The 139,388-nt window shown below is 39.1% G+C and overlaps 14 protein-coding genes across 37 annotated transcripts in view; 7 read left to right on the top strand and 7 right to left on the bottom strand.

The window, feature by feature from the left end:
• Positions 1 to 5,134, bottom strand: part of stk25b (serine/threonine kinase 25b) — a 5,532-nt gene extending 398 nt beyond the window's left edge. The window contains exons 1-12 of one of the 2 annotated variants that reach the window (XR_013786454.1): positions 4,718 to 5,134; positions 4,113 to 4,343; positions 3,631 to 3,687; positions 3,432 to 3,540; positions 3,166 to 3,323; positions 2,708 to 2,893; positions 2,425 to 2,570; positions 2,146 to 2,248; positions 1,611 to 1,682; positions 1,483 to 1,516; positions 364 to 500; positions 1 to 150 (exon numbers count right to left, since the gene is read on the bottom strand). The exon at positions 1 to 150 is cut by the window's left edge and continues 109 nt beyond it. Coding sequence is in view for 1 of the 2 variants with exons in the window: in XM_079453336.1 (XP_079309462.1) it covers positions 111 to 150; positions 364 to 500; positions 1,611 to 1,682; positions 2,146 to 2,248; positions 2,425 to 2,570; positions 2,708 to 2,893; positions 3,166 to 3,323; positions 3,432 to 3,540; positions 3,631 to 3,687; positions 4,113 to 4,343; positions 4,718 to 4,747 (1,269 nt within the window). In the remaining variant the exon portion in view is untranslated. The remainder of the gene's footprint in view (positions 151 to 363; positions 501 to 1,482; positions 1,517 to 1,610; positions 1,683 to 2,145; positions 2,249 to 2,424; positions 2,571 to 2,707; positions 2,894 to 3,165; positions 3,324 to 3,431; positions 3,541 to 3,630; positions 3,688 to 4,112; positions 4,344 to 4,717) is intronic. The other variant, XM_079453336.1, reaches the window with a different exon arrangement.
• Positions 5,135 to 5,438: 304 nt separating this feature from the next.
• On the top strand, positions 5,439 to 9,149 carry bokb (BCL2 family apoptosis regulator BOK b). 2 transcript variants are annotated; one of them, XM_079453331.1, is made up of 4 exons: positions 5,439 to 6,329; positions 6,486 to 6,614; positions 7,955 to 8,118; positions 8,272 to 9,149. In XM_079453331.1, exons 1-4 carry the CDS (start codon positions 6,098 to 6,100, stop codon positions 8,389 to 8,391), a joined length of 645 nt encoding a protein of 214 aa, XP_079309457.1. In that variant the 5' UTR covers positions 5,439 to 6,097; the 3' UTR covers positions 8,392 to 9,149. The 2 variants fall into 2 exon arrangements, with proteins under 2 accessions (XP_079309457.1, XP_079309458.1); XM_079453332.1 differs by having other exon boundaries at positions 5,859 to 6,329; positions 6,486 to 6,642; positions 8,272 to 8,913.
• Positions 8,967 to 10,739, bottom strand: thap4 (THAP domain containing 4). Its single transcript, XM_079453335.1, has 5 exons — positions 10,460 to 10,739; positions 10,082 to 10,235; positions 9,674 to 9,783; positions 9,498 to 9,601; positions 8,967 to 9,338 (listed from the first exon to the last, which is right to left on the bottom strand). The coding sequence occupies exons 1-5, from the start codon at positions 10,482 to 10,484 to the stop codon at positions 9,222 to 9,224; spliced, it is 510 nt and encodes a 169-aa protein (XP_079309461.1). The 5' UTR covers positions 10,485 to 10,739; the 3' UTR covers positions 8,967 to 9,221.
• LOC306892313 (F-box only protein 15) lies at positions 10,145 to 14,423 on the top strand. Of its 3 annotated transcripts, XM_079453328.1 has the most exons (11): positions 10,590 to 10,703; positions 10,781 to 11,057; positions 11,176 to 11,271; positions 11,552 to 11,656; positions 11,835 to 12,068; positions 12,144 to 12,341; positions 12,404 to 12,527; positions 12,793 to 12,875; positions 12,979 to 13,112; positions 13,257 to 13,378; positions 13,661 to 14,423. In XM_079453328.1, exons 2-11 carry the CDS (start codon positions 10,933 to 10,935, stop codon positions 13,928 to 13,930), a joined length of 1,491 nt encoding a protein of 496 aa, XP_079309454.1. In that variant the 5' UTR covers positions 10,590 to 10,703; positions 10,781 to 10,932; the 3' UTR covers positions 13,931 to 14,423. The 3 variants fall into 3 exon arrangements, with proteins under 3 accessions (XP_079309455.1, XP_079309453.1, XP_079309454.1); XM_079453329.1 differs by lacking the exons at positions 10,590 to 10,703; positions 10,781 to 11,057 and adding an exon at positions 10,145 to 10,369 and having other exon boundaries at positions 13,661 to 14,353; XM_079453327.1 differs by having other exon boundaries at positions 10,206 to 11,057.
• Positions 14,409 to 17,522, bottom strand: agxtb (alanine--glyoxylate and serine--pyruvate aminotransferase b). Its single transcript, XM_079453330.1, has 11 exons — positions 17,174 to 17,522; positions 16,859 to 17,051; positions 16,697 to 16,761; positions 16,322 to 16,422; positions 16,077 to 16,147; positions 15,901 to 15,985; positions 15,725 to 15,823; positions 15,568 to 15,637; positions 15,272 to 15,367; positions 15,062 to 15,190; positions 14,409 to 14,984 (listed from the first exon to the last, which is right to left on the bottom strand). Exons 1-11 carry the CDS (start codon positions 17,426 to 17,428, stop codon positions 14,877 to 14,879), a joined length of 1,272 nt encoding a protein of 423 aa, XP_079309456.1. The 5' UTR covers positions 17,429 to 17,522; the 3' UTR covers positions 14,409 to 14,876.
• A 10,563-nt stretch (positions 17,523 to 28,085) lies between these two features.
• kif1ab (kinesin family member 1Ab) lies at positions 28,086 to 52,530 on the top strand. Its single transcript, XM_079452760.1, has 47 exons — positions 28,086 to 28,482; positions 31,331 to 31,509; positions 32,483 to 32,556; positions 32,694 to 32,873; positions 32,960 to 33,025; positions 33,112 to 33,290; positions 33,403 to 33,514; positions 33,702 to 33,779; positions 33,859 to 33,924; positions 34,000 to 34,017; positions 34,105 to 34,183; positions 34,293 to 34,371; positions 34,901 to 35,043; positions 36,625 to 36,758; positions 36,843 to 36,922; positions 37,031 to 37,106; positions 37,196 to 37,275; positions 37,544 to 37,734; positions 37,853 to 38,033; positions 38,304 to 38,376; positions 38,452 to 38,545; positions 38,720 to 38,868; positions 38,962 to 39,140; positions 39,492 to 39,629; positions 42,368 to 42,486; positions 44,113 to 44,198; positions 44,309 to 44,444; positions 44,651 to 44,825; positions 44,924 to 45,014; positions 45,103 to 45,221; positions 45,302 to 45,357; positions 45,437 to 45,545; positions 45,672 to 45,738; positions 45,830 to 45,914; positions 46,048 to 46,153; positions 46,555 to 46,578; positions 46,667 to 46,781; positions 46,910 to 47,043; positions 47,209 to 47,270; positions 47,352 to 47,497; positions 47,610 to 47,801; positions 48,105 to 48,176; positions 48,488 to 48,603; positions 48,897 to 49,010; positions 49,321 to 49,513; positions 49,634 to 49,752; positions 50,074 to 52,530. Exons 2-47 carry the CDS (start codon positions 31,404 to 31,406, stop codon positions 50,111 to 50,113), a joined length of 5,031 nt encoding a protein of 1,676 aa, XP_079308886.1. The 5' UTR covers positions 28,086 to 28,482; positions 31,331 to 31,403; the 3' UTR covers positions 50,114 to 52,530.
• A 619-nt stretch (positions 52,531 to 53,149) lies between these two features.
• espnlb (espin like b) lies at positions 53,150 to 63,297 on the top strand (the record flags this gene model as incomplete). The annotated part of the gene is made up of 10 exons (XM_079451949.1): positions 53,150 to 53,443; positions 53,666 to 53,856; positions 55,766 to 55,952; positions 56,122 to 56,304; positions 56,391 to 56,522; positions 60,071 to 60,193; positions 60,273 to 60,405; positions 60,535 to 60,656; positions 61,258 to 61,431; positions 61,525 to 63,297. The coding sequence occupies 10 exons, from the start codon at positions 53,150 to 53,152 to the stop codon at positions 63,001 to 63,003; spliced, it is 3,018 nt and encodes a 1,005-aa protein (XP_079308075.1). The 3' UTR covers positions 63,004 to 63,297.
• A 1,158-nt stretch (positions 63,298 to 64,455) lies between these two features.
• On the top strand, positions 64,456 to 70,789 carry rab6bb (RAB6B, member RAS oncogene family b). Its single transcript, XM_079453819.1, has 8 exons — positions 64,456 to 64,630; positions 66,666 to 66,724; positions 66,807 to 66,860; positions 66,948 to 67,053; positions 67,186 to 67,297; positions 67,556 to 67,649; positions 67,866 to 67,932; positions 68,625 to 70,789. Exons 1-8 carry the CDS (start codon positions 64,561 to 64,563, stop codon positions 68,687 to 68,689), a joined length of 627 nt encoding a protein of 208 aa, XP_079309945.1. The 5' UTR covers positions 64,456 to 64,560; the 3' UTR covers positions 68,690 to 70,789.
• Positions 70,790 to 71,679: 890 nt separating this feature from the next.
• Positions 71,680 to 76,012, top strand: aire (autoimmune regulator; the record flags this gene model as incomplete). Its single annotated transcript, XM_079451948.1, has 13 exons — positions 71,680 to 71,826; positions 72,175 to 72,349; positions 72,424 to 72,573; positions 72,817 to 72,882; positions 72,989 to 73,102; positions 73,181 to 73,341; positions 73,638 to 73,759; positions 74,011 to 74,077; positions 74,217 to 74,348; positions 74,542 to 74,663; positions 74,799 to 74,871; positions 74,947 to 75,030; positions 75,129 to 76,012. 13 exons carry the CDS (start codon positions 71,680 to 71,682, stop codon positions 75,204 to 75,206), a joined length of 1,491 nt encoding a protein of 496 aa, XP_079308074.1. The 3' UTR covers positions 75,207 to 76,012.
• Positions 76,013 to 81,344: 5,332 nt separating this feature from the next.
• Positions 81,345 to 88,396, top strand: amotl2b (angiomotin like 2b). The gene is made up of 10 exons (XM_079453701.1): positions 81,345 to 81,523; positions 82,409 to 83,155; positions 83,458 to 83,632; positions 84,536 to 84,737; positions 85,527 to 85,822; positions 85,906 to 86,090; positions 86,184 to 86,285; positions 86,399 to 86,544; positions 86,875 to 87,000; positions 87,272 to 88,396. The coding sequence occupies exons 1-10, from the start codon at positions 81,486 to 81,488 to the stop codon at positions 87,355 to 87,357; spliced, it is 2,103 nt and encodes a 700-aa protein (XP_079309827.1). The 5' UTR covers positions 81,345 to 81,485; the 3' UTR covers positions 87,358 to 88,396.
• Positions 88,397 to 93,858: 5,462 nt separating this feature from the next.
• myo7bb (myosin VIIBb) lies at positions 93,859 to 111,450 on the bottom strand. Its single transcript, XM_079453812.1, has 48 exons — positions 111,347 to 111,450; positions 111,193 to 111,239; positions 110,966 to 111,067; positions 110,547 to 110,699; positions 110,228 to 110,412; positions 108,485 to 108,606; positions 108,268 to 108,410; positions 108,015 to 108,128; positions 107,650 to 107,803; positions 107,460 to 107,536; positions 107,200 to 107,319; positions 106,761 to 106,891; positions 106,470 to 106,680; positions 106,260 to 106,395; positions 105,965 to 106,113; positions 105,739 to 105,879; positions 105,507 to 105,665; positions 105,326 to 105,418; positions 105,125 to 105,219; positions 104,438 to 104,522; positions 103,919 to 104,137; positions 103,615 to 103,815; positions 102,716 to 102,946; positions 102,482 to 102,634; positions 102,331 to 102,405; positions 102,103 to 102,251; positions 101,852 to 101,978; positions 100,797 to 100,916; positions 100,542 to 100,715; positions 100,207 to 100,434; positions 99,972 to 100,139; positions 99,326 to 99,443; positions 99,113 to 99,239; positions 98,583 to 98,746; positions 98,243 to 98,424; positions 97,845 to 97,969; positions 97,619 to 97,761; positions 97,240 to 97,393; positions 96,974 to 97,129; positions 96,702 to 96,807; positions 96,156 to 96,269; positions 95,979 to 96,066; positions 95,777 to 95,883; positions 95,439 to 95,624; positions 95,184 to 95,300; positions 95,025 to 95,108; positions 94,440 to 94,559; positions 93,859 to 94,144 (listed from the first exon to the last, which is right to left on the bottom strand). Exons 2-48 carry the CDS (start codon positions 111,208 to 111,210, stop codon positions 94,052 to 94,054), a joined length of 6,417 nt encoding a protein of 2,138 aa, XP_079309938.1. The 5' UTR covers positions 111,211 to 111,239; positions 111,347 to 111,450; the 3' UTR covers positions 93,859 to 94,051.
• A 624-nt stretch (positions 111,451 to 112,074) lies between these two features.
• sap130b (Sin3A-associated protein b) lies at positions 112,075 to 122,361 on the bottom strand. Of its 2 annotated transcripts, none has more exons than XM_079453361.1 (21): positions 122,280 to 122,361; positions 121,397 to 121,573; positions 121,034 to 121,302; positions 120,648 to 120,809; positions 120,289 to 120,412; positions 120,091 to 120,212; positions 119,861 to 119,985; positions 119,617 to 119,761; positions 119,435 to 119,525; positions 119,021 to 119,125; positions 118,291 to 118,432; positions 117,322 to 117,440; positions 116,743 to 117,009; positions 116,262 to 116,436; positions 116,052 to 116,156; positions 115,579 to 115,940; positions 115,185 to 115,406; positions 114,903 to 115,028; positions 113,913 to 114,016; positions 113,713 to 113,826; positions 112,075 to 113,611 (listed from the first exon to the last, which is right to left on the bottom strand). In XM_079453361.1, the coding sequence occupies exons 2-21, from the start codon at positions 121,500 to 121,502 to the stop codon at positions 113,453 to 113,455; spliced, it is 3,144 nt and encodes a 1,047-aa protein (XP_079309487.1). In that variant the 5' UTR covers positions 121,503 to 121,573; positions 122,280 to 122,361; the 3' UTR covers positions 112,075 to 113,452. The 2 variants fall into 2 exon arrangements, with proteins under 2 accessions (XP_079309487.1, XP_079309486.1); XM_079453360.1 differs by having other exon boundaries at positions 121,397 to 121,525.
• A 620-nt stretch (positions 122,362 to 122,981) lies between these two features.
• On the bottom strand, positions 122,982 to 131,342 carry mllt1b (MLLT1 super elongation complex subunit b). Of its 5 annotated transcripts, none has more exons than XM_079453382.1 (12): positions 131,239 to 131,342; positions 129,835 to 130,015; positions 128,998 to 129,080; positions 128,251 to 128,394; positions 128,006 to 128,140; positions 127,207 to 127,803; positions 126,987 to 127,071; positions 126,795 to 126,906; positions 124,920 to 125,019; positions 124,661 to 124,735; positions 124,491 to 124,562; positions 122,982 to 124,377 (listed from the first exon to the last, which is right to left on the bottom strand). In XM_079453382.1, exons 1-12 carry the CDS (start codon positions 131,248 to 131,250, stop codon positions 124,249 to 124,251), a joined length of 1,725 nt encoding a protein of 574 aa, XP_079309508.1. In that variant the 5' UTR covers positions 131,251 to 131,342; the 3' UTR covers positions 122,982 to 124,248. The 5 variants fall into 5 exon arrangements, with proteins under 5 accessions (XP_079309508.1, XP_079309510.1, XP_079309509.1 ...); XM_079453384.1 differs by having other exon boundaries at positions 124,670 to 124,735; XM_079453383.1 differs by having other exon boundaries at positions 128,015 to 128,140.
• A 203-nt stretch (positions 131,343 to 131,545) lies between these two features.
• znf414 (zinc finger protein 414) lies at positions 131,546 to 134,928 on the bottom strand. Of its 15 annotated transcripts, none has more exons than XR_013786358.1 (8): positions 134,524 to 134,814; positions 134,374 to 134,422; positions 134,175 to 134,285; positions 133,903 to 134,008; positions 133,217 to 133,725; positions 132,875 to 132,945; positions 132,103 to 132,255; positions 131,546 to 131,912 (listed from the first exon to the last, which is right to left on the bottom strand). XR_013786358.1 is itself a non-coding variant. In XM_079451706.1 (7 exons), the coding sequence occupies exons 2-7, from the start codon at positions 134,378 to 134,380 to the stop codon at positions 131,845 to 131,847; spliced, it is 954 nt and encodes a 317-aa protein (XP_079307832.1). In that variant the 5' UTR covers positions 134,381 to 134,422; positions 134,801 to 134,928; the 3' UTR covers positions 131,579 to 131,844. The 15 variants fall into 15 exon arrangements, 6 of the variants coding, with proteins under 6 accessions (XP_079307832.1, XP_079307834.1, XP_079307836.1 ...); XR_013786354.1 differs by having other exon boundaries at positions 131,569 to 131,912; positions 134,801 to 134,925; XR_013786356.1 differs by having other exon boundaries at positions 131,569 to 131,912; positions 134,782 to 134,871.
• Between the last annotated feature and the right edge of the window lie 4,460 nt (positions 134,929 to 139,388).

The raw sequence follows: 139,388 nt of genomic DNA, 5'->3' as shown, positions 1-139,388 counted from the left end.
TATTGAATCATAACTAATTAAAAGATCTCTGGGTGGTGGCATTTGTGTTGTGGTCCTGATGGGGCTCCGGTGGTTTAGGGAGGGGCATCAGCAACAGCAGCGGCGGGGCTTCACCGTGACGATGTTGTGGTGTTGCCATTTAGAGAGAACCTGACACATGAAAAGACTCAGTCAAGTGTATTACAAAATTGCACCATTCATATTCATACAAACTACTGTTTAGTTCATGTTTATTAAAATCATGAGCCACACTTATACAAAAAGTGCTATGATACTGCTGGTTTGGAATATAATATTGTTATCATTTAGTGCCACCGTTTACCATCTGGTATCATCACAGTACTTCATAAAACGTCTGCTCACCTGCACACTCTCTCCATCATGTGTGTGACCAGAAGGTCAGAGATACCAGGGCACGACTCCTCTGCCAGGTTAAAAGCATTCTCCAGCTCTTCTATGGCACCCATTCCACCTCCACAAGCCCTCCTCTTCTCCTTCAACTTAAGACAAAACAGACTCAGACTTAACTCCATAACATACACAGTTTATCGCAGCTCATAACTCTTTACTGCTGACTTATCTGCTCCAGCTATAATTAGAATCATAAAGCTGACAACAGGAGTGCTGTGTTACTTTGTCAACGTCGGTGTATTCAAACACTTAAATGTGTTTGAATACACATTTAAGGTGAGAGTTACGTTCACACTGTCAGTTTTCAGGATTGACAATTGCAATTACTTACAGGAGTCTGGAAACTTTTCACACAGTGACTTACAGTCGAAGCTGTAATAATGTCTGTATGAACAAGCAACCGAACCTGATACTCTATTTGCATGTGATGCCTCTAACTATAGTGACTAATGTAAATATCAAAGATGAAGCCTGCTTTGTCAACATAAAAACATTATTTTTGCAATAATTTTGTCCCAAATGTACTAACTGCAGGATGTCCCAAATGTGCAAGCTGCAGGATGTTCATGGGTCAATGATCAATAAATTTATATAAATAATAACAATAATAACATTAATAATAATAACAAAATATCTAAGATTTTTGTGGCTTAAATATGAATCTGAGACATTATGCTTAAGTGAATGGAATGATCAGCTGTGTGCGATTTTCAGTAAAAAAAATACATTTCATTTTGTTAATTTAAGAAGACAAAATTATAGATATAATTTGATATAGAGATGACTCACCAAAACTCAAGAAATGCAAATACTTTGTTTCTAAACACTTTAAATACTTAAGATTTTGATAAAATGTTAAGCATGTCAAGGAAATGAATTAATATTAAGAAAAACATGGTGAAATTTTAATATTTTGATTAAAATCACTTCATTTTAATCAGCATTTATGTGTACGCCACATTCTTAATGTTTCAATAACTGAAATAGATATTATTTATTTGTATTTTTAAATTGGCATGTCGAAAATCTTTGTACGTCATTGACCCTAAAACAAGAATCCTGAATACTTACGGATGAGTTTGGTTATGAAATGCAGTTGTCACTCCTGTAAATAACCAAACTGCATGTGTGAACACAATCGTATTAAATCAATCGGACTCAAATACAGTTGCTGTGTATGGCCAGGGATTGACTGTTACCTCTCTGAAGATGGGAGAGACCAACGCTGACAGACATTGTGACTTCGGCTGCCTCTGTACAGTCTCAGCTGCCTGGAACACAAAATTACACTTAAAAGATCTCCAAAACGACAAGAAACAAACCACACCTACAATATTTTAAAACCCAAAAGTGAATTTTGATGAAAAGGAATTAAGCAAACATAGAAATTCTGTCATTATTTACTTTAATTTGCTTTACTTTTTACGCTAAATGCTTATACTTATAGGTCTGCTAGAACATTACAGCAAGTAGAAAGGAAAGCAGTTACCTGTTAACTTCTAGTCTGTGTTTGGTTATCAGTCTGGCTAGTGGCTAGTAATATAACAATTGATTATTTTTATTTATTTTGATTAATATTAATGTTTAATTGGATATTCATTGTATTAAGTGAAATTAAAACTACTCAACAGTTATTGATTCTTTGCTGAGGTCTACCAGACGTTTGGGCCACATAACGTTTGCATGTTGTTACGGCTGAAACCGTCTATAAGGACCATTCCATTAGTCCCTGACCTCGGTGTTTGTGTAGCCCTTCTGGAGCTTGTTCATGGAGCTGGGCCGGACTGTAGGAAACGTCCACACAGGACACTGGTCTCTGTCATCACCATCTCCATCCCTATTGGGTTAAATGGGAGAAACATGCTGTATTCTGAAGCTATAAATCACCAGTCAGTCAATTAAAAGCCCAGTGCTCAAAGTGATGAGAAGACAGAAATGAATAATATATCGCGATGGCAGTTAGAGTTCAAGAGCAATGGATTATATGTACATGATGATGGATGGATGACATACATGTCAGAATCATCCGAGCTGGACTCGTCACCATGGCATTCAGATTTCCACCGGCGGTATCGGTCAATAAGCTCTGTCAAATAGGACGTCTTCTTGGTGTAGCGCGTGATGAATTTGTGCTTCAGTAACTCCTTGGCAGTGGGCCGCTGCACGTAACCACAAGAGTGAGGTCACGGTCAATATGATCAATGCTTTTACTTACCTGACAAAAGACGTCTAAATGTATTTGTGCAGGAGTAATCATCGATACACTTTTGAGGGGAAAATTTTAAATTCAACTCACAAAGCGAGGGTCTTTATTGAGGCAGGCCTCGACAAACTCTTTGAAGGGTTTGCTATAGGAGCCCTCCAGTGTGGGGGGAGGATTCTTGGGTATAAGAAACAACACTCGCATCGGGTGCAGGTCAGAGTTCGGGGGCTCCCCTTTTGCCAGTTCGATTGCTGTAATTCCCAAGGACCAAATGTCTGCCTGCAGCAAAAATGCAAAACAGAAAATGCTTAGATATTTACTGGAAAGCAGAGAAAATATAAAATCTTTTAAGCAGTGCATCACTTTAAAAGCAAAGCGCTCCATTTTACCACACCAGCCTTCCTGCCAGAGTGCTGAACGTGTGTTTTCACAGCTAGGCGGGCACATTTGCCCATTAAAATTCTGACAGTGCATAGATCTCCTAAATGACCAGATCGTTCCCTTGCATTTTAAGGAAAATCTGTTCCTTTATTTCGGCAGAATTTCCACACCTTAAAGTCATAGGCAGACTGTTTGATGACCTCGGGAGCCATCCAGAATGGAGTTCCCACAAACGTGTTTCTCTTGATCTGGGTGTCTGTGAGCTGCCCTGCCACGCCGAAATCTGCCAGCTTCACATCCCCCTGCTCGGACAGCAGCACGTTGGCAGCTACCGAAAGACACAAGCATGAATCATGATCGCAGTGCTCGTACGATTAAAAGTGATTAAACGTGAACGCTTTCCAAGCTGAGTGGGCAGGCGTGTGTGTTATCACACCTTTGATATCGCGGTGAATCTTCCTCTCTGAATGCAAGTATTCCAGTCCCTTCAGAATCTCTCTCAGTATAGTGGCAATGTACGTCTCCTCGAGGGGCCCTGGTTTCAGCTGAAAAGTGTGAAAGAAGAACGTAATCGTTCACTATAAATACATATGAAATGATTCCCACAAATAAATAGCCAATGTTGTTTCACTCACTAAATCTAAAGCAGAGCCACCTCCTAAATACTCCATGATAATCCACAGTTTAGTTCCCTAAAAGAAAAAGACCAAAAAAGCTTAGTTCCCTACAGACAATGACAAGAATAACATTCACACTATTTCTAAGCATCACATGACATTTTGCATTTAGTCATATTTCCTGTAAAAAAACGTTATAATACTTGAATTGTTGAGTGGGTGTAACTATTTATTTCTGAGTGAAAGAAAGCATTATAGATTTAGTATATATATTAGTATGTTGTCAAAAACGCAGCATCCATAATAGTTAAGAAGATGTAGAAAATGTATGACAAGTTTCCAGAATTATGTCAAGATTATAACACATAAGCTAGTAAGAAAAAATGTGTTCCGCTTTACACAAAAGTGCACTCACTTTTTTAAAACACATACAGTGTGAAAATGCTGCATGGGTGTGAATATGAGTATACTATGTCCGTACACACACCACAAGAGTTCACCTTTAGATATGAGCCATAATACTTGGTGACATACGGACTGTCACACTGGCTGAGAACTGTGATTTCTTGCTGAATATCTTCGATCTCATCTTCTGCCTCCTCCAGGTCAATGATCTTGATGGCGACCACCTCTTTGGTGCGATTGTTGATGCCCTTGTAGACCTCACCGAAAGAACCCTTCCCAATGCGTTCTTGCTTCGTGAAATACTCCTCTGGATCCAGGCGTGAATTCTGATGGGAGTGAAAGACAGTACAGTTATAATGTACAAGACAATACTAATAAAGTGTCGCTATAAACATCAATCTACTTTGAGACAAAAAACAAATTGAGTGGAAGCCCTTATATGTACCTTAGGATAACATTTTAACTTGTATACAACGTAAAGAAAACAACAGACGTGACATGAAATACAGTAAGAAAGCAAGTTGCAAGATAAAGAAATCTTGGATTTCCATTAAAACATATAGACAACTAAGGTGCCCGGCTTTGAGATGCTCGTTTACTACAAATAAAGGCTGACACTTAACAGTAGTGTCCTTTAATACTAATGAAAGGAATACGCGTGGATCCAGAATGAATAAACTCGGCTGGGTTGCGGCTTTACCTGATTCTGCATGTCGCGGAGGTGCGCCATCCTGACTGACAGCTGCTCGGTGTGGTTGAGAGCAGACGTAACCCTTTCTGCAAAAGGTGGGGTCCTGGAGAACTCTTCAACGTTTTGCTCCTCCGATGCCCTGCTTAGCCAGCTAGCTTTTACATACAAAAACACCTTTGCATGCCCTGCTAGTCTGCCGTTTTCTCGGCCTCCAATCCCCCGATGGCGGACCCCGCAGCCTGGCGAGAATGCTATCTAACGTTAGGTGTCGTGTGCCTCCATGTATAAAACCACCGGTGTATGAGCAAACCCGTTTCCGCGTGTTAATATGTTGTACTGATCAACACACGTTCAGGCAGCTCTTCATTTATTGCTTGCGGGAGACCAAAATAATAGGTGCAATCGCGCATGCGCAGCTTGTGAGTCAAGCAACGGGGAACTCTGGAAGTTGTAGTTCCACTAGGCATCGGTCCCTTGCAGTTTCGGTAATGTAAACATTTTAGCAACGCTTAAATGTTCACGTTTACCCCCGTGCTCTGTTTGGACGGCACTGCACATGTAAAACTTGAAAAATTATTTCCATTCAGGCGTTTACGGGTAGACAGATGATATATGAATGAACAGTGTCCCAGATTCAGTGCGATTAAGGTGCGAATCAAACACTTGTGTTGGTTTCTAGTGAGAGAGAGGATTACCTCGCTAAACATAGACAGCTAATAACCAGTAAACCATTAGAGCAAGACATGAACGATTTCTCACCATTTATCCTTTTAAGAAGTATTATACCAAAATAATTTGTATGGAGAGGCTTACCTTTCAAAAATTTCACTAACACAGACTATATGATAAAAATAACATAACATTTATAGTTTTGCTTTAAAAAAATGTTTTATTAAATACTCTCATTGACTAAATACAACAAAATCATTATCAGCTCAGTCAGTAAAACAATGTTTATATTTGGACTAAAGACGCGTTCGCTGGGAGTGGTTCCTTAAGCTTTCCAGGTAGAGAGAAGAAATCCCTCCCAAGAGTCCAGGTGAACAAAACGAACGGACAGTCCATTTCCACCGTCCGCGGTCCACTGAAGAAATGAAGGCAATGTGGCATTGCATTGTACATTTAAACGGACAGCGGAAGTTCGGAACCTGGAGATCGATCAGTGTGAATCAATTGGTTCGCGGGAGACGTTGTGGGATGATCAACGGGCGATGGTTTCGCTGATTGGCTCTTTACCTCCGAATGAACCTGTGTAACATAAACGCAATAATCCCGAGCAATCTAGACACTGGCCGAACAAAACGCGCGTAGTATTGTTAGTAGATAATATGAAGTGTCAATGTTGCCTGCTTGACTTAAAGTGAGGTGCTGAGTTTGATCGTTCCGACCATGCGGGATGCGAGCGTGTGTCGGCGTTCCATGTTCGCCGCCGCGGAGATGATGGACGTCTTTGAGCGCACTGCCACGGAAAGAGAGCTCGCCCTGCAGTCAACGGAGCTTTGTAGAGACTTCATTCACTCAAGAATAATAAGAGAAGGACTCAGTTGGTCAAAAGTTGAGCCCGATCTTCCCGAACCACACGGAGCTCTTGTAGATGTATCTATGGTGCTTCTTAAATTGGGTAAGATCCAGGTGTGAGTGTGTTTGGTATCTTAAATACAAGCCACTTTGTTCTCAGTGTGTCTGGGTAAAATGTGGGTTTTTTTCTTTGGTTTGGTTAGTGTCATCGTGTGGTGTTTATTTCAGCACCTTTATGGATTTATTTGATGTTACACAGGTGATGAGCTGGAGTGCATGCGGCCTTATGTGTACCGTAATATTGCTAAACAGCTGAACATTAGTGTGGCGATGGAGGCTGTGGTGTCAGACGCGTTTCTCTCCGTGGCAACAGAAATCATATCCATGGGTAAGTCAGCTGGACAGATGTGGAACAGGTGAGGGTGTGAGACTGTGCCCTCATTTATCAAAACTTTGTATAACAGGTTATGGGGTGTATGATCATTACAAAATTCCTTACCCTGATTAAGGATGTTTTGGGACAAAAACACTGCAGCACATCATGGCCAAAAATACAGCAGGGCATCCTAACTACTATAAAAGGAATGAATGTTGAGACTCTGGGATTTTTTTATGTAATGACGAAGTGGGTAGTCTATGCACAATTGAAATAGCTGGCATGGAGGTAATAACAAACTTTAATGGAAGCGTTTGTGATATTCATCGATACGTATTTGATTGAATTTCAGTGGTGCATTTGAAAAAGCAACTCTGATGGTCAGCTTCTGTCATGGGCTAATGACAAAAGTTATTTACAGTGATCTTTTCCTACGGAAAAAAGGATGAATATCCTAAAAAGGAGATACCCACATTCTCCACTTTGTACATATTTGGTCACATTTTATCTTGGTCTTCAACTCTTGATGTACATGGTGGTTGTAATGGAGAGCCCATAACCATGGCAACATCATTCCACTGCCTGATGAACCTTTCCATCGTCTGTACTAAACAGACATGGATAGACCTGTGAAGAATTTCTTTAAATGACAATTTAAGATAAGGGAATGTAAACTTTTGGTATGGTCTCTGTCGCTTGGCTTATTGTTGTTGAAGATTGAAATGATTTAGATGAGATTTGATGGCGTTACCTTTCCCCTTACATGATTTCCACGGAAGAGCTGCTGCTTTTCTTATAAGGATTAAGGATTAGGATGTTACGATTTAAAGGAAACTCACCTTAATACTCAGATGGATTGGAAGATGCGTGCTCTTTTTACTTCTAATTATTTGTGTAATTTATTCTCTGAATGTTTTTCATAGTGAACGGCTTTCTGTTTTCAGAAGTGTATACAGTAACTGAAGGTTATCATTTCAATCATCCTTCATTCAAAAACTCTTGATAGTTTTACCACAAATTTCAAGCAAAACAAACTAATTCAATTTCAAAATAATGTTTAGACCATATAGACCGAAATCATAAATTAAATATTTTAGACCAGAGAATAGCTTTTAATAGGTTTGAATTAGTTTGAATGGTTTACTTTTTTTATTAAGTCGTATGTTATGATCAGATTTAATAGGCTAATGATTTCAATTCTTTTGCAACACATACTTCCATCTTAAAATCTTCTAATGCGTATTTAACCCTTAAATGCTTCTATAATTATGATAAAACATAAGAATTTTGTTTGCTCAATATGAATAGCTTTAAAACTTCAGATTTGCTCCCATAATTGCTTTTACTTTAAGGGATCACATGGGGCAAAGTGGTGGCCATCTACGCTGTAGCTGCTGGACTAGCTGTGGACTGTGTGCGGCAGGGCCATCCAGTCATGGTGCACACCATAGTGGACAGTCTGGGAGAATTTGTGCAAAGAAGTCTGGTTCCATGGCTCAGAAAGAGAGGAGGATGGGTGAGTTATCATTCTCTGCAGTCTTCTTCATGAACCAAGAGTGATTCTGACCTCTAGAGGCCAAATTCGGAAATGATTTGTTACTTTTTTTTAACATTCAAGATGGTCTAGCATATCAAGTGAAGGGTTTTTCTTTCTATCTCTTTCTACCAGGGTGACATTTCAAAATGTGTGGTGAACATGGACTCCAGTGCTCACACTCATTGGTTATTGGCGGCTGTTTTGACATGGAGGCAATTCTTAAAGACCATGTACATCTACCTGACGAAGTAGCTTTGTGCATGACTTTGTGATCCACATGACTGAAAGCTGAATTCCACCTTCCCAGAACTATTTGACTGATCTGTTAAGATCTTTGTGGAGCAAACGATCCCTTTGCAGAAGTCATACCCAGATTTAATTGCACCGTAATCTATTATTACCTTTATCCTTCAAGAAGAGACTACGGCTTGACTGAAACGAATACAATGACCTGACATACTGTGTGGGGTGAATAACAATGTCTTCCTCAGTTTAAAAAGACCCAAGATAGGGTCTGGAGGTAATGGAGCTCATTTTGTGCTGCTGATGCATTGGATGTGTTCTACTGAATGATGTTTTATACCGAATAACCTTGTCAACAAGTGAAACGTTTTAATGTTTGACTCTGTTTGACAAGCAAGTGTCAGACTTTTTTATTTTTACAAAATAGTTTGGAGTATCACTTTGCACTTTTAGGTATTATACCGCTTGTGTGTATAACACAGAGTTGTCACCCACTATGTACTTCTCAAAATAAAGATTTTAAATATATTCATATAGAGCAAATCTAAATCACTAAGAGAAAAAAAGGAAAACGCAAGGATAGATATTTGTCAGTGCCATTTATTTTCTATTAACACACTCCCTGTATTCCCTGTCAATCACCATGTACATACGTCATCAGTTTGATCTATATTATAAAGAAAAGAAACCCCTTTATAAACTCAATCAGGTATTACTAGTCACATGTTACCTATAGCCGCACCTGCAAGTTTATACATTTATCAACCAAAAATAATGTGTGTAATATGAGATTTACATAATGCTTTAAGGAACATATCTTTAACAAACACTTCAGTTGGTCATTCAGTCCTGCGGTAGGTGATGTGCAAATGCTGCGTCAGATGCTGTCCTTCCAGTGCCATGGAGACGGTCTGTTCCAGCCTTCCATCGGGCCTCAGCTGGATGTGTCTGGAGATCTGATCAAAAGTATAAATTATTAGCGAAATGTAACTTTTTAGTCTTGTTAAATAGTTCAAGCCATTGTTTTTTTTTGTATGACAGGTGCTATTATTAGCATGTAATGTTTAACTTGTACGTAAATTTGAATCGAGGTTAAGTTAGGTGTTTTTTGTGACCTGCTGAACATGAGGCTCTTTGGCAAAAGATGTCCTAGCCAAGGCAGTACTGTGCAGAGTCAGCTGCTGTCCAGTGAGTTCCCCCTCCTCAATCTCCACAAGACCTGGAGGGGTAAACGGCTGGTAGTAATGTATATTTTTTAACCTATTAGAGAAGTATTTCTTTACTTAGATACCTGAGTTTTGTGCAATGATGAAGGCCACTTTGTTGGTGCCTGGCTGAAGCCTAATGAAGCCACACTCTCTGTGAAGAGGCTTTTTGCTCTCAGCATGGAATGCGTTAAACCTGAAATGAAATAAAACAACCATATCCATACATTTTCTGCATGTGGGTCTGAATCAGGCTGTAAAATTAAAGGACTAGTTCAACCAAAACAAGACCCAAGACTTTCCATAGTAGGAATAAAGATTACTATGGTCAAGTCAAAGCGGACCATTTTTGGGTGAACTGTTCTTTTAATCAGACACCATTCTGCATTACACAAAATAACTTTTTAAATAGGCTTTGTCCGGATGTTCAACATTAAATATAAACGTATTTACATGCAATATTAAATATAAATGTATCACTTTGTGTTACTTACATAAAATTAATTATGGGCTGTCCCACATGTGAGAAATGTAGAGACTCCGTGTATCGAAAAGGTGAGATGGACGGGAAAGAGCCTTCGCCTGGCTCATCAGACTGCCAGGTACCCAGAAGCCAGTCCAGCGGTAACACTGCGGGATTCAGATTCGCTGCGGACACACCAACGGCGGGTTAAATGAGCCCAAAGTGCGCCTACATCAACAAGAAATATGTAATACGTTCGCAGCCACTTTGGTGCTGCCGCAGTCACTGGTCGCTTTAAAATGTTTTTTGCATTTTCAAGGTAATGATGACCTACTAAAATCAAACACGACAGACAAAATACACGTTAAAGCACAGCGTTATACAAAATAAGTAAATAATAATATCCTACCAGACTGATGGAATGGGCATGCCATTGCACTTGGTTTTTAGATCGGCTTAACAGGTGTACATTAAATTGAAGATATCGCTGCATGCAGCTGAACAAAAGTACAAATCTACTTCCTGATCAGGCGCTAAGCATTCTGGGACGTGTAGTTAAGAGCCTTAACAATTAGCGATTACTCCCAGGTTTGGAATAAACTATGTGAAACAAATCTCGAAACAGAAAGTTAAAATTGTCTTATATAAATGAGGTAATGCTTTTTATTAGTAAGATTTAAAATGCACACATTCTTCCCGAATAAATAATTTGACTTTTATTGCATTTTAGACCCGGCAGGTGCAGGTGTTGATTGTTCTTGCGACAGACACGATATTGTTGATAAACATAGCGGCATCCAATTGTTAAATCATAGTGCAGTCTACGGGGGTCTTTCGGAGTTATACGTGTGTTCAGTGAGTAATCTTCACATTGAAACCACAATGGCTTCTTGCCTCGGTGAGTTTTTCCAGAGTTTAAAGCAAGGCGTCGTAAGAGTTGATCAAACTTCGTGCAAAGACATTGGGGTTAAAGTAAAGCAAACGGCGAAGTCTGGGAGTGCAAGAAGGTAGTAGAAGTATTCTCAAAACCCGGCTTTGATTTAACCATGTAACGTTATTCACCCAAATTAATTAACACTATTGGACGTTTGTAAATAACTTGTGATAATTTCCCGTTTGGCAAAGGCGGACAGACACCTCTGTGGTGCAACTTCCAGCACCATGCAAAACTCAAGATGCCTCTGGACAGTCCCAGCGCAGTCATAGAAATTACTTGGACAGGCAAGTTGCTTTACATTTTAAGATGTGTTGTGTTGCAGTCTTAATATTTAAATGTGTACGTATGACGAAAGACTACAGCAGCATAAACATAATTATTTAGTAAGTGTTCAATTCAAACGTATTTCTATAGCACTTTTTACAATTGTTCCATTGCGGAAGCAGCTTAACAGAATATACATTTTATATCAAGCAGAGACTCAAAAAAGAGGACAACAAGGAAATGGACTAAATGAACACAATTGAGCAACGTTACATGGTTTTATTTGTCTGTCCAACTTAGATTTCCCGCTGAGGTCCTCCTGAAGATTTTTGCCTTTCTAGATGCTTCTTCTCTCTTTAACATCAGCTTTGTCAACAGAAGGTTTCATGATCTGGCTAACAACAAGTGAGTATTTTCCAAAATAACAATATAGCCCCCAACCCTTTAACGCATGGTTTATTATAGCCAAGATTTTTCCTATGCATTTTTATTGCTTTTAGGAAATCGTGTTTTACACATATTTTTACACATATCGATGATTTAAATAGCTGTCCACCGTATTGACCTCACTGTGTATCACCAGTGCTCTGTGGTATGTGTTGTACGCTTGTGAGATTGAGAAGAAAAGGTGGAGGCCCCGAGTGTGTGTGGCGTCAGAAGCCGTGAGCCCTACAGGTGTGCAGGAGAAACCTGTGGGCTACTGGAAGAAACTGCTCTTCAAGGAAATGGCCGGCTACCAGAACAATATGTGGAAAAGCGAGCTGAGACACATGAACCCGCACACAGGGATGCCTGCTCTAACGGAGCAAGTTCTCAGGTTAGACATTCCCACTTGCTTGAACATTGAACGTGATGGTTATATCTAGAAAAAGTAACAAGTGGTGTTTAACAGGAGGCTACACATACAGTGGGATATTACACTAACAGAAAAGAATGGCCGTGAAAGTGTCTACGAGCAGACACGCACGTTTTTCGAAGACTCGTCGGTTACGGTTTGCTGGAACCATGGGAACTGGCCGTACATCTACTATGTCCATAGCCTACAGCTTCATGGGATAATGCGTCCAGCAGTTTCGGCTCCTGGAGACAGGTAAGCTGAGAAATCTTAAGCATCAAGCATATTCTCACCTGACCGACTGCTCTTGCTTGAAGGCCAAGGTGGCGATCTTTGATTCAGAAAACGCTGTTGAACACAGAACAGTGGTCGTTCCTCGGAGCTGACAGACATGTAAAGTTGCTGCAGTTTGATGAAGGAATCGTTGTTGGGTTCTGGAGGGTAAGCTGAAATAATATTTCTGTTTAGTGTCATTGTTTGGCAAATAAAATGAATGATTTTGAATATTGGTATTAGTTTGGATGGACTAGTATACAAGTAATATAATCTGTCTTATCTTTCTTGCTCTGCATTTTAAACTTCAACAATAATTTAACAACTTCCTTTTCTTTTTTAGAGTCATAACATCTTCTCTGTTTGAACTGAGAACAAATTTTGTGTTTTTTTATTAATTTATGCATTTTCTATTCATTTTATCCATTTGTAGGGCAATTGGAAAATAGCTTTCATCATGGCCACCCTGCACTTCCACAAACTGATTGAAAGAAGTCTCCTTGGCTCATGTTTTTGGTACGTAGCTCTTCATGGGCATTACTGTCGTGCATTTTGTTGCTCAAACGTTGCACTCCACACAAACCCTAAACAAATACCGTGTCTTTGGTTACGTTAATAGTCCTTATGTACCGACACAAAACAGCGCTTTTGACCCAGAGTGCGATCAACATGGATACACTCTGCATATTGTACTTCACAATCCTGTTCAGCGAATCATGCGTCGCCGCTTTTCCCCACTATTCATGAGCAGAGGTAAAGTGCAATGGCCATTATTAATTCATTTTTTTCAATTATGTTTACATGCCAAAATATGTACTCTTATCAATTGCTTATATTTCAATATTGAAAATCATTCAGTTTGGATTTTAATGTTTGGTGTTTCTTGTTTGGTGCCAGCGACGTCCTTGGGGGATTATTGGCAGTTAAGTGCCATTGATTTTACTGATGTGTCAGAGCACATACCTGTGGGGAAGATCAGTCTTCCATGGCAAACAGAGGGACTGCATGAAGCTGCCGAGGTACCGTCATTCCCTTATGTTTATACACTAGGGCACCCATGTTACATAGATGCCATTTGTTCATTTAGCAGGAGCACGTAGGCTTTCACCTACTGTAAATTAGACGAAGCAAAAATCCATTGTTTTTGGTTATCAGTGTCCTTTTAAAAATGTGCTACTTGCATTCAGCAATGATTTATTCATCCCATGAGCTGTAATTTAGATGTGGGGGTTTATTGTCTATTTTGGTTTGACAAATGAGGATAAGGAAAGTAAATGTATATATTCTACGCCTTCTCCTAGCGTTGCTGTATGATGACACTGACCGTTTTGGATGAGGGTCAGCGTCCCTTCTGGTGTGTGAGTTCTCCTGTCAAGATCCAGTCCAAAAAATACAGATTGGTTGACTTGGACTACGAAGGTGAACAATTGCTGCTATTTTATGAGGATGCAGAGGGCAGGGTTAAAATGACATTTGTGTGGATGGAGGAATTCCAGCAGTACTTTCTGGTTCAGTTTAATGTTATATTCCCTGCAGCTAAAGTGAATAAGCACGTAGGTGGAGAATGCTGAAACTGCCAAGATGTCTGCCTGATTTTGTTTTAGAAATTATTTTGTCGCAGTGCTTTGAGTTGAAAAAGATGAGAACGTTGAGAAATTTTCTCCAACCTGGGTTATTTTCTTATGAAAACTGGCCTTTTATGTTATAGTAAGTTTGAGAAATGTTTTGGTTGATTTGGGAGTTGGAGTTTAGTGTTTTGTTCAAAGTCCTAAAAAAGCCAATCAAAAATTTTATTTTAGCATTTGTAGCTAGTCAAATAATAGTTAGTCGTTTTCATGAAGCAGAATAAACAGAGATGAAACTTGATGTGAAGTGTACTGAGTAACTGCTAACCAAAATGTTGTATTTATATGAATGATTTATTAATCAGTAATGTTTATAAAGTTCATTGAAGTACTTGTGAAACTTGTTGACACATACAAAGGACATTAAGGAATATGTTTTGTGTCTGTTCTATGTTGAGTAGTTTTGACACAGAGACATGATTTTTGGTACAATTTTTTTATTTGATATAATTTATTTTGCAATCCATTATACCAACCAACCTTTAAGTGAAAACATCATATATATAACAGCTCTTCATTTACATATATGGTATCGTAAATGTGAAATGTGTAACTTGTACGCTACTAGTGGCATCAGACAGAATTGACAGAAATTGACCATTTTTAAACACTTTGTTTCCCATTGGTCAGTCCCTCCCCAAACTCATGCCATTGGCAAGGTTAAATGCTCAAACAAACAGAGCAATGATAGCACCACAGAGTCAAAGCTTTACACTTCAGAACCCTCCTACCAATGACTCTGCGTATTAGGAGGGGATAGGAGAAAATATTTAACAAAGTAAAACGCACACACATCATGTTTAAGTCAGTGGTAAAACATCAGAATCATGGTTGGTGGATTTTACAGGAGGAGTTGCCAGGTGAGGCGTGTAGAATTGATAGTAGTTCCTCTTTAAGCTTTGGTCTTTTTACAGTTCTTTAAGGCATCATCCAGAGCTGCAAGAGCCATTGCAGCATTGGCCTTGTTACAGTTGTATCCCATAAGTCCGATCCGCATCACCTAGAAACCAGTTCAGTGGGTGATCATTCAGGCACACACTTGAATTCATGTAATGCTGTATATAAAATGTGTCTCACCATGCCAACCGAGGGCCCTAGACCTCCTGTAAACTCTATCTGGTGATGTTTCATGATGTAAGCCAGCATTTCCTTCCAGTTATAACCCTCAGGAATCGCAATAGTGGTAACAGATGGTAATCTTAAATCCTGTAAAAAACAGCATTAACCACTTTCCAAATTTTGAGAATCATAACCTGAAGAAGCACATGAAGTCAGAAATAACTTTACCTTGTCTTTGATAAACAGCTTCAAGCCCAGGTCTTCTAAACCCTTCCAAAGATACTGCGCGACTTCTTTGTGATGTTTCCATGAGTTCTCAAGGCCCTTAAACAAAAGTTTAGGCATGAATAACTATTCCATCAGATAACCAGTACATTGAAAATAAAATGTTCAAGGTTGCATTCATAAGCCTAAACTACACCTGGTTAAAAACCTACAAATTAGTAACAGTATGTTGAATTCTGTTAAGCAGTTCTAGAGTGAATTATTTTCACAGTGTAGACGGTTAAAGTCTGCTATTTTACCGTTTCAGCAAGGATGGCCAAACTTTCCCTCAGGGCAAAGAATCCAGACACAGGTCCTGTGTGATGGTATCTGAAACATTGATTAGTTAGTTAGACAATTCTTAACTCAATATCCCTCAAAGCCTCACAAGAGAAACATTTTGTTTGTAAAACTTACATTCTGTCTGGCTTGCCATCATTACCCCAGTAATTAGACAAGTGGGTCATATCCAGCAGGTAGGACACTGGCTTTGTTTTCCTGCTGAACATTTTATGACTACATTTGAAAGAAAAAATATAGTTAATGGATTTAAATAACATCATGTACACAAACACACATGCTCAAATTCTCACCATGCTCTTTCACTGAATGAAATAGGTGCTGTACCAGGAGGAGCATTCAAGGCTTTTTGGGAACCGGTATACAAGATATCAATATCTACAAAAAAAAGATTTATTATATAGTATAGAACAGTAACAAGCCACAAGAATATTTGGGCTTGGCAGGTATTTTTATCTACATCGCTCACTTTGTTGGTCCATAAAAAGTGGGGCAGCTCCCAGTGATGCCACTGAATCCACTAAGAGCAAACAGTTGTGTCTGTATACAGAAAAACACACAGGCAACAGATACAATCATACTGCACACCCTGACTAGAGCAATGGCCGCTTTTCTTTTGATTACTTTAAAAGCAAATCCGCTCATAAGATAAATTATTTGAGTATTCTCACACAAAGCTAAATCTAAGTAATGGTGGAAATGTAGTATTCTTACTTGTGACACAAATCACCGACACCGTCAACTGGGTGCACCAGACCAGCTGAAGACTCTCCATGTGTGAGGAAGAAGAGAACTGGCTTATGTTTAGCCAGAGCCTGTAGAATGACAGATAATGAATATTGAACATGGATAACATGTTATCTGTTAACATATGTACCAGAGTGGGAATTATGTAATGATCAAACAAATCAACAACAAGTTTATAAATTACAGCTTTGCATACTTGCGTTTTCCAGCTAAGAGACAGACATAAATTCAAACATATGTGTCCAACTGTTTGTCTGGTGTGGCAATAAATGACAGTGAGCATATTGATTTTTGCAATGTTAGTTTGCCTTAACGTCACTTATAAACGTCACATTTAAGCACCTGTTCAATTTCTGCATTTGTAAAATGTCCTCCAGGTGCTTTTTTCAAGGTGTGAACCTTTGCACCTGTTTAAAGGAAATAAGTTATAAGAATACATTTCTACAGAACAGTACACTGTCAAGTCTTAAATGCATGGCTTATTATAAATGTAGACATTCTGACCCATTCGTTCAGCAATTTCTGCCACTCGTTCTCCCCAGATTCCATTGACGGCAACGAGCACATTCTCTCCGGGCTCCACAACGTTGAACACTGCGCACTCCATAGCGGTGTGACCAGAGCCACTCATAGCCAGCGTCATATTATTACTTGTCTGAAAGGCGTACTGGATTCCCTGCTTAATGTCATCCATAATCTAAAATAAAATGCCTGCATTTTTATTACAATCAAGTTTGAAAAAAGAATGAGCAGCTCTTGCAGTAAACCAACGCATCTGTTTCAGAGTTATAAAATGCGCACCTGCGCAAAAACATTTACCCCAAACATTTCTTTGTGCATATGACCTATGATAGGTCTCCCCCCTGCCGCTAAGACACGAGGCGGCACATTAGAGGGACCTGGCCCAAAAAGGTATCGAAAAGGTGCCTCGAGCGGCCTGAGCATGCTGGCGGGTGGAGGGTTGGTGACGGAAGACATCCCGCGCTGGACGCAGTGTTTGCTGGACAGCCCGCATTCCAAAGGAACCTGCTGTGCCAAGAGCGCGCACCTGGATAAAACAGACCTGGGCATCATCTTTCTTCTTGCTGCAGTTCGTTAGCTGGACTGAAAAAATGCCACTTAAGATAACGCTTGTCGAACATTTTAAACAAACGGATCTTTGACCCCTGGAACACAGTAACATACGTCATATTTTTAGGCAACAATTGCCCCCGCCCTTCATCTTCCAAACATGGTATAACGGTCCGGAGGACTGTTATGAGCGATAGATCAAAATAAATATGTCCAATATTGTGTTATGTAAAAGTGTTTTCGTGCTTACGTCCATTGAATCTTCTATAACTTAAACCTGTTTCCTCAAACAGAAATGAACTTGCACATGCAACATGTGTTTATTTTTCACACACTGTAGTTGAGGTTCCCGGAGAGAATATCAGTGGCTTGCATATATAAAAAAAACCACAATATCGTTAATCCATGTTTGTAAGTGTGGGGATAGGTGATTCTTGTACTTTTGAAGTTTGATACTGCTAGTGAGAATAAAGCTTAGACAAATTAGTGTATTATAAATCTGTATGACTTGCATTTAAACAAACGTGTTTTAAACACAGTATGTCAACAAATAGAGAACGTCAGGCGACAAAAAGCATCATATCATTTGCCTAGTATCTCACAACTAATACTAGCACTGTGTCTTATCACAGAGACAAAAAATAGTTTGTTTTGATGCATCAGTGCACTTGTAAGTTGTCTATTGATTCATTCATTCCCAACTTGTTTACTAGCTCGGAGGAGGAGTGTCCCCATCTCAGTAGACTTGATTGGTCAGTGTGAACACACACTCACTGTTCAACATGTTCAATTGATATGTCTCCATGCTCAGTATAGCATGTGGCATTGCATCAACAGTCCCACATAAAATATGTCTCAAATTATGATGTTAAAGGGACAGTTCACCTAAAAATTCTGTCATAATTTACTCGCCCTTAGATTGTTCCAAACCTGCATAAACGTCTTTGTTCTGCTGAACACAACGCTAAATAAATACCATGGGAGTCAATGGGGGATGAGAACTGAGGGTAAATGATGACAGACAACTATGCCTTTAATACCTATACCTGTACTGTAAGGCTTTTTAAAAGAGTTTTATATTTTTTAAGATCAAACGAAATTTTTGATTCCACGTGGTTGGGAGATATGATGAGTTAAGAGGTGTCATTTAAAATATGCCCACCTATGGTTTAAAAATGGTCTTTCTTGTCTAATATTTAAGCAGTCATCTTGGTAATAAGCTTTGTGGGGAGTAGGGCTTAAAAATTCAACTCGCATGTTGCTTTGTAGGTCAGTGTGTTAGCAAAAATTGACTTTTCATTATCTTCATTTATAATCTTTTACACATTTTTATGAACTTTGTATCGTCATAATAAGTCATTGATATGCCTAGATCATGCTGTTCCCGAAATGAAACAAACAAACGGACAGAACATGATTCAACAAGATGCTGATGTCAGAGCCGGGACTTTGCCCAGAGCACCAGCCCCCAACACTCATCCAGCAGTAAATAATTAGTCTACACAGTAAATAACTGTAAGCGCTGTGTTTACCCTTGAGTGCCCTTTGCACTGTGGAGGGGCTCAACGCCCACTTTACAGACAGCAGAAACCATGTACCTGATGGGACAAAATATGAGGCAAACACTATTTGATATGATATGATGAAACTCAACTCTCGCCATGCTTTTTTGAAAGACACCCTGATGTAACATTTATTGACTAATGGAGAGGTAGATGCAGATGAGAGTGACCTTGACCACAATTTATTTCTAAAAGTTTATCAGGTGCTGTAACAGCCCGGTTGAAGCATAAAGGATTGAACTCATGCACTGATGTTGTACTGTCTTCCTTTGTTTTTTATTGCCCTTAACTGCACAACACCGTAAGAGCTAGAATAACATATAAACATACATTGTATTAAACAGCAACAATATTTGATAATTAATACTAACATTAAACAAAAGGAACAAAAAGTTACTGGTAATCAGAAACAAACATAAAAACCTCATAGTGACACGATGAATTGTGTGTATACATTTTAAACTACCTTGTTCTCCTTTCCAACCAGGTGTTAAACAAAAGGTAAAAATCAAACAAAATACTGCAAATTAAATAACAAACAGCGACTTAATGTGCTTTAAAGTGTCCTTAATCCTCAAATGAACTCCGTGAACCGTCTACATGCGCTCTCTCGTGTCCCTTTTTTGATTTCCGTGCGAGCGTAGATACCGTGCACTTCCCAAGCCGCCTTTCAAAATTAAAGTCTCCATCGGATAGATAATAGATAAAGAGTGTAAAGGAACAATCCAAATTATAATAAAAACAGTAATATTAATATGAATTAAATTATAACAGAAAATTACATAAATCCTGGTTATTTACACTCCCACCAATCATATGTTACTATAGATTTTAAACCTTAGTCACAAATGATTCCCAAGGTAAACTGTCAATGTTTAAGGCCAGATGTAAAACTAAAACGAATACAAATTCTACTACGAACTGCTTAAATCAAAGGATACATCAAGAAAGTCAGGCTGCCTCCAGTAGCAGGACTAGTTTCTGCACTGTGCGCTCAACTACTGAGGGGGTGTTCAGACGTTTACCATCCTTCCCCAGTTTTTTGTCTCCAAAGCGTATCTTCACTCTTCTCACCAAGCCATCTTTGTCAACCACAGTCTCAATAACTTCTGCCAAGCGCCACTCATTCCTGGGCAGATCGGTTGCCTTCTCCAAGACTATATCTCCCACCTGCATGTTCCTTCTTGGTTTAAGCCAGCGTTGTCTTGTTGCAATATTAGACACATACTCCTTGCGCCACCGTCCCCAAAACTGCTCAGCTAAATATTGGACATGGCGCCATCTCTTGCGAGCATACATGTCTTCTCTTACAAATTTGCCAGGGGGTGGTAGAGCTTGGGTTGATTTCAGGGTGAGTAGATGATTGGGAGTTAGGGGCTCAGGACTGCAGGGATCACTTAAATTATCTACAGTGAGCGGACGGCTGTTTACAATGGCCATGGCCTCATAGAAGAAGGTTCGCAGAGAAGAATCATCGAGTCCAGGTGACATGGACAGAGTGGAACAAAGGACACTTCTCACTGTTCTAATCTGTCTCTCCCAAACTCCACCGGTGTGACTTGAATGTGGTGCGTTGAAGACAAAATCACATTGTTTTGCTGCTAAGAACGCTACCAGACGGTTTATGTCAATCTCGTCCATGGCCTTGGTGAGCTCATTCTTGGCTCCAATGAAATTACTTCCTTGGTCACACTTTATTTGACGGACTGCTCCTCTAATAGCGATGAAACAACGCAGCCCATTAATAAAGGCATCTGTGGACATGTCATGCAGCAACTCAATATGGATTGCTCTGCAACAGAAACAGGTAAAGAGAAGTCCATAGCGCTTGTATGATTTACGTCCTTGTCTGGTGATGAATGGACCAAAAACATCCATCCCACAGTACGTGAATGGAGGGGATGGGTCTATACGCTCGGAGGGCAAGTTTGCCATTTTTTGCTCTTCCGTGGGTCTGCGAAATTTGCGACATCTCACACACTGTCGTATAAAGGAGGCTACAGTCCTGTTTACTCCTGTAATCCAAAATCCTCTTGATCTGATCTCATTTATAGTCAAGCCCTTTCCTTGATGTGCCGTTTTGTCATGACAATCAGCGATAAGAAGTTCTGTGAGATGGTGTTCCTTTGGAATTATTGCTGGATATTTAACAGAGTTAGGAACAGAAGCGTTGCAGAGCCTTCCTCCCACCTTAAGCACTCCGTCATGGTCGACAAAGGCATCTAGATTGTATAGCCTGTTGCTGCGTGGGAGCTGTTTGCCCTTACGAAGTAAAGCGATCTCTTCTGTATAGGTCTGACTCTGTAAGTCCTTGACGATGATGCATTTAGCATCCTCACGTTCTGCCACTGTACTGTGGTCGCTTGACTTGTCTTTTCTGACACGCCGAAGTAAACGTGCAACTGCTTGGATGACTTTGGACCACGAGGACAGCCTTATTAGACTATTGGATATGCAAGAATACTGAACGGTTTGCGTGTTTAGAGACTGAGCCTTCCTGACCTCTGGGTCACCAAGTGGAAGTTGTGTGTTAGCGTCTACAGGGGGAGGTATTTGCCTTTCCCACAAGATCTTTGGTCCTCTGAACCAGCGGGAAGTGATAAGGTCGTTAACATTCAGACCTCGTGATGCATAGTCGGCTGGATTCTCATCCGAGGGAATGTATCGCCACTGTCGAGGAGCTGTAGTGCGATGAATTCGCTGTACTCGATTTGCGACAAACGTGTGGAAGCGACGTGCTTCGTTGTTTATGTAGCCTAACACTACTTGAGAGTCAGTCCAGAAATAAACATCTGCATCTGCCAGGTTCATCTCTTCCTTTAGCATATCATTCACAGCCACTGACACGACCGCAGCAGTTAACTCTAAACGAGGGATTGTTGTGACCTTAAGGGGGGCTACTCTTGATTTCGCTATAAGCAAAGAACAATGAATGTCATTTTTCTCATTCTCGAGCCTAAGGTATGAGCACTGGCCATATCCTCTCATGCTGGCATCTGAAAAGTGATGGATCTCTCTTTTCGTGATTCTCCCAAACCCAGCAGGCACGATACAACGAGGGACCTCAATCTTCTCCAGATTAACAAGATCATTCTTCCAGTGCTCCCATCCTGGTTGCAAACCTTCGGGTAAGGGATCGTCCCAGCCCATGCCATTTCGGCACATTTCTTGAAGAATAGTCTTTCCCTTGAGCAAGAATGGAGCAAGAAATCCTAAAGGGTCGAACAATGATGCCACAGTAGACAGTATACCTCTACGGGTTGCTGGCTGGTCCTTAACAATGGCACGAAATTTGAAATAATCATGTTCCAAATGCCAGTAGATGCCCAAGGCTCTTTCTAAAGGCTCGTCAGTGAGTGAGAGATCGACAACGGTGACATTTACAGCACGCTCAGAGGGTGGAATTGTCTCCATAACTGCCTTGTCATTGGATACGAATTTATGCAGCCTTAAACCTCCTAGCCCACAAAGCTGGCGAGCTTCTTGAGCTAACTTGATAGCCTTCTCTGCAGTTTCAATGCTGGAGACTCCATCATCCATGTAGAAATCTTGCAGGATGAATTGAGAAGCCAGGGGATATAGATGCTCACCTTTTCTTGCAAGATGCTTCAGTCCATAGTTAGCACATCCGGGCGACGATGATGCACCAAACAGATGAACTCTCATGCGGAATGTTTGGGGCTGTGAGTTAAAGTCTCCGTTTCTCCACCACAGAAATCGCAAGTAATCACGATCTGCTTTGTCAACGTGGAACTGGTGGAACATCCGCTCAATATCACACATGAATGCCACAGGGTACTGTCTGAACCGCAAGAGAATGCCAATCAGGCCGTTCAATAGGTCAGGGCCTGTAAGAAGATGATCGTTCAAGCTGGTTCCCTTGTATTTGGCAGAGCAGTCGAAAACCACTCGTAATTTTCCTGGCTTCTTCGGGTGATACACTCCGTGATGGGGGATATACCATTTTTCTCCCTCTCGTCCTTCATCAATGAGTCCTTCTGCATCACCATTCTCTATTACCTCTTCCATGAATTTAACATAATGCTCCCTGTACTCCTGGTCCTTCATTAATCTTCGTTTTAGATGCTGAAGTCTCATGACAGCAAGAGGCTCATTATCTGGAAGATGTGGTCTTTTCTTGAATGGGAGAGGCATTTCCAGGTGACTTTCATGATTCATTCTGATGTTTTCTTCGAGTTTATTCAAGAACATAATGTCCTCTTGAGACACCACCTTTGTGTTTTCTTCTGTGTCTTTGAAATCTGACTCCAGCACTCTGATCACATCAATTGGCATTACAGCAGGAATCTCCTTGATAGATACTCTGTGACATAGGGTAACACCGCTTTGAGACTCATGAGGATTCAAGGAAGGGCCCACAATACTCCAACCGAGGTCTGTACGAACTGCATAGGGCTCATTGTCTTTTCCAAGAATCACTTCTCTGGGGGCTAAAGCTCTGGAACAATTATAGCCTATTAACAGACCAACCTCACAATTTTGAAGTGGGGGAATTCTGTCTATCAGAGAAGCAAGATGGTTCCAACACCTGGCGGTCTCTCTGGTAGGAATGTGGGATCGATCTACAGGAATACAGTCCTTAGTGTAAGCAGTAGGAAGGTCTAGAAACTCTGTAGAGTTAAAGCCTCTAACTCTAAGACCGGAAACTCTTTCACTTGATATCAATGAATCCTTTCCAACCATAGTAGTGAGTTTAAGTGTCACTGGACATGAATCAACCTTTAGAATTTGACTTACGGCATGTTCAATAAAAACTGTGTCGCTTTGTGTGTCTAACAGAGCATAAACAAGTTTCTCAGAAAATGGGTTGTTTTGTGAAGACAGCCACACTGGCACAATCATTGAGGTGTTAGGAGGTGTACATCCAGATTCTACACTCAGCGACATTGTGGCAACTCCTTCGTGTGTGTTGTCTGAGCCTTGAACGGAGAAGGACTTTACCTTTCTAATGAAGCTGTCATCGTGCAAGCAAGTAGGATGTCTTCCCTTGCACGTGTTACAGCTATGCCTGGAGCGGCATTCTCTGGCACTGTGACTGAGCTTCATACATCCGTAGCACAGCTTCATATCCTTTACAAACTGTCTTCGCTCTTCAAGAGATCTTGCAGAGAATTTTGAACAATCATGAATTTGATGCTCACTGCTTTGACAGAACAGACATGGTTTAACGATTTTACCCATGGGCTTTGGATTCTCATGTTGTGTGACTATCTTTGTATGGAAGACATTAGCCCTGTTCTTACTAACGTTAATGTTATGTTTCTCCTTATAAGTTTCAAAAGCATGAAGAGCATTAAAGGAAGTGACTGGGTTGCAGGCTACTTCAGCCTCAATGGACATGAAATGGGCAAAATGATGAAAGGTTGGAAATTCTTGGGTCTCACTCAGCATTTGCGTGGCTTGACGATTCCAGCGGGCAGCCGCCCAATCAGGAACTTTGCTCACAAGTTTCCTATTCTCCTCGCAGTCATTGAGTATTTCCAACCCCTTCACATGCGGCATAGCATCTCTACATGAATTCAGGAAGTCTGAGAAATTTCTGAGTCCTTCAGAGTCCTTGGGCTGGATTCTGGGCCAGCTTGCCAGTTTCTCTCTAAATGCTCGTTGTATGATGAATGGTTGCCCGTAACGATCGTGAAGTCTTTTCCACGCATCCTTGTAAGCTTCCTCATCGTCTCTGTAAAACATGCCTTCTAGAGTTTTCAGAGCAGACCCAGCAACATACTTCTTCAAGTAGTATAACTTATCTGCTGAGGAGATATGTTTCTTGTCAATGAGTGATCGGAATGAAGCCTTCCACTCTATAAAGTGAATGGGGTCGCCCTTGAACACTGTAGGCTCTGGCACGGGCAGTCTGTTTAACGTTATACTGTCTTGGACAGCCTGCGCAAGATATGACACATCAGCATTTGGAGTTGGCGACGATAACCTATCATGGAGTGTTGGCTTTACTGAGACCGATACAGGTTTGTGTAGCTCATCGTTCTGGTTAGCAGAGTACCCGGCTTCTTCCTGATCATACACTTCTAGTCTTGCTCTCGCTGCTCTTACCTCCCTTGTTGCTTGTAATTTTTCAAACTCACTCCTTTCAGCATCAAGTTCTTTCCTTTGTTTCTCTTCTAGAAGTCGTATTTTTTCCCTTTGTTCCTTTTCTTCCATTACTGTTGCATATTCTGCTTCTTTTGCTGCAAGCTCTGCTGCTGCTTCTATTCGTTTTGCCATCAGGACGGAGTTCCGTGAAGGTTGACTTATGGGTGTGCTTGACTCGGAGCTGATACGTGAGACTGTAGAACCGTAGATAGAACGAGCATACTCTCTATCAAGCAATTCACGAAGATGCCCTCTCACTCTCTCGCTGTCAAAGTCTCCATCCACACCTGCTATCCTCTCATAAGCAATCTTTACAATATCCTTTGTCACGGCATCGCAAGCATCAATTCTTCTTCTTGTATCAGCGGGCGGAGTAGCATGACTTCGAGCTCTTATGTACGCATTCATCACATCATCCCTTTCCTTTTCCAATGTGTCTATTAGTGATGCTAGCTGACTTTCAGGAATGTCTGTTTTCAGCTGCTCTCTCGCCTTTCGGGCCTCAGCTTTCCATTTTTCATATGTTTGCCAAAGCTTTCTTTCTGCCTTTTCTGACTCCTCTCTATGATATGCAAGCATCCTTTCTGTTGGGATTCGTTCACGAACAGAGCGACGTACTTCATCTCTCTTTACAACTTCAGATTGATCTTCCATCACTTCATTTGTATTTTTGTTTTGTACAAACTTTAATACTTCAATATCTTTCACAGGAGTGCACAAATTTAATTCTTGTTCAGTCATCGTTTATATTAGCAAATGAACAATGGGATCAAGCTCTTACTGTAACAGCCCGGTTGAAGCATAAAGGATTGAACTCATGCACTGATGTTGTACTGTCTTCCTTTGTTTTTTATTGCCCTTAACTGCACAACACCGTAAGAGCTAGAATAACATATAAACATACATTGTATTAAACAGCAACAATATTTGATAATTAATACTAACATTAAACAAAAGGAACAAAAAGTTACTGGTAATCAGAAACAAACATAAAAACCTCATAGTGACACGATGAATTGTGTGTATACATTTTAAACTACCTTGTTCTCCTTTCCAACCAGGTGTTAAACAAAAGGTAAAAATCAAACAAAATACTGCAAATTAAATAACAAACAGCGACTTAATGTGCTTTAAAGTGTCCTTAATCCTCAAATGAACTCCGTGAACCGTCTACATGCGCTCTCTCGTGTCCCTTTTTTGATTTCCGTGCGAGCGTAGATACCGTGCACTTCCCAAGCCGCCTTTCAAAATTAAAGTCTCCATCGGATAGATAATAGATAAAGAGTGTAAAGGAACAATCCAAATTATAATAAAAACAGTAATATTAATATGAATTAAATTATAACAGAAAATTACATAAATCCTGGTTATTTACAGGTGCTATGTAATCGTCGTCCAGTTGGACATTGAAGAATTCTGGTGGTCAGAATAATGTTTGTCCAGTAGATGGGGTAATTCTACCAAGACCATTTTAGTTACTGTGAAAATTCTATATATTCAATTTCTCTTACTGCATGCTTAACAAAATGTTTTATTTCAAATGTATATTATTCTATATGTAAGTGAATATATTACAGAGCCCCCACATCTCCAATTTTCCAGATTTACTATAGACCTTTGTACAGCTGTGTAGGAAAACACAAAAACCTTAGATGTGACAATATAGCTTCTGAAAACAATTAAGAAACCATTTCAAAATTATTTTTGTTATATTATATCTGAATTTACTATATAGGCTTGGTATGTGTTTAGGCAAAATGCTCATTTTTGTTTCATTCTAGTACTAACAATATTTTTTATAATATTTGTTTTTAAATAAAGATATTGTTGTTATTTAAACTTTTTTCACACACTGTAGCTGAGGTTCCCGGAGAGAATATCAGTGGCTTGCATATTTCAAACATAATATCATTAATCCATGTTTGTAAGTGTGGGGATAGGTGATTATTGTACTTTTGAAGTTTGATACTGCTAGTGATTGAATAAAGCTTAGCTGCTAGGAATAAAGTATATATTCAATAGAAAGACAAATTAGTGTATTATAAATCTGTATGACTTGCATTTGATCAAACTTGTTTTAAACACAGTGTGTCAACAAATAGAGAAAGTCTGTGGATAAATCAGCTACAGAATAGTTTGCTACATATGAAAGTGAATATATTACAGAGCCCCCAATCCACATTTCCAATTTCCCTAATTTAATCTATAGTCCACAGCTGTCTATGAACACTCAAAAACTTGAATGCGACAATACAGCCGTTGAAAAAAATAAAGAAACTATGTTTATGTACCTATTTGTGTTTCATTCTGCGAAGTACTCACAATATTTTTTATAATATTTGTTTTTAATTACAAATATTGTTTTTATTCGCATGAAACGAAAGCTGGAGAAGCAGGATAACATAAAAGATGCTTGTTTATTTTTTCAGACCAATACAATATGGAAAATAACTTTGTGTCTCACCATGCTAAAAAAATAACTTTTTTTGTGATAATCTCTGGTCATGCTGTCAGTCTTTCACAATACTCCTGAGGTTAGGTTTTGTTAAAATTCAACAGACACTGGACTGGAATGGCCACAATACATCTAGAAATGCTGATTAAATGAAAATTTGGAACATATTTTAATTGTTTCCATGGCTGTATAACTCTGATAAAGTATTTTATAATTATTTATTGTTGTTCATCTCTTTGCATAAGCCCAGCTGGAAGCCTTGGCCCTTCATAATGAGTCCAGTGAAGCGCGTCTCATGCATGCTGATAAACAAACCCTACTGGCTGAGCCAAGAACGGAAATCCACGTATTTATGTGTGGTTTACATTTGAAGACATGCAAGCTAATCCATGACTGTGTTTTTTACTAGCCTCATACCATTATTCCTTGTCTGCCCTTTCCTCCCTCCCCTTTGCTCTCTCTCTCTGTCTCTCTCTCTCTCTCTCTCTACCCCTCCCACTCCCTCTGCTGCATCAATGCTGCCTGCTCCCACACTGATGATGTCATCAGCATCTCACTGCTGATCAGCATCCTTGGCTCCACCATAACAGCCATTTTGTGTTAGGCTAAAGAAACACTCTCTCTTGCTCTCTCTACACATCCCCACCTCATTTAACCCTCCCCTCGTATAGACTCGACGTAGCTTGCTCTCCCCCCTCTTGACGCACCACTGCGTACCAGGCCCTGCAAAACCAGACTCTCTCAGTCTGACGGTCTTGCCAGGGGGGGCTCCACCTGCATTTATGTGGCTGAACTAGGGAGAGGCTGGGAGCCTATAGGAAAAAATTAAAGACTTGGAGAGGAAGAAGACGGTGGATCAGAGAATCAGGCTTCATGGAATAACCTACTGCTGTCCACAATCTTAAAAGGACATTGCTATAAGGAATCAGGTTGGTGAGAATTTCATTTAGTCTGGTATGATTTATAGTTTTATAATAGTGTTTTCGTGTCTGAGAAGGAGGAGGGTGGTGCACTGTTCGACTGTTGTCTTGTCCCGCAAGCCACACCAAGGATGAAATAGAATAAGACCTGAAATACAAAACAGTAGGCAAAAAGATGCCTTTTAAAAAAGAATTGTCAAAAGAGACAATGGTTGTTTTTACAATATGGTGCTGTACTGTTATAATGTAATGATTTTAATATATTATAAAGGACAGATTTCCATTATTTTTGGACATCAGAGGACATTTAGCCAAACGTTTACTTTCTATTCATCTCAGTTACAGTATTTATAGTCACAGTGCTGAAGGATGCATCCGCCTGTTTGTGTTGGCAGGGTGAGGCCATGTCATGTAATCTAGGCCCTATTCTTCATTTACTTTCAATGGCACCCAGATTGAATGAACTGTTATGAAGGGAATTGAATAAATGAATAAATACACCATAATATATTATATTTTATGTTTTTTATAAGATGCGAGGAAATTACAGTATACGCACTTGTGTTTGACAGTGTGGACCAGACCCATTTAATATCACGGTGCCGATATGAAATGCATGTTTGCCTGTGCTCTTGAGGAAATACTCCATAGTAACAGACGCGTCACACTTTAACACGCTATCTAAACGACGCGAACATGAAAACGCTGCCACAGTCAACGAAGCTGTCTGCAATTGATGCGAGAAGTGTCGATTATAATGCGGTGTACGTTCGTGAAGCGTTTCGTTTGCCGCGTCGTTCGGTTGATGTTGATGAGAGATTGGGTCGCTGCTGCATCTACGCAGTAGTAGCCCAGCCAAAGAGTTGAAAACATATTAATGTAACGTTGTTGTACGATGGGACCTTGTCGTCCGTGGTTTGCCTAAAGATAGCTAAAATGGCTTCATTGCATTTGTTTTGCTAGGTGGGTTGAAGCTGACGCAAATGCCCGTCCATCACAGCTGATTCTGTGGATGCTGACAGTAAGGCAGCCATTTTCAGTGTAAACTAGCCTACGGACTGTGGTAAACAACATTCGTTCTGAAAACATCCGTATTGTAAATTATTATTATTTATTTCATGGCGCTTATGCAAGTCATTTTCTTGACACGGATTATACAAGTAAATAGTGGCGCAGCTGATGAATTCACGTTGACCGAATTTTTTATTTTTATTTATTTAAAGCGAGGCAATTTATTTTACTATGGGCAATATATTATTTTTATTTTCCAATACTGGAATAGGACACTAATAAACTGGAATGTGTTTTTCATTAATTTACAATGAACAGTTTGTAGATTAAATTTAACGTCAGTATAAATCGTGTTTTGCATTGATGGATGTTATCAACGTAAGAAATTAGAAACTAGCACAGAACTGATATTACTGTTCTGATTGAAGCATTCTTTGTGTTTTGTAACTTTTTTGACTATTAAATCATTTACTTACAGCTTTGACACAATTGTTTTGCTTGTCATTCTTTTAAATGGAAGTTTTATCCTCGGTTGAACAGTTTTCAATGTTTTACCTCACGGGATATCAGGGAAATACTTTACATTAACAGAAGGCGTTTTTCCCTATAACGTCAGTATGCGGTTATCCAAAGATTCCCGATTGGTCTACTACTTCCGGTAGAAATTCGAAGTGTAGAACGATGCACACTCTGACGGCTGATATTACCCACAACTCACCGCGAGTAGGCGGAGTTAGGTGACACTCCACTGCTTTAATAAATTGTATAACTTATGCGTCACCACATTAACAAATGCAAGTATACAGTAAACATTACATACGAAAAAATTTCAAACAGTCATGTGAAGTCACTTGACACACCAGCACTAGGCTACTGTTAAAATGGCCGAGTCCACATCGTCAAAATTGTGGCTACGATTAGCCTACACTGCCGCTCCTGGATATACAGTCGGTCACTAGCCACTGATTTTTAGCTGTGCTCTAAACAGCAAGTTATTGTTTGTAAATAGAGCCACAGTGGTTACCAGCCAATTTTGCACAAATGTCAGTGAAAATAATAGTGTTTCCTTTAACATTTCTAAGTTACATTTAACAGGATGAACATGCATTTTCCCTTAAGATGTTCTTGAAATAACTATTGATTGATTTATAAATTCATTTCACATCTTGGACGAAAACATCCACGTTCTTGTTCTAACTGAGGAGAGCCCCAGCATCATGTATGTAGACTAAACAATCGAACCGTCTATTCTGCTGTGGCGTGGGTTTAACAAAAGAATTACATTTCAAAAACTTTGAGAAAAAAGGCTACTTCTAAAGTAGTATTTCTGAACAAAGTAGATGTTCATCCACATTCTGCCTGGTTTTGTTACAGTCAAAATGATAACTGTTTAATATTTGCTTGCTTTGTCTGCCTCTGCTCTTGGATGAGGATTATGCTGTTTTGCGTTTCTATTAATAGAGAAGACCATATGGGCCCTAAAACTAAATCTGTTACATCTAACTTGAAGTTGACACCCCACACAGAGAGGTTATAGGCTATAGTACATTCATACGGTGCATACAGTAATCTACTGAATGTGATAAAAGTTCTGATGAGTCATGCTCATGGATCCCAGCACACTCCATTACCTAAATTAGATTATCAATGGCGTAACTTCGCCCGTACAATTGTACTATTGAACAGATTTATGGGTATTTTCCTTAAGTATCTCTTTCAGTAATTCATTTGCTGAAACACTAAGTCTTATACATAGGCATTAACCTTATCTTTTTTTCTTGACAATGGATAATTGGTTAGTAAGAGAGAAATGTATTTTCAGATTTCTTTTATGTTTCCTCCTTAGGTGGTCTCTGATTCCTGGCTGGGCTTTGTCCCATCAAATCCTGTGTAGTACAGAACACCAACACTCAGACATCATGGCAAGTGGCTCTGTGAAAGTAGCTGTGAGGGTCCGTCCCTTCAATTCCAGAGAGATTGGAAAAGAGAGCAAGTGTATCATCCAGATGTCAGGCAACACTACCAGTGAGTGCAAATTTCAATCATTTGAACGTTGTTACTTCTCAGATAGTATTTTGAATAACAGTTGCTTGTCAGTGTGCAAATATTGTCTAATAGTAATAATTGATGGCCATAATAAAATATTTATTCTCATATTCTTGCATCAGCACCCCAATGAGAGAGACAATTAGCGCATTGGCTAAGTTTACAGATTTTTCAAATGTCAAGCCTTTGTTTTCAGTAACGGTCTGCTTTCATTGATTAGTGAAGCGAGACTTGATTTGCCATACTTTTGTTCTCAAAAACAAAACGGACCTTCGGTAGATACATGCTTAGAGACAGGGTTAGTTTGGGACACGGATTCTATTGCATTTCCAGCCCACATTTCTGGAGCACTTCCAACAACCAGAAACTGTCCTGCTGTTCTCGTTGCACTGTGAGTGGGAAAACAGTGTCAGCTGATGCAGAGTGTGAGGTCACACACACACTGAATGGCTTTGTGCTGGTGAGAGGATGCAGAGCTGTTCATGACCTCATTCCTGGAGCCCAAGAGATGCATGATATACACTCATGTCCAGTAGGAGATGCCTACATATGCCATACATAGCCTTAAAATGATAAACAGGGCAGAAATGAGGTGACGTTATGATGACTATTGACATGTCTTTGTCTTTTTTGGACATTGCATGAAAAGAAATAAACAGTTCTGAAACGTCTGAAAATGACTGCAGTCCTTTCAAAAGGTCTTTGAGGCAACCGCTGTTTAGTCACAATTTTATTGTTTAATTCTGATGAAGAAATTCCAAACCCTATTTATTTGTTGATATAAAATATAAAAGTATTGACAGAAAAAGAATGATCTCCACTTGTACAAGCATGTTTTGTAATAGAGACTCCACAGGCTTCATACAATCCAGTATAAGCACAACTATGCAAACCTCAAGGAACAGAAACTGTTTGTTTTATGGATTGAAGATTCTTCTCTTTTCTTTTCTAGCAATAATAAACCCAAAACAGCCAAAGGACAACAAGAGCTTCAACTTTGACTATTCCTATTGGTCACACACAACTGTAAGTTTCCTTTCATGGCACTGGTCCCGCTCAGTACTGTTGTTATTCTAATATAGTCGTAGTCTATCATAATAAATGTTCTTGAGCCATCTTAACAGTATTTTTATGTGGTCTGTATCTCTCTTTGTCTCGAACAGCCAGAAGATATCAACTATGCATGTCAGAAGCAGGTGTATAAAGACATTGGGGAGGAAATGCTTCTGCATGCTTTTGAGGGATATAATGTGTGTATCTTTGCCTATGGACAAACTGGTGCAGGAAAGTCATACACCATGATGGGCAAGCAAGAGAAAGACCAAGAGGGGATCATCCCATTGGTAGTGCAATAGATATGTCTATAATACATAAATAATAGATGCTGTGGAAACGTTCATATTCTTAATGCTGAATCTATTTTTGACAGCTATGTGAGGATCTGTTTACCAAGATCAATGACAATAATGTCAATAGCATGTCATACTCAGTTGAGGTAAGTGCATCACATGATAAATGCGTTTAATTGACACCATTCTTACCATGGAGTCCAAATAGCAAGTCAACACTGGATTTTTATAGGTAAGCTATATGGAGATCTACTGTGAGCGTGTACGAGATCTGCTGAACCCAAAGAACAAAGGGAACCTGCGTGTGCGAGAACATCCGCTAATGGGACCGTATGTGGAGGACTTATCTAAACTAGCCGTAACTTCTTACAATGACATCCAGGACCTGATGGACTCTGGAAACAAAGCCAGGTGAGCAGAATAAAACATCTAAATAGGAAAATAGTGAAAAGAAAAGTCTCATTTCAGAACTATATGCATCTCTGTACTTCTGTGTTTTGCTCATCATACTGTATATCCTCAGGACTGTGGCAGCCACCAACATGAACGAGACAAGCAGCCGTTCGCATGCAGTTTTCAACATCATCTTCACACAGAAACGGCATGACAGCGACACAGACAACACCTCTGAAAAGGTACAACGTATGCATGGTTCGATGAATACTATTGTTCTACTTGGGAAAATGTGCATCACTAAAATACAAAGGAGGTGACTGGACTCATTTCTGATGGATGCTGGCAGCTTGACAAAGGCTGAATTTGCTAATATGTGCATTAGAGCGCATTACAGTTTTGAGACACAACATTTCCTTTTGGATGCAGGTCAGCAAAATCAGCCTCGTTGACTTGGCAGGAAGTGAGAGGGCTGATTCTACTGGAGCTAAAGGCACTAGACTGAAGGTGGGTCACTTTTTTTTGCATTGTGACATTTTATATGGTCATGAATGCATCATTAAAAATGTATCATTCCTTTTTATAGGAAGGAGCTAATATCAACAAATCCTTAACAACACTGGGCAAAGTTATATCTGGTTTAGCTGAGATGGTGAGAACTTTAAGATATTGTCTTAATCATAAATAAAACAGAAAACATTTAACAAATTATTTTGTTGTTTTGTAGGACTCTGCACCAAACAAGGTGGGGATCAGTCAAATCTTTTTAGCTAGTCTTGAATTATGACTGACTACAGCTGTGATGATTGACACTTCTTTGTACTCCATGCAGAACAAAAAGAAGAAGAAGGTTGAGAACTTTATTCCATACAGAGATTCAGTTTTGACATGGCTGCTGAGGGAAAACCTTGGTATAAAACTTTTGCATCTTGTATCACAACATTTGTCTGTCAGTTATGACAGTTTCAGGTCCAAAAACATAATAAGTTTCTCAAGATCAAATTATGTTTAATTTTTCAGGAGGTAACTCGCGTACTGCAATGGTAGCAGCTCTAAGTCCTGCCGATATAAACTATGATGAAACTCTCAGTACTCTCAGGTAAAAACCATGGTTTCACTTTTTTTTACTCGTTTGACAAATACCAATACAATTTCTACCAAAACCTAATTGAATGTGAGTTGAATACAAATGTTACATCTATTTCATTGAAGTGATAGTTCACCCAAACATGAAAATTCTGTTGTCATTTACTCACCCTCTTGTCATTTCAAACCTTTTGACTTTCTTTCTTCTGCAGAACACAAAAAATATTTAAAGAATACTGGAAACTGAACAACGCCGGCACCCATTGAATTTCATTGGTGTTGTGTCCTTACATCAGAAGTGAATGGTACCGGCATTGATCAGTTAACAAAATTCTTCTTTTGTGTTCAGCAGAAGAAAGTCATACAGATTTGAAATGACATTTTTGGGTGACCTTACCCTTTAAGTCGGTAAGTATTTCTGCTCAATACTGTACCAGCTTGGTAACCAGCTAGGCCATTATCAGCAAACCACCTCCAGTGGATGTTATGGAATGTTGTGATGCTGGTTTGGATGGTTTTAGATGTACTGTCGCTGTCCACAGGTATGCTGACCGTGCCAAGCAGATCCGATGCAACGCTGTCATCAACGAAGATCCTAACAACCGCCTGGTGCGCGAACTGAAGGAAGAAGTGGCTCGTCTGAAGGATCTACTCTATGCTCAGGGTCTTGGAGACATCATTGAGAGTGAGTGATACTTTTCAGATAGAAGAGCAGCAACTCTTCTTGTGTTTACAAATTTACACTCACATTCCAACATTCTCAGGACGATTGACGCGACCGTTCTGCTATATTACGTCTGTTAGGATCCTGAGGGTCAGGCAGAGTTCTGGAAATATGTCTAAAGCATTTGTCTTTTCTGTCTGTTTCTCTCAGCATATAGGACACCAGGTCCTGGGATAGCTGACCTTAAATGTGTGTATTTTGCCATTCTAGATTCACAGCTTACAAAAGCTAAAGCAGGAATCTCTGGAGCACCAAAGTCTATTTGCTTTTCAACTTATCAGTTTCAACTAATACATGTATTTAAACAGGGCTGTTTAAAGGTTACTTTTAAAATGTTTTTCACTACAGATTACAAAATACATCATTTAAAAAGTAATCTGTCACGTATTTCTTTAGATTACACAAAATTTTTAATCTAAAATTCTTTGGAATACTAATAAGGTACATAAAACAAAAGGATTACCAAACAGAGGACTTGGCTTTCCTCTGCTTATTTGAAACAATATCAGTTTTACAGTTTTCCCTCATTGGACATTATATTCCACATTCTCAGAATTACGAGTTATAAACCGGCAATTGTGAGAAAAAGAGAGAATTTTTTTTTTAAACAAGAAACTCACAAACAACTATCACACGTATTCAGGACAGGACTATGGTGTAGCATATTTTTTATAATTAAAAAAATTAAATGCTATAATTTTGCATATTCGACAAGGTGTGTGTGAACCTTATGAGCATAAGTGTAGTTTAGGATGCTTTTGCAGATTGTCAGAGCCAGAGAAACCAATTGCTGTTTACTTTAATGGCCTGTTACAGTTGACTTTATATTAATGTTTAAATGAAATAAATGACATTAAAATTCCAAGTAATGCCTTTGGTGATCTAAAATACTTTTTGGATGTAACTGTAATTTGATTATCACTCATTTAAAAGTAAATGTAATGAAATACACTTACTCAAATTTTGAATTTAAAATACGTAGCTAAGTTACATGTATTTCGTTACTCCCCAGCCCTGTATTTAAAACGGTACAGCTCTGATGGTCCAGAGGTGCTCCAGAGGTTTACCTCTAAGCGGAGTCAGAGGCATGTGGTCATCTCTATTTGGCTTGGCCATTCATGCTGTGCAGTCGCTGATAAAAACTGCATTGAGTGCTCAGTTCATCTCCATGCTCATTATTTCAAGCATGGTTCAGATACCGAGGCATGCAGGAAGTTTTTTCAACTCATTGTTTGGTATCCTGATACACTTGAAAGATAAAAACACTGGAAGCATTTGGCGCCCTCAGATTTATGCTGTCTGCCCTGCACCCTGCAGCTTTGTAACACTTTTAATTAGCTGTTGAGGCTTGTTTTTGACACTTTCTATTCTTCTTCCTTCCCCATCCTCTTTGTTTCCATGGTTACCCCTTTTTCCTCTTACCAAAACTTTTTCCGTTGACTCTCCAACCTGCTATTCCCAATTCTTGGCCAGACTTGTGCAAATACAAGGATAATATCAATAGCATCCAGGCTGTCAATCAAAAGGGTGATTTCTCCACAGTGACCAATGCCATGACAGGAATGAGCCCCTCTCCCTCTCTCTCCGCCCTGTCCAGCCGAGCTGGCTCCATCAGCAGCCTGCATGACCGGATCATGTTCAGCCCCGGAAGTGAGCAAGCTATTGAGAGACTTAAGGTGAGGCCGAGGATTATCGGAAGGTTTGATAAATTAATAAGGGCCATTGCTGATGGTTTTAACATTGCCCTAATTTCCAACTAGGAAACTGAGAAGATAATTGCAGAACTCAATGAAACTTGGGAAGAGAAGCTTCGCCGCACAGAGGCTATTAGGATGGAAAGGTTGGAAAACACTGTGATATCTTTCATCTTGAAATGTTTCTGCAATTATAAAACTCTCGTACTTCTTTTGCAAAGATGGTGTGGTTTGTAATGTTCTCTTGCCATTAGGGAAGCACTTTTGGCTGAAATGGGTGTGGCGATGAGAGAAGATGGAGGAACAGTTGGAGTCTTTTCTCCAAAGAAGGTTAGAAGATCTTTAAGTGCTGTTTGTCCTAAAACAAAGTCAATTTAGTCAAATGCTTAAACCAACACTTCGTGATTTTTATGTTTCAGACGCCTCACTTGGTCAATCTAAATGAAGATCCACTCATGTCTGAGTGCTTGTTGTACTACATTAAAGATGGAATCACGAAGTAAGAATGTTGTGTATTTATATAAAATTACATATATAACAAAACATATTTTATTAAGCTGACAGGAGTCTGCATGAATTAAAAATATATTGGAAAATGGATTCTCTGTATGTTAAACCATTATCATAAGAAAAAGAATACAGTGCACCTTCAGGTGGTGCATAATGTGCAGTATTAATAATAGAACATGAAATTGATAGATTTTGAATATAGATTTTGGTTGTTAGTGTTGTTTTGATTTGATCTGACATGGTTTTCTTATCTGTAGGGTCGGCCGTGAGGATGCCAGCAGTCGGCAGGACATTGTCCTGAGCGGTCACTTCATCAAAGACGAGCACTGTATCTTCACAAGTAGCACAAATGCCTCGGGAGAGGGAACCGTGGTATTTGAGCCCTGTGAGGGAGCTGAGACCTATGTTAATGGAAAGAGAGTGACAGAGCCTATTGTTCTCAGATCAGGTGTGTCTTTGCCTTCTAGACTTAAAACCAGTTGCGTCTTCGCAAATGCAATGGCTGTTGAAACAGCACTTTTTGTTCGCTTTAATAAGTTTTAAATCCAGTCTGTTGCCAATTGCAGGTAACCGTATCATCATGGGCAAGAGCCACGTGTTCCGTTTCAATGATCCAGAGCAAGCACGGCAAGAGAGGGAGAGAACCCCGTGTGCAGAAACACCTGTGGAGCCGGTGGACTGGGCCTTCGCCCAGAGAGAACTACTGGATAAACAAGGGATTGATATGAAGCAAGAGATGGTGCAGAGGTAACTGTCCTCCCTAAGATTTATTAGCCCATGTGCTACAATTTGTTAAATCAATAACAACTTTATTGAAAGTTAGGGTCTCATGCCATTGCCAAGCTGTTTAGACTCAAAGACCAGTAGACGGACATGCTGAATAATTTGGCCAGGCTGGCAGACCATCTAAACCACCTTTAAATAACTTTTAGTCAGAGTCTGTAGGTTTTAGCATCTCAGAGAATTACCAGCTTTCTAGTCTTTGCAGCTTTAATCTGATGGTTTTGTCACTTCCAGATTACAGGAGCTTGAGGAACAGTACCGCAAGGAGAGAGAAGAGGCGAGCAACCTTCTGGAACAACAGAGACTGGTAAGTCTTTTACTAACCAGACTTTTTGAGAAGCAAACTGGAAGATCTAAATAAAACCAAAACGAACCTTTTTAGGACTACGAGAGTAAGCTGGAAGCTCTTCAGAGGCAGGTTGACTCCAGATATTTCCCAGAAACCACAGAGGAAGAAGAGGAACCAGAAGAGGAAGGTGGGCCAAAACATATAGTTATACCCTGATCCTTATACAGTAGCATTATTTTCATATTATTTAATGTTTGTGATGTTAACAAACATATGAAATAGTAGAGACATTTTTTTTTATCAGAAGTTTTAGACGTTTCTGAAATATTTTACAAATGGGTTCATATTTGTGGTACTGCAGTGCCGTGGACAAACCAAGAGACAGAACTGGCCCTCTGGGCTTTCCGTAAATGGCGATTCTACCAGTTCACCTCGCTCAGAGACATGCTCTGGGGAAATGCAATTTTCCTCAAAGAGGCTAATGCCATTAGCGTAGAGCTGAAGAAAAAGGTACATCATATCATTAAAGTCCTGCTTTATGGATATGTTAACCTCAGTTTAAACAATAAACAAACAATTCATATCATGTGTTTTCTTCTGCAGGTTCAATTTCAGTTTGTGTTGTTAACGGACACGCTGTACTCCCCGCTGCCCCCTGACCTCCTGTCTCCCAGCATAGCCAAAGACAGGGAGAAAAGACTGTTCCCTCGCACCATCGTAGCCGTAGAGGTTCAGGACCAGAAAAATGGTGCCACACACAACTGGACCCTAGAGAAACTCAGGTACAATCAGATACCTAAATGTGTACATAATATGACCAGAATGCTCAGAGAGATGTACATTTTGCATTTATAATCACAAACACATACACATTTTGGAAATATTTACAAGTGTTTTTTATATTTACTAATAATTTAAATTATATATAAATGTTTATAAATGTTTTTATATCTCTTAAATATAGGATGGTATGTTTATGTTCTTATAAACTATTAATACATATAAACTTTATAGATAAACTATATATAAAAGTTATAGAACTTTTGATATTTGTTGTGCTTTGTATACTTGGAATTCTCCATAAATCTTGCTGATAATCTTCTTTTGGTAATGCATTAATGTCATATCTGCAGACAAAGACTGGATTTGATGAGGGAAATGTATGACCGAGCAGCGGAGGTGCCCAGTACCGCAGTTGAGGAATGTGACCACATAATGTCTGGCGGTGACCCCTTCTATGATCGCTTCCCATGGTTCCGCCTGGTTGGCCGGTGAGTGATCAATACATCAAGCTTGTGTGGTGTGCATTGAAAAGCTGGGTGAGCGGGTGCTGGTTTTCCCAATGTACATACTGTAATGTACATGTAGCTGGTAACTGCTTATGATTTGCATAGTGCTTATAATGAGGGTTAAGTGATGGTGAGCGATGTGCAGCCATCCTAGTGAACATTTCACTGAGCAGTTTTGCATTGAGTTTTCATTATTCCCCCTATGCACCCTCAGACACTCCAAACACTAAAGCTCAGCCTGCTGGACAGTTGTCTCACCATGTTTATTAGCTAAACACAAATCGGGAAGCTCATGGCTGGTTTAATGCTGAGATACAACAATGCCTTGCGTGTGTGAGTGAGCGTGTGCACGCGTTCGGGACCCTTGTGTGTGTGGTGTTTTACTAACCCAGTTCCCGTGTCTCCGGCTGCACCAGCACTCCCATTCTCAACACGTGCATGAGAGAGCGCATGAGCGACCCCACCCTCTCCCCCACCCTCTCTGATCCCGACTCTGACATAACCGAGCTCGCCGATGAGCGGCATTATGGAAAAGTCGAGGTGGAGGAGTTGGAGGACCTGGACGATGAGCTCTTTTTGGAGGACCTGGGCTCAGAGCTTGGGAGAGAGGAGGAGGAGGAAGGTGTGAGGGAACACTGCCCAGGTGCCAGCCATGGCCAGGACCCCTTTTACGACCGCTGGCCTCTGTTCAGTTTAGTAGGCAGGTTGGTGAGGTTTCAGCAGCATGCTGTTAGAGGAAACTAGCTCTTTCACACTGAGACGCAGACAGGGCTGATCACTATGAGTCTTGTATGAGGGTGCTAAACATTTGTATTTATTTTGTATTTATTTAAAATTGCTACCCACCTCCTACAATCTAAAAAGTATTGGGTTGTTTCCGCCCTCGGTCGGGGGAAAATATGGTCGCTGACAGGAACCTTATATTTCCAAAGTGGCTACTTTTCATGAAGCGCAAAACATTATGTCTTTAAAATGCAGTTGTCAAGCTGATGCAAGTTGACAAGCTCTTTTTAACACTTTGGTTATTGGTTAAGTACATACAAAACCCATAGAGAAACAAGAAAGGTTGATCATTAATTATGGTTTATTTAAAAATGTCTATATTTCACCCTAACGTGAGATAATTGAAGATCTTACAATATCTCACTTTGTTACTTCATCTCATCATGCATACAATGTCATTCATGATTGAAATTTCTTGAAAAATTGTCTAACAGTTTGTGTCATGTATAATACCCTTTTTAGGCTCATCTTCAATAAAAAATACTGTACTATTATATTTTAATTGAGTATATAATTTTGTATACTTTTGTATTATATATTACAAATATGCTTTGGTTTCATGAGGGCATATAAGCAGGCCCGCATGGAAGTTTATTATTAACATTTATTTACATAAAATACAACCAAAGTCTGTGAGATGTTTAGTAATTGAATGAGAGGACGTCAACAAAAAACATAGTCCCATGGTGGATTTTTCATTGTTTTTTAACATTTGAGAAACTTTGTTGACTTCATGCAGGGCACAATGCAAGAACACCGACCAATAAACAAAAATGGCCAGCACGGGTGGCTCTAAAGATTTACGCATGTTGCAGAGCATAATATTCCAGTAATATACAGTACCAGATCAAATCAATATGACTATATTCTAAATGTCACACTAGTTTTTCCTGAACTCAAGAAGAAGCAGCGTTCCAGCATTACTGTACTTTGGAGAGTCAGCTGTATAATCTGAATGCTACAGAGCTCAAGATGAAAGAGCTGGTTTCGACTACAGCAGTCTCAATCGGGCATGCCAGAGCTAAAAAGTTTATTTCGGTTTAGGATTGGCTCTCATACTTTCACTTTCTTACGCACATGCAACATTCAGTACAAGATTTGTGACGTGTGTTGATTTCTCTTTTAAGTTGATGGGCTAAAATCCATGTATGTTAATGTCATTTCAATATTTTGCTTTCCAGTTTGCATCTGGCCAAATTCGGAGTTTATTTTCCTCACTAAATATTTTGTTTATCTGAGCATGCTGTATTTGCGCCTCACCAATCTTGTCGTAAGCTCCTCCCCTCTGGCCACACCTCCTGCCACTCTTGACCCTGCCTGTCGTGCTTAGTCCTCTCTGAGCACTGGGCCGGTGACAGAAAACACATTGGGGTCGAGAGGGCACATTTGAAGTGAATGAATGTATAGACCAGTATATAGACCAGTCTGTCACCAACATTTGGTGTATTGTTGTGTTTATTCTTGAAATCCTTGAATCAGTCACCGAAACATCAATAAAATCTGCCCACCTAGTTAGTCTAAACTGTGCTGTCAGTCCAAGTTACAACTGTAAATTGTAAAATAGGTTATTGTGTAGTTATGCTCTATATGCATGCATCTTGAAACCATTCACCAACCTCCACAAAGAGAACAAGGCCCATTCTGTATTATATTTGAGAATGAAGGCTTTAATAGCACATTCACAGATTGACAGCAGACACGCAGGGCACATGTTTGGCTTTCGCTGGAGCAGCTTCTTGTTTGGTTGCTTTTTGGTGTCTGATGTCGTGTTGTATAGTGGCAGTGTGGCTGAGCTGATCTTCACCACTGGCATTTTTTTCTCATTTCAGCTCCTTTCCCCATTAATGTTAACCTTATTTTTTCTTGTTTCTGAATGTCTGTTACCCCATCAACCGACTCAAATCCTCTTTTGTTCCCACCATCTTTATTTCCAATAGGGCTTTTGTGTATCTGAGTAACCTGCTGTATCCTGTGCCCCTGGTGCACCGTGTGGCCATTGTGAGCGAGAAGGGCGAGGTCAAGGGCTTCCTTCGAGTGGCAGTTCAAGCTATCTCTGGTAAGATGATTTTCATGCTACAGCTCCGATGTATTACAAATTTCTGATTCTAAAATTTAGATTGAGTAATTATATTTTTTTCATATAAATGCATTTGTTTGTGGTAAATGTGAAACAAGACCAAAGAGCAATTTTTCTTCATACATTCTTTGATAAGTTCTCCCTGATGTTTCATGAATTTAGGGTTTCGGTCTCTACAGTTTACACATCTCTACAATTTAACTTTCCCAGCTAAAATATGTAAATATTAAAATGTGCAAATTACTTCATAAACATTATGCACTATGGACTGTACCATAGAAGTGTAGTTCTTACAGTCAAGGTATAGTTGACCCCAAAATAAAAATTAGTCATAATTTACAGTATTCACTCTGATGTCATTTAAAACCTGCATGACTCTTTCTTCTGTGAAACACAAAAAGAAGATATTTTGAGAAATGTTTCAGTGGTTTAGTGTCCATACAATGTAAGTTAATGGAGTGAGGGTGAGTAGATGATAAAATAATTGTCATTTTGCGTGAACTATCCCTTTAGGGAAACACCCAACTGTTTTTTACTAATGGGAAGTGTAAGTGATTTCCCGGATAAGGTCAAATGATGTCAAACACCTGACAAAAAGCAAGTCAATGACACCAATTTGTACATTGTACTTGTCATTTCAATGTTACATGTTTTGCACAGAATGACCTAAGTCACCGTCAGACTGAAGCATAATCATCTCCTCAGGCTTAAACTTTGCTCCCGGTAGCCCCTTTTCTCTTTCCACTATGTAAGCTAAACTAAAAACGTGAGTGTTCCATACTTTTTACAGTTAAATAAGTTCATCATCCTGATACATGAAGTGCAGTTTATTTTGCTGGAAATTTGCATGCGGACACACTACTTACAGTAACACTACAGTATACACTATGTATACTATAAATGTCATAGAAAAGGGCTTTAGCAAAGATAATAGATATTAACAAGATCCACCACTGCCATAACAATGAATGGGGAGGAAGGCAGCACTCAATATGGCCGCTTGAATAAAGGACATTTTAGCACATTTAACGCTTGGCTACAGTTCATGTCAGGTTGAATTTAATTTATCGGAAATGTGCTATGTAATTCTGATTTTGGTCAGTGATATTAGAAATATCTGCCTGTTGTCTTGCAATGACGTAAATAGCTGCACGGAGGGGTTGCATATATGGCCGCCGATTCGTATTACTTCCATAAACAGACTTTGGCTTTAGTATGCGATTTGGGCAACACATATGATGATTGGAACCCTAGCACAGATCATAAGGGTCTTCCATCATCCTGTTCAATTTTGTTCCTGTAGCTCAAACGATAGAGAAAAGGGTTGTGGGCTGAGAACACACATACTGATAAAATATACTTGAATGTGCCGTAAGTCACTTTGGATTAAGTTGTCTGCCAAATGCATTAAAGTAATGTACTAAATATGTGTCTACCTACAAAATAAATAGGTACATATGAAATATTGATTTGATTTTAAAACTTCATTATGTTAAAAGAGAGAGAGAGAGAGACCATCAAGTTATGGTTTGTGCAGGGAATTTTATCAATGGACAAATCAGAATTGTCAGAATTGAGGTCTATCATGAGTGTTTTTCTGCACAGCTGATGAAGAAGCTCCTGATTATGGTTCAGGTGTGCGACAATCAGGAACTGCCAAGATCTCATTTGAGGATCAACAGTTTGAGAAGGTTGGTTCTGTTATTTGTTTATAGGCCATTCTCACTGCTTGGATTCAACCAGAAACGCTTTAATAGGCTTATTAGGCTACTTAAGACCTTCTGTTTCACATTCTGTTCAGTTCCAGACAGAGTCATGCAGTGGTGGGCTGACTCACACAAGCACATCTCAAGAGGAGCTGCGCATTGTAGAAGGAGAAGGACCAAACTCAGACATGGGACTCAGTGCTGATGAGGTCAACAACAACAACTGTCCAGGTATTCTTGAAAACTAGAAAAACGGATGGCCTTATATCGATTTTCTGATAAAATGTTGCGCATGTCCACAACATGATATTTAACATAATATGTTATGTGTTACCGTACAATGATAAATTTGTCTTTTTAAAGTAATATTAGTGATGCAAATATCTTGCTTAAGAAAGGTCTATTTACAGTATATTCTGCTGTGTTGCTCTCTCCAGCCTCTCCTGATGTTCCTGACAGTCCCCTGAAGGGCAGTCTTGAGTGTCCTCTCGATGTGACTCAGGAAACATCTCTACAGCACTTAAAGATTGGCAGCAACTTCACCTTCAGAGTCACAGTTCTCCAGGCCTCCAGCATCTCAGCTGAGTATGCAGACATCTTCTGCCAGTTCAAGTGAGTAGATGTTTCCTCTACATGCTGCATTCATCTATAGATTTATCTCTTAGGTAACAGTAAATGTTACATTTAAAACCATATGTTTTGTCATCCAGCTTTATTCACAGGCACGACGAGGCGTTTTCAACTGAACCCTTGAAGAACACAGGCAGAGGACCTCCTCTGGGATTCTACCATGTTCAAAATGTATGTTAACATAGCTAACCGTGTTCAACATGTTAAGAGTAAATTGTAAATGATTTATATGTACTGTATGTGTTTGCTACTATTGTAGATAACCGTGGAGGTCACCAAGTCCTTTGTGGAATACATCAAAAGTCAGCCAATTGTTTTTGAGGTATTCGGGCACTACCAAAAACAGCCCTTCCCTCCTCTGTGTAAGGACTTAATCAGGTAAAGAACGACTTGGCACATTTGAATGCTATTTAAATACTACAAGTCAACCTTTAAATCTTTATTTTACCTCCTTGTAGCTCATTACGTCCAACAAGAAGGCATTTTCCCAGAGTTATGCCATTGTCGAAGCCAGGTAAGACCTTTTGCATTGTTCGTTGTTTTTTTTTGGTTCTGGTTTGTGTGTCTGAGCTCTGTCTGTGTCTCACCCCCAGTGCCCGCTACTAAACTGAGCACCCTGACACGCTCCACCGCCGGCCCCTGTCACTCCAAATACGAACTTATGACCTTTTTTGAGATCTGCGAGCTGGAAGCCAATGGAGAGTGAGTTTCACATAAAAGTTCATGACTTGTGTACAGTATATCAATTCTTGGTAAGTTACTCATTGAAGTCTGGCTACTTATATGTACAGTAATGTAACCCTTGTACCTGTTTGCGTACCTTCTCAGCTACATCCCAGCTGTTGTTGATCACAGGGGTGGAATGCCCTGTCATGGTACATTCCTGTTGCACCAGGTAACCCAGAATTTACTGCGCCAGTGAAACTCAATTATAGTTTTACAAACTAAAATGATGCATTTTGTTGGATACATATTTGTTCTAACAGGGGATCCAAAGGAGAATTACGGTCACTATAGCCCATGAAACTGGAAATGACATTGAGTGGAAGGAGGTTAAAGAGCTGGTCATAGGTTGGTAAATGTTTCTGAGTTTGCTTACCTCCAGCATTTTTTTCTTTTAAAGCTTACTTAACTAGAGGACAAGTGAATGTTCAGGCAGAGTTATCAGTTTAGATGACTCAGCATCTCTTCTCTCCTGTTTAAGGACGCATCCGTAACACACCCGAGGCGGACGAGACGATCATAGATCCCAACATCCTGTCTCTCAACATCCTGTCATCAAGCTACATACGGCCATCTTATGATGACAGGTGCTTCAGACGTTTATATAAATATACCTCCTCCAGCCCTTCAAAATAACTAAATTATAATGATTCTAATTTTCCCTCCTTTTAATTAACAATTGTTTGTGAAAATGTAATGCATTCTTCCAGGCTAAAGTCTCATAATCTATTTACGAGATACTGTACCAAGCATCAAATGTGATTTATTTCACTATGCCCATACTCTGCATATTTTTAAAGTTATCAAAGATATTTTGACAGAATGTTCTTTACGTTATGTAGGAGGGTTTTATGTAGCAAACAGTAAATCACAAAATAATGAGCTTGGCTTTCACAGCCAGTTCCACATTTGTTCTAACAAGACCAATAGCTCAGTTGTCTTACAAATTCTAATTCACTAACATGTTGGATCTCTTGTTTCCTGTCAGTGTGTCATTGGGAATTGACCATAGGTATGTTTTTGGAGCTCAGTATACATCGCTTTCTTTGTACTATCGAGTACAAAGTCTAAACATCAACATCGATCTGTTTACTTCTCAGGACATTTTACCGGTTTGAAGCAGCGTGGGACAGCTCCATGCACAACTCTCTTCTGCTGAACCGCGTCACCCCCTACGGAGAGAAAATTTACATCACCTTATCTGCTTACCTTGAGGTGATCATTTTGATTATTTGTCTCATCCAAAGCAATATCAACACAAATGTGTTTCACAACACAGAGTGCCAAGTTAAGTTTTTAGTACACTGTAATTTCCTACTAATGGGTTTTGCTGTAATCTTTAGATGGAAAACTGCACCCAGCCCACTGTTATAACCAAGGACTTCTGCATGGTCTTCTACTCCAGAGATGCAAAGCTTCCTGCATCACGCTCCATTCGCAACCTCTTCAGCACGGGTGCTTTCAGGCCCTCTGAGAGGTGAGCAGAGTGCACAGGCCTGAGGTTAAAGTCAGCTTTAGTATGCAACATTCAATATCTGAATGAAAATGGATGTGTAATTTTCATGCATTTGCACAGAATTCAGTTTTTTGGGATGTAAGCGTGTATTGCAAGGTCTAATGACTTGTTTACTTTTTGGTCTAGTAACCGTGTGACCGGAGTGTATGAACTAAGCCTTTGCCATTTGGCAGACATTGGAAGTCCTGGTAAGAATGCAAATTCAAATGTGTTACTTTATTTGGAAAAACACATAATCTGACATGTTCAAACCCTGCTGTTTGACTCAGGTATGCAAAGGAGACGCAGACGGGTGCTGGACACCTCGGTGGCGTATGTGCGTGGAGAGGAGAACCTTGCGGGCTGGAGGCCCCGCAGTGACAGCCTCATCTTGGACCACCAATGGGAGCTGGAGAAACTCAGCCTACTGCAGGAGGTAAGGACCTGAGTGAATGTGCTCCATCAGAATGTGTCAGAGCCTTTTATGCTGTCCATTAAGTGACTTTTTATAGTTTTCTGGAAAGTAAATACGTGTGATGTGTCCACAGGTGGAGAAGACCAGGCATTATCTTCTGCTGAGAGAGAAGCTAGAAGCATCTCTGTTTCTGGGACACGATTCATTTTGTGGTAAAGACTTGATGGAGTCACCTAAGGCCTCCAGCCCTTTGATGATGATGAACCCAGTAGTCAGTCTGGGTCTGGACAGTCCCAATGAGAGACAGAGGGAACTGGCTGCCAAGGTAAATACCATCTGCTACTACTGTACATATCCACACAGTGAGGCAATAATTGTATATACTGTACATTATTTACAAATCCAGTGTGACTATAGGACAAAAAGAATTTGGAAGCAATTTCTCGCACCCAAAACTAAAAAAGCGTGCAGAAGCCTAACATCCACCATCTGCATATAACAACGTATTGCATTTTAATTCAGAAAAATCACCAAGTTGCATTGGTTTGTTTTAAAAACTTGTTCTTGGGCTGAAATTTGGACACTACGACTTTCCAATTGAATGTCACCCACCTTCTTCTCTCTACAGTGTGTACGACTGCTCATGCACACGTTCAACAGGCAGTATAGCCAGGTGAGCAGCAGTCTCAGTGAGAGCAAGGTGAGCTTTTAATGTCCAAGTGTCCATCCAGACCCTCAAAAACATCTCATTCTTATTTTCTCTACCTTTTACACTTGCTCGCCTGCTGTAAATTGTACTCTCTCACACTCAGCAGTATCTTATTTATTTCTACTACATTTTAAATACTTGTGTTGACTTCTATCATTTATTCATTAGACTAGAGCAGCATGATTAGTAATAGATGCTTTAAGGGTAAGCACACCATTTTTTAGATTATAATGACTAAGGATTGAACGTTCTTAACTTGAATATCTGGTCCTCTTTCCTCCCTGTGTGTGTGTGTGTGTTAGCTGTCAGAAATGTCAGCATCACTTTTAAGAGAGAGTTCTTCAGCTCTGAGCACTCTGACTCCCTCCTCCACCTGCCCTTCACTGGTGGATGGTCACTTTGGCAGTCAAGACTTCAGGTCAGTATATCTAAAAAAAACACACCATTCACTGCCAAGGCACTCACATAATGATGCTTTGTTAACAAAGTTTGGGAGGAGCATGTGCAGATAACTAACCCGGCTAGCTTTTCATGACCAATCTCACAATCTGATAACTAACTCGGCTGGCATTCTATAACCAATCTCACCAATCATCTTTTAGCCCGGGAGAAACCCCCTACAAATAGAGAGGACGCCTTACCCACATTCTCTCTACATTTCATTACTTCCTGATATCTAACCCAAATTTGTATTTTGTTGTCATTTCTCAGAGGTGCTGAGGCTAACTCTGGAGCCTCAAGCCCTGACCTCGATCCTTTCAGCCCTGTAGAGAGGAAACCCAGGAGCTGCACGTTTATCCCAAACATCCAAGAGATCCGCGTCAGGTACAGGAGACTTTCAAACATTGTGCTTGTTTAGTATTTATTCATTAAAAAGCACAGTGATTTTTCCATTTCCTACAAAACAGCGTATTTGGACATCCAAGGTTTTGGAAAGACAATGCCGATATTTAATAATATTAATTTCAGTATAATATGTTAACAAAATTATAGTTAAAATAAACTGATAGTTTATTAATATTTCTAAATTATAACTTAATCTCATATATAGTTTGAGATGCTGGTATGGCGTTAAGAATGAACAAATAAACAAACAAACAATTTAATCTAACATAAGTTTTCTCTTCGTCTGCAGCCCCATCGTGTCAAAGAAAGGCTATCTACATTTTCTGGAGACACATACCAACGGCTGGGTGAAGCGTTACATTGTAGTGCGACGGCCATACGTGTACCTGTACCGCAGTGAGAGAGACAACGTGGAGAGAGCCGTTATTAACCTGTCTTCTGCCCAGGTGGATTACAATGAAGATCAGCAGACCTTGTTTAGGGTAACAGCCATTTCTTGCTGCTTTAAATGACATTACACAAATTATTACGGAGTTGAATAATAGCAAATGAAACAGCATCCCTGTGTCAAATCTATTCATGCGCTGTTTGGTTTTTTGTAGGCTCCTTACACATTTGCTGTGTGCACCGAGCACCGTAACATTCTCCTCCAAGCCAGCAATGACAAAGAGATGCATGACTGGCTGTATGCGTTCAACCCACTGCTGGCAGGAACCATCAGGTACACAAAAACACTGCCTAAAGTACTTCAATTCCTTCAGCAAATGGTTACATGACACACATTTAGTTATTCATTTAATGAAACCATTACTATTGATGCATGGAAATGGTTTTCTTATATTATTTTCCCCAAGGACGTGATTGTTAAATTGTTGACGGTGTGTCTGTTGCTCCGCTTTTCCCTTATTGAATGTTTTGAAAAAAAAACAATGAAATTCCCTGAAATCTATGAAATGCTTAGTGCCAGGGGTTCTCTGCTGTGTTTTTTTGTTGGTGCCATTTGATCAGTTCTAACGTCACTCTCATTTGTCTCTCCTCACAGGTCTAAGCTTGCCAGAAGAAGATCACAGATGAGGATGTGAACTTTTCTCCAGCTTAAAACATATACAGTTAGCTAACAGGCCCTTGTGATGTAATTAGGTCATGTGATCATGAGTGTCCTATACCCACCTTATCTCAGCTGCCTGCCTACCCTAGCACTCCCCCTTGGGTCTTTCCATGCCACCTATAAACTGTGGGACTGGCTTCACAAAGTGTGTTTATGTGTGTATGTCAGGCTCTGTTTAGTCAGTTACAACCGTAAATAGACTTAATTGAAATATATTGAAATATTCAACACTCTCCCAACATTGCTCAAAACTAGAATGGCAAAACAGCGTTTAGACATGACCCCACGCCTAAGTGTTATAGCATTCATTTGTAAATGCAACACAATGCTCTTTTTGTGCTCTTCTGTGCTTTTGCAGAGTAGATGTCAAGCGCTTTTACCTGGGCTTTAGTAGATGCTTCTTGTTTTATAGTTTTGGCCACAGTCTTTTTGAAGGGATGCAGAGCTTATTTCGAGGTAACTTTTTAGCGTTTTAGATGATAGCCGATAATACATTTGCAGGGAAATGCAACTGAACTCGGTGATTGTCTGTTACATCAACCCGAAATCAACATTGGAAAACTACTAACTTTCTACCATACTGACGTTTATTCTTGTCTCTTTATTTTCATCTGTAATGTCTTTTAAACATTACATTATGTTTACTTATTTATTAAGCGTTGTATGTTTTATAAACATTATTAATTTATCGAGAGGTCGCTTTAGCATGTTACTTTAAATTTTTCACCTTGCACTTTTGATACCAAGCTTTGGTTGTTTTGCAGATTTGTTTAGTTAATTTGCACAAGAGCTCCGCTGCTAAAGAGAATCTCCACTGCTTTAATGTTTCTTTTCTTTTACTCATACACAGAAATCATTACAAAGTCAGAGCACTTTTAACCTTAAAATGAGGTAGATTAGATTTTATCACAATTTTTTGCAAACTGTTGTGCAGGAGGCCCATGTTCATGAGAATACTGTATATTTATTGCCTTGTTCCTCTTTTGTAGCTGCTTTGGTATGTTCAGGTCTGGCCTTAATGTTAGAATATCTGCATTGAAGCCAGGATCTCTTTCTTGGTTTGTGATGGCAAAGAGATGTCTTAAAAGAAGAGATCCAGTGTTACAATATGTAACCAGAAGTTTATACATTTCTGTGTTTAATCATCGCCAGCTCAGCAAAATGGTCGCTAATTTGTTTTAGTTTTTTTAGATGCCTTTATTATAGCATACCCATTCATGTTGAAATAATCCCTTGTTTTATCCACATTTTGCCTTGTGACTATAGAGAGACAGTATACCTAGAAAAACATTTCCCATCAGGCCACTCAAATTATAGTCAGAAGTAATGCACTAGAGACCAAAAACACAATGACGTATGTTTATCAATTCAGAAATCTGCTGGTTAATCTGAGCTCATGCTAGTGGTCAGTTAACCATTCAGTATGTTGCTCATGCCATATGTTGCACTTTTTAAGATCCTGTTGTGGGAAAAGTGATGTTTTGTGCCATGGGCCAGCCAACCCAAAGAGCACAAATGTGACAGCAATATTGAGTAATCATGTCTTTGCATTTCTGGTCTTTACCGTGCAAGCAGCAGTATAAATATACAATGATAATACATGCAATGAAATAGATGTAAATCTAAGTGTCTTCACATTATATTATGTGTTTTACCTTTTCTGTGTTTTTCTTATTTTTCTCCTGTAAGGCTGCTTTGAAACAATGCACATTGTGAAAAGCGCAATATAAATCAATTGAATTGAATATTACCAGGTAGCCTATACCTCTCAGTGCCCCAATTCAGATCTGTATTCATTTTGTCTTTAATAATGCTATGAATATGATAGCATGCTGTACATATTTATTCAGCTTTTAGATTAAATGTATCAAATGTATACCTCCATACAGTACAAGAGTAGCAATGACAAAAAAATAGTTTTTACTATAATTTTAGCGAAATAAAGGATTACAGTCAACTATAAGCATGTCGTGTTTGCAAACATTCGCATTTGACACTGTTAACAATGCAATGCAACCAGACATATTGCAGACCAATGAGATTTACAGGGTTTGCAGTTCAAATGTTTGTCTCACTCTATGGATATTTTGTGTTTCTTTCCAAGCATCCCTTTGAATAGACACTTGTCATCCATCCAAATATTCCAAATTTACAGAGGATCTCAATATAAACTAAGTGTATCTACTGTAATTGCTTCTATGTTTCTGTTGATTTGCTCTGTATATAAACCTGTGGTCTAGCACACAGCTGTAACCACTTTATACCATAATGAATGGGCTGTAGTGTACTCAGTGCTCAAGTTCTTTGAGTGTTGGACCTGTGTCTTCTAATGTCTGTGGACACTTAACACTTTGTCGGCTGTGAAATAAATGTGAAATATGCGCAACCTTGCCCAAGCCTGGACTTCATTTTTTACATAATATGAATATCAGTATGATAGAATGATAGTCTTCACTATTGAGTTAAGGACAATTGTTTTAAAAGTGATAGTTCACACAAAAATTTTAATTCTGTCATGATTTACTCGCCCTCTTGCCATTTCAAACCTGTATGACTTGCTTTCTTCCGCAAAACACAACAGAAGATATTTTGAAGAATGTTGTAAACCCATTCACTTGCACTGGCTTTGTGTCCATATAAGTTAATGGGGATGTCCGTTTCAAAATATCTTCCTTTGTGTTCTTTGGAAGAAAGAAAGTCATACAGGTTTGAAATGACAAGAGGATGAGTAAATGGTAACTGAATTTTCATTTTTGGGTGACCCTACGTTTTTACTGTTCAGTAATAGTTTGTTATTGTATATGGGGTTGAGGGAAATTTAAGAGACAGAAGCAGATGTATATATTCACAAGGGATCTCATTACATTTCTGGCTCAGTGCCTATCCACTCCCTCATCCCTCTCCCATGGACATCTGTTAGCAAGCTCAGGTATCATTTTGTAGAGAGAGGGATAATTGGGTGCAGCCAAGGACCCCTGCCACATTTGTTGTAGGCTGGCTCAGGTGCAGTATGGTGCTCCACAAGGCCATTCAGGCGGCTCGTGAAGGGAATGTGGAGGCTCTGAGGGCCCTGCATCAGTCTGGATGCCTCAGTCCGACCATCACAGATGCACAGGGAGCTTCACCCGTTCACCACGCCGCCCGCTGCGGCCAGTTGGACTGCCTCCAGTTTCTAGTGAAAGAGGCTAATTTACCCTGCCACATCCGCACCAAAAACGGAGCGACGCCTGCACATGATGCAACTGTCACAGGGCATGTGCAGGAGCTGGAGTGGCTGCTGAGACAGGGGAATTGTGGGATTGAGGTGAGTGGCAAGTGTATGAAAGAGAAAAAACACTTTTGACAGCTGTTTTGATGATGTTTTCAAGGATGGTGAGTCAATGTCAATTAACTTTACTGTCAATGATTGATGTGCAGTTCACACAGTAAAGCAGCTCTTTCATTAGTAGCAATGACAGTATAAAATAATCAGTGTGCCTGTAATTTAAACCACTTACGGGGTATTGGATGATGATTTTGCATCTAGGATCGTGATGGTGAGGGAGCTACGGCCCTGCACCTGGCTGCCAGGTTTGGCCACGCGGAGGCAGTGCAGTGGCTGCTGTCAGAGGGAAGCAGCACTGAGGCGGAGACCGACTGCGGAGCTCTTCCTCTTCATTATGCCGCAGCCAGTGGAGACCTCACCTCCCTCAAATTACTCATGTCTAACTCCCTGCGGTAAGGCACACTAAATTGACCATTTAAAAATAATAATATTTAGATGTTAGCAGTAGTTGAAAATTGCTATATGGTTCATAAAACAGCCGAACAACACTTAAAGTCCCAGTGAAATAAAAAATGACAATGCCTTTTTTTCAAGAAATATGGCAGTGTTTATTGTAAAGAGTTTATCAATGTGGGTCATTCTCTTTTTAAATTGTGTGTGCCCCCATAATCTTCAGTTAAAATAAAAAAAATGCACTTCCTTCTTGTAATGACTTTCCATCTTTAGCCTATATACACTAAAAGATGCACTTTTGCTCAGATTTTGATGATTCAGACTTGATGAAAATCTGTGCCAGTCTGCTGATTTGATAAGTTAATGTGCTTCTATATGAAACTTTCAAAAAGTCTTCAAGTGTATGATGTCTAGTTTAAAAAAAGTACTTGTAGTGTATTCCAGCCATTAAGTGACGTGTGTTAGACGGCTTGGGCGGAGAGCATCTGTTAACTCCTCCCCTTCAACTATCCTATCAAATCGCAAAGAAAGACGAAAGCCACGGCCACTATTTTATATTAGAAATCCCTTTAGCTCGGAAATGCGTCAAAATACGGAAGTAAAACCAATCACAACATCCGTTTCACAGGGACAGTAAAACCGAAGTTGGATAGGTGTTACTTCTATCAGTTTAAAACTATCTGCAAATCCAACGTTATATCCACATGCAGCATTATATCACTTAAAAAGTATGGTATACTATGTTGCTGTCTGATTATGTAAAGTTGCTCATCTTCACGTTCAAGCATTAACATGACCTCAAATACAAACACATTTGGCTCTCATTGCTTTGTCTTCGGTTAGATTAGATAATCATGCCATTTGAGTGTATTTCTCCAAAATGAGGAGTTTTTTGCGATACACCTTATTTTACGTGTGTCAGAAAGACCATTGTCAAATAAGTTAAAATAATTATCCCTCTTAAAAAGGAATGGTTTGTCCCAATTGTACATCATTTACATAGTGTGATGTAATTTCATCTATAAATGAAATAGAAGGAAGTCCCCTCTTTTTCTAAACAAAAGATGTCAGCAGTGTTACACAAATATTGTGACTTTAAATTCTAACAAGAGATTATAACTAAATACATTTAATTTATTTATTCATTTACCATACCGGAGGGACACACAGGGACAAGTAGGTATAGGCACAGTCAGTGTTGCTGTTAGAAGCTCCAGGGTGAGAAAAGGTCAACTAACACATGTCAAACCGCCATCTCACTGTACCTTGTCCTCTATAATACATGAGGAGTCTCATACCTGCCACATGTCAGCACCTGTGCTTATACTCTGCCCAGCCACCAACATAATGATGTAAAAGAATATGTACCTCGCACTAAGACCTCACTAAACTAACTTGCTAAAAATGTTACATTTTTAATAAGGGATTTGCATATTTGTTTATGTAAGGAACAGCCTTTTTGGGTCGCTGTAGTTTAACTTGATCAGATGACAGAAGCCTTTCACAGAATTATAACCCCTTATCACCCATGATATTTTACAGCTTGATGTGTAAAAATTCTGTAATCATGACATAACACAAAATAAGATATTTTGAAGAACATGCTAGCCAAACAACATTAAAACCAGTTAACATTAGACCACCATTAACTTCCATTGTAAGGGCCCAAGCCCCTAAGACATTTCTCAAAATATCTTCGTTTGTGCTATACAGATAAAACAGTCACTGTATAAAACTTTCAAACCACATGAGGTGAATCAATGATGATCATTTTTTAATCTCTTTCACAAATATTTTTTAAAGTAAGTACTGTATGTATAGTATATAAAAATACTATAAAGTATAAAGTAGGGTACAACGTAGTATACAGTATACCTTTAAGTCCCTTAAAGATGTTTTTGGATTCAGGTATGTGGACCGTCAGACAGGAACTGGGGCCACCCCACTATATCTGGCCTGTCAGGAGGGGCATCTACATGTGGTTGAATACTTGGTGAAGGATTGTGGGGCAAATGTCCATTTGCCAGCCAAGGATGGCATGAGTGTTCTTCATGCGGCTGCCCACATGGGACACTATGCACTGGTGGTCTGGCTAGTGAGTTACAGCCGCTCTTAGCTAAGATTGTCTTTTGTCTATGGTATCATCTAAGTGATGGTAGCACTAAACATCTGTCAATACACAAATTCATAGCATATAATACTAATGATGTTATACAATGATCCAATCAATCAATGATCCCACTGTCTCTGTTCTTGATCTTCAGGCCACTTTCACAGACCTGGACCTGTCCTGTCAGGATAAGGATGGAGCCACAGCATTGCACTTTGCTGCTAGCGAGGGCCACCATCGCATTGTGGAGCGTCTTTTGATAATGGGAGCGAGTGTCATAAAAGACCACTGGGGTGGGACCCCTCTGCACGATGCAGCTGAGAATGGAGAACTGGAGGTTCCCATCACAAATATTTATATAGTGTAAGAAGTGTTTAAAATGCAGTCGCAGGAGCTTTGAATGATAGACGTTTCTTCGTTCAGTGCTGCCGGGCGCTGCTGAATGATCACATCAGTCCACTGGAGAGAGATTTGGATGGCTTTACTGCAGTGGATCTGGCTGTGTACAATGGCTATCATGACTGTGCCAATTTCCTCCGTGCCAGTGATGCTCATGTAAGATAATTGTTTTTCAGATTTCTGTTTGTACATTGTATTCTTTTCACTTTTTATCAGTTTCACAGTTTTTAAGTATGGTTCTTTTTAATTCTGTATTTCATTTGGCATAATATTGCACACCCTGAATGCAGCTGATAGCAGAGTGTTGGTTCACGTCTCCCCCTAGTGATGGCCAGCTGTTAATGCCACATTCTGGCAAACTTTATTACTCCACCCTGAAATATATTTGTGCCAATAAAATACAGTAGATCAACAGGGCTGAGTAAAGATACATAGAAGAGGACTGAGTACACGTATTAAAGCACATTATTAAACCCGACTCGTCGTGCACCGAACGTCATCACTAGTGAGGAAGTGATGTATTATTTATGAGATTAAGGACAGGACATTCTTCATAGGAACATTTTGTTCAGATACCCCTGATCTTCTATTTAATAATTCCATCAAAATCTTATCCACTTTTTTCATGGATTCCAGGAATAAGTCATTTGTGTCAGGAAATCTGTTGTTGCAGCTGGAAGAACACCTTGTCATTTTTTGTGCTGTCACACAAGTAATATTTAAAGAACATAGCTGGCCTGAACTCAGAAGGTGGCCATTTTATGTGGTCAGGAGAGTTAGGATAGGTGTAACATCTAATAAGCCCTTAAAGTGTCAAACCCCAATTCTCTCTGGAAATTCACAAAATGAAGTACTAATATTTAAGCTCAGCCTCCACATACGCTAAAGGTCAGTTACGTCATAAGTGCATAAATGAAGTGGAAAATATTTTTTGATAGCATAACAGCGATGGCACAGCAGAACGATACGGTCGGATACAGGCTGATTAGCAAGACACTTAGGACTGTCTGGTTGGCGCAGGAGGGCTCTGTGAGCTATCACTTACTCCCCTCTCAGTGTGAGCTCCAATGCCACGGGGGCGTCATGAGATCCACCTTCTCAGGTGTCAGAGGCTCGTAAATGCAGCAATGGGTTTGTCACATGTTTGTCACATGGCATTTTGCTTCTCATGCTCAGTGAGTATATCACAGGGCTGCAGATAGAGACGTGTTGTGTGCCCCAGTTTGTATACTGACGCTGTTCTTGTTGACACTGGCATGCACTGACAGGTTGTTTTGTGTGTATCTTCCCAAAGGAAGGTGTGGGCACGTTTGTTTTTGCGCTGTCAAACGATTAATTGCGATAAAAAATTTGTGTTTACATAATATATGTCTGTGTACTGTGCACATTAATTTTGTATTTATAAACACATACGTACACATACATGTATATAGTTAAGAAAATTTTAAAATATAATATTATCTACTGTATAATTTCAATTGTTGATAAATATAAATAACTACATCTAGATATTTCCTTAATATGTATGCATGAATGTGTCTGTTTATAATTACAAAATAATACGCACAGTACACAGAAATATTATCTAAACAACTTTTATTCTGGATGTGATTGATCGATTTTGTCATTTTAAATAGCACTTCATGTAACTGTTTTCAGCCAACCACCAGGCATTCATTTTATTGTATTCTAAAATATAATACAAGCTAGAAAGTTGATGACCAAAGCTATACAAGGTCATACAAATGCTTACTGTAGATATAGCTGTTTACAGTATTCCACTTACATACAGTATCTTATGATCTGTAAGTGATGTGTGCTGACCCCTGAGCACTCAATGGGTGAGGTGCAGGTGATGGACAGCTACTGTCTTTATTGAGTGAAACTTGTTTAAAGTTGCGTAGCAGCAGGACAGTTAGGTTGAGATAATATGATAGCTCTTCAGGGACTAGAACGGTCTGTTCATGTGTAGTCACTATCAATCCCTGTTCTTTGATCTTGCCTTCTTGTACAACTGAGGTCATTGTCTTACCATAAGAGGACACTTGACACTTTACAGAGAAATCAGAGGTGCGTGACTGTACATGCAAGTGTTAGTTCAATAAAAATACATATCATCTTAAAGCACACACTGAGACTATAAGTGCTGTGGAGGAACTTGTGGTACTGTAGTGTAGACACAAAGCCTTTAGAACCTTCCATTTCTAAAGGACAAGCGTTCATCTAATCCCACCCTTTAATTATTAATACCTTACTATGAAGACCTCCCGTCCGAGTGAACCGTTTATAGGGCACTGATCCTTAAGCTTTAGGTCATTAGATGGCTGGAGCGCTGATGTGTAAACAGAAAGTGCTAGGCTGGACTCATCACACTTGGCGGTTATACAGTACTTGTGGAGATTTGACTGGCAAAGGTATTTACACCAAGTTATTTTTCTGAAATCATGATTTTTTTAGGTCCTTCAAGAGTAATGGAATTTCAGCATGGGGTTGTTTTTGCTCGAGGAAGAATGCGCTTTTGTTGGGTGTTATCAGCAATAGTCATAATATTTGTACAACATTTGTGAATGAAATGAAAAAGCTGATTAATGGAAAAATAGTAAAATACATTGCATATAAATAAAGGTTCTCCACTTACAGTTAAAAAGAAGAAAGTTACCAAGACTATATACATGCAACGAGGATAAACAAACAAATCTTACTATTGTAGGGCAAGTAAGAGATGATGTAATAGACGAAAGCAGAAATTCTGAAATGTTTGTGTTTTGCTTGTAAACATTTTTTGTTCAAATCAGAAAATACGGCATAAATATTTTTTATTGAAATAAATGTTAAAAACTGTAAGTAGTACTTCAAGCCTTATTTCATATTTATTATCAAATATTACTTGTTTAATATCTTAGATATGCGGCTGGCATATAGAGTTTCATTGCCAGAATAATCATGGCCAGAATAATATTATTATGATATCTATTGAAATCATGTTTTTATAAATCAAATCATGCTATCAATCAAACTCATTTTGATTTAGACTATTTTGTGGGCTGTTTGGCCAATGAATCTCAAAAATGTGTGTTGGGAGGTGAAGAGAAAGAGTTTGTAACTATGAGGTCTTTTCCAAGCAAAATTGAAATATTGGAATTTGCTATTTAAACAATAATGATAATCATGGGTTTTAATATTACAATATTGTCAATACTGGTATATCATAAGACTCCTACTGTGTACCCCTAATATGATCAAATCATATTCTCATGGTCATTTCATACTGTATATATTAACGCATGTATACAGTCCATTTAGCAAAGGTTTCAGTATAGCTTTCCTCACACTGTGCTGTATGGCATATACATACTGTATATTAAAAACACACAGAAAGAATTCATGAGGGTTCATGAGTGCCCATAAGAGAAATCAATCACTGCATATCCAGGTGTGGGTCATTTGACCCGTCCTATCAGATGACTGATCTCTATAGGCAGTTTTTCTTCGTTAACAAAGTGGGAGGTCTGCTATACCAAACAGTTTGAGCTCCTGTTTCGCTTTTCTCATGACTCTCCTATAAGCTTCTGACAAATCATGGTGTACACAGTGCGTCCAGGCCCGTGTTTTTAGTAATTTACCATTATGACAAATTCATAATGAGAAAATGTACTGTATTCTGAGTCAGCCCTGAATTACTCATTGCTTTTTTACTCCAACAGTCTGTAGATGGTTTCCCTGAACAAGATGTTTTACTTATAGAGGAAGAAAGGACCTTATTTAGCACAACTGACCCCTACCAGGATATTAAGCACCTGTCCAGTACTAGAATGGACAGCATTAAGGTGATGATATTTAATGGCAGACTCATTTTATAATGCAAACAGCTTATTTTAAATTACTTTGTTTTGGTGTTCCTAGCAGCCGGTGAACGAGGTGCCTCCCCAACCTCGACTCAATCCACCAGACCCGGATGCATCATCTGCCTTCCCTGTCTCCTCACAGGGCAACACAGCTGGGTCTGGAACCATTCAGCACATGCAAGTGGCCTCTACAGGTGAGATTGCAGGTCTTTTAGCACTTTTCTCAGTTGCTACCTATAATCATTGCACAAATGTTTGCTAGTTCTCGATTTGTCCATGTCTACCAAAATACAAAGAGATTTTTTTATTTCCGAACTGTACAGTTGTGACCTCATTCAACATGAGGAAACATGTTGAGGAAGAGCAGACAATTCTTTCCAACAAATCAATGAGGTCGCTGAGACAAGCAGGGATCACAGCTGTCTTCACTGGACAAGCATTTAATGTATGTTCTATCCTCAACACAGTTTATTCATTTCTTTATTAGCAAAATAAGTCATTTTATTGAAGTTAACGTGAAATTGAGTTTTATTGTTAATAATGTTAATCCAAATAATGGAATGTTTGTGTAACACAGAAATGTATGATGGTTAATGTTAGTGTATTAAAGGGATTGTTCACCCAAAAATATAATTTACTAACCCTCATGTTATTTTAAAACCTTTTCATACTTCTGCAGAGAAATAAAGAGAAGATATTTGTAGAACATTGGTACCAACATTGTATGGACACAAAACCATACATTTCTCTAAATATCTTCTTTTGTGTTCCACGGAAGAAAGGGTCATATAAAGGTTGTAAATAACATGAGAGTGAATAACTTATTTACATTTTTCATCCCATTAAAGGTAATGGCAATTATAGCAAAAAGCAACAGATTTTGAAGGAAATCGATATGTTAACATTAGGTGTCACTAATGTTTTCAAATGTTTTATTGTAACCGTGATGATAGCTTTGTTATTAGTTCTGAGTTATTTTTCCATCCATCCATCCATTTTCTACCGCTTATCCGGCATTCAGCACATTGTTATAAATTTGTTTTCAGAAAGGAGAAAATGAAGATGTTTTGGTTTCAGCATTGAATGAAAACCTTGCTGACATTGATTCTCTGATCCCTACTCATGATGTGAACGGGAAGCCCATTGCTGAATGGAAGAGGCAAGTTATGGTGCGCAAGCTTCATTCTCGACTACAGGATGATGACAACCAGAGCATTAAAGTAAATATTGCCAACCCATTGCATTTCATACATTCTTTTAACTGAGAAAATTCTTCATATAATAGAGGATTGCGATTGTTTCACATTACACAGGAGAACAGTAACAAGTTTGTGGAAGTGGATGGTTGGAGGTACTCCCAAGCACACAATGTCATTCTGGGTCCCTTTGGCGAGTTGCTTACTGAAGATGACTTGGTCTACCTGGAGGGACAGATTGAAACCATCTCCCTTCAAAAACGCTGCCAGGCCTATGAGTTTGAGCTTAGCCGACTGGCAGAGGAACTCAAAGCCGTCCTTCCCGATCCCATCGTCAATATCATCGTAGATACGGACTGCCACCAGCGACCAAACTTGGGGGAATCTCTGCCTCTTCCTGTGTGGTACAATCGTATCTCAAATATCGTGAAGAGCATGTCCCTGCTGCTGTCCAACCTGTCAGAAACAAATGTTGAAGACGGCATCTGTAAGATGCCAAACACGGATCTTGCGTCAGTCTTCACATACCAGTCAGAAAGGCGAAGTTGTAACAGAGGAAGAAGCCAGAAGGTTGAACTGGAGATTCAGCAGTCAGGAGTTTCTGTCAAAAATTTAAGATCAAACTTCGAGAGTCAGCTGGGTAACATCTATCCATTCTCTGGGCTTATAAACAACGCAGCTCACTCAGACCTAAGGCAGCAAAAACTGTCTACGTCAACAAATTGTCAAGAGCAGTCTGCAGGGACAATCCAAAGCACCGGCATAAATCACACTAATGATAAGGGCATAAAATGCAAACAGACACCTGGCAAAGATTCAGCGGAAGTGTTAAAGACCACCTGCTTGAGAAAGGAACGCATTGTTGTGTTATTTTTGAGCCATTGGAAAAAGTCTGCATATGCAATATCAGTGAGAGCCAAAATGAAACAAGATCTTGAGAGCTCTTTGACAAGTGAAGCAATAACCCCTCCAGTCTCCAAGCCAGGGAACAGATCGTTGTATCATCTCTACAGGCAAAGAAGTGCAATAGACAAGATGATTGGCAATTGGAAATGTGTTGCCTCTGGGGTCCCTTCACGACAGATCCGAAGCCTACAGAGAAAGCGTGTGACCTACTCACCGGAGCAGTTCCTTCCCCACGTGAATGGTGCTCCTGTTGCATATGACACATTGACTCTCGAGCTCTTTATGCTCGGCTACTTTCACATTCTCGAACAGGACCTCTCAGCCGAGGAACGAAAGATGAGGCACCTGTTATGCTTTGAAGTTTTTGACCATGTAGGCAATTTTCCTTGGGAAACAGTCCGAGAGTTTCACCGGGCTGTCCTCAAGGATATTGAGGCTGGGAGACTTGAGTGGAAAGATGGTTTTGAGGACACCAAAGCACAATACTTTGGGAAAAAAGAACGTGGGACGATCTGTGCTGAGGTCACGCCGAATGTCATAGGTGAAAATCTCATACTGGAGGATGGAGTACGTCCCAGAAGAACTGAAATCAACGACTTCTCAATGTTTAGTAATGATGAAATTTGCAAATATATTCATCGTAGTTTCACATTTTGGAAGGAGAAAGAAGCAGAGTTGTTTGATTTCTGAAGTTTGAATTATGTGATAGCGAAACTGAGCCGCATTTAAACATGCGGTTAACATATGTAATAATATGATAAGCAAGGCAATAAAATTAAGTTACAGGTTTTAATCTCAATCAGCAAGAGGCTTACGTTAGTTTAGTGGTTTGTAATGAAACATCTAATAATACTGAAATACTACATATGAATTATGATCAGGACCTAGCCATATACGTAAATGCCCTACAACCATGTATTTTGATGTGTGCTCTATTCTTTAAATGCCCATTTATAAATAAAAGTTGATTTTTGTTTGAACAGTGCAGATTGACAGGATTGGTCTTTTGGGTTACAGAAATGCTCTTTTTAATAATAAATCACTTCTGTATCCTTATAACTTGTTTCTTTTTTGCATAAGAAGAAACAGAAATCTGACCTTAAATGCTATGCATTAATAAACATGAATGCCCAACCCTGAGAAACTGATGAAACATGTATAAGCTAGAGTGCAACACTCATTATATAACAGTGGTATTGAACAGTATGGGAGGAAGGCTGAACAAGATGAATAAACATTTATTGTATATAGATCACTATATCATGCCTAAAATACCTAGAAAAATACTTGCCTAAAAAACTGGCAAAATATAAAATACATTTTGTTAAGATCCATTCTTTTCTGCAAATGGACCATAAGCGGTATTTTAGTAATATTGTAAAAATAATTAAGAAACATTGGTAAACGGATACATTTAGATTAAATATAGATTAAGATCTTCAGACTATAATTTGATGCACTGTAACATGATGGTTAACAGATTCACAGTGGATGCTTGGATAATACATTGGGATCCGAGTTACATAACTTTGTAGAGCTGTTCCCTAAAGAATGCATGTTACATGAAATGTTAAAATATCCTGTCAGTTGAGAGTCTGGACACACTGGGTAGTGCATATGTCCTCGACACATAAGCGATGTGAGCTCATTTTTTAAAGCTCAGGTTTTAAAGCTCAGGTTCTGGCCTAAATTGTGTACGTCATTTTCGACTCCTTCATTATTGTCCTGTTTATATACTGTGTTAGTTTCCAAAGCATTCCAATTACACAGCAACCCTTGCTTATCACATAAATGGGTCATGAAAAAGAACATAGGTTTGCAGACAAAATGCATAAATATTTAACTCTACTATTTTTATCATAAGCACCACTTGTATTATAGGCTACAGAAAGCTTAGTGCTGAATGCATTCCTGACAAAAAAAATCATCTACTATAACACTGAACAGAACAAAGGGGATTGAAACGACACATATAAGTGCTGTTGTTTAATGCAATCTGCACACGGATGCATGGCCTGCGGTTTAATGTGAGAGGGGAGCTCGCGAGCAGTGTTTCCGTAAACACTGAGTGATATCAGACGGGCGTAGCGCCTGGACAGCGCATGCGCATTGGACAGAGGACTTGACATCGCGGAGCAGTACTGCAATATCCATCGATTCGGGACCGAAGATTTTCCATCTGCATTCTCGCAAGACTGGTGCCACCTGTACATAATAATCCATTACAACTGTGTAACAACAGGAATCATGTCTATGGGAAGTGACTTTGGGAACCCTTTACGGAAATTCAAACTTGTTTTTTTAGGGGAGCAAAGCGGTGAGTCTTTGGATTTGCCACGATCGGCTTTAACGAACCCGTTAACCTTTCGACACATGCATGCCGTACGTGATATAATGTTGGGTTTTCACGATGTCCTGTTTGTTTGTTGTGTTATTTCGGAAGAGCTCATATTCTCATTGATTTCCTGTCAAACAAGTCGGTGGCGTGTTTTTGATTAGTCATGAAAATGTATTGCTATGCAGCGTCATTAGACATCGGTAAAACGGCATCTGCAAACGTGTCGTCGGGCGTTACGTACTTGAATTAAACTCAGAAAGCACGTATTTGACTGTCAGCTGCGTTTCGGATCGGAGACAGGAGATCCGATCATATTATTGATCGCTCTTTTTCTAGCGCACTCGAAATAGCCCGAAACAAATGATATATCTGAACTGAATTAAATGGAAGACGCATATATGGGTGTTTTGTTTTTATATATGTTCTCTTTTCAACATCTATTGATTTAATATTGCATGACACAGAAAGGCGCAGAGGCTTTGCATTTCCCGTGTGTCTACTGGAGACACACCCAGGTTGGCCGTCAGCGTCTGTGGGATCTTTCAGCACAGCAGAAAGAAATACAAAATTCATAATTTCACGAATTGTCATGATCTAAAAGAGCAGCCTGTGCTTTGGGACTGTATATCGTGGTTTATTCATTTTGCTGGATGGGTGTGTTGTCAGTTTCACCGTCCGTGTTTGTGATCAGACGTAATCAGACAGGGATTTGAGATCATGTCTGTAATATGATGACTGGACATCCAAACATTGAAAATAAGGTCGATGACATGGTATCAGAGGAAAATGTGCATTTTTATAAAATGCTTTTTGTGTATACATATACGATGTCTGGCAAAACTTGGCTTGGACATCTTATGGTTATATCTTTGTTATTTACTGCTGGCATTGAGAAAATGGACAGCCAGTCCTACATAGGGCCTGCCCTGTAGAGTATAAAGGAGCGCTGGACTAATTGAAATGAAAATCATTTTATTTACAAATATTCATAGCAGAAATGAAGGTGAGATGACCGTCAGTACCAGATCACTATTACATGTTAGCTTCATGTGGATGGAATCATAGTCAAACACTGCTAAACCTGCTGGAATATCATCACATTTCCCAGGATTTTATGATCAGTTAGGGTCAGAAGACCATTTGCTTTTTGCTGTCCATGGTCCTGAACATCTCTGCTGGTCAGATTAAGTTGTTCTTGTTTAAAGACATTAGCAGACCCCCCTCCTCCTTCTATTGAGGCTGTAGATGAATGGAGCCATTATTCCCTCTGATTCTATGAGCTCTTGGATAACTATCAGCATTGTGTTGTTTAAAGATTTAAGCATCTCTGTTTGGCCTGACAAACAGGCCTGACCTGACTGGTGTGAAAGGAGCAGTCCAATAGTGTAAGAAATGTGGTTTAGGAATTCACTGTGACAATAGCTTTATGCATTGCTGCATTTTTAAGTGTGTCCTTTATACCCAAAAATGAATATTCTGTCATCATTTATTCAGCCTCGTGAACACAGAGATGAATTTTCAATTCTGTGACATCATTGACTGCCATAATAGGTCAAATGTAATGGTAATGGTCAAAGGTGCCCTAAACTGTTTGTTTTACTAAATTCCACAAAATGATACAATATTATTTGGTAGTTGATGATGTCACATGCTAACATTATTACAAATATCTTTCTTTCTGTTTAACAGAAAATGTATAAACAAAAGAAATAAGACATTTAAACAGGTTTGAAATAACCTATGGGTAATTAAAATATGAAATAATACAAATTTATGGGTGCGCTATCCCTTTAAGTATGTGTGTCCTTTTAACTATAAACAATGGTAACGTCACATTTTTGGTGTAATTCCTCGAGATCTAGAATTTTACTATTATTCGAAGGATGGAAGACATTCCAGTTCTTGTGTTGCAGTAAAATCATTATCAATAATAACTCATGTGTGATTTATTGATAGTTCTTTACGAAGTGTAAATCTAAATCTGAACGTTTTCTTCTCACGGTTGTTTTTACAGTTGGAAAAACTTCGCTGATAACAAGGTTCATGTATGACAGTTTTGACAACACTTATCAGGTAAACAATCACGCACTTATGTTTACAAAATAAAGTTCTTTATCTTTCTTATACATCATTTTGACATTTTGTATCATTGCAGGCGACTATTGGAATTGACTTTTTATCAAAAACCATGTACCTGGAGGACCGAACTGTAAGAAGCATCAAATCCATTAATAATACATATGCATTAATCAAAGGGTATCATTATTTATAAAAATATGATTGTCCTTTTCTGCAGGTGAGGTTACAGCTGTGGGACACTGCAGGGCAGGAGCGTTTCAGGAGTCTCATTCCGAGCTACATAAGAGACTCCACAGTGGCTGTGGTGGTGTATGACATCACAAGTGAGCCACTGACGCACACATGAGACTTGAATCAACAGATACTGTTTTGTCGATTGATTTTGTTATTTCCACTTGATATTTGAATATTATCTATACCACCCCAGAGTGACATTTTGTCCCGTTTTCCTCCAGATATCAATTCATTTCAGCTAACCTCCAAATGGATTGATGATGTCAGAACAGAGAGGGGAAGTGATGTCATCATCATGCTGGTCGGCAATAAAACAGACCTTGAGGAGAAGAGGCGAGTCATTTAAATGTCATTTAGCTCCTGTACCGTAGCTCGACTGGTAGAGTGTGCCGCTAAGAATGCAAAGGTCATGGGTTTGTAACCCAGCGAGCACACGCAGTGACAAAATCTTTAGCTTGCATTATTAAAATCACCTGCCATGTGATTAAATATAATTTACTGTATATATTGTTATTGCCACTAATATACAGGCTATAATTCCAGATCCTGACAGTGTGTTTATTCTTTTTTTAAATGTATCACACCTTATAGGCAAATCACTATTGAAGAGGGGGAGCAGAGGGCTAAAGAGCTGAATGTGATGTTTATTGAGACCAGTGCAAAGACCGGCAGCAATGTTAAACAGGTGAGTCTAACAGTGCTTCGTCATCCGGTCAATGGCAAATGGGCTTGATCGAAAACAGTAATTGAATTGAGCTCATGGCCTGTAACATGACACATGCGAAGCTCTAAAAAGATTTGATTTGGCCACTAAGTTGGTGCCTATGGGCCTTTAGCTGTATTAGTCCTTAATAAAAAAAATCTCTGTCTAATTCTATTTGCTTTCTGTTTTGTTTAACAGTTGTTCCGGCGAGTGGCTGCTGCATTGCCAGGAATGGAGAGCCTGGATGATAATAACAAAGAAGGCAGTATCCTTTAGCACATTCTACCTGAAAAAGGTGATGCGTGTCATTGTTTTTTATATAAGGTAACTAGAAGTAAGCCATTCATAGGAAGGTGAGTTTATTTTTAATTGGAAATCATTGCTTCAACCATGGTTTGAGTGTGGATAGGGTGTTTACAGTTTAAACAAAACAAAGCTTTGTGTTTCAAAATCTATTACCAGAATCTTAACAAAGCTGCAAGACAACAAAGATGATATTTAAAACCACATGACTCTATGTTTACTGTTAAGCAGCTCCCTGCTGTTATACCATCCAGTGACTCTCTGTTTTTGATAAGATCTCGGAGCTTTGCTATTCCAAATGTAGTACATTTAAAGTACACATAAATTTTTTTATTATGTCATCATTCACACACCCTCAGGTTGTTACAAACCTGTATACATTTCTTTGTTCAAAAAGGAAGATATTTGGAAGAATGTTAGTAGCCAAACGATGTCTTCATTTACTGCCATAGTGGGGAAAATAAATACTATGGGAGTCAGTGTGGAATGAGATCTGTTTGTTTACTGACATTCTTCCAAATATATATATACAATATATGATGACAGAGTTTTCATTTTTGGGTAAACTATCCCATTAATAAGAGTCATTTGTTGAAAGCTATGCATTAAAGAATAAGGCAAATGTAAATTTTCTTAACACGTAACCTCTCTCAGTGATTGACATTAAGCTGGACAAACAACCAGATCCTCCTGCCACTGAAAGTGGGTGTTCCTGTTAGTAGAAAGCAGTTTGGACCTTCATTTAACACCACACGCTTGTTTTGTTGCTTCCTATGGGTCCACGTCCAGTTGAACTTTATCTGAATGGGTCTGATATTATACTCCTCAGTTGCAAGAAAAATCACTGTCAGTTCAATTGCCAAAAGAATATCATAGGTAATTCCAAACGACTAGCTAACAGATTCATACGAGACAGGAAGTGGCATGTGTACCATCATTGGACAAAAACATTCAGAATGGATTATCAGTTGTTATGTTTTGTATTTTTGTACATTACAAAAGCACTAAATGCCTTCACAAAAACTAATAAGAAATAGGAGGGTTAAGATTAACTGTCGTTCGACTATAGCATGCATGTATGACAACTTTTAGAATCTGTTATGTCCTTTGGTCCATACATCAGTAGTAAAGAAACACATATTGAAAAAGAAAAAAAAGAGAAAGATCCTGTAAAAAGTCTCTGTGTGGGTCTGTGTGTATTGTACATCCTACATGCTAATCCAGTAGCAGGCCTCAATGAGGGGTGTGCACGCGCTGGCTAACCTTTAAAGTGCGGTGGCACTGTTTGCAAAGAACCAATGGATTTTTCTGCTAGCTTCATGTATACATACACCTTAGATCCGCCAGGCGGTACTGTATTGTATATAGTATTTATATTATTCTGGACATCCATCATCTACTGTAGACGTGGTTTATGTTCACCTGTACAAATATTGTTTTCTTATTTTAATATGAAAAGGGCTTCACTCTTGTTTTATTTCTCTCACCTGTAGCCATACACTGGTAGTGAAGTATTCAATTTGGGCATTTTTTGTTGCCTTATATTGTTTTACTGTTCCAGCAGGGTCATTAGATTTTTAAATGATATTTTCTGAAGGCGTACTAATAATCCCGTTACACCCCTCAAAAAGGACATTTTAATATATAGGTTGATTTTTTTCTCAGCAGGAATTTAGAGAAAGAGGTACAGTGTCATTTAGATTGAGATGAGGAAGGTGAATTTGAGGTGAGCCTTAGAAACAACTGGATTGTCATTTCATATACATGCACTTCTGACAAGGAAATGTATTTCTTTTCACATTGTAAAGTGATGAAAGAGGTAAATGATTGTCACATCTCTCATAAAGCCTTTCTGGTAAGAAAACAGATGTCGAAATTCATAACGTTAGCGAGAGGTGAAAGCTGTTTGTTTAATGTAATGTCTTCAGCTCGTCATTTTTAAAACAGCGCTGAGCGGAAACAGAATGTACAATGTTAGTAGTTCACTCGCAATGTTCAGGTTATTGCCACAGAAATGTGAGTTGTTTACGAATAAAATATTATCTTGGATCTTTTAACTTAATTTTTGGTTTTGTATCTTAAATTGTTTACATATATGCACCTCTGACTGTATAGAGATTCTTGGATTTATTTAGAATTTATTTAGTGTTTAAGATTTTTTTTGGTGCCAATAATTTATTAATTTGAACAAAAATTATCGTTTTTGTTGGACATGAGGAATAACTGTGACTGAATTGTTGGAACTTACAGTTGACTTTAGCTTTGCTCTGATACATACTGTGGATTTTTAAATGGGTCACTGATATTAACATAGGGGTGGGGCTGAGGTAAATTAGTTTTTCATTGATAGGTCATTAGTCATCTTTTACATTTCTCAAGCCTCCATTTCCTCTTGTTGTTTGCTTTGTCATCTTTCACTTTTGTACACTAGTTGTGCCTTCTGTTGTTGTGAAACCACAATGCAAAGCTTTCACTGTATGGCTACCTGAGAACACATGTTTTAGACTGAGGAAAGATGGTCACTGACAGGATGGCCAGGCAACCGGCAGATTTACAATGTTGTGTGATATTCATTTAATGAAATCTTGTATTCACGTGGTCAAGCATTGAAGTGCTGCATAACACATTCTGATGTAAGGGAAAGGTTTTAAGACCGGAAAAAATGTTGCTATTGAAAGTGCTTGAGGAGGTCGAATCTGTCAAAGATGTTGCCATAGGATTGTGTAAAGCAGTGTAGTTGGCTCTTTATTCACTCTGTAAGGACATTTATGAGCATGACATCTGTCTGAAAAAATCAATAAAATCCATGTCTTAATACCATACTGTCTGCTGTTGCAATTTTTCCTTATTCATGATGAATTTCTGATTTCGCAAATCTATCAAGTCACTCTTACATTTTTCTATATATATATATTAATAAAACGAAAGAGAATGAATAAACAGAAATGCTATGTCGCATGTTTTAATATGAAATTATAAGTATTAAAGCTCTGATACTTAAATAACCATTACATTTTCACAAAAATCAAAATGTCGATTCTGATTCCCACACACAATTACACTGATGCATGAGAGACGGAACCACCCGAGATGTAACTATAATGATGCATATAGACTGGGATCCCCCTTCCAAAAGAAACTTCAGTCCTCAAGAGAGACAGGTGAGCAAAGGTAAATGGCTCACATGACTTAGAAATCGTTTCTTGCTTAACTGTGGACTTTCCAAACCATACCAGACAAATGGGCCTTAATGAGAAGCAGGTATTTTTATCTTGGAGGCTAGTGTTTCAACTGATTTTTGAAAATAGAAATCAACGTGACCATTTACCGCTGCATGATCAAAGGTCTCATAAATCGATGGCCCCTGGAGGACAAGGAGCACAAGGGCAATTTGTCCATCATTTATACATAAGCCATGCTGATCACCGATTGCCATCGAACCAAATATACAGAACGCCCATTAGGAGATTACGGGCTTCCACTTAGAGCTAAACATTGTAAGTACATTTTTTTGTTTGATTTGTTAAGTAGTGTTACTGTCTCACTAATGGTAAAATGATGCTCGCTGTGTATTTTACCTTTTATCATTTAAAAACAATTGAAGCTACCGTATTACAAAAAAGGCTTTTTATAAACGTCCTCTGTGATTTTGTGATCTATACTCCAGCACTTCAATAACTGTTGGTACAGACCACTGGCTTCTGTAAGCATGTCAAGAGTAGAAGGTTACGGAGAGTCTGACCTGCGCTTCCAGCTACGAGCATGTCGGACTGAGATCGCCATGGCAATCCATGACCCCTTCCCACTGCTGTACGGACTGGCCGATCATGACATCATCTCTCAACAGATCCTAAAGGTAAACAAGAGATCAAACAGGTGATATACCTGTTTATAAAACAATTATACTATATATTATAGGTGCTGTGTATACATGTTTTTGCTCTAACAAGATGAATGTATAGTTTTAAGTTGAAAAATCTGTCATTGCTTACACTGAGAAGCATTTTCTTTCTGGGGGACATACGAGAAGAAATATTCAAGAATGTACTGTTTTACATGTAATTACAATGAAAGAAATGGAGCTTTAAGGCCTTTAAAAAAGACAAATCACTATAAGTTATTTATTTTATCCACAGAAAAGAAAAAGCCATACTGCATGTTTTACATGTTTTTAAAAGGCTTTTCATTAATGAATCATTTTAAGGACACTTTAGAGCGAAAGAAAAAGGAGGGAATCCACAAAGCCGTCTACTCCCTCCTAACTTTACTACTGGATCAGGATGTTGCCATCCTCCACGCCTTCTGGAACAATCTTTGTAAAGACTACAACAAGGAGAGTTACCCCAAACTGGAAACACTGTTTATCAACCTCCCCAAAGGTACAGTTATACAGCTACACAGGCAAACATCAAGGTGGGTTGGAGGAGACTGTGATGACAATCTGATTTGGCAGGACTAAGGCAGATGGTCAGACACACAGGGAACTCCAGGCTTGAGCTGCAGGCTCGTAGCCAGACGGGCAAGAAGAGAGGGGTGGCAGAAAAACAGCTACCCCATCGCCCTCATCACCACCACACCAAAAGAGCCTTACCCTCCAGCTCAGGTATGACACAATTCATAGCTAGAAAAATAACATGATGTAATGGTGTCAAATGCAGCAAAATAAACCCACTATTATAAAATATAAATGATCACTGCCAGCACCATTTCACAACATTCTCATTGATGTTAGCATTATTAATCACTCGTTTTGTAATATTATATGTTCTATACTATGTAGTTGTTTTACCCCGTGTATCACAATCTGGCAACCACGTCTAATATCTATATGGGTCAATTGTTCCAGGAGGCAAAGGAAAGTGTTTGAGGAAAACGGACGGTGCGGCACTTACTAAGCTCTCGGTGGGAAATGGTAATCACGTGTTTGTGAAAGCGTGCAGTTAAGACGAGTGTTTAAGCTACTAGAAGAATAAAGTTTCATACCAACAAAAAAGTAACAAATGTGCTGGTTGTACTAGGAGTGCAGGCAGTCTCTACCTCAGTCCAGCGGGCCGTGACCTTGTCCACCAGCGACCGTCCCACTGCATGCGGGACAGTGGAGGGGATTCTGATCCAGCAAGTCATTGAGTCTGGTGAGCTGACAGACAGTGATACACCTCTTTACTTAGCTAATGCTTCCGCTTTGATGTCTCAGCTGCTGTTGTCTCCAGGAAGTGCCAAAAAATGCATCAAAGTTGGAGGAGAGTTTTACTCCTCGGGCAAACTGGATGAGACAGCTGGTCAAATGACACAGACTGCACAAAACTATACTCACCAGCAGGGGGAGACAAACACCAGAGCTGTGGAAATAAATGGCCAACAGGGTATCAGGGTAAATAACAAGTCATATCCCTAACTAAATTATTTTTGTTAAAATAACATTTTGTTCAAAGACATAATATATGATATAATATATTTGAAAAATATATTTGATTAGTTTAGATTTTTGCAAAGCAATAATTTCCCTAAACCTAAGAATAGACTTTATTTTATATAGTATAACGTGTAATTTCTTAAATAATTCATTTTTTTATAAATTTTTTGGGAAAACTAAACAAATTAAATAATTGTAAAAACATGCAGTATCTGTGCTATATCGTCATGAGAGGAGATACATTGTTTTTTTAGGTCGAGCATAATGACGATGAGTGTGCGGTGTGTAAAGATGGTGGGGAGCTCATCTGCTGTGATGGCTGTCCCCGTGCCTTTCACCTAACCTGCCTTGTGCCACCTCTTACCGCCATACCCAGGTAAATAACATACTACATGTGACCTACATGTGAAAGTAAGTCATTATTTAAAAATAGCACAATAATCAACAAAATCACAAAAATATGACACACAAAAATAGGGGGGGGGGTCAAAAAGTCTGAGACCACTTTAAACAGCATTTAATCGATTGGCCTTTTTTCTGCGAAATCCTGATTATTCGTATTATTTTCAATGTGATTTTAGATGTTTGGACCCCACTCCTTACATCAAAATGTGTTTGTTTTTTTAGTGGTACATGGAGCTGTCAGTTATGCCACAGCAACAGAGCCAAGGAGAGGCCATACAACTCCTTGCAGGTAAAACAAGGCAACATAATTATAACAAATAATTATAATTACACATGACGTAATTATTACAAATTTCAGTTGGTTATATACACACTAGCACTAATAATTACTTTTAGTAAAAATGGTAGTAGTAACTACTCTTTCTTAGCCTGCAGTTCTTGTTCCCCTGATGGAGACAAGCTCCAGCTCTGCTGTGGACTTTTCCTTCTTCTCCTCTTTGTCCTCCACTTCACTTTCCACGGTCACAGGAGACAAAAGTGCTCAGTCCATGGGCCTCCAGGTAACACTGTCATGTGAAACAATAAGAGAACGAATGGGATAAGTGCACCAGCCACCCCGCTTGTTCTTACATCCACTAACTTAAATTAAAGACGACATTATTCTCTTTGGATGAACTAGTCATTCTGTATCCTTAAACGCTGTAATCCCTATTATAATATCATATAATTGTATTAATAATCATATTTTGTCAGTCTGCAGATGGTGAAATGGTTGGTATCAGGATAGCTTGTGGAATTTGCCACCTAACTCGAGGAGAGCTGATCACCTGCCCTCAGTGCCTTCAGAGCTACCATTCCCACTGCCATTTCTCAAAGTAAGACCTTCCAGATATTTCATTCACACGAACTGTATATATTTTATAATATTAATAACTAAATGAACACGTACATATGGCTGTAAATTCTACCTTGTTTTGACGCTCAGTTCTTCCCTCTATGTATCTTTTCAGCGGAAAGACTAAATGTAAGAATTGCTCCTGGAATTGGGCTTCCGAAAGCAAAGCTTCATCCAACAGTCTTCAGGTATACCTTATACACAAAACACTGACACTTTCAAACCTCAGGTTTGCACAAATATGGGTCTTTTTATTCTCACAGGTGAACCAGCACATAAGTGATCAGAGCTTTGCACCGTCAGAGCAACTGCTGAACAAAGACGAAGTGGACTCTATAATGGGGGAGGTAAGCATTTATAAAAAAAGATGTAACTAATAAATAGATGCAACACATGTGTTACAAAAAAAGAATACTTAACAGTGTGTTTCTCTTTATAAATGCAGAGCTCTATAGATGGAATCCTGCAGTGGGCTTTCCACAACATTTCACGCCCCATCTCTGAGTCTCAGGGCTATTTTTAGTGAAACAGTGAATTCCAGAAATCACAGTATCCGATTTCTTTGCAAAATATAGGCTGGTTTAGACATTAATGTTAACTTCAACTAAAAAAACGATTAATTAAACATTTTTTAGGACTTTACAGCAGTAATCCTTTTGCATCAAAACAATATAAGTACATACACAAAGATTCCCATGCAAGTGTAATTTAAAGGTAAGCTTCAAATGCAAGATACGTTTAACCAGCGTAATCTACTTAATTTATTCACAAAGAAGTCATTGACCTGAAAAAGTCTCGTAAATAATAAACTAGAAGTATATAGTAAAAATATGATACCCAGACTGGAATGAAATATGTAACGTGGACTTTTTGTTCTGTAATGTCAACATGAATCCAGTAACATCTACTGTAGACAACAGTCCAAACTTATTTCTTTTTCTCCTTTGCGAACATGTAAAGCGTGTTGCCATTCTCTAATAAAGATCCTCAACCCTGCGATCCCTCTCTTTGCTATGTGTGTGCGTCTCCAAGTGTTCCTACGCGGCCCTTCTCTGCTCTTCACTGAACGGTTTTGACACATCCCAAGGAATGCATGGTCTCCAGCCAATACTGTCAATTTTCCTCTTCGGCCCCCTCAAGAGACAAAAGCAAGAGAGCGGGAGAGGAGAGAGAGCATTTGGAATGTTAATGACAACCATGTGGAGCTCTTGGAAATATGCTGTTGCTAATGTCGACGCATTATGAATGTCAACACTGAGCAAAGCTTCTTGTTTGCTTTGATAGGAAATTCGTACAAAAACAGTAATAAAATGAGCATCGTACGAATTCATCAGAATCTCAGTAATGTGTCTTTTTTTTGTCTTGGTCTGTAAAGTGTGTAAAGTATGCGCTCTTTAGGCAGCTGGTGTTGTGACAGGCCAGAGGCCAGACATTTTTGGAATGGTGCATGGTTGCTATGGCTACCTGTTCTTTAAGACCCAACAAATAATGAGCGGGGAATGTATTACGTTGGAGGCTAAATCTCAGCAGAGCATAAAGGAAAATGTTTTTATATGAGAAGACGTTTGGCAATACAGGCTGCATTCATCAATGAGACTTCAGAATTCAAAGAAAGCTGGTTCTGGTTTTGCTCCTGCAGTGCCAAGACAGTTCATATTTATGATGTGTTGGTTTAAGCTGCGTTTAATCTTGTTTTATGTAGCAGAGACATTTTATATCCTTTATGTTTTAACATTGTTTGGTCATGTCTGAAAGCGGTTCCAAATTTCCGTCTGAAAGTAATGTAAGTGTAGATAAAACATGAAGTTAAAGACCTTGTGAATAGCATTTGAACATTTTGTTTATTCATGTAGTTATTTGCATCTGAGATTTCAAAAGACTTTATCAGCATTTCAAAAGGTTTTTGTGGCATTTATTAATCTTGTTTGTTAAAGATGTGAAGATAAAAGTTGAATAGAGTCAAACAGCCTCATTTTGCTCTGTTACCATTTCATTAAATTGCTCCCTGATTCACCTGGCGTGGCTTGTGTCCAGTCCCATTCCATTCATAATTACTGAAATACAACTGCACAGTTCCACACATCTATTCCAGCTGGAAAGATCATCATTGGCACATCCAATGAACAACAGTGTGGAAAACCCAAGCTACCTTAACCAAAAGCATGCAAACTCTTCTCCTGCTCTGCCATTTACTGTAAATAATGTCAACTTCACCTGTTTTCAATTAGTTTGTAACCCCACGACCAAACTATCTGTTGAAATGACAAAGTGAAGATCAGTTGCAATGCATAACAGTAATCCCAGTATGAGCTGGATTGTATCTCATCTCTGACAAATATTGTGCAAGTCTGCACAGAGGAATGTGAATAGAGCTATAAAAGGTTAAGATGCCAGTATTTCGCGTAGCTTTAGATGAATAGTACCACAATTATGTTAGAAACAAACACTTTTATTTTCAACAACTTCATACTTGTAATGTTTCGCATACTAGTCATGTGTTTGTTCAAGATAAGCATGGAGATGGTATTTTTTACTTTGCATATAACAGTTGTTATTGCTTTGACAGTTCAACATACTCCAGATAGGTTGTAGTTCTTTTATTTCCTTGTTTATTTTGGTCTGGTGTATGTCGGGATTGTGGCCAGTTTTTTTTTTGTTTTTTTGTTTTTAGTAGTTCAAAAGAAAGATTTGACAGTGATGACTGAAGATAATCTTTGAAAGGAACATTACTATTATTATGACTATGGATACTTTTTTCCGAAATTTTTGTTCTCCTTTTTGTGCTCACCGGATGCACTTCCTGAGATATCCTGTCGGTCGTGACCCTCACATTCCACTCATAATTCCCATGCTATTGCTGTCAGACATTCCATCAATCAAAGTGAATATTTGTGCCAAAGAAACATTTGAATTGTCTTCGGACCGATGTATGTAAGATTGTACTGATGTTGTCACCGGTTTCAATTGTTGCAAAGAGGATGTATTAATAATTGTGCTCTCTGTGAAGGGATTTATGTCGGGCACCTATTGCCATTGTCTCGGCCCTGTTTCCTATGGACTTATTTCTGCTACAAAATGTATGTCTATTCCTTTCTCCCAATGTAACCTTTGTTAAATAATGGCACATTGCAGTCAATGTCAATCTGCATGGCATGGCTGTATTTCGGCCTCTCATCCACTGAAGTGTAACAACACACAGAGAACGAGCTGCCGCGTGCCTGCATGTAAACTGAGCCGCTGCTCGTAAAACTTCCTCCAGTTGAATGGCATCTCACATATGGAACAAAGCTATATTTGGCCGAAAAGCCAAGCACCACTTACCCAATATAATACACTTCTGTTATGAATCTTGATTCAGTGTCATGTTCAGATAAACTTGTTTCATAAAGTTGTTTATACAGTAATGCCTATCTACTGTCTAGTACAAAACATTTGTAATATAAGAAATATAAACAATGTACAGTCTATACAGTATAAAATGTTGTGCCAGTATCTCACACATTCTCGGGTGCTTGTGTTATTTTCAGCTAAAATGACTTGTATTCAAGGACATCTTTCCCTGGTGGTGAGAAATAGCCTGTCTGTGAAGCTTCCACACAATGACTCTGATTCAGTGTGACAGTGTGACACTATTTAAAGTTCACTCAGCTGACAAAGTAAAACAGAGCTTATTCATGATGTTATTTTTCATTTATTCTTCGTTCAAGTTCGTATTATACTGACTGGTTTTACAACAAGGAACTTGTACTTGAGCATTCTGACATTCTGTCCTTACAAAAGACTTGCACACCTATTATTATTTACCCACTATCTTATCAGAATGTTGGGTGCCATTAGAAATAACAATATAGCTAACGCAGAATGTGAATCTTGTTATGACCGATGTAATTCCAATGCCATTTACACTCCCCCTCCATTTTTGAGTACATTCCTGAAAAGCAACTGGTGATCGTAAAATGTTTGCAGTTTGTGATCCTGTAGTCTTTTTTAAATAAACGTAAAAGGTAGAATTTGCATGAAATTCTAGAGAAGGTCACATATCTAGGCCTGTTCTATTTAAAATGTGTACATCCTCGTTCATCACCACCTTGGTGGGGAAAACCGCTGAGTGTGAGCTATGTGCTGGATCAGCAGTAGCAGGGGCAGCTATTTGCTTAGGGGCACATCGGTTAGCCGGTTAAAACAGGGATTCACATGAATAAGCGGCATTCTCCTGGTTTAGTGGAAATCTATCTAGGGGATCTTTACAAACTCCATCTCGAATCATGTTGTATCGTCTGTTGTTTTCATTTTCCCATGACCCAAAACCATGTCATGAACGAATGTGATGTTGAAAAAATGTTGAGTAGTCCAAAAATGTAGTGATATGTAATGAGATGTTATGAGAACAATCTGAGCATGACACACAGGTAAAGAAGAATGTAAATTAAGATCATTATCTCTATTAACACCATGGAATGTAAAGAATGGCATGGTGAGTAAGAAAACAACATACAGATGATTTTCACGACCCAGATCCACAGAGCCACCATAAACTGTCAGTCCTGGGTAAAGTAAAAACAGATCTTTTCAGATCTCATGTAGTATTCATGAAGTATTTGTGACTTATGTATTGCAACAAGGACATGTGGGCAGTAATGATGGGTTTCATAAAAAACCTGTGTAGTATTTATTACTCTCTCTCTCTAGTCTAAATTGCATACACACCACAGGTCCTTCCTCTCACCTACACACAGCCACAGAGGAAAACTACCTGCTGAAGAGTAACTGTACTATATTTTACATGCATGCTATATACAGTCGACTCGCAACGGATTATATAAATAAGTAGACATGTAAACAAGCATAAACAGTATTTATTTTTGCAGATTGAGATTATTTTATTATTTGTCCAATGTAATATGCTAGTTAATACACTGAATCGGAAAAAAGACTGTTGACATTCCCTCTATTTACGTGCCAAAGGCTTGCTTTTCAATTAAATACAGTTTTTGTGTTTATGTGTAAAGAAAGTGCTGGTCTACAAACAACTATAGGCCATTGTGTCCTATCTCAGTGAGTCATGCTTCAATCACCTCTTAAATCACAAATGTGCCATGAAAATATGCTTGGCCATTCTCAACCAATAAAGGCAGAATTGTGATGAGAATAGAGAATCCTCTCTTGTACCGGTGCTTGTCTGTAGATGGCTCAAATAACCACAACTGATGCTTGTTGTGCTCCATGTAATTATGTCCGTATTTGTTCCTCTTAGTTGTTTTCTTTGCTCAGTGCTCAAGTCTTGTGACTCTTCTAGAAAAAACCTACACGGTTTCTGACTGAACAGTCTAAGATATCAGGGTGAAGGCTCAAGGAATGAAGATATTCCGGTTTGGGCCCCAGAGGGGCCTTCAGGGAGAAAGAGATAAACAGTGAAAGAGAGACAGAGAGAGAGCTATGAGTGAATGTCTTCACACTTTCTTCCAGATTCTCTCAGATTTGTAGAGACCTGCCAATGACTGCTTCCTTTCCACACACCTGCAATCAAGTATTCACATGTCTACCACACGCCTGTTTCCCTTTGAGTCACTGTCTGAGATGTAGTTGCGGAAATACCCTCCTATCAGTCTATTCAAGAGCGGAATGTGAATGCATTTCTCAATATCACAACACAGCAGCAAATGAAATCTTCCTAGTTTTACTTTTCTCTCGCGCTCGATCCTAACATACAGTTCAGCCCAACTGATTAAACACTGTGTGCTCTGTAAAATTCCACCCTTTCCCATGCGCTGTGGCTTAAGACAGGAGCAACCTTAGGATTCAGAACCACAAGGCAAGTAAGGAATGTTACAGTACCACCCCGTCTGCTGTTGCAGGGTGTTACCTCCCTGTTTCCTGTTGGTACGCTGTTTTTGGGCTATTGAAAAAAAAGACAATTCAAATATTAAATTTCAATATGTTTTTCAAATGTTACATGTTGATCGTGAATGGTTTGTTTTATATCTCACAAATAATGAAACGTATGGAAGATCACCTTCGGGGTGTCAAAGCCTAGTCACACAGCCTGTGATCTGTAGGTGCTACAGGAATGTGTTTTGTTTACAAAGGCCCCTGACTTTGTTTGCTCTATATTGTGACATCAGGAAGTAAGTTATGCAGATAGGCGGCCTAAGGAAAAGACAAACCAATGAAAGCTTCGCTTTTTCATGCTCGCTTAGGTATGAAACACTTAACAAAAGGTGAGTCACAGATAGAGATTTTTTGATAGTTGAATAAATAAACGTTAGACCATTTAGCAGCCTATACACACAAAAACGCGCTGTGCATTTATCGGGTAGGCTTTAATACACACAGGCTGGTCTTCTGACTCTTTGTATTCTGTATCTTTGTGTCAACACGTTTGCATACTTTTCAACTCAGGTCACACCTTCTGACGTAAACCATTTTCTCAACTGTAATGACATCACCAATCAGACTCAGTATTAATACACGGGCTATGCATACATTTTGTGTAACTATTGCTGTTCTTTTAAATGACACGATTTTCCACGAAAATTGGTGTAATATATCTGGTGGACGCAGGTCGAACAGCAGCTGCTCTCTCTCTCTCTCTCTCTCTCTCTCTCTCTCTCTCGCCGTCCCCCCTCTTCACTTTTGATCCCTGAGCTCAGAAATTCCGATCATTCCAGGCGCGCTCAGTTATTTATGAGCACAGCGCGCGCCTACCAGCTCACAACCCAGCCAGACCTAAACGCGCAAACATACAAAGAATGAGATAAACCACACACGGACCATTTAAGGGCGATTACTGGAACTATTATAAATGCCATTAAGGGAATCGGTGTGGAATGAAAGTATTTGGTAAGTTTGTTTTCTATGTACTCAACACATTATGGATTGTTTGGGGAAATAGAAAATGCTTCCGCTAATGCTAGAACACGTTCGGGCAGAAAACCTTTAAATGTGAAACTTTGAATGTAATGGGGATCAATCCGAGTCAGTACAAGTCAAATAAAGTGTCGATTAGAGATTTCTTCGTGAGTAAATTTGTTTTGGGGTTATGGCGTTCTTTAAAATAGCCGTGGAAATGCGCGATGCGTTTGGTTATGCGAATATCCCCGTAGAGCTTTTGTTAACGCTCTGCTTGTGTTTAAAGGGACAGTTCACCCAAAATGAAAATTCTGTCTTCATTTTCTCACCCTCAGTTTGTTCCTAACCTGTATTATTTATTTGTTCTGCTGAACACAAAGGAAGATATTTAAGAGTGTCGGTAACCAAACGGATCTTATCCCCCATTTACTGCCATAGTAGAGAAAATAAATACTATGGGAGTCAATGGGGGATGAGATGTGTTTGGTTACTGGTCATTCTTCCAAATAGCCCCCTTTGTGTTGAGCAGAACAAAGAAATTTGTACAGGTTTGATGGTGAGTAAATAATGACCGATTTTCATTTGTCACTTTAAGGGATGGCGTGAACAATTTACATGCCTTTTTTGTTTGTTTTATTAAAAATAATGTAATATTACATAATTTTTGTGGAAATGTTTTCTATTTTTGTTTTTTATATATATGGGGTCCTACTACAGTCTGTTTAATTATATGAATGTATTGATCAATTTACATCATTTAATTATCATTTTTATTATAAAATATATGATTTATTCATTTTTACAAAGAACAGTTTGTTGTTAAATATTGCTGATCATAAAATAAAGACAGTTTGTTAAATCTCTCTTGTCCCGCAGGTCCAGTTCACAAACAAAATATTTATCAAATAAAATGAGAGTTGAAGACGCATCTGGCACTGTCCTGCACAGACTGATCCAAGAACAGCTTCGCTATGGAAACCCCACAGACGCGCACACACTCCTGGCCATCCAGCAGCAGGCCCTGCGACGGGGAGGAGGTGTTGAAGGTGGCAGCGGAGGAGCTTGCTCTCCCCAATCCTCATCCGAGAGCCTCATTCAGGAGGAGCCCCAGTCCCCTCAGCTCTCTGCCCGTCAAGAGCCACAGGGTCAAGAGCACCAGGTTGACTTCCATCACTCTGAGAACTACAAATCCTACTCTCACCATGCTGAGGAGCTGCCCACCTATGAACAGGCCAAAGCTCATTCCCAGTATTTGGCCTCACAGTGGTGCCAACCGCACAGGGTTTGCTCACTACAGGATGGCGTAAACAGCCAGAAACCTTTTGAGGAGGAAGGTACCTGGGATCCGAAACGAGGCCACGCACGGTCACTCAGTGATCGTCTTCTACAGCTTTCCATGGAGCGCAACGCTAGCAATTCAATTCCTGCAACCGCTTCTGCTGTTGGCTACCCCTATAGTTTTCCACATGGATATCATTCGAACCAACACTTAGCACATAGCCAGGGTTTGGATTACTATAAGCAGGGATCTCAAGTGCAGTCTCAAGGATTGATGCTTAGACAAGGGCTGGAGTATGAGCAGTACCACAAACCACCACCACCATTCCATTCTCAGCACAACAGGTATTAGATACTAGATGAATTGCTTACACAACACTTAAACACACCACACACTTCACACAGAGATACTTGAATGTAATTTGGTCATATTTAATCTTTTAATTTATTTTGGTGTGTATACATTTCCTGCAGTTCTTACTAACTTCATAGTATGTGTCATTATGACAAACAGTCTGTTTGCTGATACTATGCCTGAGTTTGCAATATGAGACATACCAATGTGTTTTGTCACCAGATATGTTTTCACTGGCTGCCTCTAAGGTTTTTTTTATCTAATAGGATGCTTTTTTACCTTGTGCCACCAGAAATATCCCACCTATGCAGTCACCAGACGCATGCCATGCATACTCCACGTCTCCCCCTGCGGGCAGGGAGGTGTCCGCTTGCAGTCGCAGTCAACTGGAGATGCTCATGCAAGAGAATAAGAGGCTGAGACAGGAGCTGGAGGGACACACTGAAAAGGCCCTTAAAATTCAGAAGGTAAAATTTTACTTTGAAATTTTTCAGCTATAGTTATAGTCAATTCGATATTTAGGTCAATAGGTTATTGCGGGCAGAGCTGCTTGCTGCTAGTTGTCCACAAAGGTAGAAGTAGAATATTTGGATGCCAGTGTAAATGACATCAACTATCAAAGGACTCCTGCTGGTAAAAATATCTAGGCAGAATAGGGTTATTCACAAGATTTTTAATTACCACTGGCTTGTGTCCAATGGGCTGTGAAGTTTCCAGTGGATTACATCAGTGCACCTCAGCTCTTTCTCACTCTGAAGGAATGATAATTATACAGGTTACCCATCAGGCTACTGCCTTGTGTAAACATGCCTGAGGAGTCATGGTCTTTCCATATGGCCTTCTGAACACAGTCTCTGTTCTCTGGTATGCTCTTAAAACAACCAGACCCTTGCTGAAGGGTCTTGTAGCTTACGGTTGATGAACACCTTAATACATTTCTGAAAACGGTAGAGGGGAACAAAATTGTTGAAAACATCTGATATTACAGGGTTAGTTTACCCAAAAATTTAAATTCTGTCATGAATTGTTCCGAGATTTCTGGGGCGCCATTGCCCACCATAGTAGAAAAAATGGTAGGCTTTTTTGTGTTCTGTTTGAGAATTTAGAATTTTTTTAGAAAAAAATGTAATGGTGCCCCACAAATCTCAGTAGCTAACATTTTTCCAAATATCTCTCTTTGAGTTCAACAGAACAAAGAAAATATACAGGGTTGGAACAACTTGAGGTTGAGTTATTTGTGACAGACAATTTTTGGATGAAGTATCCCTTTAAATGTAATGTCTCACGAGCAGAAGTGTTCAGATTCAAGGAACGGAATTATCTATTGTATAATTATACCTTCATTTATATGGCTCTTATTTTTCTCACAGCTGGAACAAGAAATCCAGAGGATCTCAGAGGCCTATGACACATTGATGCAGGGCTGTGCTAAAAGAGAAACTCTGGAGCAAGCGTTACGGAACAAGCTCATGGGGGAAATCAAGAGACTCCAGCATTCAAACATTCAAGTGGCAAAAGAAGCAGAGGCCGCAGACCACAACCAGCATGTTATCATCAAGCTCCTTCTGCAGAGTAAGTTCCCATAAGAAAAACAAATAACAGATGATATCTCAATTAATTTATTTTCCTAGACATTAATGAGAATAAATGGAGAACAAAACAACACTTTTGCTCTCTGGCATTCTTCGTGTGAGTTTTAGATGCAAGTCTCTATTTAAAAGTCATTATTATTATAGATTCCATGACCTCAAGCATTTACCCACATCCAGATTATTTTACCTCTACAATCTACTTTCATTTTACACCTCCATACTCTTTATGTGTTTGAACAATTGTCTCCTTCGTTCCTACTTGTATTTCTCTTGAACACGTTTAAACATCTTAGACCATAAGATCACCAATGAGCAACTTCTGAGCAAAAACATTTTCCTCTGGGTTTATGAGACACACAACCATCATCCTCATTGGTGGGAAACAATGGCAATAATCTGAAGCTCTCAGATGCGGGTCAAAGGGAAAGTGGGCTGCCACTTCTCCTTCCCTCCGCATTCCTTAGCCGCTTGCGTAAGTGGGACGCTCTGGACTTTGCGATAGAATTCCTCTTGTTTTGAGCAGGAAGTTAATGGGGAGTGGTGCTGGAGAGGGTCAACATAAACATTCCATCAGCATGTTTCTCACGTCCTCACAAATGCCTCAGTGTTATGACTGTAGACAAGACGTGCTGTGACTTGATCATAGGCAACATTTAACTTTGAGACCTGTACTGTACCCACCACTTGTAACTTTGGTTATTAAAATGTTTTCAAACTAGGGTGGATTACATTTAGAAACATGAATCTAAAATCTCTCTTTCTCTGACAGATGAAGAACAGCAGCTTAAATGTGCACGTCTGGAGCAGGACGTGCAGCATCTGCGAGATGAAGCCGAGCAGCATCTCAGCAGGAGTGAGTCTCTGGAGGCCACCCTTAGGTCAACGCAGACGCGCAGCCAGCAGCTGTGGACCGAGCTGCAGAGGAAGAACGCATATGTCGAGAAGGTTGAGCGCCTGCAGGGGGCTCTGGCTCAGCTGCAAGCAACTTGTGAGAAAAGAGAAGTCTTGGAAACACGCCTGCGAACGCGGCTAGAGCAAGAACTGCGCAGCCTCCGAAATCAACAGGTACTAAGACAAGCGCACAGAAATGACACACACAAAAATCAGTTTGCTGGTCTTAACACTGGTTTGTTTTTCTTTGTCTACAGAGACAGCTTCAACCAATCAATGGAGCCCACATGAGCGTGTCCAATCTTCAGGAGATTCTGCGAGAGAAAGAAGAGCGTATTTTGTGCCTGGAGGCTGACAAGACACGCTGGGAGCAGAAGTACTTGGAGGAAAAGACCATGAGGGAGTTTGCAATGGATGCGGCTGCAACCGCCGCAGCTCAAAGGTACAAACAATAAGAATGATGTTAACATCTCAATGTTGATCTTTGTGCAAACAAGTCCCTAACCACAAGGTTTATCTCTCAACACTTTCGCAGAGACACAACCATCATCAACCATTCACCGTGCCATTCCTCAAACAGCAGTTTCATTGAGGAGCTGCCACCATCGGAGCACAGGAACCAGGAGGTGGAGAACAGGTAAGAGAACTCATTCCGGTCATTAATATGTCATTTCAGTTCAGCCTTAGTTTGCACCAGACACCACCTGTGTGTACATAGTTTAAGGAAGCATTTCCCATTGATGTTTTTAGAATCCGTGCGCTGCACGCCCTGATCCTAGAGAAGGACACCGTGATTAACACGTTAAAGCGGAGGCTGGAGAAGGAGTCAGGATGCCTCCGGCCAGCCATCTCTGAGCCCTCCATCAGCACCTCTCATCCCACTGGCCAGTGCAAAGGTCAGTATCTGAAAGCTAACATTATTTTTGCTGGATCAGAACACAATTTTCGTTCAACAAATGTATATTATAGTAAATCTGATCTGATTGTTATTTTAGATACCAAAACTACTGTAGAGCTTCAAACGGCATTTAACACATTTTAAAACCATTATCCCTATTTTATTCCAAAATAAATGTTGTAAAAATCTATCTCTTGTTGTAAAAATCCATCACTTGCCATTTATTCATTATTTATGAATATGAATATTCTGATTATGGGCATTTGTAAAGCATCAGATCCTAGAATGAAATCAGATTAGGTAACAAGCTCTCATGGTTCTTTGCCAGGAAAGAGCCATTCAGATGACCTGACGTCTGGCACATCTCACTTCTCATGCGCGGTAACTACACCCGGACATCCTGAGCCAGTGAAACACACTACAGATCAAGATCACAGCACAGAGTCCAACCTCAGTGAGTACACAAACGCACAGCCACACGTACTGTATCACTCAGTAGTGTATTATAGTGTATTGCCTTTATGTGTACTATATCACTTCATGAAGTGTATGATGGGCAGAAGATCAATGATTGTGCTATTACAGTAGCTGTTATGTATCCGCAGGGGTCATTGATTAACTTGGAAATCTCATGTAGTGTAGTATTAGATGCTGCTGATTGGCTAACCTGACCCACATTATCGATGATTAATGCCTAAATATAAATATAATTGTATTTTTAACAGAAGAAACACGGCAACAACCATCCTCTGTGGACCTTTTTAAAGGCTTGGATGACGTGGAGGCTGAAGCAGTGGAGATCTTCATATGATTGATTAAAGGTGGATCAGATGAGCTGGCGTGGGGAATGAATGCAAGACTATACTGTGGCGAAAAGCAATTCTGGCTAACGGTCTTTTGTGAAAGAGGGAGCTGTGCTCTCCTCACAAACGGAGGTGAATGGACCGGTTTAGCGGAAAGTAAAACATTTGCGAGTGTTCAAAATTTCAAGGCACAGTACATCTCGATTGTTGCATTTTGTAATTCGGCTGGATGTGGCAGTGGACTTGATTTATTGGCTGCTGGTGATGATGATAATAATACGTTTTCAGTATTTATACGAATCCCATACCGGAGGACAGACCCAAATTTATGAATTGTGTTTAGGACCTTCTTGGTATCTTTCTATAGCCTACCTCTTTTATCTGATAGGAGATCACCATTCCATTCTCCTTCCTCTGAGCAGACCTGTGGTAACTTCACCGCATTCCAGTTCAAATGAATTCCTGAAGCTCTCGCATGTATTTTTTACCCCGCCTTCACTGATTGTTATTCACGGTGAAACATTTTTCTCTTGTTTTTATTTATGGCTGCAACGCCCTTCAGCGAGGTAATTCTTTTACATTCTACATGGCAGGAGTGGCCTCGTTGCATTTATAGGAATGGCACGCTTTATGATGTCATGTGAAAAAAACGCATATACATTTGTTTGTCCTAGTGAAAACTGATTGTACTATATTGTAATCTGCTTTTCTGTATTTTTCTTTTTTTAATGTTTGTGTTTTTATACTCTTGAAAGGCTCATTTGCTGGTCAATGTGTTAAAGAGAGTATTTTATTGTGTTATAAACAGCTGCGTACTGGTCTTCACAGTTACTCTGTTTCAAAGTAAAATGTTAATATATTTTGTAAATTGAGAGATTATTTTGTGTTGTTGGAATGTAACGCTGAGGAACGGATGCCAAAGGGCATTTCAGTAATGTTGTGTGTTCAGAACACATGGCCAAAGGTTGACCTCTCCTATTTAAACCATTAAAGATGTGAATGCTCTGAAACATTTCATAAATCTACAATAAAGTTATTAATATATACAAACGACCGCCTCCACAGAAGTATGTCTCAAGTTGCCTGGAAATTTCTGTTGGTTCTAGTGAGGACCATTTACTGGATAATATCCCACTTTTCACATTCATCTTCGTGTTTTTCCTGCTTCTCACAAACACACATTCAGAGAAAGATGAGTAATTACAAATGAATGTAAGCAAAGAGCATTCCTAAGCTCATATTTCACCAAGAAAATCTGACACCAGTGGCCTGTATCACGAAGCGAGGTCAACAAACACTGACTCACTGAGTTTTGAGTTGACAAAACTAGCCAAACCCAACCTGGTTTAGATCAGGCTCAGCTGTAGCACAACGCTTGGTATAACCGTTCTCTGTCGACTCCGGTTTGATCCAGAGTTTTGTGAGGCGCGTGTACCCGAAAGTGTGACATGATGTAACATTGACTGCAAACAGCCAATTACACGGAACATCGAAAGCATCATCAGTTTGATTGACTTCCCGCGAAGTGAAGATGAAGAGATCATTACAAAAAAATGAATTGAAACACTTTTACAAGGCAGGAATAAACACTGCTGCAGTGAAAGTTTGAGAAGGCAGCTACTGAACTTTAATTATTTATAAAGATTTACAAAAAGATCAAAAGATAATATGTACTGCATGCTTCATTACTTAAAAATACTTTATACATTGAAGTTTGTTTTTTATACAAATATAATTTAAACGCTATGCTTAGTATTAATTATCAATAATTATATGAATGTGTTTTGAATTGTAATAAATAAATATAAATAGACAATAGAAATAAAAACTTAGATTTTTCCCTCTAACATCTTATCACTTTAAACTTTTTTTAATTTGAAGCGAGAGAAACGTGGCTTCACTGCGTCAGATATACGTCACTTTTCTCAGAGCTGATTGGTCCAGTTTTGGTTTGCGATCTCTAACCCAGAATATAATCTGCTCTGGAACAGGTTAGCTGTGGACAGCCAGGAACCTCAGAGTCATATTTGAGGAACTTATTTGACACCCCTTTTCATCTCTCTCCACTGGCTACCGGTTGAAGCCCGTATCAGATTCAAGTCACTGATGCTTGGCCCATAGGACTATCAATGGATCTGCACCGGCATACTTTGACTCCCTCTTACACTACTACACCCCATCAAGAACCCTGCGTATTGCCTTCTCATAAGGGCAGTAAAGCGCTTTCCTGCTCATTCTCCTTCACATCTCCTTCCTGGTGGAACATTCTTCCTAACTCGGTGGAACATTCTTCCTAACTTGGTCAACCACATCTCTCACAAACTTAAAAAAACTACTTAAAACCCATCTTTTCTGTGAATATGTGACAGACAAATTAATATATATATATATATATATTAATGTACACTAACCCTCTCTCTTTCTCTAAACAGGTAGTGGTCTAGCTTTGGTTGAAACTAGTAACTTAGTACCTATTGTATTATTGCTCCTGTATGACATATCGCTTATTGCTCCCTGAACTCTTTGAAAGTCGCTTTGAATAAAAGTGTCTGCTAAATTACTAAACATAAAAGTGAATGGCATAAGAGTAATAAGAGGTTTGTTAGACATTGTATTGTGAATGAGGAAGTGTGTGACCTTCCTGTGAGTCAATATTTCATTTAGTAGCAAAGCAAATTGAAACGGAACTGTTTGAAAACTTGATGGCTGAGATATAAACTACATGAGAAAATAGTGTCTACTTTAAGATTAAAACCAATATGTGCCTAAAATGAATTTGATAAAAATGTAACATACACATCCACATTTGTTTGTGTTCCTGTGGACACACCTTTTTCTGGATAAATAACAAAAATCTGCGCATGTTTTGCCCAGGAGCCATTGTAAATCAGTTGAGTGACATTTAGCACGATCACTTGGGAGCAACTAAGGAGCACTACAGCGAAACATACACAAGAAAACGTGATAACCGTTTAAAAATGTCTTGAGGTTGATAAAGGTATCTCAAGAATTCAAGGTTTAACAAGGTGGCCCCGGCATGAAAAGAGAGCGGAAGGGAGTTTGGAAACAAAATGAAAAGCACTAAACTGACTCAAACAATAGAATGAATAGCAAACAATGGAATGAACAGGGAACAATGAACATCCTAATAATGTCTGATAAATATCTAAAGAGTAACCGTTATACTTAAAACAGGCATGTTGCCCAAGCCACCAGATCATTTCTCTAAATCACAAAAAATCTTGCTCTCTTTGTCTCTTCTAGAAGATTCAATGAATTTTGAATGTGTTTGCGACAAAACGCTATTAGAGAGAGATTCTCTACAGAGAGATTCAAAACCGAACTCTTTTAATCTAGGACCAAAATACCGGAACCAAGACTGTTTCATTGGGCGCATGCGCCTGGCCTGAAGTTAACTCCCGTACATCGTTCTGGATAGAAGCTAGTAATAATATTAGTATTTCTATTGAAAACAATGTATATTAATATGAACTTATGTTAATATTATATTAATTAGTAATTTGCTGAATTAATTAAAAAAACGATTTGTTGAATGGGTCGTGTAACTTTGTTGCATTAAACTTTAGTAACAGTAACAGTTCTGCTACTGGTATCCCAGAATAATACTAGCTAGACAAAATTTTAACTTGTTGGCTAATTTAATTTACTTGTTTATTTAGCTTGTTATCAGAAATATACTGGAAGTTAAGTTTTGGCCACAAAAGTCTAGTAACGTCAGTAACGTTTGTTTATGTTGTTGCTTTGAAACCTGTCTATAAAGTCATACTTAGAACAAATATGAAATATTATTACACACTAGGTTGATGGATGTTCATGTCCTAAACTCAGTATCAGAACTCAAAGTACAGTTTATAAATACTAATAATCAAAAGAAAGACAAAAATGCAAAGCAGCTTGTTGAGATCATGACCCTGGTCTGCAAATAATATTCATATGTGCTTTCAATATTCGCCACAAACCATCTTTCACCAAAGCAAATACAATGATGACATAGACATTGGATGTTAATACATAAACAAACAACTTGGCTCAAGGTGAACTTATGCAAGCAGAAAAAGTCTCTCAGAAGGAATGAAAAGATTTAGATTTTTTGTATTGCTGTTAAAGGCTGTATGGGAACTGGGAAACAAGTGTGCTGCTATTAATCTTGTTTATAAGCGAAGTCTTATTCTCCCTCACTGACTTAACTCTGAAATGTTGCCAACATTCCTTTGACTTTGAGTTCTTGGACAAAATGGAGAACTGGCAAGCGTTTACATTTTATACATTTAGCAGATACTTTTTTACCCAAAGCATTGTGCAGTGCATTCAGACCTTAAATCAATACACACTCGGGGAATCAAACCATTGACCTTGGAGTTGACGGTGCAATACGCTCTATACCAGTTAAGCTAGGGTCAAAGAGCACATTCCTGCAGCTTGCAAACCAGAAGAATTTAGAAATATTCACGTTTGTCAACAAACAACTGGATTAGGTGTTACACAACTGTCCGAATTTTAGGTCATGATCGAACCAAGTACAAACTAGGTTGGAAAACCAGCTTCATTTTTAAATGATGCAACCCTCAACTATTACCGCCATAAAATAAAGAGTTCAGTACTCAAAGCAAAATCCTTCTGCTTCTTTCTTAAATTCCTATAATAAATGTTCTATTCATTGTCTGGCAAATGCTGCTAGGATGTTTTGTTCTCCCAGAGTAAATCGACTAACTCTCCCACACACATTTCCAGTATTGATTGATGTCTGATGGCATTACCTTCAATACTTGGACTCTCTCTGAATTATTGATTTGAACCAGGCCGCAAGGGAAATAAATTAAAGCAAGCCTGACTTCATATTTTTTAAACTATGCCACAATCTAAAACATACGGCTACAATGCTGTAAACGCGATGATGTACAGTGGCTAAACAAACCCATCCGTGACTAAATCTCTCTCTTTATATGGTTGAAAATCAGTATCTAAATGCAAATCACTGGCTGCATTTTTAGAGTTGTTCTTTTCTATAGCCTCAGTACTTGATCATTATCTACTTTGCAGGTCCATTTATTTAGAGAAATACATGAATGCATTCCTGATCAATTGAATGGCATGGAAAAGTAACACAATTCAGGGCAAAACTCAATGGGCAACGCAATGTAACCTAAACATGCATAGATGAGTCTCACAGCAAACCGCTACTGTTTAATTATTTTGAGAAATAAATAAAATGAATACTTATCAACAACATCTTATAAAGGCTGTTGACTGAAGATCAAACTGATCTAAAGCTCAAGAAAATATTATGCATATAACAAAGACCCCAATGTATGAGCATGGCATTCACCAGGGCTCACTGTGAAAAACAGTTTCAGATTTCAGCCTGGGTTAGAGACACTCAGTAACGTCACGGCTCCAAGAACATGTTTTTAATAACATGGACTTCATGCCAGAAAGACAAAATGAGGTTCACAGCAATACAGAAATTAATACATTTCTTAGGGATGACGAGATGGTTTTGCTCTTCACACAGTAAAGTGTTGTGCTTCTGACTCACCTGTTGATCCCACCGGGCACATATCGGGGCTGCCAAGGGTCCTGTGTTATGGTTATAGTAAGCACATGGCAGAGAGTGTGTCAGCACAAAAAATCGTGCTTTACACTCGATTACCATGATTGCTGTGGAGGATCCGTGTTGGATTTTCCAGTTTTAGCACAATGGTTTCTTTCTTTTTTTTGGAAAAGCTGAATTACTGGTCAAGAGGGTTGTGAGGGGCTCGCCGGGATATTTTTGGTTTAGTGGAGGAATTAAGCAGTAAAAAAGCCTTGGAAAGTCCTAAAAGCGTTCTGTAACCTTGGAGGTAGCCAAAACATTGTGTTTTTTAAAGTATTTGGTTTAGATGTAGAATATGCGGTCTCAATATCTTAAACAATTTTCTTTTAAATTACAAAATGATTTAACAGTTTGGTGATTTATTCATTTCAATCTTGTAATTCAATATGAGACGTATTTTAAACAACATCCAGCAAAAGCCGGGGCAACTGAAAGTAAGAATGGATGCATATCTGTGTGAGGTCAAGAAAGCACTGAAGCCAAACTAACAAATCAAGTCCTGCTTCTGGATGTTTAGTTTTACCTTCTGTCTCTGTTCACTTTAAACATGAATTAGAGTGTGTATGAAGTCAGCAAGGGGCCTTACCCATGTACATTACCAAACTAATACAAAACAATAGATTGTGTTGTAACTGTATTGCAAATTGCATTTCGTGGTGTGATTTAATTCTAAAAAATATTTTCATTGCATACTTAAAAAATGAATACAATAAGTCCCCTTTATAACAAGGAAATCATTATGTTTTGCATATAACTGCAAAACGTCACCATTCATTTAAAAATTGCATTTGATTACGTCATTTTTGGAATTATATTGTAAAACACTGCCACCTAGTGTAAACATTAGGAAAATTATTCTTTTAATAATAAAGAGACAAAGAAAAGGAAGCAAAAACCGACTGAAGAGTTTTTAATTGTTAATTTTGTTACACAGTACAAAGTATGAATATATTCACTATATTCAAGTTACACCATAAACATTTATATTAGAAAGATAACACCAAACATGCTTCTCATGAGGCAACACGCAATGGTGCTTCCTGATCAGTGACGTGTGTGACACAATGATATCCTGAGCAGATGCACATTCAAAAAAACATCTGATTTCTGGGGCGCACCATCTTCCTCTCATTCAAATACATGTCCTTATATGATGACAGGAGATCACTTATTTTAAAACCCTGTTGGAGACAAACATAAGAATAAAGGTGCATTTTGTAATTTGGGGCTGGTGGGTATTGGATATAGTCAGGATTTATTAGTCAAAGTGTCCAAAAACACACAGGTTATCCGTAATGTTACTGTATTTCAAAGTCACCCACCTTCAGCAACCTGCTCAATTTTGAATAAATGAATCCATGCAAATGCTTTTAAACTATTTATAAATATAAATATATGTGTAGAGCTTTAATAAAGAAAAATATACAGAGAGCATCTTAACATTTGTATGCAGAAATCATGCTAAAATACTCTTACCAATGAGGTCTCACAGAGTAAAGTGTTGCCCTGCACCAGGCTGCCAATGGTCATGTGAAAATAAGTTTTTCCACTAGACCAGGAAGTGATCTTACTGAATGGAAGCATTACAAGCACCTCCTGCATCCAAACAAGACAAACACTTTATAAGCAGAGTCAAATGCAAAGTATAGAGAAGGAAATGTTAAAGGGATAGTTCACCCAAAATTGAAAACTCTGTCGTCATTTTCTCACCCTCAGGTTTTCCCAAACCTGTATAAATGTCTTTGTTCTGCTGAACACTGAAGACTGTCAATAATCAAACAGATTTCATCCCGCATTAACTACCACAGTAGGGAAAATAAATAGTATGGTAGTAAAAGGGGGATGAGATCTGTTTGATTACTGACATTCTTCCTAATATTTTCCTTTGTGTTTAGCAGAACAAAGAAATGTACACAGGTTTGGAATAATCTAAATGACTAAATGATGACAGAATTTTCATTTTTGGGTGAACTGTCCCTTTAAATGTTACAGAAATGGATGTACAGACAAGCTGTCTCATGTAGTGCATATAGACATACAGTCCATTTTAGCATTTTTTACCTTTGTCTTGGGGTCAATGATGCTGACTCCTTGCTTGCTGATTGATATCATGATAACATTTGGATAACTCTTCTCTGATGTTTGCTGTGAACAAGATGACAATCAGTACCTAGAAACCTTCTCGCCAATAACATTTGTTTTTAGGGGTAAACTGATCACCTTCACTTCGAAGAAAGCACATCCAAAGGTAGGCCACTGTGAGATCACCTTCAGGAACTGAACTTTGGCTTCTTCTATGCTCAGACCAGCCTGCTTGTTGTATGCATTGATGATGTGCTGGAAACCAAAAACCAAAAGACATTCTAGCATTCATCCAATGTACCATACAGGCCTTCTATCTTGCACAGGTAATGCACGCTCGTATCAAATAAGACTGAGCTGTATCTCATATTCTCAATAAAGCCTTAAAATCACCTTTTTCCAGTCCTCAGCAGACATGATCTTCTGTTGATCAGCGGGTACCAGATCCTTTAGCAATTTAGGGATCATGATGAACTGAGATCTATCCGTGTCTACCCGAGTACGAAACAGCAGCCCAGCCAGGCTGATCGTGTCCTCTTTAGACATACTGTGGTACCCCCGCAAATACTTGGGCAACTCCTAATAAAACAAAATAGAGACTGCTGGGCACAGTTGCTCCGTAGTACAAACAATTGCTACTGTTTACCGTTTAGCGTTGTGAACATCCCCATGAAGATAAAGCTGATATCAGACTCTAAAAAGTAACCAAAATTTCATATCAGGCCACAGACCTGGGGAAAGTGGAAGTTTAGGTCAGCTGTTAGATCTTTTCCTGGGATCACGTTGAACCACAGCTTCCGCATGAAGAGCACCAGGTAGGGCACGATAGCTGAATTACCTGTTTTCAGAAACAGTGATTTTATTTAGAGTGAGAGTCTGTTTGATTACAGTGTCCTTTCATACTGACATGGTTTACTTCGTTTTAAGGCTTACTATCTTTGGCTTTCTTTGTTTTTTTGACAACGTCTGTGAGTAGCCTGAGGTTGTCAAAAAAGTACTCCTCAGATTTCATACTTTCTACCTGAAATTAATAAAACGACACAAGGATAAAAAGACTTCAATCAACATTGTCAAAAGATACCAATAAGCTTAAATATAAATGTCTTAAACCTTATTGGTTGTTTTCACAAACAGACTGTATCCATCTGGTGAAGAGAGATGGAGGCTTTTGGATATGCTCCGACACAAGTCATTGATCCTTGTGGTTGTGGTCACTTCAAATAACTAAATAATAAAAGAGATCAATAAAATAACATTAGGATATACAGCCACAGCAAAACATTATGGGGTGGACAGGGCTTAAGCCTAGTTCCAGACTACTTTAAATGTTTGAGGTGTCTTGATCGAAAACAACTTGCACTGACATATCTTAAAATATATCATAAACATTGATGTTTTTGTAAATGTTAAGTACGTTTAAGAAAAATGTAAATATCCGTGAACCACCCCTAAGAGACAAGTCCTTCAGTTTTTGCCTATTGTTTGGACTAGTTTGTCCCGTTTCCATTTTCTGCAAATAATTGCATATAAAAAACAATATTTTCATTTGGGAGTAATGTCACAAGTGCTCACACAAAAATGATCAGTTTACTAACACTTTTAAATAGTAAATTCAGAAAAACATACTGTAATTCTGAAGTATATAAAATAGCTTACTTCAGCTGAATCATTTGGAAAGTGAACTTTATGGAAGATCTGAGGGCTGTTATTTTGAATGGCATCCACCTCCACCTGGTGAGGAGGAAACTTCCTACATTCAATACTGTAAATGACAAAAAAAGGATCAAGTCAAATAAAAGATTAAAAGGCCATTTCAATGACAAAACTGCAGAAAAACCTTCTGTTTAATGGCTTGGTACATTATACACTTAAATAATGTACTTCTAACAGCACCGATGTTACTACAGGACTCATCTGTTAGCGTCTACCTGAGCATGGCTTGCATTCTGTGTAGACAGGCAGCGGCCAGTGGCTCTCTGGGTCTGGACTCCAAGAATCGCTGAACGTGCCTCAGTAAAGATTGTTCTGGAGGGAAAAGACCACAGCACAACCACAACAGCTGCCAACCCCTCTCCAAACTCAGCCTGTGACAAAGAGAGTGAGTCAAACAAAAGTCCAATCAAAATATGTAGACATAAAAAATGCACTGCATCACAGCTGGGTACCAAAACCAAATGAATCAAAGCTGACTAACCCATTACTGTTATTAGTCATCTGCTTCATTATTTGGCAGTAAACCTCATCTCTCAGTTCAATGTGCTCTGTTGCTGGGCCAAAGATCTGGTTTGTGAGATCTATGGGTGTTCGCACTTGTTTTACTGGATAATCTCCCATATATTTAAGGATAGGTAGAGAGAGCAAGTTAAAGAAAAATGGTCAGCGTCAAATGCATGTAAAACTCATTCTTCAATGGTTATTTTAGAGAAATGTTACATTTTTCAATGCGTGGATGTCTCGCACACATGTCTGTTATGCGTTTTGACGAAATGATTTTTGACAATTATCAGTATTTCGTTGGACTGAACAATTAAGATTTCACTTCTCGTGGTATATGGGGCCCTTGTGAAGGATATCGGTAAAGCAGTCACAAGCGAGGTGGCTGAGATCTGAGTTGCCCTGCAGGCTTCTGATCAGCGGCTGTTTGAGCGGCTCTTTGCTAAGAGCCCACAGTTTCTCTTTGGCTCCTCCCCTACGTCCCCCTTCTTTACCCGTTTGCCTGGAACCACAACCAAAAATTATAGTCAAGTTATGATTATAGCGTTTCATCTTGTCTTTTAAAGCGATTATTATTTACATTACCTGAAATATTCTAAGGAGAACTCTTTCAGTGTGGATTGGGCTAATCTCTCTGCGTTGAGCTCCTCCCTCTGCGGCACGATCTGCGCTACTGACTTTCTCCTCGCTTGGCTCAAATTCAGCAAATTCTAGAGGTACAGAGGCATAGAATTTGTTTATTTATGTTCTTTTTCCAAATCACAAGCAAAGGTCACAGGAAAAAATATTTTACGCTCAGGGGTGCATTTATAGAGGCAGTTTCCCAGACAGGGATTAGCTGGGATAATCCAGGACTAGGCCTAGTTTAATGAGGAGTTAGAAAGCTTTAGCACATTTCTTTTAGTCCAGGACTAGTCCTGTTCCATGATGTTCCACCCCACAGTGATGGCTAGTGTTAAGAAGAAGAGAAATGTTATACGTACCAGTGTTTCTTCAGTGGGTTTATTCAGCATCGGCAAAACCTGAAGGGCATCTAAGGAAACAGCTCCGCTTTGACTTGTCCTCTCATTCCTGGCTTTGATCCAGCCTTCATCAGGATCATACTCTCCATCCTTTATGATATACAGTATATCACCCTTTTTGAAGTTCAGGACTGTGGGGTCCTCTAAATATGCATTTAAAGGAAAATAAACTGGTCATTTTCAAAGTATTTTGGACCAGCCATTTTGGATAAAAGCATTTGCCAAATGCATTCATGTAAACACTTTAAAGAAAGTAATGCTAGGATGTTTGACAAATCAATTGGAAATCATTGTAAAGCACCTTGTCTGGTAAAGTCCTGTATTGCAACCGCGTACAGAGATCTTTGCTTGAGACCAGAGAGGAACATGTTGACAAGCTCCACCAATTCATTTGCTTTCACGACCTTTAGCCCATACTCGCCCCTCGGTGTGGTCAAATACAAAATCCCACCAGACTTGTCCTCGCTGTAAGACAACATCCAAGAACAGAGGACTAAGGGAATTTACAGGGCATTCAAGACATAAACCTACTATAATAAGTACAGTGGTTAACAAATATATTACTCAACCACGCAATGTAACGCTTCAGCCACAGCTGCCCTTAACGAACGGTATTGGTATTTTGTTATTATTGTTTCTATAATGGATAATCCACCAGTATTTTTTGTCTTTTACAAGAAAGGCAAAAACATAGAAAAGCACTTTATTTTTTTTATTCAGATACCCAATTACAGTTATTTACTTGCAGTCCCATAACGTTTCATTTGTGAATTGTCTGAGAAAAATCGAATGTTTTTGGACTATCTAGTTTGTTATCAAGAAATAGCTCACCTCTGCATTTTGATTCCTGACACCTCAGGGTATGAGAGCTCCAGAAATACAGCTTCCTTCCCAACTTGAAAGGAAACACCTTTCCAGTTCACCACTACCACAAACTCGTCTTGAACCAATGGAAGACCTGAACACAGTAATTCAGTGCTTTACGCCAAACAGTAATTTATTAAATACAACAGTGAGTAAAAAACACAGAAAATAGATATTTACCGTCAATTCTGTACGCCTCAAACAACTTGGAGAAATAGATAGGCCACTTCTGGCGTGCATATTGGACTACCTCTGCTTTTACATCGTCGACAGGTGTGGCAGAGTTTATGTAAGGACCCTGAGAAATTACACAAGACCAGTCTTCGTTTTATTTCTGACATCATCTTTACTCACTTAAAATGCAAATGGTGTTGTAAATAAACACATGCTGTATATTAAATGTCCATGTACAGCAGTATGTGCACAGCCTTTAATTCAATGCTTTGGCTAGACCAGTGGCAAATGCTACAACATACAAAGAATTGATCTGAACATTATTACATGAGTTTGCTTTTTTGACTATGACAATGCACCTGTACACAATGAGCTGTCAATAAAGTCTTGACTGGAACTTAAAGTAACAATAAATCACAACATAAATCACTTTTACTTAAATTAAAACACGGTCTGTTAGACAGAACCCAACATGAGATTAATTTGTGTCAAAATGGGAGCAAATCCTAGCAGCAATATGCATCAAATGGAAAACCTTCCCATGAGAGCAGAATGGCAAAAAATGTAAGTAAAAAACACACAAGGGCAAGGTGCACGGGTGTCCACATATTTTTAGATGTGTTGTGTAGTATGTAACAACATATAAACATACTTGTGTGTGCGCTGTGTTGACCATCTGCACCAGTTTGGCCATAGACTTGTTCTCAATCATACTCATGTTCATACACTCATGAACGACTTTCTGAGCGTTTTCCAAGCTGCTTTCAGAGCCATGCTGTACATAGTAATGTTTGACTGCGAGCTGCACATAATCATCCTCCTGGAACAACATTGTAGATCAACAAAAGAGCCTAAACAAGGAGACATTGAACAGATCCTAGACTGACCTTATCAGAAAGATAGTCTCCATGTTTAAGGCCACGGATTATCTGTCTGTAGATGAGTTCTGTGCTGATGAGGTCAGATGAACAGTCGTGCCATGGAGTGAAGATCTCCTTGCGAAAGTAGAAGCGCCAGGGAGCGTGCTGTTCCTCTCTTCCTTGCCTCTTTTCTTCCTGCTCGCACATGGACACCGCATCCAAAATGTGCTGCCCTCCACTGCCAAGAGACCACATCTGAAGCCAGAGCAAAAAACATTTATGTGAGGACTTGAAGAGCAAACCTCTTCTCAACAAATCACATGAGCAATAGTAGTGATGCTTACAAGAACCACATGACAAACCTTCTCATTGATTGCAGCATATAAAGAGAAGCCGTATGTGTCCTTCAGGTTGTTTTTCTGGATTATAGCGTCGCACACCTCTCTAGAAGTGCTGGCCGAGTCCACGTGCAGACTAATGTTTCTGCCATCCATCAGACCCACAACCACCAGCATGGGGTTCTTGGTCTCTGCAGCCTTTCAGTTCAGATCATGTTAAGACAACCGTGAGAGTAACGACAGAATTCATCTGAGAGTCAGAGACATGTCATACTGTACCTGTAGTTCAATCCAGCATGGCGGTTCATTTCTTTCTCCATTGGCTAAAGTCCTCCGCAGTCTCTCAACACAATATGAGGAATATTCACTTGACCCACGACGTATAAAGCTCTGCAGGTACTGTGACAAAAAGGGTTGTGTTCATATTTTTTGCTTGATTTTACTTGATAACAAATGAATAATGAAAAGCAACTGGGAAACAAAAAGTCAAAAACATTCGGCAAATGCTTAAACAAAGAGCAATTTAAAATGTGCTTTCAAGTTTTAAAACATGACTCAACTCAACTGATTTAAATCTGTCTATTTATTTTCATACATTTATGAAAGTTTTTTTTATTTTAATTGATCTAGTTCTAGTTCTACATTAAAAAAAATGAATTAAATACACCATTTTAAATGTGTCTGTTAATTCGTCTAATTGAAAACGCATTTATTTAGTTAATTTTGTTATTATTGAATTTATAAACTGATTCTTCTTTTTTTAAAGGTCTAGAGTATGAAATTTAGCGGCATCTAGCGGTGAGGTTGCAAGTTGCAACTAATGGCTCCCTCCACATCCCTCCCACTTCTAAGACAGAACTAAGTTGTCTTCACGTTTTCACTTCTTTGCTGAAAGAGATAACATATTTACAAAACACACTCTGTAAAGCAGTTTGTCCGCTTAGGGCTACTGTAGAAACAACATGACGAATTCCGTGCAATGGGACCTGCGGTGTATGTATATAGATCATTCTAAGGCCATAAGAATACATTTCAATCAATAGATCCTCCAGAAAATAACACATTGGATCTTTCAGTAGCACTCTTGGTACTTCATACGCCTCAAAATTGTGCCATATTGGTTGAGGAAAATATTACTGTGTCAGGCACAATGCCTAAACAAACCGCAATGTTTCACAGCGCCATAAAGCCACCATGTTTGTACTTTACAAGGACATCAGTGTGATAATGGTTTACTTAAAGCCTATCTGTGTGTGCATAAACTGGCATACAGGTGAAACTATATACCATATCAATTAAAAGATGACACACTTTAGCTGTAAAATATGTTTTACCATAGTGAGGCGGTCAGTAGGTGGAAAAATACCCAGACAGATGGACAGAAGAACCCAGCCTCTGTTTGTACTTTTCTGGCTTTTATTGTCTGTCAGCTGTTTACAGATTTGACAGTAGATTTCATCTCTGGAAAAAATGTCATGTTGTTAAGATAATGTAACTCTCATCTCAGGAAAGCAATCTATCACACATTATGTACGTAACCATTGAACATTTGTACACACTAAACACAATAGTTATTGACCTTTACCTAATATCTTGTCGAACAATGGCATATCCCACAATGATGTGTAATTTCTCTAAAGGTGTCATTGGACGATCAAAGGTTGGTCCTTCTCCAAACAGCACATCCTCTTCTTCATGAACAGGCAGCACTTTAGTTGTTTGTTCTTCTTCTGGCTGTAAATGTACGCATCATGATTAAACACAGCATGACGTGTGAGTAATCTTAAATGTTATTCTACTCTAGTTTTCTAACCTCTTCTTCAGGAATAGCTGAGGGTTTTCTCCTGCCAAGCCCCTTTTGCGGCTTAGATTTTTTCCTCAAAAATTTCTGCAGTTACAAAAAAGACAATAACAGAGACAGAAGCTACACATGAAATAATCAGTGAAGGAAGAAGCAAAGTTACCTGATCTAATCCAACAATGTTACTCAGCCGCCGGGCTTGTCTCTGACCGAGGTTCCTCTGGATGGGGTCGGTTTTAGCAGAAACATTTTCTTGCTTCGGCTCTGGAAGATCTCCCATAAATCTCAGTATGATCCACCAAACTGTCAAACATGCCTAGAGAGGAAAGGAAAAGAGTGTAAAGAGATTTGCGATATATGAGAATAAAATAAGACGTTAATGGGGGAGAGCAGTTACCAGGGCATCCCCCTCGTCCTCATGATATAGCAGTGGCTGTCGTAGTCTCTGCTGGATATGTGAGGGCATGGAAGATCCTTGAAAATGCAGAGATGCAAATTTAGAGAAAGAGAAGTCATCGATTTCCTCCTCGTCACTGGTGTCAGGTTGGAATGGGGACTCCTTTATCTCCATCACAGGGCTTTCTATTATTTCAGCATCCTCTAACTTCATTGGTTCTGCCTCAAGATCCTAGAAGAACATTGGGAACAGATCAAAGCAAGTTAGCATTAGCGTTATTAGGCTATATTATTAGAATACTGACTTTTTCGTGCCTGATTTTTCTACATTCATTTTAGTCTAGGACTGTCCTTAAGCATCGTCTGTGAAACAGGGCCATAGTTAGCTATTATATGTATAACTTGCACAGGTGTGCAAAGAAGATCAGTTTCAGCTCCACACTCATTTTAATTTAAGCTATTTCACCCCAAAGGTAAATTGTAACTATATAAACTGTAAAACTATGTGAAAATTTGTATTTAATAGGGTACTCGCAAAGGTACCGAGTACACTTAGAATACTTCATCATACCTATATCTCAATCGAAAAATCAAGTGTACTTAGTGTATCTCTATTTTAAGTACTTAAGCATATTTCTAAGAAGTACATAAATAGTGGACTGAAAGAATTCTTTTTTATCTTTAAATGAAATTGCGTATTGGCAGAAATCTTTATTGGTAGCAATTCCAGAATCCATTTAATGATTGTGTATTGAAAAAATGCTGAAGTATGTGTATCGGCTGATGTCATTGGCTCTATAAAAGGACCCAATATAAAATCGATCTTTCAAGAAGTTATCTATACTTGTTCCCGTCAATATATTCCCTACTTCTTTATTCTCCTGTTGTGGCAGCTCTTACTTCAAAACCCTCGGGAGCCTGACCCTCTTGTCCTCCTATTGCACTGGGCAGGAAGCCAAAGATGTTCTCCACCATTTCCTGATCTCCCTCAATCTCAGATCGGGCAGCAGCCTCGTTTTTTCTAAGCACCTCCTCAAGACGTTGCTGAAGCTCCAGTGCTGCCAGTTCCTGTACTTCTCTTTCCTGAGCAGTCAGGAATGCCTTGGAAAGAGAATGAATGCTTATTAAGCATAAAAATGAGGTATAGAAACCAAGTTATGTGGTAATGCAATGTGGTTATGCCACAACATTATTAAAGGATTACATCTGTCTTCATTTTCTTGAGGGTTTTTCTGGCCAGCAATCCTCTCGTCTGCGTCTGTAGCAGTATGACTGCCTCTTTTTTCCTTTTCAGGTCTTTCCTGGCCAGGTACCCGCGTGCTTGTGACTGCAGGGTGATGGCTGCAGCTCTGCTGTGCTTGTGCTGCATGTGGAGTTGCTGACTGCGCACTTTTGCCTGCAGCCGAAGCAATCCCTGCCTGAGCTAACAGAGATAACGGTAAAGGAATGAGAAATGCAACCATCTCATAACAGACACTCCATTAAAGTTCACCCAATGATAAAATCTAAACTGTCATCAGTTATTATAAATCCCTAGGATTTTCCTTCATACGTGGAACACAAACAACTGGACGTTGGGGCCTCACAGCCTCAGTCAAAAGTGATGGTGACTTCAGGCTGTCAGTCCTGAAAACCAGCCCTTTCAAATGAGGGGCTATTGAAAACAAAATGACAAAAGAAAAGATACTGTAGACTGTTATTCTGCTGTTTCTGAATAGCTTACCTTACAAAAGACTTCCTTTTCTCTGTGGCCACGCCAATACTTCTGCAGAACTAGAGCTGCCCTCCTTTTCTTTACAAAATTCTCTCTGTATGTAGATGAAGGAAGACTTTATTAAATTTATTTTATTAATATAATAGCGCTTTTCACAGTTTTCATTGTTGCAAAGCAGCTTTACACAAATCTAAATAAAAAATATATATGTAATAAATAAAATAAAGACAATATATGGTATATAGCAAGTAATTCTCTATGCAATGTACATTGATGAAACTTAACTGAAATAAATACTATGTTGAATTATCACAAACTATCAATTGTTTAATTGAAGTATATTATTTGCAGTTTTATAATGTGCGTATTATCTACATTTACATAGTAATCTCAGTTCAAATCCCAGGTAGTGCTTCTGGATTAAATTATATTGGATACTCAGCACATTGTAATATTGTATCAATGCAATATTGGTCATCACAATTCATAATAGTCCTGTTACTGATGCTGGATTATCTGCAATAACATTATGTTAAAACTATTAACATGATGCAATTACAATTTACCCGAGAATTACCATAACATGCAAATTCAATGTGTATGTTAAAGTTAAATGTAAGATGTTTATGAAGTATAAAGCCCAAGACCACCAGTCAAATACATAAGAACAAAGAAAAGAAGCAGCAAGGATCGTACCTGTCCTTATGAGCAAGCATCACTCTTTGGATTATAAGCGCTTTTCTGTGAAGCTCTCGTTCTCTTTCTAGTTCCAGGTAGGAGTCATGATAATCCTGTGAGGGAAATAAATAACACATTTTACAGACCAGTTAGTCTTGGGCAAAACGCACTTAAATTGACAGAACTATGTTACACTATTCATAACTATACATGGTGTACCTTTAGAAACACTTTGGTGTTGCCAATCTTCCAATCATCTTTTTCTTTGATCATAGCCCTGCAGATAGCTTCACAGCAGTGAGCTGCCGACTCCTAAGATACAAACAAGTTCATTTTGTGATGTATATTACAGTAATATTTGAATGAATGAATGAATGAATGAATGAATGAATATCCATACAGTGTTGGGGTCACAGTCAATGGTTTTCAGCAAGACACGGTAGCGCTGCACAAACTCTTCAAAGGTGTGGCGGATGGGATATCCTGCTTTACGTATTCGAATCGTCTCCCCCACCCCTGAATAGCGAAGCTGCTGAACGCAGAGCTCTCTATCAAAAACCTGACAAGAATGATAAACAGGAATTAACAAGAGACTAAACAATATAGAATAAACTGGGGTTGTGTGTTTATACCATGGACAACTTGTTGTCATTTGGTTTGAAGCATCGTATGAAGAAGGGTTGACAAAGAGATAAAGTCTTCATCAAAGAGTCCAGAGACTGACGAAACTGACCGCTCAGGGTGGATATCTGCTTCCTTGAATCATTTGCCATCTGTGTGAACAAAGATATACAATTTCTCACAAAACCATTGTCAGCGTTGAGCATGGTAAGTCAATCCATCCACAAGTGTTCATACTCGTAATGAGTTTCCAGGAGTCCTGATGATTTGGTTGAGCTTGTTAGACTGCTCGGATGCAAAGATCTGTTGAAGCAATTTGTTGGAAGATTTCTGAATCAGATCCATGAGGTCCATGCTCAACGCATCTCTGTTCTTCTCAAGAAAGCCTGACAAAACACAAAGTAAAGATTTTCAGGTATGTTCCTTTCTGGAGGGGTATCATCCTGCAGAGTTTAGTTCTAGCTAAACAGCTTGGACATCGCTCTTCAGGAACAGAATTGAATAACCACGGCTTAAAGAAATTCAAATGTACCTTTGCAGTCATAGTAAACCGCCCCAGCAAAGTGCCAAATACCAAAATGCAAGCTGTGGTTGCTCTTGGGTGGGATAAAAGGTTTGCTCCTGTTGTGTTGTTGGTTCATTTTATTTAACAAAGTGGCATCAGTACCCTGTAATGAGAAAATAATTAAATCAGGAAGATCAATTTGTATAGAAAGCAGACACATTGGCGTATTAAAGTAACCTTAGGAAAATGGCTCTCTTCGTCAATCAGCGCCAGTATGTTGAGAGGTTCAACAGCCAGCAGGTTCAGAGTCTTCTGGTTGTCTTTGAAAGTAATGCGCTTCCATGAGATCTCTTCTTTATTATATTCCTCCTGCTCCAGCTTAAAGATGTGCCTCACGAAGAACTGCTGCAGCTGCTCATTGGCGTAATTTATGCACAGCTGCTCAAAACTACACAAGCACGATCATTTCAGCGTTATACTTATTTCCAATTCATTTTGGATTTAGCCATCAGATGATCTGTCACTGACCTGTTTTTGTTGAAATTCTCAAAGCCAAAAATGTCAAGCAGACCAATGTTTAAGGAATCGTGGGTCTGTGCTTTGTTAATGGCACTGTTCATTCTTTTGAACAACCACACAAATAACCTTCCATACATGGCCTGTCGGGAAGAGTGACAAATATTTATTAAATAATAAACAACACTACCGTCATTTACCCTTCCTCATATTTTGCACACAATTAAAACTGAGAACTGGAGATTTTAGGGTTTAACAACAGTTTAAAAACACTTTTACATTAAAAGGTTTTAAAATTGAAACTTAAAAGTAAGCCATTGAATTGTATTTAAAAGCAAATAAGCATTTATGAAGTCTTAATATATCAAAGTACTGCGGTCACACAAATTGCTCATTACTATCATAAGGATAAGCCTTATAAAGGTGATTTAGATAAAGAGCAGAAGGGTACCTTGGCAAAAGCATCTCTGGTGTCTGTGGCCTGGTCTGGGCTCAGGGGTTTTGATACTTTCTCTCTGTTTGTCATTAAGGAACGATAGGTAAGACTGTTTTCAAGATCAACTTTATCCACCTACAAAATAAGAGAAGTGAAAAAACAGGTATCCAGATCCTGGATTACATAAAACAGAGAAAGCTAGCAATGAATAAATCTTTGGTTTGGTATCTAAAGTTTGGTGTTCAGCATAACATAGTCATGACTTTTGTCATCACCTCCAATAACTTGGCCGTGATTGAGAAATGACTGGATGACAAGACGTCACAGCTGTCCATGTTATTCGACATAGTGCCTACAGAGAAATTCAAGCAAATAACTACAACGGTGCAGTGATGATATATACCACACTGTGCTTCATGGAACTGTATTATATAAACATGCAGTTATTAACGGGTCAATTATAACCTTCAAAGTCCACATTGCCCATGTGGAGAATGGCAGCCAGTAACTTGAAGATTTCCCAGCAATCTTTGTCCGAGAAGGCAAGAATCTTAAGAGCAGCACGAATCCGTCTGAACTCGTCAGCATCGTCCCGACCATCACATATCAAACAGTCACCCTAGAACAACCATCTGGAAGGTCAATCGCCAAACTTGTGCCATAGTCAGGTGTCATAATTATAATAATCTGATATAAAAATCTAAATTAGTTGATGCCCAGTCCTGGTTCTTTTGCTCCGACTTTAATTAAACAAACCTGAACTATTTAATAAAGGTCTTATATTACAGGATTATGTAAGAACAGGATTGTGATCCAATTAAAATGTTCACCTCAGTCAGGTACTTGAACTCAGACACATCACCAAAAGATAGAATTTTCTTTTGCTCATCTGGCATCCCGGATAACATGCAATAAAAAATATGATAATTCCTCTCCTGGGGTGCCTTCAAATAAAAAACAAGATGTTTTTATTGTAATTGACCATTATTTAACTGACATTACAAGCATTTCATGGACATTTTAGGCTATACGTAAATGTAACGAACCATATAAAAGCACACATGAGGACAAGTGTGGTCTCACCTGATGACAGACGCGAGACTTCTCCAGGAGATACTGCTCCATATGAGCCCCCTCTATAGCCCCCTCTTTATTAAAGAAGATCTCCACATATTTCCCAAAGCGGCTAGAGTTATCATTCCGAATAGTTTTTGCGTTCCCGAATGCTGCGGGAGAGGCATGAGACAGTTTTTCACAGAACAGACTGAAACAGTAAAGTAAACCAGACTTGAGCTCTTACCTTCCAGGACGGGATTGGCCTGTATGATCTGCTGCTCAATCCAGGAATGCTGCCCACTCACAGCAGCCAGGAACTGCAGCACCAGTTTAGTGCTCTCTGTCTTTCCTGCACCAGATTCTCCACTGACACGCACCAGAAGCATTAATTAGTTACTTATTCAATTACTTTAATTAACTAGTGTTTACTATTGATTGTACTGTTCCTTGTCTGCGGCACATGTAGGAATGATTACTGCTTTTACATGAAAAAAGCCAACAGTGAACAAAACATATTTTAAACATTTATACGCTGAATATGTGCAGTGTGTAAAAAAACTATAAAATACATGAATTGCTCAATAATAGGCAAGCACTTTTGCAGTCCAGTGCAATATAACTATATAGAAATAGAAACCAGTAGCTGCAGGTATTTTGTAGGATAGTCATTTATATAGGGCATGGATTGTAAAATGAATTACAATATGTAAGGGATAATGTACAGACAGCGAGTTGTCATCGCAGAAATAAGCAGACAGGGCTTAAACGTGAATGTAACGAACCACATAAAAGCACACATGAGGACAAGTGTGGTCTCACCTGATGACAGACGCGAGACTTCCCAGCAGATACTGCTCCATATGAGCCCCCTCTATAGCCCCCTCTTTATTAAAGAAGATCTCCACAAGTGTATCACACTGAAGGGGCTTATTTCGGAATAACAGCCAGCTGCTTGTACATTATCCCGCTTATTACACGGCTACTTGCCATATGAGAAAAAAACTGGACATGAAATGTGAATTTGAAATATTTCATTTGCTTATTTTTACCGAATGCAGACCTTCCACGAAGAAAAGCCGTTTACTTTCGGTTTTAAGATAATAAACGACATTCAAATGTCACGAACAGGAAATTTGGCTTAATCATTTGTAAATATAATGTCATATATGTTATTAAAAGATACATTTACATTTAATAAAAATAAAAAACTTTAAAATGATTTGTTGCATCCGGGTTACTATGTGTTATTAGTTTTGAGAATAAGGAACCTGCAAATGTGGCGACTGGCCAATCAGAATTAAGCATTCCAACGAGCCGTGTAATAAAGTGGTATTTAACAATAATCATGATATTAAAAAGTATGATTATAGATAACATGTAAATTCAACATATATTGTAATATTGTCGATATTTCATAACCCGTTTAAGGTTTTGCCTTGAGATTCACAATGGAACCTTTCGCGGACTCCCTTGAGTGCAATTCTTTGGCCAGAAAAAGAGAAAAAATAAAATGAAAGATAAATTTGACTGATTTATTCATTTTAAAACCTATTTCAATTGATCTTTCGCTATCGTAAATTCAATTGACCGGGATAATCGTGAAGCGAAAATCTGATATTGCGATCAATTTAGATATCAGATACAATAAAATAAAGGGCAACCCAACAATAAGCCTGAAGTTTATTATTGATTTTTCATTCTTAACGCCATTCCAGCATCTAAGGCTACATTCTTGGCGAGAACTAGTCAATCTATACACAAGTCTGTTCTATACATAAGTTGGGGGTGTGACAATTTGGATTTCTCAGTCAACTGGGCTGTGGGAGGAAACCGGGGCACTCAGAGTAAGTCCACGCTGACACAGAGAGAACATGCAAACTACACAGAAAGGCTTCCCGTCCCAGCCGGGGCTTGAACAGAGGACATTCTTGCTGTGAGGCAAACGTCCTGGCCACGGAGCTAATATGTGAAAATAAGAAATATTTACCTAATGATGCAGCACTGGTTGCACTGATTGCGGCGCATGTTGAAGTAACATTTGTCAGCGATGGCAAAAATGTGTGGTGGCAACTCGCCAAGTTTACGCCCGTGATACTGGTGGACCTGATCTGTGGTGTAGATAGGCAGCAACTGATAGGGATTCACCGCTACCAGTACAGAGCCAATATAGGTCTAATCAACACACACACACAATAGAAAAATATATTCACAACTTTTTAAACAGAATGTTATTAAGACAAAAAGTTATTTCTTTCTCTCATTGGAACGAACAGGCTTTATTGTCGATTTAATGTAAAGTCACTTACATAAATGATGCCCTGTTTGTGGCGTACCAGCAGATTTCTCAACAGGCCAGCTTCACTGAGGTCCCCCAGTTTGATCATGTCATCAACACCTTCAACCGAAGTGGGGTGCATAAGCCTAAGATTGGCCATCTCCTCCACTGGGAGTCTGTGCTCCTGGGAAACCATGCCAATACATTAATCAAATAAAAAGATTGTGGTTGGATGTCTGCATTGGTTGCTCATAAAATGTGGTCTAATCTTCACTTGTTACAGACGTTACAATCATTTGTTGTTTACAAAAATCCAGTTAAATACACGTTTTGTCATGGAACAGCTTGGAATAACTGTTCCATTATTATATTTTATTACAATAAACCTTATTTCAGGAGTAGATGTGAAACATTGTATAAAAGCAAAAAATGCTCTTTGATTTTTTTTACCTTCCCATTATCATCAAGCAAAAAATACTGTCCATTTTCTGAGATCTTCACACGGGCTCCAACAGGGACCCCAGCACTGGTGTCAATCCAGACATGATCCCCCTTGATTCACATTTACAATAACTGTTTTTAAACACATGCCACCACCATATTTAAATGTTACAAAATGTGTTATTGAATACATCTTTATGTCAGATCACTTAAAAAAAAAGAAAAAGGACACTAACCTTCTTTAACATCACCATTAGGACAAACTCTTTCAGATTACAGACATCTGATTGAAATGAAGCACGTTATAATGACAATCCATATATGAAATATATAAACTAGCTGGAACAGTTTCAATGAAACTATAGCTAATAACAAAAATATATCCAGTACCTGGGAATATCTCTCCACGCTGGCTGCTTTCAAGAATTGTCCAATTGCAAGTTTTCCAACCCACTTGTATGACAGCAACAAGGAAGTATCCCTTGTGCTCATCTCTTTATGACACCCAGACTTTGCTCTTACATGCAAGCCGATCATCAGCAACCGCCAGGGTCGTAAGCTAACCAAGATGGAGTTTGGCAGCTTGGTTCTTTCATTATTCCATATAGTGAGCTATGCTGTGCAGCAACAAAGGAACGCAGGTTAGACAAATGTCTTTAAAACCAAAAGCAGCAGTTCTTTAGTGGCTCTACGTGATTAAATGTGAATAGCTTGGAAAGTGAACTCTGAAATGGTGTATCCTTATCAAAGAAATCCCCTATCCATTAACTGTGACTTCAGCATAACACATGCCTTTTGGACTTCTCACGTCATAGGCCTGGATTATTTGAGTCAGAACAGCCATCAAGCAGTAAATTCTAGTGTATTCATATAGTCTCAATGTACAGCTTGGGCGTTTCATAAACAGTGGTGATAAAACAAAACAATGATTGTTTACAGTAGGTTTCAAGGAACACACTGGTTGTTTAGATAAGTCTAATTGATAACGGTTTAGGAAAAAAACGATTTATAATTCATGGTTGGTAGGATACTGAACCTAGCTTTCAATTACATTTAAGTGCTTAGATATACCAAACAATACAGACACACCCAGCAAACTGATAATGACTTATCGTGAAGCAAATTCCAACGCCTAGACAACCAGGAAGGCTGTAAAAGCATTTTATTATCCGTTGCTTTATGTAAAAAAATTGAAACAAGGAAAAACTGTCCTTTAAATGAGGCCAAGGAGGAGTAAAAAAAACACACAAATAGATGAACAAAGTGTCTTTACTCGAGCAGCGAAGTGCAACAAGAAATGTAAATCAAAAGAAATTATGATCGTTCAGTATACAATGATGGCCACAAATGACACCGCTCCAAGCAACTTCACTGGAAAAAATAATCATGACATTCTTTTAAGAAAACAACAAAAATACTTTTTATATACTTTGTTTTGATGCAATAGTTTACCCAAAAATGCTGTCATCATTGACTCACCCTCTTGACATTTCAAACCTGTATGACTTTCTTCCGCAGAACACAAAAGAAAACTGGCACCCAGTCACATGCACTGGTTTTGAGTCCATACAATAAAAGCTAATCGGTGCCGGGCTCTGTTCCGTTATCAACTTTCTCCAAAATATCTTCTATTGTGTTCTGCAAATCAAACATGTTTGAAATGAGAAGAGGGCAAATAAATAATAAAAATTGTTATTTTTGGGTGAACTATCCCTTTAACGTAGACCTGTAACTAATTTATCTTCTCAATTTTCTGATTTCAGTCTGAAATCTCTCACCCTTCTTAATGCATGAGTGAAATCCCACCAGAGCTGGATCTACATGATCCTCACAGATCTACAGGAGAATGAACTCCTCCCAACATTTTCACAATCTACACCATACCAAACCCATATTCGTGAGGCATGCTGAAAGGCACGATACTCCCATTTTACCAAAGCACCTTAACTTTTTCCACAACCGATGGGTGATAATATACTTTCTCAGGCCCAGTCTGTGTAGGACAGTGTGGATGACATCATTATGGCTTTTTTTAGCACTTATGATGCAAACTGTGTCCTTCTGGAGCGATAAATGCCTGTTATTGAATACGGTTCTAATGCCTGTTATATTAAACCGAGTTTAATACGGTACAGACAACTGCCAATACCGGCAAATCATTCAAGGCACCCAAATGAAAACGTGATGAATATAATCTATTGGATGGTTAGACAGAATTTCTTTTACTGATATCTGTGGCTGTTCTTTCTTTCTGAGAAATATGTATATTCACTTTAGAATGAAATCTTAAACATCCCTAAATTAAACTGTTCCAGTTGTCAGATTTATAGTTGTTGTTCCCTAAAGCATCTATGTGTGCCTGGAGAGGAAGCGTTTGCCAGATAAAAGATGCCTTCAGTTTACATCGGAAACTCTGAAAAACATCCGATCTCCTCTGTTGGAATCACAGCAGTAAACGCAGGGCACTGCCTCACTGACGCTGTCCTGTGATCACGCTCATGCTCGGTCTTTACGCTTCAGCTTATTGAGCTTCTTGTTGCTGCTGTTTTTATTTAGCAGCTTCATGACGTGCTCCTTGTGATCCAGAACCTTTAACATGGCATCACGTGCTTCCGAGATCTGATCCATCACAAGCTTGCAGCGCTGCATGTTGCCCTGTACAGAAAAAGAGTAAATTTAGGATTAAAACTACACACTTTAGTCCTTATTGATAATCTGACATCACAAGTTGTTGAAAGGTGATCGGTGGATCCTACCTGTATGAGCTCATTTATACGGTGAAGATCATCATCAGCTCCAGCCTTCTTCTTCGGGATGAGGCCTTCCTGGAGACTAGTTAGACGACTGTAGACATCGTGCTCCAGATTAGTCTGCAAATTAAATTTACATAAGTATTCAGACCAAAGCCTAGTATATAAACTGCTAGGTATGGTTAATGTAACAGAAGAAGTCTGACCAGCTGCATGAGCTGAGCTGCACAGAGGTGAATTTTCCAGCCCTGGGCTCGGCACACCACTCCTTTCTGATTGGCCACATCCTGCAGGCTGCCCTTCTTGTCCTCTGATTGGATAACATGAACAGGTATTATTTTATTGATTTATAACAATAAAATATTTACACTATATTTTATTATTGCAAAATGGAAAGCTGCACAGGCTATAGCTTATACATAACAATCCCTATTAGAGTCTTCACTCAAACGCGCTAAATCGCACCATTCGCACGTAGTTGGACGCTTGAACAATTTGAGTTCTTGTTTCATTCGCGCGTGAAATTCACAACAGATGCAAATTCGCATCATGGGAGGGGCTTCTGCCAGGAGGCTCAAGTCTCGTTGCAAAATGGCTGACATTTTGATTTTGTTAAGAGGGTAGCTACGCTATATGTGCTATGGAAGGCTGAAAAACAGCATAGATTCGTCGGCGCTGTGTCTGGGTCCATCGGATCCTTAGGAGGCGCAGTCCTCCATTGTTGTTTTGGATTTCTGCCTCTGCTCGCTATGTGATAATCAAGTCGCTACTAGTGCAAGCTCCTGATTGGTTAACGCGGTGCGAATATCTACCAAAACTCAATTTTCAATGTCAAAACGCCCAAAATGCGTAATTCGCGTCATTCACACAGCCTCATTCGCACGAAACGCACCACATTATGTCCGACGCATCTTTGCATTGACTTAACATGTAAATCACTTGCACTTAATGCTTACCACCCCGGTGCGTTCACACGAAAGGCTACAAAATGATTTTATTATCTATTGCTCCATTAAAATAAAACTGCTACGTAACACTGGGAGATTGGGGGAGAATGAGTTTGTTTAGAAGACTATAAATAGATAACAAAAACATGTATAATTTAATCACTTACGACCATAAAATATGACACTATATTGAATTATTGCGAAATGGAAAAATGATAAGATACCGCGTGACCTATAACCTATACAGACCTTTTACACGGATGTCACTGTGTCTCTGGAAGTGATGGTATGCCGCCTTCCACGGGTTGCGGTACTGTTGGAGCAAAGTGATGGGAGGACGAACTCGAGTAGGAACATACCGCACACCCTCTTCATCTGCAAGAACAACAGATACACTGATGCACAGTTTATGCATTATACAGGTAAGCATGCTTTCGGTTTTACAAACAAACTGCAGGATAAATGTTTTGTTTCATATATATATATAACACTATACATATTGTGGTTGAACAGAACTCTGAAAGAACTAACCAATGTATTCTTTAGGAGGGGATTTCCGTTTCTCTGCACGCTGACTGTGGGGTTTGGGTGGGAGCCTTTCCTCATCTGTGCTGTTGGCCTCCATCATCTCACTCTCCTCTGTGGAGATGACGTGCTGCTGTTTTCTGGGCTTCTTCCTGGGAGAAGCTCCTGGAGTGATGTCTGCAGATGGTACTAACAACATCTGTGCACCACTGTTGGGCCCTGATCCCACTGAATAGGTACAAGGTGAAAGCTGCTGTTCATTCAAATACTTTTGGCTGGTAAAAACAGTTATCAAATTGAGTGAGAGTGTGTTGGCCTTATAAGGATCCACTGGTTATTTTTGCTTTATACTCCCATTTCTTGAATAAAGTAATAGAACATTCTGAAAACTTGTGCATACCTGGTTTTGTAGTATCCATAGGCTCTGCCTCTTGTTTAATATTAATTTCTGGCAGGGTGGAGCTAATGGCACATGCCGATGTGGTACTGGCTACTGGCTGAGTTGGTGGGGCCACTACATTAGCCATGGAGGGGAGTGGAGAGGTGACTGCCATGGCAGCAGGTACGGCAGAGAAAGCCGGACTTGGTTGAGAAGGGGGCGTGGCTGAGGTGAGAAGGGCGGATACAGGTTGTGAGGGATGCAGAGTGGGTGGAGGCCCCACGTGCTGTGGTTGCTGTTCGTTTCCCTGGGGGGGAATAGCCTCCATTGCCCCAGTCACTGAGGGAGTGAGGCTCAAGTGGATGTCAGGTTTGGGCTTCATGCTGTCAATGAATTAAAAATGTATTTTTTTATTATAAGGCAAGACTGCAATTGTGATTCAAGCTGATTTTTACCTAAAAAGCTTGTCAGAACCAGTCAGAATACTTCATTACCCTGTAGGACGAGGTGATCCTGATGCACTCCTGATGGCACCATCCATTCTAGGAGTTGTGGAGTCACCGAGCTGAACTGGGATCAGGTTCTTCCTCATAGCAGCTCTGTAATAAATAAGAGTCAGATTTAGCCATCCTTTAAACCACACCTTTAAAGATAAATCTACAAAAATAAGCATTTCAAGAGAGGGCCGACAGTAGGATTCTCACCCATCATTCGCAGGTTTCTTGCGCAAAATGCTAGGTCGAGGTGAAGTCACCATAGAAGGGTTGCCGGAGTTTGCACTCTGATTGTGTGTTTGGGTTACAGTGGTGGCAGGCTGACTGTTGGTGAACGCATTGCTTATAGAGTTAGCAACTAGTGTGGAACCATCGGCCAGCACAACTGGGGGAGAAAAAAAACACCACAACCATCAGCAAATAGTTTTGCTTTTGCGGATCAAAACACATCTATAGACCATTTACAAAGATGTAAACAACAATGGTCCAGAAGCACTTGCCGTTCAAGTTCTTTGACTTTTCAATTTCCAAGCTTTTTTAGGGTTTCTAAAGTTTAAGCCAGTCAAATGGCCTTGGATACTCCATCAAGGTTTATTATTATTCATTTTGCATGAATGAGTGCTGAGAACTAATAAACGTTGACACCTTTATTAGTTTATGTAAGACACAGAGCTCATCTGAGGCTTTTCACCTGAAGCTTTGGATTCTGTTTGGGGCTGTTGGTTGACTGGTGTGGGCTGAATGTTCGGGGTTGTGATCTGAGCAGATGTATGCAGACCCTGGGAAGGGATGGCCGTGGGTTGGATGCCTTGTGCTGTCATGGTTGCCGGCTGAATATTCTGGGTGTTGATCTGGGTAATGCGGTCTACGGTCATCAGCTGCATAGAGTTCAAATGAACTGGGGCAACTCCCACACTGGTCTGGGCAGGCATGGCTGAACTGGGGGCCTGAGCAGTTACTGCAGCCACACAACAGGCAAACAAAGTTGCAATACAGATGAATAAAAAGCACCACAGAGTTTGACAACCCTTAACAGGACAGTTCACCCAAGCATTCTGTCATCAAATCTGTGTAAAAGTCTATTAAAAGTCTATCAAACCCACAGGATGTCCATTCATGAGAAAACATCCGGTCTGATGGATACCAATATGGCTCAAGTAACACTAAATAGGATTGGTCAGTAATGTTTACAACAGGCTTAGAGAAGGATCATATTGAGTAAAAGCTTTACACAATGAGGATTACTTTGATTTAATTGCAATAGTGGTACCTGGATAAGGCCGTATGGATGACACAGAGCTGGTTATAGGGGTATAAGTGTGGGTCAGTGGGTACGGTGCTGAGGGGTAGGTGGGAAGAAAGTACTGGAACTGCACTGGAACAGACTGTCTATAAAGAACAACACAACTCATTAGTAGAGGGCACACAGACACTTGGTTACCCAAATTTAGCAGATGATCTACAATGCATTGTGAAGCATTAATAAAAACAGCCAAACACACACACAGTAAAAAATTCCTTCATATTTCCCCCAACAAAGGAAATAAAGTAATCCGAACTTAGATTTTAGGAAGGGGTATACTGAATTATGCTCATTTGTTGGACTCTTAAAAGGATAGTTTCCTTTCCTTTAGCTCAGTGGTAAGAGCATTGCGTTAACAACGCAAGGTTGTGGGTTCGATCCCAGGGGATTATACATACCTATGTATAAATGTATAGGATAATACAATGCAAGTCGCTTCGGATAAAAGCATCTGCCAAATGCATAAAGTAAATCTAATGTAAATATATTTTGGCAAAAGAGTAAAATTCTTCTATTTATGTGTCATTCCAAACCTGTGTAATTTACTTCTGCAAAAAAAGATGCAGGTAACCAAACTAAACCATACTCCAATTACTTTTATTGTATAGATATAAAAACACAGAGACATTTCTCAAAATATATTTTGCGTTCCACAGTAAAACTTAAATCGTATGCAGCTTTTGAACGACACCAGGGTAAATGACAGAATATTTGGTTTTGGGAGAACTATTCTGAACAATCTATTTTACATTAAACAAGGCTTTGAAAGTAGCCAGCATGCATTGTGCCAAGTTTAATCCGTTGATTAAGATTTAAAAAGGCAAACGTTGAGGTGTTAAGTGCACGAGTCACGACACAGTGTAGCTACCATAGTTTAACAGGTAGAATCTTGGTTTCTTAAGTATGCCTAATATTATGAAGGTGGAAAATGTTTACCTGTTGTCAGTGCGGTTCTCCATGGTGATGGGGTTGGGGGAGGAGCGATGACTTGAGATGGGGATGAGGTTGCCCCTCTCTCCAGCATATTCAGATTGGATACGTGGTGAAGTGTGTGTGATGGGCTGTGGAACTACCTTAGCTAAAAGACAATAGAGATCCTTTAGAACACAGGTTTCACAATCTTACAAGCAAACTTTAATATAGTATATCATTCAGGGCTGGGGCGATATATCGTGCAATTCTTATGCTCAGTTTCCTCAATGAATGCTGGTTCAATGCCGCACCACCCAAAAGCCAAAGGGCGCTCTCGTGCAGACACCCAAAATATGGGACACAGAATGATTAACAAACACACACAGTTCCAGGAAATGACAATGGTGATATTCTATCACTGTTCTTCAAACCTTTTCAGGTATTCTCATAATAAAGTATATTTATAATGATGATGTTTGACGAGTGTTGCCTTTTCTACGTTATAAACGACTCCATCTTGTATTGATTTAAGATCGAGCAGTACTTCCTGCTGAACAAATAGCCGTTGTTCACGGAAGAGCTGTGCATAAAACCGAGAACATGTATAATTAGTGTGAATCGCGATATATATCGTCCAGCCCTACATTCAAGCCTTACTAAATGTGATAATCACAATTTCTAGTTACATTTTTATAACTACACTTCAACTTTATATATCTGAAGTAAACGGCATCGAATTAGAAAAGTGTCTTACCCACAGGGATGTTGGATGTGGTCACTGCTGTGGCATGAGAAGAGTGGGAGGAAACAGTCATAGTGACAATGTTGCTACTGGATATTTGGCTGTGGGGGGCAGAACCTGAAAGATGTGATCATTTAAGTGTTTATTGGATTATATTTTGAAAGATATAAGAGCCGCTTAATAGAATTAGAAACAGAGTCAATGAGTACATCAATCTTTTGCTTTGATCATAAGAAAAATACTTGCTGCTCACTTTGAGAATAACTTGAAAAATATTCTGTTATTTGAATTGGTTAACATTTATAATAATTGGTATCTTATAATGATAATTCATTGGTAATATTATACAAAATTGGTATCATGACCAACTTATGATTTGCATTCCTGAAATTATATTAATAGGTGTACTATAGTATTCCCACCCACCTGTTGTTGCGGGTGATGGTGCAGTGTTGGTTGCCTGAATGGGAGCCACTGTAGCGGCAACAACAGGCGTCACGGTGCTAAAAATAGGTTTCTACAACAAAGCAAAAATAGGGAGTTACTTTACATCTGCTATTATAATAAAAAAATATATATAAAAAATACAAATAAGGTAATTTTTCAACCTGTGCAACAGAGTGAGGCAGAGCCTTCTGAGCAGCAAAAGCAGGGTGGGAGGGCAGGGTGATCCGTGGAGGTGTGTCCCATGAGGGCGGAGGGCGTTGAATACTCATAGCTGCTGGGGGTGGGTGGATTGTCAACGGCGAGCGTCTAGATCCAAAAAATATGACATCAGACAGATTATGTATATCTAAGGCACATCCCATTCAAATAAGTAAAACCACTAAATCTAAAGTGAACGAGCCTTACCCATGTGCCATGTCTCCAGAGTGGGAAGCCACTGTGGTGATAACTGGAGACTGAGGTCTTGTGGCAGACACTGGAGCCACTACTGTAGGCAGCACTGCTGTAGAGGTAGTGACTGAGGGCCGAGACTGTAATACACAGTTGAGGGTAAATAAATGATGACAGTATTATCATTTTGGTTGTTCGTTCCCTTTATAATCTATTATCTGAAGTACTAACTTAGTCACCAGTACCTGAATTGGTTGGTGGATAATGTGCTGGACTGTAGGTTGCCCTCCAGCAGATATTGGACCAACTGCTGGTCTCAGCACTGTGGTTCCTTTGGAGCTTGACATAACAGCTGCTGCTGCAGCTCCTGCGCAGACAAGACAAATGCAGTCAGCATGCAGACAGGAGAACTGTTTGAAATGTCAGACATCGGTCAAACTCACCTCTAGGTAAATGGGAGGTAAAAGGATGCTGAGGAGCAGCAGAGGAACCAATATGCAGTGCAGGGGCTCCACTGCGGATGATCTGCACGTTGGTCATCAGATGATGCAGGTTACCAGTGTGACCCTTATTGTGAGACAAAATTTTTTTAGAAAAAAATTGCAGCCAATGAATTTTTTCCACCCCCGGTGAGCTTTTTGGCTTTTAATTAATATTCTTGTATATCGTCCGATATGCTGTGGTTTGCCATGTTCACAAATCTTTAGGATTCACTAAACAGCCAAATGATACAGCATTATAAAAAACCATAATAGTGCAGAAAAACTGAGTCTGATGTTTTTTATTTAAAAGCATTACAAACCTGCTGACCACTGATGGTTGCCACAGGTATACCAGGGGCCTGCGTGCTCTCCATAGTAGCTGTGATATGACCAGGCACCTTAGAAGGGAGAGTGAGGTGACCTTGTGTTGACACAGGTGCTGGAGCTATTACACGGCTTGAAATGGGCGTCTTCAGGGCAGACTGTATTTAAAAGAACCGAGACATAAGCAAATGTTTACTTCGGTCATATTCAAATAGATTTTAGGAAGATTTATAACGTAAAGGTACTAGAGATGGGTCATAATGGCCAGCTAACTGATTTTAAAAATACATATGTAAAACAAATGTACCTTGAATTGTATGCATAAATGTCATTTACATCCCAAGAATGTACAACCTGAAGATTATGTATAAAACGCCTGTACCTTTAGAGGGCCCTCTGTGAAGGCTAAGGAAAGACCCTGAGGGAGGTGGGATGCTGCTGCTGAAACAGAGACAGGCGTGCCTGACTGAACAGCAGGGTGTTGAGGGAGAGGAGGTGGCAGGGTGGGAGGTGCTCCATGATGAGATGGGGGCTGAGTCTGGGGTTGGGGGTATGGTCGCACCACCACTGTCTCCTGCTTATCCTCTCTGAAAAACGTAGCAGGTCCACTCGACAACACTTCACGTGGAGCATTATTAGAGTCTTCCCGTCCTGCTTAAACCAACAGAATTGTGTCACAACTGACAGCATAGTGTTAGATGACCTCTGAAAATGACGTACGGAGCACATATCTTGACTAGCTTACCCGTGTTTTTTTTACTTCCGATAATTCCTGTAGTATTATTGCCAAGTGCTGGTCCTTGTCCTAGGCCAGATGAGAGTCCTGGACGTGTGAACTGCTGCGAACTCATTTTGAGGAACTTTCACGTTCTTCCTTGAGGAGCAAAGCGATGGATGGCTAAATAACACGTGCCAAGACACACTACGAAAATAAACAAAACCCTTCTAAATGACCTTTCTAGTGTCCTAATACTATTTCAACAAACTTGGCTTTGTATAGTGTGTTCATTGTTGACTCTTTAGCAAATATTATTAACATTTAAATTGCAAATCGCTATGGATAGAAGGGTCTGCTGCATAAACAAAGAAACAGTCGTGCTTCATAAAATTACGGAGGAACTGAAACGCTCACACCAAGGCTTAGTCAAACATGCTTCCAATTATTCCTTAAACGTGAAAACCCGTGTTAACGTTAAATATGCGTCACCGTATAAAACACAGTTAAGGCATTTATTGTGCCCCGAAATCTACGTGAACGCAGATCTGTAACATTAAATGGTTGTCAAGGCAATGGTTACCCGTGCTAGCAGCGATCATACCCAGTGCTCATCGGCTAAACCATCGTTTGTGCGCTTAATTCATGTCGTTAGTTGAATTCGCACAGTAGGTCAGTCCACACTCATATGATCGTTTTTATTTTATACAGTCTTTTATGAGGAATTAAAACAGCCACAACTGCTAGCAGCCAATAGATTTTAGGAGCCAACTACCGAGACATGATCGCTTAACTAAAATGGAGGATTATGGGGATTAATGAGACGATCTAAAAAAAAATGCATACGCGATAAACGCCGCATTAGCATCACTATTGTGTTTACAGACATAAAACCCCAGATTTAATGTGTTACCGTAAAAACGACGCCCGTGCACTCCATCCGTTCCGTACCCCGGCAAATAAACCATTGGCATTGACGACAATTTAGCTTCAACAACACATCACATTTCCGGTCTTGAACTTCAAAGTAAAAGTCCTCCCACCGAGATTCTAGTAACGTGAGGGTGTTTGACATGTCACAGCTTTCAGCATTGCTGGTCTGTGTTTGAGGGTCACAGTGGGTGCATGCACTAACGTTATATGTAAAACACGATTTAAACAAAAATGGATGCGCTTGAACAAACTTCAAACCAGCCTTATCATCAGTGTTTGGAATAGTCCTATTAATAGGTGATAAAACAAAAGCTATTGTGTGGAAATATAATGCGAGTTTCTGAGTCTCACAGGGTTCATTCTCACATGCTCTTTGACACATAAATACTTTGGACACCTGGAAAATATCCAGAAAACTAAAAAAAACAGAAATAAGATTGTCATGTCAAGAGGGAACTAAATTCCAGTTGTGTTCAGTTTAATTGTCTGTCCACAGCTCACATCAGAAAACATACTGTGTGGGCATGTGCGGTTTGAATGGATTTATATGCCCATTGACACAAACATACATGTTAATTTAAAAAGTATTTTTATAAATCAATTATTATTAATATATTAATGTCATATACTATAATTCACTGTGATTTACACATGAGTTATCACACATCTGCCACAAAGGTTTCACTGAAAACATTGTTTACTTCATAACCATATATTATTTAGCATATAAAAAAGAATAACTGGCAATGGACAATGAAGTTAAACATGTCAAGCAGTGATGCTTTTAAAAAAAGCATCATCAGACAATAGGTATTCGACACAATACATTTTCACTTGTATAATACTTCAGGTTACAGAAGACTTTTTTCCAATTGCACCATTGGAGTACAGACAAAACACGTTTCATCTTCATTCTGTGTGCATATTCTCTCAAGTGATTGAATAATCAATAATATGACTTCTATTGATGCATAAAAACATTGACAAAAATCTGTACATTTTTGCAAGTCAATATTATGTAAAAAAAAAAAGAAACGCAGTAAATATTCATAAATACAGTATTGAGATAATTACAAAGCACTGAAGTGACACGGAAAAAGTGCACAGTTACTTAAATAAACTACAAAAATTTGACATCATGTTGCTGAACATCAAGAAACAAAATATAATGCATAAGACCTTTCTCCAACTTACATGCAAAGCAAATCTCTTGTTTTTGTGGTCTCTCTTAGCAGGTATTAAACGCATTTAAATGGGCTTTGAACATCAATTTCAGGCGTTTTCATGTTGACAGGTCACTAAAATTATAATTAAAAACATGATATTTTGTAAAAGGCACTACAAAGGCAGATAGTTTTTCCACATTGGCTGAACTGTGGGAGCATCTATCACCAGCAAAGCTTGTGTATGTACTTTTTAGAGCCAACAAAGCTGTTGTTGATGTTTAATCAAGTCTGGCTTTTTTCCTGCAACCACACAGTGCTGAGTGGGTTGACACATATGATGGAGCAGAAATGTAACAGGGTAGAGAGGGAACACAGTTTCTCCGCCCTTGCAAAAAGACCCTTCCAGGCATGAGCAGGAGATCCATTTCACCAGTTTTATAGCTTTGGTGTAAAACCAGTCTTGCAATGTACCTACTTTAAATAAGGTGCATCAACTGCTGTGTCTATGGTGAGATCTTGTCCATTTTGGACAGTATTGTGCCAACAGTTTCATTTCTGTAAGTTTAGTGCAATATGCAATGCTGTTCTATATTTAATAAACCCTGAATACCACCCCGTTATGCCCCTGGTGTTTTCTTTTGCTTATTTTGTTATTACAGTATAACAATTTTTTTATTTGTTTGTTTTGTTTCCTGTGCATTTATACGTTATATTCAATACCTTTCCCTCTGCCACCAGTCAATTCTGAGGCTTCTCCTAAAGGAAAGGCGCGAGGAACTTGTGTCATGTGGACGTGGCTTCCAGGTAGCTCTGGAGCTTTCGTACAGTTGACTCATCCAACGAGAACAGGTCAAAGTCAAAGGTTGTATTGGTGATATTGAAATGACCAGTCTTTTCTATAAGGTTTACGATCTAAATAGACACACAAACACAAATGTATGCATCATAACCCTAAATATTGATGTTGACAAAATAAAGCTCTTAATGTAGCAGCTACATAAATACAGAAAAAACATTAGTTTTACCTGCTGTAAAATATTCCTCTCTCTCAATGCCATCAGTCTGCGATGGAGGTCCACTAGCTCCTCTGTATAGGCCTGTTGGCACATCATTCATTTAAAATTATTCTTGTTGTTTTATGTACAATTAAATCTGTATTTCAGCTATTAATAATGAATATGGTTGATTTATTTACCCTTCCTACCTTGTCGTATCCCCTCTTGAGCATCTTCTCACGGGTACAAGAGTCTGGACTCTTTTTCCCTAACATCTAACAAAGGACACAAAGGCAATTTTTAAATAAATAGCCAACTAAACTTCAGGGCTTTTGCTTGTAAGGAGTTTTATTATGCATTTTCAACTTCAGTTAGTGTATCATGTTGCTGATTAAGCATACATTTTGATACCACACCAACGACACAGGAGTCGTGTTCTTTAACAATGAGTAATGTTACCTTGAGGTTTGCTGAGCTGAGTTTGGCTGGAGGGGACGGGGCTTCCTGGCTGGGAGGGCGGGTCTCTTCATTGCAATCACTCTCACTGTCCATACTTAAACTGAAAACGGGAAATCAATATTGAACGTGAGAGTGAAAAGAATCGCAAGCAAATTCAAAGGGCTACATGGCTGTGGTCATCATTTTAAAGCAACACTTTGTAGTTTTCCGACCTTTAAATAATTTCTCAAATATTAATACAGTGGTAAAAAACTCTTAACCGGGACGCATTCTACTGCCACTGCTTCCTGAGCAGTCCCCTGGAGGCTACAACCAAACTTTGTAAGTTCTGTGTTCGGGTCGGTACACACAGCCCCACCCATCCCCTGCCTGCGGAAGAGTGACACATGGTTTCCAAAAGATGTTTCTGCATTCGCCGATTCCATCAGCTTAGTAAACAAATTCACTTGTATTGCGCTGCCCACTGGGAAGCTTATACAGCGACATTAATTACGACACTCATAACAGACAATTGTGCTTATCAACCACATGGGGGAACCTGTGAGCAAAAGTTAAATAGTGCTGGTTTGACAAAAGAGAATGGCAGGTCTGTTGAGCTGCATTTATACTTTACAGTTGGGGTGTAACACTATGTGTATTCGTACCGAACCGTCACCATTCCAAATATAGTCATCATTCCTATGCCCTAATACTTCCTTCGAAGGGCTTAGGATTGAACAGGTCATTTAAGTGCTGTTATGATGAAGTTTGGAATGCACTTGGCAATGAAAGCGACATCATTTCCTCATTATCTTCAGCTGGCAGGTTCCTGTGACAACGAAACATAGTTTCCATCAGCAGATATCGCTGTTTTAATGGCATAACTTAAGCATAAAACCTGTTTGCAAATAAAAAATACATTTTATATTTTCAAAAGTTTATATATATTAGTTTATATTTACATAGCATATAGCAACTTTAAAAAATATATATATGGTTATTTGCAAACAGTTAGGTTATGCCATTAAAACAGCGACATCTGCTGATGGAAACCATGGTTCGTTGTCACGGGAACATGCCAGGAATGATGACTTAATTTGGAATTTTCCTGTGACAGCTTGTGATGGTTCAGTACGAATATGCGTACCGTTACACCCCTACTGTACAGCCCAAAGGGCCATTCACATTATAACGATAACTATAATAAAATTATTCAGGAGAATAGCGGGGTTCACACCATAACTATAATGCTAAAGAAACAGAGAATTATATCGTTGGGATCACTTTCAGGAAGATTTTTTTCCAGCTGACGAACGATAAAATGCACTGTCAGACAGTTTCTGGCAGATAATGTTTGACTATTGGTGATCGCAATGCGGATTTTATGTTAGAATTAAAGACTGTAGTGGTCGGAAAGCGGTGTGCTTACGAGGGGACATTATATACGTAACGCTTATGAGTCAGCTAGCAGGCAAAATATATGCTTTATGTGCCGGACATGAGCGCAACTTCAGCCATCAGAGAGAGCATCCAGCTTTTGCTGTCATAGCCTATTTTGGAGAAAAGGCGTGCAGGAATGAAAACGAAAGCATCAGCAAGTCATCTACATTCAATTTAGTGACTGAGAACACTGCAGCCTGCAGGCTTAAAATAAAAATCATTTTTGTTTTATTGTTATCGTCCAAGGTGTGGACACATAGATAAAGTTACAGTTATCTTTATACTTATCGTTATAATGTGAACAGCCCTTAATGCCACAAAACCAGTTCTGTTTAAAAAGACTCAAAACAAACCCACTGTGTTTACATTTATGTTACTGCAGATCAATTTTTGTAAATCTTTCAGTTATCCAAGAAAGATCAAAGCTGAACTGAACTGAGAGGAAATGGCACAAACCGAGAGTCGTGGATGGACGGGGTCAGTGTCTTAATGGGTGTCTCCTCCTCAGAACTGCTATCATCATCAGACCCTTCAGACCGCATATCTTCTACCATTGAACGCAGCGTCCCTGGACATTCAACTTAATGTCATGTAACATGCAACACTAAGGAAAATACAATTTCCAACTTGCACAACTGAACTCAGTACCTTGGCCTTGCTTCTGAGAGGGTTCAAAATCAGAGTCAGAGCTGGAACTTGAGCTGGAGCTAGATGGACTGGATGGAGCTGACTGCTTTAAATATAGAGAACACGTACTTATTACTCACAAGGAACAGCACTTCAAGCTTTTATCCGTTCAAATATACTCACTGATGATTTTGAAATATGTAATTTTTACACATTCCTATAATTTGTGTTAAAGCTATACCTCAGATTTTGAAGAGACTTCCTCCTCAGAGTTAGATTCATCAGAGTCTGGCTGCCTTTTCATTTCCTGCACATCCGATTTCATCTTGGGCCAGTGGTTCTTATCTTTAGCAGTTTTCTTTTCTGGGAAAGTGGAGGGTGTTGTCGAGGTGATGCGGGGAGAGTTGCTGCTGTAGGTTCCACTTAACGGTCCCTTTATACCATCTAACCCCATCCGCTTCTGTTTCTTGGTACTTAGCTTTGGAGCCTCAGTGGCGGAGGAGGGCCGCTTGCTCGGGATTCGAGTGTCCAATTGACCCCCACCACTCGTTAGGGATCCACCACCCTTCGGAGGTGTGCTGTCCATCTTGGACTCTCTGACTGTGAGTTTAGGCTCTTTAAAGGCAGCTTTGGGAATGGTTTTCCCCTCATCTTTTCCTCTGGAGTCTGAGGCTTTTTTAGAAGAGGACGATGATGACAAGTTGCCCCCTTCGCGGTCGCTCTCTCTAGACGTGGCTTTGCTCTCCGAGTCTTTCCGTGTGCGCTCTCTGTGCTCTTTGGTTGCCTTATGGGCTTTGAGACTTTTGCTGCTCCCACTACCTCCATCTTTATTCGCCTCCTATAAACACAAGCTTTTGTCAACATTGAATGCATGATATACATGATGACAATGTGGTAGCCGCTTAAACCTAATACTCTAGGCTTCATTCCTGACAAATACAGAAGGATTACCTCCAAGTCATTCAACACTATAAATCCAAACACAAGGCAAATTTCCAAGCCACGTACAAAAAAACCAACATATTACAATTACTACTTACATTACTAACCTTTACTGCATGAGAGGACTTGATCTTCTTGGGATCAGAGAAGGCAGAGAGAGGGATAGTAGGCAGCATCGGATAATCTGGACTGGGCCTCGGCATCATCTCAGCTCCCTCAGGAACAACTATAAGCTGAGATGAGCACACAACCCAAAGAGAAAGAGAGCAAAAAGGTGAGCCTGTACATTTGAAAGAGCTGATTATAAAGTACAGATAAACCCAAGACAAACAGTCACACACACCCCACCAGCCTTGACCAGCTTGCGTCGAAACTCGTGCGTGGGGTTGTTAAATGTGAGCTTTTCACAGCGCAGGTGGTTAACAGGTGGATTTCCTTCCAGGTTTAAGAAAAGGTCATAATTAAAGCACACCTTTTTAGGTTCTTCCTGTGATAAAGGAGATGAGCATGATCAGTCTGTTTAGATGTGAAAGATATCCCTAAAAATGTAATATTCATACAAGTAAAAATGGAAGAAACCTGCACCCTAAAAACAGAGCAGGATGTGAAACATTTACAGTAGGTTACACTTGAGGAAAATCCAACAGAGAAAATAGAAAAAACACCACAAATATTCTACCAAGAATTCTATAAAGCAAATAAACAAAATGACAACAATATCCCAATGAAGGTAAGTCATAAAGGTTAGTAATACCTTTGTACTCTTACCAATTAGCCCTTAAATTCAGCAGCCGCATATATATTCCCTGTTCATGTGTGTGTAAATCTGTTTGCTCCCACTACAAATACTCCTGTCCACCGAGTTGTGTAACCTTTAATCTACACCGAATTGCAAAACCCATCTCTGATATGGGATACAACTCCTGCCTAAAATAAACCACCCATTTTACTTTTACACATCTTAAAATATTAAGCACAGCAGATTGCTCAACCATTTGATGCAGTTTGCTTAAAATACCAGTTATTCAAGTAAAAAAAGAAACAGTGTTGATTGTTGTGTAAACACCATCTGGCTGAGGGATGTGCTTACCTTGTTTTTGAAATAGACCTCTATGGGCATGAGGAAACCAGCATAGCCTGATTCTTCCACTTTATATGGAGGCTCTTTGCAAACTGTGTGAGAAAGATGCTTTTCAATATGACAAGTGACAAATGTATAGCTAAACGTAAAAATTGACATTTAAACAATAAAATGAAATTTTAAAAAGTACCGCCTGAAGATCAGCCTCATTAAAAGTGATTTCTGCCCCAATTGCTGCACACAAAACTTCTTTTTAAAAACTAATTTCTCAAGCAGTCCTACAGCCCCATCCACTCTTCCCCCCATCTGCCATGTATCAGACAAACAGGTAATCCCACTTCAAACTCATGCCACTGGTTAATCCAGAAGTAGACGGGTAGGGCCACTCAAACCACCACAGTAATGAGGAGAATGCCACAGGAACACTCTATAAATCAAATCTGTGTTTCCGCTGTATATTTAACTGGGATGGAAAAAGTATTTATCATCTGAAATTATGTTTGGGAAAAAAAATAAACAGATGGTTTGGTTGGTTGGAGAATCATTCAGTTGCGACTTCAAATGTCACATCCATAATGCTGGAATTGATCTACAATTACTAAAAAAATAAGTATTTCACATTCATTCTTATTTTTAAATGTGCTGTAACAACACATTACAATACAATTCATACTAAATATTAATATAATGCATGGCAGCACCATACATTTGAAGACAACAACCTCTCATAACAGAACAAAGAAGGTGCACAAACACTTGACAAACACCTACAATGTAAACTGAAGTGTTACACAAAGTACAAAGTTACAGTGATACTACTGAAGGTACACACACAAAACCACCTACCTCTCTTGGGTTTTGGGAAGCTATCGTGAAGGCGGAAGACAACTCTTTCCACAAAGTGCTGGATGTCGCAAGTCTCCGGGCCTCGAACAAATACCATCCAGTCATGTGTAAAGCCCTCCGTAGTGACTTTCTTCCTCAGCTGGGCTCTGTGTCCCAGCTCTAGTTTAACCTGTACAGTGCACTGAGGGGACACATCAGACACCTGTCAGTCTTTTGGGTCCGTACAGAATAACAACGTGGGGCCAATAGTAATAGCATAGCAGGAACAGTAGTTTGTTGTACAACAGTGACCTTATTTTGAAGGAGGTTCTCGTAGAGATCTTAATATATTTCTCAATGCCAAATCTTTATTTTATCTCTGCAAAAAATGAACTTGCTCCAGTTCTTGGTGTTGCACTATGGTTTGTTCTTTACGGCTTTTCTTGGTAATGGAAACCAAATTACAGATAGGGTTGTGAGTGTTAGCTCAGTGGTTAATAAATTTCTTCCCCATGTTTACTTAGTTTGTGTGATATCTGAAAACAAGAGAATTTCCCAGTGAACGTGTAATAGACAACTACACCTTCAAAGTGTATGGGGTTGTGTCCCAACCATTATTTTAAACCAGGATTAGGCCTTAGTTCAATTCAATTAGATATTTAAATTGTCTTTAAAAACATACTTTACAAAAACATTACTGATGTGCATCTTGAGACAAAACAATCAGATGGATATATTTTGTGACATGTCAGTGTAAATTGTATTCGAACAAGACACCTCCACCATTTAACGTTAGTGTAAACTAGTCTGGGACTAGGTTTAAGACCTGTCCAGGAATGTTTAATTCATTTTGGTACTTCCACAGTAACAAAGCATACACTTGCATCCAATCCTTAAATATTTGGAAAAGTACGCTTTACTATTGTCTTGTATAGCCTGACATCTCAATTCTACGCTTCTCTAAAACGGAGCAATGCTTTGATGGTGGTCGTGTCTCACAACCTATTGAGCACGATACACATACAGCATATGTTTGGGCACCACGGCCGTGTGGTAACGCCTATCTATGCGAAATGTCTGTGTAGGCAGCACACTAGGTTTTGAAACACAGCCGGCTAACTGGACTGCTACGGTATGTGTAGGAACTCAGTCCATCTCCGCTATTTGTAAAATCCAGTTTTGAAGCAGACACGTGGGTTTCTGTAAACACACACTTGACACAACGCATATTTACATAAAACCTTGGAGTATTTCCGCCGGTTTCCTGATTTTAGCATCGCTCAAATACTAGCTGGCTAGGTTAGCATCCTGGCAGTCAACACAGAAACGTTGGCCTCGAGTCTTGCCAATACAGCTGCTTTAATTGTAACACCATGCATATTTCACTCTACTGGCTGTGTGGCAGTGTCGTTATAGTATTATTACCATATTCTCCATTGTTTCCTACGTTCCGGTCGTTTGGTTTATTTACACAAGCGTTGAGGGAGATTGAATGCACATCCTCGCGGTTACACATCTGCAGGAGTGTGAAGAGAGAAGCAAGTTTGAACAAATGGCCGCGACACGGACAGTTTTAAAATAAAAGCAGAATAGCGCTTCTCGTTCACATTTATTCACACATTATGCAAATGCTGAAAAACTCTCCATCCATCACGAAAATGTTTTCGTCACTTACTTTAAGTACTGTAAAAAGAATAAATTCTTTACTCGATGTCGGCCATTGAAAACTATACCACAATAAATTAACTTCAGACTCTCGTTGTTTCTGGAGGATTTATTTATAGTTGCAAACACTACAAACACATTTATTTTATTACAATACCAATTATTCAATTTTCATTACAAGCCAACAACTAAATATCTATATACGTAGAATATTATATACTATTCAATGAAACAAGCAAGTTTGAATTGTGATAAATGGACAGTTCCAGACCACAGAGATGCTTCGATTTCTCAGTGAAATGAACAGTTTCTGAGTTTGAAAGCTGAAACAAACTACAATCAGTAAATGTATCATCTTAATTCATGTTAGAGCTGCGTATACGTTGAATTCTCAGAGTGTAGTGAAGTCTTAGCCAGTAAGGAAGCCTCCATATCTGTAGAAATGCACAAAAGATTCAGTCATTTGCAAACAAAAGTACAATATGAACCTCAACGTGTCCAGAACCATGAAAGAGATAACAATAACACAACAACATTGGTCAAAGACTGACTAGAACCTTCTTATTCCATCCACCCCATAAACAAACAAAGTCATTTAGTGGTGTATGCATAGAGGAGCAATACCAGGGTCATTGTGAACTTTGCCCCCTGTGTTCTTGTGCTGGGCCTCGATGTGAGCGGTCATCTCCCCCCGGTCTGGGGTACAGTGTCCGCATTGTAGGCAACTGTATCTTCCTCTGGTGTGTTCCCATAGGATGCGACAGTTGAAGGACTGACCTGGCAGGTTTAAAAAATAACTTTAAGATCAGTTTACATTCACAGAGACTAAATCACGGTGAATTTACATATGAACAGACACAATAACACACATTTTAATCAGAAAAAAAGTATCAGACAAATGTATGATTGATGGAAGGGGAAACAGAAAATCCAGATAATCATTGGCATCTGCTCATACACCGAAAAACAACATATAATTCACGCAATGAGAAGCATTGAATATAATCCAGTTCAGACGGATAAACACAGACACAAGAGTGTTGGAAAAACAGGTACGTCTCCACACACAACACCATCTTTTGCCAGAAATGACCACCAGATTGTTGCAAATGCGGATGGCAAGGGAATCAATCAAGGAATAACAGCCCTAAAAGCACACTCCCTGATATCTCTTTACATTTGTTAGTGCATCCCTACATGTATGCATTTAGAGTGGACGGGAGTGGATCGATTTTGCACATCTGCGGGGTTCAACTAAATGGCACACCCAGGAAAACACTGACCCCGGTTAAAGGAGGGAAGGGGAGAAGGATTAGCACCGAAACACTTGAAGGAATTTAAAGGAAGATCTGATTTTTCCCTCAAGGAATGTGTGTGTGGATTCTCTGTGCCTCACCTGGATCTCATCTCTACTTAAACTCTGACTGCTTGGAGAGTTCCATCTGTTCAAAAGGGGCCCGGGAGGGTCTGGCAGAACAGTGCAACACGACAAAACACAGTTCACTCAAAGCGGCCAAGGCATTGTTTCCCCCCAAGTGACATAAATAATAATTCACTTTCAAAAGGACTCACACCTGTTGATAAGCAGGTGAGATCAGTTGAGCAAACTTTAAAAAACATATTTGAACAGGGTGCAAGATGTAGGATGATTACATTGTGATTTAACACACTTGTTTGGAATCAGCTTTCCTCACTTACAGAGGATATATTATAATATTATATTATAATATCAATTCACCTTGGTTCTTCCTCCAGACCGCATTTGATCCTGGAGATGATGGCAGTAATGGTGATGAGGGCATACTGGGAGGACCAGACCTGGGTGACCGCTGCTGCTGCAAGCCCGGATCTGGTAGGTAGGCTGGATTAACAGGAGACAAAGTGGGTGGAAATGGATTGCAGAGAGTCTCTGGAAGATTTGGGGTTGAGGCAGGACTGGGAGTGGACAGGAAAAGAGCCGCAGAGTTTAGATTTGTGAATGCATTGTTTTCTGGAGATTGCTGGGGCATATGTGTTTGATGTGTGGGCAAAGTGGGCGTAGACTCCATATCCTCTGGCTCCCTTGTGGTTAAGACCAATCCAGACGACTCAATGTCCTCAGAGGTGAGAGGAACACCAGCATCATCTGCATCAGGCGCCATTCCTGTCTCTATCTTTGCAGCCTTGTTTTTAGCCACTTTAGCACAGGTTTGAAGGTGTTTTAGAAGGGTGCGGTACGAACGTAGTTTGGCCCGACAGCTCTCACACCTAAAATACAAAAACAATGGGTTTATATTATTGAACAAAAAATAATGCCGGGACAAATATTAGTACAGAAGTGCTGGTACACATAAAAGGCCTAAGCCGCTTGCTCAAAACTTTCCATCAAACTAAAAATAATTTGTTTTTCCACTGAAGACTAAAGGCAAAACTACAGACACTTACAAAAAAAAGTTATTTGGTTTGTAATGATGTCTCATATGTTCCATAAGCTGCTGCATGTTGTTAAATGAACCATCACATCCTATTTGAGAGCACAGGAAAACTTTCCCTAGAAAATAAAGGGGATGCATTAGACACCAAACTGACATTATTTACGGCTACTCAATTTGATGAGGAACGTTCTTGAAGTAACAACAAAGAGTAAAAAGATAACAAATGGTCCATCAAAATCAGAATAGATGTTAATATATTGAGAGTGTTTAAAATGAAAATACCAGGGAGAGATTGGGCGGTGTTCTTATTGTGGTCCTGAAGATGGATACTTAGTGCCTCTGGGCTGTTGTAGGTCCTCTTGCAACCATAAAATGAACAGGACATCTGACAGCCTAAAGGGGAAATTATTGTTATATCAATTCTACTTGAAGCAACTAAAAGCATCGATTAAACAAATACAGATGTTATTTACTGACATACCCTCCATGGTACTTCCCCAGGATATTTCTTATAATTTTCCAGCGCAAACCTAAACAATAAGATAAGAATTGCACTAGTTCAGATGATCGGATAAGGGATTGAAGGATACTTTACCCAAAAATGTACATTCATTTATTCGAAATCATTTACCCACACTTAAGTCTTTGTGTTCAACAGAACAAAGAAATGTATACCGTTTTGGAACAACCGGGGTATTTCATGACAAATTTTTGGGTGGATTATCCCTTAAATCGTACTAAATGTTCACGTTCAGTTGAGAAAAGCACGTAAACAACATCTAGTTCTAGTAATAGTGCGCAAACACAACACATACGTTCTAGTCTTCAACAAAAACCTCGCCTTACCGACTTTATAATGACAAGTATAAGAGGTGTCTGTATCACCTACTATGCATAAATTCCTTTACCGTTTCGTGCCAGTGTTTCAAACACGTTCACTCCCCAAAATAAATAGCTTAGTCGTGTTGTTTCTTCTTCTACTTGTTAAATTATTATTGGCAGTTTATAAACGTTGCACATTACCGCCATCTACAGGACTGAGATCTAAACTCAATGGGATTACAGAACCTCTACCCACTCATTGAGAGCCATTGTTTAAAAAATTGATCCATAAAGAAATGTAAGAAAGCAAAAATAAATGAGTATTTATACTTTTATTTCCTTATTTATGTGTAATTATATATTTTTCCACGTTTATTTATTTTTTCATTTATTTATTCATACATTTATTTATTTCTACATTTATTAAATGTATATATGTATTTATTCCTACATTTCTTTATTTCTACATTTATTTATGTATTTCTTTGTCTGTATGCTAATAGTGGGGGCGTGTTTCACCTCCGACATAGCAATTGATCTCAGAGCGGCGGTACCGATGCCACGGGGACTCCTTGTAGTGTGACCAAACGAAACGTGATTTACGAAGTTGCATAGAGAAGGCAATCCCACATATAGCCTACACATGTATGCATTTTGATGCAGAAGTCATTCCAGGCCAATAGCATGTTTTGCAAATACTATCCCTGGTTTTAATTCGGCCACAGTGAGCTCCAAATTATCTGCAGTGAAATTCTTTGAACACCAGCTCTGCCGTCTCTGGTCCACCAAAAACGTTAAGCCTCAGTTTAGCTGTTCCTTAGCTGTTATGATTTAGGTACAGCTCTCCGTCTGTTTGTAAGTACAAAAATACGTGTAGTTGTCTGTAAATGAAAATACAACTGGGTTGCAAAATAGAAGTAATGTGGTTGTATTATGAAAACTATAGAAATGTCCAGTGAGAAAAAAAAGCTGCTGAAGCTGTACGTCCAAGTCCTCGTAAATCACATAGGACATGTGTTTGTGTGCGATAAGGAATGAATGAGAGAGTGAATGCCATGTTCCAAGGATCGCAACTTTGACGTTGTGGAAAGGCTTGTGTGTTCCAATGATCCAAAGAGTAAATAATTCTGGAGCTTTTTACATTAATTCATTTGGAAGACGCTTTTATCCTAAGCGACTTACAAGTAGAGAGTATGTAAACATTTTTTCAACACGCTAAACAGTAGGATTAAAGCTGGAGTAAGCAAGGGAGAGAATGAACACAAGACATAGACAGACATTTATTAGTCACATAAATGTGGAACAGGTGTGTTTTTTTAAAGATGTGAAGGATGCTGCAGTTCGGTTGGAGGCAAGCATTCATTCCACCACATTGGTTCCGAATGAAGACCAGTGTCATTGATTTAAACTTGATGCAGACCTGGAGGGCGATAGATGATAACACAATGTATTTTTGATATGGTGATTGCATGGTATTCAAATGAGGAGTCTCTGCAAGGAAAAGACAGAGGAGAGAATTTCCAGGTGTTGGAAACAAGCCAACCTGTTCCACCTCGTGGGTGAAGTTGAAGTTGGTGGAGAGGGCCTATGTAGTCGCAATGTTTTCCCGGCGCAAACCCAATGATAGTCCTGTAGGCCAGCATTAGTCACTTGAATCTGATTTGGGCATCAACCGGTAGCCAGTATGTCACATGAGCAATTTTAGGCAGTTTGGTAGACGAGGCGTGCTTCTGCATTCTGAACCAGCTGGAGTGGTTTGATAGCCTGTTTACCTTAAAAGCAGTGCAGGAAGTTCAATAGTCCTTTGCTAACAAACAGCTACTAGTCCAGTTCAAGCAGACACTGTGCAAACACTACAGCTACAGCTAGCTATGCAGACAAAATGCCTCTCCACTGGTTACAGGGATGAAGCAGCGTTAACATTTTCTGTTAAAAAAGGCCAAACTTGACAAAGCATCTTATGTTTATATGTTTTATATTATTTAGAGTCTTTTATGTCTAGGTATTTCTTCTTGGGGCCCAGTGGAAAGTTGAGTCGATAAATGTATGACGTTTTTTTTTGTGGCTGATGGCACAGAGGTAACAGGTTTACCAAACCTACTTGTCCCTTACAAATTGATGTCTAGTGATTAGAGAAGATTGTAACTAAATTCACTTTTGCAGGTGCTTATCAAATTTGTACAAGGATGTCATGGAGAACGCTTTATGGTTTCGTACAGTTGACACCATTTTAAAATTGTGTCATCTTTACCATTCTCTTTAACGGCAGCTCTGGATCTACACTGCTATCTAGTTCCTCCCGGTCCAAGCTTGCCCGTCTCCGGAAAATGGCAGGCAGCCAGCACAGAGGATAAATGTTCATATCTGAGAGTCCATGGGCTCTATCAAGACAATGTTTACAAACAAAATTTGAGAACCAAAGGACTATGTTGAGGTAGTTTCAAGTATTTTTCCACTTCTTTTCCAAGCTTCAAGAATCCTTCTTTGGTCATTCAGAGAGTGCTTCTGACGGTATTTATATAGAAAATTTTGCTTAAAATTCTTTACTGCAGCTCATTTTTTATGAATTCATGTTTGTTCATCGTTGACTTTCAGTTTTCTTTAAAAAAAAGGGCCAACTTTAAATACATATGCTAAGAAACTTGTTGTAACTTGTTCTAAATCTTTGCAGTGCATCAGAATGCTTGAGCTACACACTTTTGAAGTCTTCATCTTTTCTCTCAAGCTTACTTCACATAGGTGTACAAAATAAAGAACATGGTACAATACATTTAAAATGCACTTATCATTGGCTTTTTTAAACAGGACAATTTTTTGTGCTAACATGTTAGGACATCAAATCCACCTCTTATTTAAACATTAAAAACAAAACATAGAAATGTCACTTTTAATAAATCCCTTTTTCATGATCATACATTTCTTCATAGGAAGGAACTTGTTACAATTTTCTTATGTTGCAAAAAGTACTTGTGAACGTATAGTGTTAATGGAACAAGGGCACTTCCAAGTGTTGAAAACCTTTAATTACATTGAGCTTTGTAAATGGCAATTTAAAATGTACCTCCTGTCCTAATTATGTGAAATGAGTTAATAATGTTATATGATCACATTGGTAAGGATTACCTCGAATTTCAATAAAAGCTGGTTGTGTTTACATGCTTTGCTCATCCATTTACATTTAAAAAGTACTTATTTTGAAGACAAACACCTGAAAAAAATTACATAGGATATATATAATTGTATGTTATCTATGTGATGACCTTTTTACGCCCGCCATGTGTGATGTAAATATGACTTTAAACAATTATTTCATAAACAAAATGTTATAACTTTAACCATTTCATTTCACTGCAGTCCTATTTTACATGCTGACACTGCGGCCCATCTGGTGAAGGCATGATTTGCATTCTCACGGCCTGTGTGACTACATCTGACATTTGAGTTATAAACAACACTGAGCATGTGGCATTTAAAAATTCACCACAGTATGAAAGAATATCGAATTTCAAGCAAGAGAAGACACTGAGAACATCATTCATTTTATTACATCATTTTTCATAGGGTAATTTTAGCCCATGAAACATAAATTTGTCAGTGCCGCAATTGTTAATCCAATGAGAAACACACCTATATTGAGCAATATGTATCATGACTACCATAAACAAAGACAGAGAAGAAACAGCACATGCATCCATTTACTAACAAGTGGCTACCTTGATGTGCTTTAGATTTCAAATAGGCCTACTTTGTATAGCGGAGGCGTAAATGTTGGTAGGTTTCCACCTGTAGGTGTGATACGAACATCCACTGAGAATATACTGAGAAACAATGGTTAGGTTTTAATAACTATAATGAGGAGACCGTTCTTTTTGAAAGCATTTTTTTTTATATTATACAAAGCAGTCAAAAACGTACAATTTAACGTTGTGTTAAACAGGTCAGGGGTCGGTTTTATCCAAGTGTTTTGGGCACGAAACTGGATCTTTAGCACAAACATATTACATATATAACATCTATAGCATAATGGACATATTATAAATTAAAACATAACAATTGTAAACGATTGAACCCATATCTACATCGGAGTTAACTGTAGCCTATACCTCCTCCTTTTGTTTTACTGAAATTCTACTGAAATAACCCCTAAAAAAAAAGTAGAAAAAGGGTCCATTGGCTGGGGCTTTGGATGGGTATATCCTGGAGGAGGATCTGGGTAGAACACAGTGCTTTAAATTAATTAACCAACATTCTGGGTAATATGTCAGACAACCTGTTTTCAAGTCTGCCTCTGAAAGCCCCGTTTTGAAGCGCTACAAATCGGTATTACTTTTCTTTAGTAAGTACCAAAGACAGGTACTGCCAATATGTAAACGTACGAAACAGAGTGTTACAGCGAAGAGTAATGTGAGAGGAGAATAATTCCGATCAGGCCACAGACTTTTGATTAGTGATGTGATTTTGATCAGACACAATTGAGAAACAGTTTTTTAGCTGGCAAGAGACTCTGAGCTGTGTCATCTTAATATGATTCGTGAATTGATCTACAAAATGACTTTGACGTAACTAGTTTTCTGGCAAATTACCCAGAATGCATTACGAATCATTGGCAACATTTACATCAAACTCTAACAAACATAAATACAAAGTGTGTTAATTGGCTGGTAATTTTTTCCA

The sequence above is a fragment of the Barbatula barbatula genome (genome assembly GCF_947034865.1).
Source record: "Barbatula barbatula genome assembly, chromosome: 3".
NCBI lineage: Eukaryota > Metazoa > Chordata > Actinopteri > Cypriniformes > Nemacheilidae > Barbatula > Barbatula barbatula.
Note: the sequence above shows the minus strand (reverse complement) of the source record. Positions and strands in the feature narration are given on the sequence as shown.

Bases quoted from the DNA above. Each gene is read 5' to 3' on its own strand.
- sap130b (XM_079453361.1), bottom strand. From the start codon at position 121,502: ATGAGTTCGCAGCAGTTCACACGTCCAGGACTCTCATCTGGCCTAGGA. The intron at 119,526-119,616 runs GTTGAAAAATTA...GCTTTGTTGTAG, and splicing joins TGCCTCACTCTGTTGCACAG to AAACCTATTTTTAGCACCGT. The intron at 116,437-116,742 runs GTGAAAAGCCTC...TTTCTCCCCCAG, and splicing joins AACAGAATCCAAAGCTTCAG to TTGTGCTGGCCGATGGTTCC.
- thap4 (XM_079453335.1), bottom strand. From the start codon at position 10,484: ATGGCATGCCCATTCCATCAGTCTG. The intron at 9,784-10,081 runs GTAAGTAACACA...ATTTCATTTCAG, and splicing joins CAGCCCATAATTAATTTTAT to GTTTAACGCATTCCATGCTG. The intron at 9,339-9,497 runs GTCACAAAAAAC...ACTTTTGATCAG, and splicing joins AAGAGCCTCATGTTCAGCAG to ATCTCCAGACACATCCAGCT.
- amotl2b (XM_079453701.1), top strand. From the start codon at position 81,486: ATGCCATTAAGGGAATCGGTGTGGAATGAAAGTATTTG. The intron at 83,633-84,535 runs GTAAAATTTTAC...TTTTTCTCACAG, and splicing joins AGGCCCTTAAAATTCAGAAG to CTGGAACAAGAAATCCAGAG. The intron at 86,545-86,874 runs GTCAGTATCTGA...GTTCTTTGCCAG, and splicing joins TCCCACTGGCCAGTGCAAAG to GAAAGAGCCATTCAGATGAC.
- LOC306892313 (XM_079453327.1), top strand. From the start codon at position 10,933: ATGGCTTCTTGCCTCGGTGAGTTTTTCCAGAGTTTAAAGCAAGGCGTC. The intron at 11,058-11,175 runs GTAGTAGAAGTA...CGTTTGGCAAAG, and splicing joins AAGTCTGGGAGTGCAAGAAG to GCGGACAGACACCTCTGTGG. The intron at 12,528-12,792 runs GTAAGCTGAAAT...ATCCATTTGTAG, and splicing joins TCGTTGTTGGGTTCTGGAGG to GGCAATTGGAAAATAGCTTT.
- znf414 (XM_079451706.1), bottom strand. The intron at 134,009-134,174 runs GTATTTTCATTT...TTTATTTTCTAG, and splicing joins CACCGCCCAATCTCTCCCTG to GGAAAGTTTTCCTGTGCTCT. The intron at 131,913-132,102 runs GTATTGCTCCTC...GCATTTCTACAG, and splicing joins CAAAGTTCACAATGACCCTG to ATATGGAGGCTTCCTTACTG.
- kif1ab (XM_079452760.1), top strand. From the start codon at position 31,404: ATGGCAAGTGGCTCTGTGAAAGTAGCTGTGAGGGTCCGTCCCTTCAAT. The intron at 46,782-46,909 runs GTGATCATTTTG...TGTAATCTTTAG, and splicing joins CCTTATCTGCTTACCTTGAG to ATGGAAAACTGCACCCAGCC. The intron at 47,802-48,104 runs GTAAATACCATC...TTCTCTCTACAG, and splicing joins AGAGGGAACTGGCTGCCAAG to TGTGTACGACTGCTCATGCA.
- bokb (XM_079453331.1), top strand. From the start codon at position 6,098: ATGCGGGATGCGAGCGTGTGTCGGCGTTCCATGTTCGCCGCCGCGGAG. The intron at 6,615-7,954 runs GTAAGTCAGCTG...TTTTACTTTAAG, and splicing joins AACAGAAATCATATCCATGG to GGATCACATGGGGCAAAGTG. The intron at 8,119-8,271 runs GTGAGTTATCAT...TCTTTCTACCAG, and splicing joins TCAGAAAGAGAGGAGGATGG to GGTGACATTTCAAAATGTGT.
- myo7bb (XM_079453812.1), bottom strand. The intron at 105,880-105,964 runs GTATGAACACTT...TTGTTCACACAG, and splicing joins CTCCTGGAAACTCATTACGA to ATGGCAAATGATTCAAGGAA. The intron at 105,419-105,506 runs GTATGGATATTC...TTTGTATCTTAG, and splicing joins TTGACTGTGACCCCAACACT to GAGTCGGCAGCTCACTGCTG.
- mllt1b (XM_079453382.1), bottom strand. The intron at 127,072-127,206 runs GTATAGCTTTAA...CTATATTTAAAG, and splicing joins AAGTCTCTTCAAAATCTGAG to CAGTCAGCTCCATCCAGTCC. The intron at 126,907-126,986 runs GTACTGAGTTCA...TTGAATGTCCAG, and splicing joins CTCTCAGAAGCAAGGCCAAG to GGACGCTGCGTTCAATGGTA.
- agxtb (XM_079453330.1), bottom strand. From the start codon at position 17,428: ATGATGCCCAGGTCTGTTTTATCCAGGTGCGCGCTCTTGGCACAGCAG. The intron at 16,148-16,321 runs GTAAGAATACTA...TTCTGTATACAG, and splicing joins GTCGGTGATTTGTGTCACAA to ACACAACTGTTTGCTCTTAG. The intron at 15,824-15,900 runs GTGAGAATTTGA...TTTCAAATGTAG, and splicing joins TCATTCAGTGAAAGAGCATG to TCATAAAATGTTCAGCAGGA.
- rab6bb (XM_079453819.1), top strand. From the start codon at position 64,561: ATGTCTATGGGAAGTGACTTTGGGAACCCTTTACGGAAATTCAAACTT. The intron at 64,631-66,665 runs GTGAGTCTTTGG...TTGTTTTTACAG, and splicing joins TTTTTTAGGGGAGCAAAGCG to TTGGAAAAACTTCGCTGATA. The intron at 67,054-67,185 runs GTGAGCCACTGA...GTTTTCCTCCAG, and splicing joins GGTGGTGTATGACATCACAA to ATATCAATTCATTTCAGCTA.